The sequence below is a fragment of the Ochotona curzoniae genome, unplaced genomic scaffold (genome assembly GCF_017591425.1).
Source record: "Ochotona curzoniae isolate NIBS_2020 unplaced genomic scaffold, NIBS_Ocur_1.0 contig_3498, whole genome shotgun sequence".
Taxonomy (NCBI): Eukaryota; Metazoa; Chordata; class Mammalia; order Lagomorpha; family Ochotonidae; genus Ochotona; species Ochotona curzoniae.
The window spans coordinates 44,541,465-44,685,643 of record NW_024465885.1 but is presented as its reverse complement, the minus strand read 5'-3'; the positions used below and the strand labels follow the sequence as shown (position 1 = coordinate 44,685,643).

Genomic DNA, 144,179 nt, shown 5'->3' with positions numbered 1-144,179 from the left:
AATGTTGAGAGGTGTGTGGTGAGGACTCTGACCTTGTTGAAGGATGGCCCTCTTTCCCTCCAGAGTGGATTACCGTCGCTGTAACAATAATAAAGACATGTTCCTCTCCCTTCCCTTCTTGTATAACAAAATGCAATGAGTGGCCTTGTGAATTACACGTGACTAGTCCAGGGAATAGTCACGTTTTCGTAAGAATTTCAGGAGTCTATGAGGAGGAGATGGTTTGGGATGGTCAATTTTCATTCTAGCTCATTGGCGTCCCTCCCAACTGTCAAGAGGCCTCACCTGGCTGACACCTGGTTTTCTCCAGACAAGCCTAATGGAGCCTCATCTAAACAAAGCCTGAACATCTATATAACTGTCAATTAACTCACTGGACCAGGCACTGTGGTATAGTTGGTTAAGCCTCCACCTGCAACACTGGCATCCCACTGGGGTGATGGTTCACATCCCAGCTGCTCCACCCCTGATCCGGCTCCCTGCTAATGTGCCAGGAAAATCAGCAGAGATGGTCCAAGTGCTTGGACCCTTATGTTCACAGGAGAGACCTGGAAGAAACTCCAGACTTCTAACTTCAGATCAGCCCAGCTCTGGTCACTGCAGCCATTTGGGGAGAGAACCAGTTGATGGAAGATCTTTCTCTCTCTTTCTCTCCTGTGTAACTCTGCCTTTCAAATAAAAGTAAACAAATCTTAAAAAAAAAAAAAAAGACTTAGTGCATCACCTCTAACTTTCCTCTGAAACTGCCCTTGTCCTTTTGCATAAAGATACCTCTCTTTCCCCAAGATGCAGACATCTTGAAATAAACTCTCCCTCTACCAACACTCCTCTCTGCTAAAGAGGCTATCCAAACAGTGAGCAGCAGGGCCTTGATTGTTTGGCAAATATGGGCCCATCTTGCTCTCTCACAGCACTCTCTAACTCTTCTGCCTTCTGGCATGGGGTGACACAGCAAGGAGGCATCTCAAGAAAGAAGTCTCTACTCTCAGTAGCACTACAGCAGCTCAGCACCGACTAACAGGCATACCACTCATCTGAGTTTTCTGTGCTTGGGCTCTTTACCCCATATCACAGCCCAACTGCAGGACCAGGGGATGCAGCAAGGCAGGGGCTGAGGGCAAGGAAGGGGTCTGGACAGGTGACTGTTCTTCTGTGGGAGAGACACACCTCCTGCATGTGCCTGCTCTGAGTTTGCAGAGAGCATCATCTCCATCCATTGGTCCATTGTCAGCCTAACTGCATCCACAGGCATACAGTGTATACACTGCGCCCATAGGTCATAGGTGTACCTAGGCATACAGTGTGTCTCTTGTACGCTTTTTTGTCACTCAGGCCCCAGACAACGAAAACTTAAAATGTATCTTATTTGGTAGTGTTGTGTGTTTATAGGGCACTGAGGGTTGTGGGATGAAAGGATTTCTGATAGCACTGACATAAAGAAGCACCTTGTAAATCAAGGGAATCCAGAATGTGGGTGAGGAAAGAGTGGGGCATAAACTAGAAGTCGAGATCATGAGGACAGAGGTTCCTGTGGCCGCTGGATATGCTGTGTGCCTGACCAGCCAGCTGGAGAAGGGAGTTTGAGAGTGTGTGTGTCTGTGTGTGCACCCAGGTCCCCATGTGTGCATGTCTGCACACATCTCCATGTGTGCATGTATGGTTCTGTGTGTATCTGTGTATACACATGCATGTGTGTACATGTCTCTACATGCATTCATCTGCACACATGCCTGTGTGTGGACACATCTGTGTATGTGTGCCCGTGTGTACATGTATGTCTCAGTGTGTACACACATGTCACTGTGTATGCCCATTGATCATCTGCAAGGTGCATTTATCCCGTGTAAGCCTGTGGTCCTACAACAGTATCAACCACAGTGAAGTCCCTCCCAGGGACATGCAGTCTCCTGTGGCCCTCCATCCATGCCTACAACTGTCATAGCACAACCTACACTGAGAGACAGAGGCCCAGAAACCGCTGAACGCACAGCCAAGACATAGAACGGTACTTCAAAGCCTGTGGGGGAAAAATGAAATTTGAAAGTATCTTGATTTTGGGGGGGAAAAATAAAATTCATCCATAGTTTTTTTTATAAGCATTTTCCATGTACTTTATGAGGAGCCCCAGCAGCCCCATCTCTGTAGTTCAGTGGTGTCAGCCCCAGCTGACCAGGAAACACCCAGTAGGGGAGAACCTTAGTTGCCCATGCCCATCTCTGGGTGGGTCCAGGCCACTGATATGTGGCCATGGACTTTTAAAGGTGATTACAATCTGAGTCAATATTCTTAATAAACAAAACATAAAGACATCTCCCATCTGCTGGTTTATTTCTCAGATGCCTACATGACTGGGGCAGGGAGGACCATGCAATCCAGATCACCCATGTGGATGCAGGAATCCAACTATTGGAACCATCACCTGCCATCTCCCAGGCTGTGCACCTGCAGGGAGCTGGAATGGGAAACAGAGCCAGAATACAAACCCAGACACTATAACGTGGAATGTTGACATCCAACCAGTCTTTTAACCACTAGGCCATAGAATGTTGACTTCCAACCTGTCTCTTAACCGCTAAGCCAAATGATCACCCCTGAATCCATATCTTTAAAGGCTGCCTATTCACTCTGGTTATGCAGGCAGATCCCTTTGTAGACTGTAAATGGTCCAGAAGAAAGCCAAGTAGATACCCTCCTGCTGCATGCAGTCAGTTCTCCGCCAGTCTGTGGCATGACTGATGGCTCTGGGGCTGACCAGCTGCCAAGGAGACATCTAATAAGTTAGATGTGACTGGACAGGGTCAGGACCTATCAGAGGCTCTAGGCCAGTTGGCAATGGCATATGACACTGTTGATATCAACATCCCAGGAGGGAGACAGCCGAGGCTACAGATCACGGAACATGAGCTCTGCTTGCCCTCCAGCAAATCATCAGGCTTGAATGGCCACATTACTTGATATCTGTCTCCAAGGTCAATGTGAATGAATAGGCCTCTTGGGTTGATTTCTTCCCCTAAAGCAAGGATTTCAATAATCTCCATTTTCCGCCTCAATTCAGAATCCATTGTCCAGCATATCTGAGCCCCTTTGCAAACAGTGGCATGTGGGTATAATGGAAATAAAATCATTTCTGCAAGAAATGATGTATCTTGTTTAACCCTGCTTGTAAAAGCTTATTCAATGGAAAGAAACAAAAAGGATGGAAAAGTATGGAAAGCCACACAATTGCCCAGGAGACAGAGGCCACTGGAGGTTGGAAGCTTCTGGTTCCTGGGAGAACTTGCGTGTTTGAGCCTCACTTCTTAACTGGAAAATGCCATTTTTTTTATCTTATTAAAAAAAATGTATTGCTGATTTGAAAGGCAGGGGCATGAGAAAGTCATCTTCCAACCATTGGTTCATTTTCTAGATGGCCACACTGACCAGGATTGGGCTAGCCCAAAGTCAAGCACCAGGAGCTTCATCTAGATCTTTCATTTGGAAGCAGGGTCCCAAGCACTTGGGCCATCTTCCACTACTTTCTCAAGCACATTATCAGGGAGCTGGATGTGAAGTCAAGCAGCACCCATCTGGAATGCCAACATAGCAGGAGGTGGCTTAAGGCACACAGGCTGGACCATGATTTCCTCTTTGCTGACCATAGCAGCAGGTTGGTGGTATGAAGCCACAAAGCTAGACCTTTCGAAACTAACGTTGTTCTAGGATTGGGAAGTTGGAAGAAGTGAGGTTTTCATTGTTGTGATGAGAACTGTGCCAAACACCTAAAGTAGGATGTGCCATTACTATGTATCAGTGAAAAAAAACCAACCAATCAAAAGATCAAGAACTTTTTTTCTCTCCCTTTACTGTAATTGAACCCCATGTACCTGTCCAATCCCAGGAGCCTCTTCCTGAATTCACTGCCTCCAGAAGGGACCTTGCTTGATGCACCGCCTGCTGGCCCATCCTGGCAGAATCAGCAGCTTGCCAGCTCCTGCAGAGCCAGGAAGAGGTGCCGGGGGTGGGGTGTTGGGTGCTTCCAGAGGCAAGCATTCCTCAAAAGGGACTCTCCATTCCTGCGTCCATTTTCTACAAACATTTTAACAAAATGCTTGACCTGGAGATCAGAGAGTCCTGCAGGAAGCCCCTCCCTGGGCCCACTGCTTATAAACCACATGGGAAGACCATAGCCGCCTCCCTCTGAACTTCTGACCGCCTGATAACAGCAGCTGAAGATGCATAAACATCCCTTGGCCAATCGTCCATTCACTTTCAATGATGAAAATAAATGGAGCCCAGTTAGGACATATATTCAAAGTTTATCAGCTCTTCCACGGTCCTGGTCTGCCAGAGTGGCCCTGGGAAGATCCTAAGGATGGGGAGAACCTAGTCTCTCTCCTGAGCCCCGAGGTGAAAGTGGGCTTGCCTTGGGAGTAAAGGGTTCATGGAGTGTCAGTGCATCGCATGGCCTGGTTCTTGACCTCTGCTCACTAAGAGAGACTTTTGCCCTTGCCTGCATCCATGTCCTACAAGCCAGGGATCCTTGTACTGCTCAGTAACCAATTGTTTTGGGGATTCTTGTATTCATCATGTCTAGGCTGGGAATTATAGGTCTGGTTTGTTTCTGGCTGCTTTCTTTTCCTGTAACTGGAGCTTTCAGTATGAACTCGGAAAACCTAAAGAAACAGTGGTGGCTCCTGCCCACACCCCAATTCTAGAGGCAGATTTTTCTGCAGGGAAAAGGGCTTGTAATTTTGAGTCTGATGGATGTCAAAGTTATCCTAGATGGAACCTCTCACTGCTGTTGATATCTGCTCTGTGGTTACCTTAAGGAGGTGGTACTGTTGTCAAACAGTCACATAACAAGACTGGTATCTGACCCCCTTGACCTCACAGGATGGAGAGGAGGTGTGGGCGAGAGAGATGATGGCACAGTTACCGAGGTGGCCAAGTCCCACTGTGGGTATCTTAGGGTGCAGATCTAAGAGAGCTGAAGGTGTCAGTCTCACTCTGAAAGCCAACAGGTTTGAGATCCAGGAAGGATTGATGTTCATTCTGATAACACCAGCAGAGGACCCACCCCATGATGAAGGGCTGTCTTCCTTATTCAGTCCACCATTTACATCCAAAAATACCCTTGCAGAAACATCCAGAATGATGGTTAACCAAATATCTGGATCCTGTCTGGCTCAGTCCCATAAACTTCACCATCACAGAGGAACAAGAGCCCTGAACACTGGAAAGAATGCCATGGCTGGAGCCCTGCTGCTCAAGTTCAAGCTCAAGCTGTTTTACGTACTGATTATGTGGCCTACATGCAGCAGCTTGCCAGCTTATCCAGTCTCAGTGGTGCTGCCTCTTTAGTAAAACAAGGTGACAAAGAACAGCATTAAAGTGTTGATTGCTTTGGAAACAAAAAAAGAACCTTTTGTTTGTTTGTTTTTTAAGATTTATTTATTTTTATTGGAAAGTCAGATATACAGAGAGGAGAGACAGAGAGGAAGATCTTCCATCTACTGATGCACTCCCCCATGGCCACAACGGCCAGAACTGAGCCAATCCGAAGCCAGGAGCCTCTTCCGGGTCTCCCAAGCAGGTGCCGGGTCCCAAGGCTTTGGGCCATTCTCAATTGCTTTCCCAGGCCACAAGCAGGGAGCTAAATGGAAAGCAGGGCAGCCAGGACACGAACTGGCACCCATATGGGATCTTGGGACATGTAAGGCAAAGACTTTAGCCATTAGGCTACTGCGCCAGGCCCCAAAAATAACCTTTGCAAGTTGTGATGACTCTTTCCTTCCACTGTATATTACTTTTCAGTGAAAGGCACTGCAGAAAACAGAGGAGGGAAAATGAGGCATTGATATCAAGGGAAAAAGACAAATGGGCCAGAGGGTGCTGCAGATCTTGTTAACATAAACTTATTCTCAAATGATTAAATCAGGATCTATGGGACTTCCACATGTCAGAACTTCTAGACTATGTGGCTCAGCTCCTCTAACAGCAAATCTGTCTTGGCCTTGGGGTCTGGCAGGACGGTACCTGCTGTCTTCACTGTGTGTGGCCGTGTTGCACGTTCTACGTGAGAGTGTCGGGTGTTTGGGAAACCTGATCACTGGGGCCCTGACACTAAACACCCCGCCTCCCAAAAAAGTACTTTTGGAGTCTAGAAATCAAATTGAAAAGCCTTGCCTGGGATTTCAAGGCAGAGTTACGGCTGAAGAAACAGCCGCTGGTTTAGATAAGGCTCGGGCCAGTCTGACACCTTCCCTCAGCTAATGTGACCCAAACAACATTACAAGGTTACAGAGGACCTAGATGGCGTAGCAAGAAATACAGGGGTTACACTGGTCAGATGAGGCTGCTGGGGGCCAGCTCAGCGGCTCTCACAGAGTGTGAGATGTTTGGGGTTTGGCAACCCCTAAGAAGCTGGCTGCCAAGTCCCACTGCCCCCTCTCCCCCTTGTGTATTCCAGAGGAAATGAAATCCACATGTTTCTGATTTGCTGTCACTTAAAGCGCATCCAAAGGTGGTTTTGCAAGAGTGGTTTGGACATGAGAAGCCCAGAGAAACTTTAATTATTATTGTTATTTTTCATTTTGAAATGTAGACCTGTATGCTTACATAATACATGCCATGCCTACACAATCAGAGCCCAGTTCTGCCTTACTAAAATGTTTTGTCCCAGGGCCCACCAGAGACGGATAATAGAAGTCAACTGGGGGAAACAAACTGTGACTTTAACTTAGACATTCATTTTTGAAACTAGCATGTTCATTGTTCCTTTTCACTGGGCAGCACCTATGACTTCAAGTTAGCGCTCAAGAGTATAAGTATTGTGTTAGGTCAAGAAACCACATCATTTCCTCCAACTCTGGCCAAAAGGGCGAAAGCTTAAAATCAAGATAGTGTTTACAATAGGTTCTGCATGTGATGCCTGAGGTCTTATGCAGAGTCCAGCTCCTCTGGGACAACAAGCCATCACAAGGTATTCGGTGAAATGTTCTGGAATTTTCCTGCCATGTCTACGAAGGAAACTTAGACAATCTAACTTGCATTTCATATAGAAATCATTAGAACTTGTGGAAACTTGTGATCTGCCTAATTCCAGCCATATGAAAACGACTGGCCAGAGATCCAGGGACCCAAGAGTGCCTGTCTTGTGAACCAGGGGTTCACATTTCTCTCCCCACCTTCTTCCCACCTCCGACTCTGCTGATCCCCGTGCAGGACTCCCTCCTTTGCTAATCTGAATTCTCTGAGGCTGCTCACCCCAAGTTCTCCCAACCCTGGACGCTCAGTGCTTAGCTGGCACTGGCTTAACAGACAGCCTCTCTCACGGTCTGTTGTGTGACCAATGTGCCCGAGACATTTGCTGATGAAGGGAGCAACAGTTCAGAGAAAGAAGTGGCACGCCCATGGCCAGTCCTGTTCTCCATGGTTGGAGTTCTCTGGACCTTTCTGCCCTCAAACTCTCACTGCCCCTCTGACTTTCCAATTCCAGGCAGTCCCTTTCTTACCAGATCTCAGCTAAGACGCCCTTGCCTGGAGAAGCTGTACTCAAGCACAAAGTCTTCTGCACAGCCTTTGTCCGGCTCCTCGTCTGTCCGGACCACTGAGCCCCTGCGGCCAGGAACCAGGTATGTCTCTGCAGTCCCTGTCCTCCCAACACCTGGCTCAGAGGCGGTGAGAAATCGCTCTTAGTTCCTTGACCAACTCCACATCCGCAGCCTGGTCCTTCCTGCAGCCAGCCTGTTCCACGAGGGCTCGGCTCTGGGTAATGGACAAAACCAAGGGCAGGAATGTCACTGGGCTCTCTGAAACCAGCAGCACTGCATTGCTTTTGCAAGGGCTACAGAACAGTACATCACAGCATAGGTGGCCGAAACCACTGACACCTGTTTGTCTCCACGTGGGGAGACTGCAGACTGAGATCAAGGTGGGTACTCCTAAAGGGCTGGAAAGTAGGATCTGCCACCAACCCCTTGTCCAACTGCAGCTGGTCAGCTGGACATCTGTGGTGTTCCTTAGCTGCTCCATGCCAATTTCCTTCTCTCTTTATAAGGACAGGGTCCTTTAGGATTAAGATCCCCTTTTGCTCTCACTTTTTTTTTTAGATTTATTTATTTTTTATCGCAAAGTTAGATATACAGAGAGGAGGACAGAGAGAAAGATCCTCTCTCTGCTGATTCATTCCCCAAATGGCCACAAAGTCAGAGCTGAGCCAATCCGAAGCCAGGGGCTTCTTCCTGGTATCCCACATGGGTAAAGAGTCCCAAGGCTTTGGGCCATCCTTGACTGCTTTTCCAGGCAACAAGCAGGGAGCTGGATGGGAAGTGCAGCTGCCAGGATTAGAATCAGCACCCATATGGGATCCCAGTGTAGGCAAGGTGAGGACTTTAACCACTAGGTTACTGTGCTGGGCCCCTTTTGCTCTCACTTTAAGTGGATCATTGCAAGGGTCTTTTTTAAATTTTTTTTTAAGATTTGATTTCTTCATTTGAGATCCAAAGTTACAGAAAGATAAGGAGAAACGCAGAGATCTCCCAGGCCCAAATAGCATCAGTGGTCTGAATCCTGAAGCCAGAAGCCAGGAAATACACTCATGGTGGCAGGGACTCAAGTACTTGGGCTATTTGCTGCTGCTTTCTCAGTCGCATTAGCAGAGAGCTGGCTTGGAAATGGGGCAGCCAGGACTCAAACTGGTCCTCGTATGGGATATCAGTATTGCAAGAGGTGGCTTAACCCGCAGTACCACAATGCCAAACCAGGGTCTATTTTCCAATGTGGTTACGTTCACAGAACTTCAGAATTGTTCGGAGCAGAGGAAGAAGCACAATGCAACCTGTAACACCACTCTCCTGGTAAAGAAAGAGAAGTAAAAGAAAACAACATCATCTCAAGATCAACACTGAAATACAGTCACCATTTCTGTTTCTGAAAAACGGAAGGTGGTGCTGTGAAGGCCATGGGCACACTGGTTCTTGCAGATCTCACCTCCATCTCACAGCCCTCCAGAGCTATGTCTCTGGAGTCCAGTCTGTTTTATACACAGTCGCAACAAGACCAACAGATTAGCTGTCTTCCGGCTGTAGTTCACTTACTGTTTCCACTCACCAAATGCAAGGCTGATCGCAGCAATTAATTTGTCTGCTTTAAACCGGATACTACTTACACCTGTTTCCTCGTTTAATTAGGACCAAATCTCCCAGGGCAGGGGGAAGTCGAGGGATCCGCACGATCCATCACCTACACCCTGGATTAGGAGGGTGGAATCAGAAAGCCAGCCACGGCTGCCATGGACAGGTGACGCCCCTGGGACAGCTCCAATCCACTCATGCAGAGATAATGCTTGGACGACTATGATCTACCTGGGCCTGGCGGGGAACAGGAGCTGCCTTTTCATCATACATCCCCTTTCTCCTCCCAGGGGAAGGAAATGCTTCTGGTGGGGCTTCATTCTGAGATCACCATTGGCCAGGAGTCAATCCCGTCGTTAAGGCTGTCGGTCTAATTAGTCTGGTGTCTAATTAGACCCTGCCTATCAACAGAGTCTGTTATGATTTTTTCAGGGTATGAAGTAGGGGAACAAAGACGTCGCTTTTCTTGCCTCCCCTTCCTGGTATTTTGGACTCTTCCTTTTGGAAGATGACCCAGCGCTAATGAGAAACGAGTCGCTTAACTGCTGGGGTGCAAGCAGAGAGCTAAATGACATCAGTAATTAAGTCCCAGGTTCTCTCGGGTATAATGGAGCCATTTGTCAGCCAATATTATTCAATTAATTAATTCCATTAGGGCTACCACACTCCCCCAAATCTAGCCATTCAGCTGTCAGCTCTGATCATCCAGATGACACAAAAATAGAATGGTGAATCAACACTTCTGAAAGCAAAGGGAAAGTATTTCCACCACGGACAGAAACCTTCTGACGTGTGGATGTGTGAAGCACTCTTGGCCAGCCACGTGCCTCTCCCCATCACAGACGGAACAAACACTGTGGGCGCCGGAGTGCAGGTGTTTATTCAGACTATGCATGTCACATCGGTCATCACTGGCAAGGCCCCACTGAACCACCGTGCACTACCAAGAGGGGAACAGGGACTCAGTAGACATGAGATGGAACTAAGGCTCACAGTGGCTGGGCAGATGCAAAAGGAAGACAGCTCCCATGTGGTCCATGCGTGTCTGTGTTCCCACCTCCCCTTCGCCAAAATCAGAGAAGAATCTTGATCCTATATCAGCGCCCACCCAGCTCTCAGCACTTTCCACCCAGCTCTGGTCTGCCTCTGCCAGTACACAGGTCCCCACATGCCTCCCCCTTTCTCCTTCTGCTCTCTCTCCAGCTCTCATCAATGTGTCTGGGACCTCTTGGCCGCTCTCTGACCGAGTGGGAAATTCACCTTCAGAAGAACGGAAGGGAACAGTTGAAGAAGCATCTGTCTCCCAGAATTAGGCTCACAGCATTTTTCAAGAGAAGCATCAGAAACTCCTTCAGAATCTCAACACCCCCATGGAGCTCCTCATCACCACCTCATCAGTATCAGCAAAAACCAATCTTGGGATGCTGTGTATTGTTTTATTCTGCTTTAATCAGTTACAAATACTCCAGAGGCATCATAGCCTGCTCCTGGCATTGCAACGCAGTGAAGTTTCAGTTAAATTTGGGACCGAGCATGCCCTGGTGCCCTGGCATGGGCACCCATCAACCACACCTAGGGGAAGCGCTTGCATTTAACAGAGCTCACTTCCTTAGGGTACAATACAGTCTGTTTGTCAGCTGCTATGCCATCTTGTGTTTCCTGGGCCTATTATATGGATGAGAGGGCAAATCAACAACAGGGGCACCACAAGGCTTTAACTCAGGAGGTCTGCAGAAATAGAGGGCAGAACCCAAAGCTGGTACTTCTATCCTGCATCCTAGAGGAACTCCATGTCAACCACTTCAAGGCTAGTAGATATATGAGGCGCTTCAAAACCGGTGCGAAAATGGAATTAAGAATACTAAAAGTTAGGTTTACTTGGATTAAAAAAACAGGGGGGGGGAGTCATGCAGATTTTTCATATATGCATTTTCCATGAACTTCTTGAAGATGCACCCTCTTACACACACACACACACACACACAGTCGTGAAGAGTAATTACGGGTTCAGTGATATCTCGTGCTTAGATTAAGATAAAGGATGAAACTAACTCACAGCTGGGGCTTAAAACAAAATGCCTTCAGATCCCCATTCTGTAATTTTTGTATTTTGTGTCTGTTACACCAATCAGCTTGTAATGTCAACTAGTCATTGACATTATAAATAACCATTTGTTCTCAATAAATGACAACAAAAATTAGACGTAATGGTCTCTGTTCCTGTCCCTGAGTTTCTGAGGCCCAAGGTACTGATCAGGCATGGATACTGATGAGGCAGCTTCTGAGAAGGCAGATTCTCACACAGTGATTTACCGACTTATTAACCTCAGTTTCAATACCTGCATCGCTAAGGCCTCCAACCTCTCACAAATGACCCGTTCAGGATAGGGACTCCAGAATACATGAGTCAAAACAAAGATTATTTGAAACAACGGCAGGAAATGCCACCAGGGCTCAGCACACAGTGCAATTGATGGAGGCCAAGGTGTGCGCAAGCGCGTGCACACACTCAGTGAACTACAATCCCTGCTGCACCTGTCAAAGCACTCCCCTTCGGGGGCTTCGGAATCCAGCAGGAGGATAGTTACATACTGTCTAATTTATTATTATTATTATTATTATTACTGCCATTTAAAAAAATACAGTCAAGTGCAGACACTTGGCCTCTCTTGAGTCCTCAAATACCTCCCCCAGCTCAAACCATTGTCCTTGCTCGTGATAAGCACTTTTTCTTTCTGACGTTTTTAGGGATTAAATAGACATCATTTTTGCTCCTAAGCACAGGAAGCCCCAAAGACCTTCCTGACCTCCTGCGGGTTTGTGACCTGCCTGTCTGTTCTTGGGTTCACCGCCCCGCGTTCAGTCCCCTTTCTACCCCGGGAAGCTCTCTTCTCCCATTCTCTCTGGCTCAGTTCTCCTGCTTGCAGCAAAATGAAGCGGACTGCATCTATGATTTCATCCAAGGCGGCACGTAATCCCAGCGGTGAGGGATGGAATTTTCCAATGCAAGAAGCAGCAGAGAGAGAACAGAGGAGGGAGAACACGGACGCCTCACATTATCCCCAACTGTGCAACTCAGTGTTTGGATGAGAAGTGGTGTGTGTTGGGGGGGAATCTGACAATCAAGTGATTGTTCTCTCTCTACAAGCAATCCTGCTATTTCTGATCCCTCAGCGGGACTGCGCTGGCAATGCCTGGGTCTTCCCTGGGCCCAGAGGGCCCCGCAAGCCCGTGGGCAAAGGCAGGGGGAGCACATCCCAGGGTTGTGTGTTCTCACACAAGACAAAGGTGATTGAGGCAACCACTCACCTTGCAACACTGGCCCACAGAGCAGCCAGAGCCGCAGCACGCGGGCCGGCTGCTGGCTGTTCGTCCAAGCGCTTGCCTACTACTTTACAAAAACAACAGGGGCGTGCCAGGAATCCGCAGCCCCTAAATCTCCGACTAATGACTAGCCTCCCAGCATTCCCATCCAAGGAATTACTAGTTCCTACACAAGCAGCCCCTTTGGGGGTGAGAGTCCTGAGGCCAAGAGAGCCATGTGGTTATTTTTTGCCACATATTGGCCTCTGCCTGCATCTGGAGAGAAAGGGAAAACCTATTTTTGAAATCAGTTATTCAGCTCTCAAATACCATCAGCCCATAAAGCACATCTAATTGAAATGTTGATTCCACATCTGACTTCACTTTCGGACTTTTTTGGGTCCCCTTCTGTTCGCGTCCTCCAAGCACACACAGAGCTTCGCACTCTATTGCCTTGGCTTATACGAGGGAACTGGAAGACATTTATGGAAAAAATAGGTTTATTCTGCTGCAATTGTTTTTCAAATCCGTGCACAGTCTACGGATCTTTTGAAGACCTGCTGTAGAAGCTTTAATGTTGGAGTAGCTTAAGGAGCAAATACTACTATTTACATATAATAATTTCTATCATTTAAAAGCATCTATTTTTAATTTCTTTGAAAGGAAGAAATGCAGAGAGAGGAGGAGAGACGCAGACGGAGAGTCTTTCTGGTATAGGTTCACTCCCCAAACAGCTATGTCAGCCAGGGCTGGGCCAGGCCAAAGTCAGGTTCTTGGAGTTTCTCCTGCTTCTCCCACAGGTGTGCAGGAGCTCAAGTTCTTGGGCCATCTTCTGCTAGCTTCCAGGTACATTAGCAGGGAGCTGTACAGGAAGTGAAATAGCTAAAAGTAAACCCACATGGTGTTCCAGTGCTGCAGCTGGAAGCTTAGCCTGTTATGCCACAACTCCTGCCCGTATTTTCAAAGAAGAAATAAGCAGTAAGGATCATATGATCCTGCTTCTAAGACTGACCAAGTGACGCACTGCAAGCTGGCAATATGTGCTCATGAGATATGAAAGCAAGATGAAATGAGAGGACATACGGATAATGAAAGAGCATTGCACAGCAGCTCAGGGGATTACAGAGGGTGCTTGAGTCATCAGTAAGCTACTCTGAGACTGGAAGCAGGGATCACAAAATCCACTGAGGCCTTAGGAAAACCAGAACGTGCTCATCCTGACCAGTGCATTGTAACGCTAAGGTGAAAATGCTGTGGATACTCCTAACCTCTGGAAAACTCATGTTGGCTTCCAGCTGGGCAGAGTCATCTAACAGAAACCCTATTTTACAGAGAAGTGATATTCTGAGGATTGGAGTCAAAGAGGGAAAAACTCAAGGGTTGTTTGGATTCTCCTGAGCAGCGTGCACAGCTGAGAGCATGCTGGGCCTGAAGTGTGTTGGAGACAGTGCGCAAAAAAAAAAAAAAAAAAAAAAAAAATGGCTGCTAGGACACTGTCTCAGTTTCCAACTGGGAGCTCCAGAGGGTGTCGTACTCGCCAGGGCAAAAAGCCAAATTCGCAATTCCAGTACAGTTTGCGCAGCCTGCGCCTCACTTTCACACCCCGTGTCAAGGAACTTCCGACGTGAAATTGTGGCGATCTTGACAACCCAATCACCACATTTGCATGCAGATGAGAAAGTGTTTTCCCCACAGAGCAGCTTCCTTGTTGGCAGAAAGTCAAGAAAATGCCTCTCACTCTTTTTTTGTTTTTTGTTTTTTGTTTTTTTACAAAAGAAACTTCTAGTAGCCACGGGGTCAGCTGCTCTTTGTCTTCTGATTCAAACCCAGAAAGGCCCACCCCTTTACCGGGAAGAGGTTCCGACCAGAAAGGCTGTCATTGCTTGGTCTTGTCTGGACTCCTATCAAAGACAAAGAGAATGAACTGGCCAGAGAGACTTTCCTTTGGCCTTGGTCATGCCGAGTGAGCAGAATCCTCTGCTGTGTTCTGGAGGCACCAAGGCCTCCACACTGCCTTCCTTCCTGGTACTGTCCTGGATCTGGCTGCCCACTCCCAGCAACTGCTGATCTACCTGGGTTCAACTCCTGGCTCCAGCTCCCTGCTAATGCAGACCCTGCAAGGCAGCAGTGCTGTAATAGGGATCCTGGTACTCACTGTGGAGACCTAGCCTGGGTTCCCAAGCTTCCAAAGTGTCTGTCTCTTTCCTAAATTAATTATTATTTTAAATTCATTTATGTTTTATTAGAGATGTAGATTTTACAGAGAAAGAGAGATGGGGAAAGAGGTGCTCCATCTTCTAATTAACTCACTAAATGGTCGCAAGTCAGAACTGAGCTGATTGAAGCTGGGTACCAGGAGCTTCATCTGGGTCTCCCACATGGGTGCAGGGTCCCAAGGACTTGGCCCACCCTCCACGGCTTTCCCAGGGAGCTACATCAGAAGTGGAGCAGCCGAGACCTGAACTGGCACCCGTGTGAGATGCTGGTGCCCCAGAGCAGAGGGTTAACTTGCTGTACCAATGTGACAGCTGTCCTCAAAAGATTTCTCTGTGATTCAGCAGTGAGATGACAAGCTTTTCTGTAGTCGGAAGAGAACAGAAGCCAAACAGTAGGATGCAAATGTGGTATTAGCGAAGAATATTTGTCACAGAAGAAATGGTCATGCTTGCAAAGGAACAATCCAGTAGGTTAGGAACTTAAGAAAGGAAGACACCCACGAGCCGGGCAAGCTATGTTACTTTCTGTTACTGAGACCCTTGCTTCATTGCCAAATCCCTCGGCAGTGTCAGCGGAGGAAGTTATGCAGGAGGTGATGGTGGCAACTGTGGCAGTGGTCCTGGTTACAGTAGCAGAGGAAGTAATGATGGTGGTGGACCAGGATATGGAAACCAAGGTGGTGGATATGGCGGAGGAGGAGGATACCATGTGACAATGGAGAAAAATTTGGAGGCAACTACGGTGGTGGTGGAATCTACAGTGATGTTGGAAATTGTAGTGGGCAGCAGCAATCAAATTATGACCCCCCAAAACAGCAGCAGTTGGGAGAAGCTTAGGCAGTCTCTGTGATGGTGGCTATGGAACTGGTGGTGGAAGTGGTAGATACGGTAGCAGAAGGTTCTAAACACAGCAGTAAAGGCTACAGTTCTTAGCAGGAGTTGTCAGGAAACCCACAGGTGACTTCGAGACAGTCATCCCAAATGCATCAGAAGAATTGTAAAGATCGGCCATAGGAGGAACAATGATCCAAATCAGAAAAGTTACTACAGCTTAAACAGGAAACCTTTCTCGTTCAGGATTGCCATAGCCACAATGTGCAAAGAGTGCAGCTAATGATTAATGCAATGTAGTGTGAATTAGCTGTATATTTCTGAGATCTGTTATATAGCTTTGTCTCTTCGGTACATTGGGTGTGTTGCCCTGTAAATTGTGATCGTGGTACCAGGAATAAAAAAATTAAGAAATTTTTAACTAAAAAAAAAAAAAGAACTCAAAAAGAAAAGAATATTACATGAGAGTACTTCAAAAAAGTTCCCAGAAGGACCCTGTGTGATAATCTAGTGGCTAAAGTCCCCGCCTTGCATGTCCCGGAATTCCAAAGGGGTGCCTGTTCAAGCCTAGACTGTGTTACTTTTGATTCTACATCCTGTAAAAGGCCTGGGAAAGCAGTTAAGGACAGCCAATACACTGGGACCCTGCACTTGTGTGAGAGACCGGGTAAAAGCTCTTGGCTCCTGGCTTCGGATTAGCTCAACTCCAACCACTTAGGGAATGAACCAGGGAACAGAAGATCTTTCTGTATCTTCTCTCTGTATATCTGCCTTTCCAATAAAAATAAATAAATCTTAAACAAACAAAGAAAACCTCACAGAAAATGAGTATTATGGAAAAAAAATCTTGCACATGGTTCTAACTTTTTTTTGCATTGAAATAACACCACTTGTCATTCTCTTCTCCATAAGCTTTGTGAAGCTTATGCTGGAATTTGCCATTTATAATACCTGCTCTTCCTTCATGCTTTTTGGCGGTTCTAATTTACCCCCTGGCATCATTTCCCATCTGCCTAAAGAACTTCCTGTAGCAACAGCAGGTGGCGATTGTCGCTATTTTCCTTCACCTGACAGTGTTTTTGGTTCATCATCATTCCTACAGGATATAGGATGGGCTTGTGGATTGGCAACACATTTCTTTGCACACTCTGAGAGTGTTCACTTCCTTCTGGAGGAATCTGCAGCTGTATGAATCGTTCTCCTGCAAATAATATGTTGGGGTTTTTTTGGATGTTTTGAATGCGGTCTTTTTTTTTTTAGCTGACAGCAGTTTGTTAATGATGAGCCTGAATGTGGATTTGTTTATGTATTTGAGATTTGTTGAACCTGAATTTGTAAGTGTTTGTTTTTCTTCATTTTGGTCATTTTCAGACATTTTCCCTTCTAATTTTTTGACACATTATATTCTTTATCTTTTGAGGGTTTTTTTTTTTTGCACTCTTATAACAAATATGCAAACATGTTAGGCCTTTTTGCATTTCTCCACAAATACATGAGGATATATTCATTACTTCTCAATCTTTTCTGTGTTGTTCGGCTTTTATAATTATAAATGATACTGAAGTTCACTGATTCTGTTCTTTGTTATCTCAGTTCTGCTTTTGAATGCATCCAATAAGACGTGTATTTGTTCAAATATTTTCATCATTTCTAAAATTTGTTTTGGGTTATTATTTGCATTTTCCATTTCTTTTCTGTGCCTTTCCGTGTTTTCATTTTATTTCAATCATGTTTGTCCTTGCATGTTGAAGTGTTTTTATAATCACTGCTTTACATTCAATGTCGTCTCATCGTGTGGCATCTCAGCTGTCTTTTCCCACACACACTGAGGTTTTCCTGGTTTTTAAAATGTGCTGACACATTTTTTATTGTACCCTGAATGTTTGGGTGATTTTAAGACTAGATCTTCTCTAAATCCTGTGGAGAATGTTGTTTGTTACCTGGTTGAGTTCAGGTCACGACCCCAACCGTTCTTCTATGGGCTGTGGTTCCTGATCAACTCTGCCTGCCAAGACTTCAGCCCTGCTCCCATGCTTATCCACAGGGTACGGTGACCAGTCTCAGACCTAAGCAATGGATTATTCGGTGACCAGTCTCAGACCTAAGCAATGGATTATTCGGTGACCAGTCTCAGACCTAAGCAATGGATTATTCGGTGACCAGTCTCAGACCTAAGCAATGGATTATTCGGTGACCAGTCTCAGACCTAAGCAATGGCTTATTCTGCAGTCCCATATCAGGGTCAGCAGTACATGACTTAGGATCAGACCTATTCTTGTGCATCTCATGGGTGAGTCCAGAAGTTCATAAACAACCTTACAATGTTGTTTACCCTCATCTCTCTCTTTTTTTTCTCTCCCTTTTCTCTCTCTCTGGCTCTTTCCAGTTCCCTGGAGTTTAACTGACCTCTGGCCAGAAAGCCAAGACTTCACTGAGTCTATTTTATTGTGCACTTCTCACAGCTGGGTCTGTGTCCAGGAACAAGCAGGAAAAGGGCAGAGAGAGAATGAAAAATGCTCGGGGCTTCCCCAACTTTCTTGGTATCACAGGGAGGATTCCCTTTCCTCAAAGCTTCAGGCTCCTGTGAACTCCTGCACCCCAGCCACACAAAAGCACTTGGGGCTTGAGGCCCCAGAGAAGAAAACAAAACTCCAGACCTCAAGCTTTCTCCTGGGGCTCTCAATGCACCATTGCCCACTTCTCTGCAGCATTGTCCACTGCTGGGTTTCAGGCTACCCTGAATCAAAAATGGCAGCTCAGCTGTATTTGAAATTCTGTCCACATTCACCTGTCTTCCACCCATCATCCATTTGCTTCTCAGAGCCTCCAGGTCGGTGGCCAGGCACCTCATGTAAGTCATATAACAACCTTTACTACAAGCATGCATGCTTCACGTTCCCTTGAACCAGAGTTCATGGGCTTTCTTTTGCTCCATTCAAAAATCGGGACTTGGGCATGACATTTAAGGTCTCAGCAGCTGCCAAGGAGTACTGTAGGCAAAGAAAAGATCTTCGACCCCGACATATGAACAGCCACTCAACCAGGACTGGCCATGCTGGCCAAAGAGCAGAACGTGTAGAAGGCCTTGGGGAGGATCTGGTCCAGAGTGGACTCAGGAAAGCTGCTCGGTGACCAGAGAAGAGTGTTTCTGGCCCACAGAAGGAAAAGAGCCAGAATGTGACCTCCCGTGCTCTCTTGAGCCCTTGCAGACAAGAGAAACCCACTGTCTTATTAAAACTATATTAAATTGCATGGGGGCCAGCACAGTGGTTCAACTGGCTAGTGCTCTACCTCCAGTTCAAATTCCAGCTGTTTCACTTCCCACTCTTCCTGCTAACATGCCTGGGAAAGCAGCAGAGAATGGATCAAGTCCTTGGGCCCCTGTACCCATGTGGGAGACCCAGAAGAAGCTCCTGATGCCAGTTTCAGATTGGCTCAGCTCTGACTATTGTGGCCATTTGAGGAGTGAGCCAACACATGGAAGATGTCTCTCTCTGTAAATCTGCCTTTAAAAATATAAATAATGTATAAAATAATCTTTTTTAAAAATTGCATAAAATTCCACGTCCACTGGAAGTTGTCATCTCAATCAAGGATCCCATGCTCCATCCTATACATGGACCGTATGAGGCATGAAAAAGGAATTCATTTCTTCTGTATGCTTGGCAGCCAGCTCTGTTGTTGAGATATGCCATTGGTAGCTATTTTGAATCACTATTTCAGGGATCAAAAATTCAATAAAGAGACTGAAAGCCAAATGCAAAAATGAAGCATTCCAAAGAATAAAAAGCCAAGGAGGAAAAAAATTTAATTCCATATTTTCATTAATATAGAGTAGAAAAACAGCCACACATGACTGGCATAATGAACATAATGCATTTCTCCCTGCTTCCTGAAAAATTCATATTCATCAAAGCTTGAGGCAGGCCATAGAAATAACTATGATAAAATGGAGAAAATGCATTTTGAAATAAAAAAAAGAAATAAATTCCCAAGGAAGGTAAATCCAGCATGAAAAAAGGCTATATCCAAATCCCCCTAGACAAATACACACAGGCCTATTGTGAGCAATCTCATAGCTCTGCCACAGGGAGGAGGGGCTAAACCGGACCCCAGGCACAGAGCTCAGATGCTCAACAGGCGAGAGAAAGACATTTTCACGGGAAAGAAATGTTGTTTACTACACTATAGAATTGTTGACAGAAATATGACTGGCTAAAGATGAAATGCTGACAAGAGTTGATTTTTTATTTAAAAAAAATGTATGCATTCAAAAGGCAGAGTTTTATACACACACACAAACACAGACCTTCCATCTGCTGGTTCACTTCCCAAATGGTGACAACAGCTAGGCTGAAGCCAGGACTCCAGAGCTTCTTCTGGATCTCCTATGTGGGAACAAGGGCCCAAGGACTCCAGCCATCTTCCACTGCTTTCCTAGAGATATTAGCAGTGAGCTAGCTGGGAAGTGGAGCAGCAGAAACTTGAAGCAGTACCCATAAAGGATACCAGGCAGCTACTTAACCTGATATTTCACAGTGCCACCCCAACAATAGTTTATTTATCTTCGGAATGAATTTGATGTCATCCCAACAGATGCTTGAACATTTCTGGAAACCATTCCCAAGGTGTTAGCACAAAAAGCACAGGGTACCAACGATCTACACCCGCCCCTCAGCCTGGAACTTTCTCACAATGATGCGATTATGCAAGGTGGTCTGAATGATTATCTCAGAGCAGGAGCGAAGCCGAGCAAAATCAAAGTCATGAGAGAAAATACAAACCTCAGGAAACAATTATCCTAGAACAGCAGATATTGACAGAGTTCGGGTTACTGAATAAGAATATTAGGAATTCCTAAAAAAAAAAAGAGGAGGGGGGAAGATGCTGAGCAGCAAATATGAGAAATAGAAGAAAATTCTCCTTCACAGGATAAATATCAAATCTGGGAGCAGAATGTCAACTCTAAGTATCATGGAAGATTACAACAAATAATAAGTTGAAAAGCAAGACAAGATCATTACACTTAGGGCTGAATCCTGCAAACTTCACAAACTCTAGGTTCTAGAGAAGCAGAACAATACCAGAGTTTTATTCCATGGTTGAACTTGAAGGCAGAGAGCCCAACAACAAATGGGTACCCCACAGCAGAGCAGAGCAGCTAGCGTCTCAAAACAAACTCAGACATAAGGTCTATACACCCAGATTGGGGTCCTGGTTCACACTGGAAAAGCAACTGCAGGCTGGGCACTTGGAGGAGCCCATGCGACAAAACCAGAGTTTCTGAGCATGACTTGGCTCCTGCAGTCCAACAGGACAGACCCTGCTCCGACCACCAGGAAGCTGTCACCTCACGGTACCCCATCATCACTCACTTTCTGTCTGTGGATTTACCTCCTCGGCACATTTCATATAAACGCCATCACACGGCATGAGGCTTTATGAGGGGGGGCTTATGTCACTTTGCATGATGCTTCCTGGTTGATTCATGTTGCAGCATATACCCCACTGTGTTGCAGAATATTACCACCCGCGTGGCAGGACCACATGTTATCAGCCTCCCCATCAACCAGCAGATGTCTGCATTGTATCCACCCTGGCGCTCTTATCAATAAATTTGTCAGAAACATCTGCCTGTTCACACCTGCCTTTTTGTAGACACAGGATTTTCAGGTCTCCTGGGAATATCCCCCCAAGGATTGGGTTTGCTGGGCTGTGTGCTAACTCTGTGTTTAGCTCTGCAGGGTAATACCAGCCTAGTTTTCAAAGCAGCTGCATCGTTTTACATTTATGCCACGGGTCTGAGAGCTTGAATTCTTGCACATTAGTTGGAATAGGTTTTTAAAGCTACTGATAAACAATTGAACTAAACCACCAAGCACACACACACACTACAGGCATTTGTATCTCCATCTCTTTCTTGGAGAGCATCACAAATTGTAAAGATTAGATTCTTGTCGTCTCAAGCCCTTTCCTTAATTGTGAGGATTTTAGGCAAAGCATGTACTCCTTCCCCACTGCTTCTGGTTTTTTTTTTTTTCCTCCTAGACACAAAGATAGTGATATAAACCACTTACTAAAGGACAGTCACATGCCACATAATGATATTCCAGTCGGCAACTGACAGCACAGGTGACAGACATATCACCTCGGGACGGGGCTAAGCCATGACTTGTGACACCAGCATTTAATGTTGGAGCTTTGGTTCAAGTCCAGGCTGCTCCCCTTCCTATCCAGCTTCCTGATACTGCATGTGGGTAGGCAGAGAAGGATGGCCCAAGTACTTGGGTCCCTGCCACCCATGTTGGAGACCTGGGGTCCTGGCTCCTGGCTCAACCTGGCCTACCCCTGACTGTTGCAACCATTTAGGGAATGAACTGCAGGTGGAAGATTCTCTCCTCATCTCTTCTGTCTCTTCCTCTCTGCTGTTCTGCCTTTCAAATCGATCAATCTTCTTTTAAACATCAGAACACCTAGTGCTGTCACACCTGTTCACATAAGCACCCTCTCTATGATGGTCACACCATGATGAAATCGCCCACCGACGCGTGTCCTAGCAGGCTTTTCCAGCAGTAAGTAAGGCACAACGGAGTGGATTCAGACTGACCCTGGAAAACACACAGCCAGAAAGCACAGGGTAAGAAGCCGCTTCATATGGAGACGAAGGACAGAGGGGGTGAAAGCAGCCTGCTCACCCCGCTGTTCAGAAGCCTCAGAGCCATCACAGCAGGGCAGGACATGGACTGTCACAGCAGGACAGGGCATGGACACAGGTGACGCAGCGCTGGCTGTACCTTGTACCCCTGATCACTTGGGCTGAGTTGAACAAGGTGCTCAAGAGATATTCCTCTGAACAGAAATGGTCATTCTGTTGGGTGTAGCACTCCCTGCCCCCACCCCCACCCGCCAAAAACAAAGTCATCTCAGTTCAGAATTACTAACAAGGTGTTACTTTCTTTTCCCCATAGTAAGTTACAGAACACTATCCTTGTTCCACAGGTTTCTGCACCCCCGGCCTATGCAACAGAAAATGCAAACCAGCGGAAGAATGAAACTGCACGTGCCATCACAGAAAAGCACAACTGCACTACAAAGCAGCCACGTGCCTGAGAGAGGACAAGGAGGGAGAGCAGGACCAGAGCGTGTCTCTTCCAAAACCCAAGGAGTAATCCAAGGCAAATGGGCTCCAAACCACAGCTGACCTCAGCCTGGGATCTGCAGCTGCGATAGAGGCATGTAGAGTAGAGCAGCCTGGTGCCCGGAGGTCACGGGAGTGTGGCCTGTGGTTTCATTCTGGCAGATTCAGCCAGGAGCTCAGACCCTGGTGGCCCAGTATGCAGGCCGGCAGGCAGGAATGTGTAGGGTGAGGCGACTGCACCTGTGGATGCCCATCCAGGAAGGAGCCAGGCAGGCCCTGTGGGTCAGCACTGCATGCTGCTCTCAGTGGCCCAGGGAAGAGTGCCCATTCCACCTCAGGAGAGGATCCTGAGAAAGTTCTAGGATATGCTGGCCCCACCATACAGGCTTGGTGCCTGAGGGTAACCTGTGCCTGGGCGCGTCACTCAGACACTGAGAGAACTCTATATCACAAGAGTCATTTCTGTGGTGTTGAGAGCCTCCCGTGGCCAACTTCCTCCTAGGAGCCTCGCCTTTTGGGAGGAGTTGGGAAAGCACCTTCCAGACTAGGTCCCACTCCTCCTCCAACCCCATCATCCTGTGCCTGGGACAAAGCCTGGTTCATGTCCGACACCCTCTATACCCTCTGCCTCCCTCTCCATATCCCAGGGTGCACCTGCTGCCGGCCCTGGCTGCCCATCAGGGACTATCACCAAGACAGGTGTTCAGTGACACCCTCCCCCACTCCCAGGGCTCCCAGTCGTTGCTCCAGTGAGCAGTTGTTCCAGATCTTCGTCTTGCTCCAAATTCCCCCACCTCTCCAGTTCCTCACCTGCATCCGTGATGGGGCAATTGTGGCTGTATGTTCTCGACGATAATAGCAGCCAAAATTTGCATCTTCCCAGCTGCTCCACACACACCCTCACCTGCAGACCTTGCTCCCAGCTTGCTGGCAAGTTTGGGGGAAATCCAGTTTGTTAGTTACCTCTTGTCCAGCAAGGGGCTGACCAGTCCAGGTTTCAATCAAAGCCCTGCACCCTACCCCTTTAACATCTGTATAGATGGGACTCGTGCCATGCTGAAGCCTCCAGAGTTAAAAGCAGAACTCTTCCCCAAGTATTAAATGAACACATTACCCGGTACTGAGCAAGCCAGTGGGATGGTAAAGACGGCTGTTGAAATTCCTGCCTGCAGCAGGGGTATCCCATAAGGGCACCAGTTCATGTCCCAGATGCTCCACTTCTGATTCAGCTTTCTGCTTATGGCCTGGGAAAGTAGTGGAGGATGGACCAAGTGATTTGATCCCATACCCACATGGGAGACCCAGAGGAAGATCCTGGGTCCTGGCTTCAGATTGGCTCAGCTCTGGACATTACACTCATGTGGGGGAGTGAATCAGCGAACTCTCCATCTCTCTCTCTCTTGCTCTGTGTGTTGTGTGTGTGTGTGTGTGTGTGTGTGTGTGTGTGTGTGTGTGTGTGTGTGACTCCCTCTGTCTGGAACTCTGTGTTTCAAACAAAATAAAATAAATCTTCAGAGAGAAAAAAAAAGAGGAAAGCATGAGGTCAGAACTGCTGGGTCAGGAACACAACTGCTGCGTCCCTCAGGCAGGAACCATGTGCTGCATGTCCTTGTTATCTTGTCTAAGAGACAGCAATTGACAAGCCAGCTGCAGCCTCACTGTGTCAGGGCTTGTCCCCAGGAAACAGTAATGTCAAACACACATCTGTGCCAGTTTAAAATGATATCACCCTGGGTGAGCCTGTCCCACAGCACCTGGGATAACGCTTTAACAGTCCCTCCAAAGAGGAAAGCCTGAACTAGTTATCTCAGAAGGCCCAAACTTACTGTTTCTTGAATTAAATAATAATAATAATAATCAGAAAGAAAAGGAAGAAATTAAGAAGGAAGAGAGCACTTAGGGCTTCACTCACAGCTCATTGGCCATCCAATCACCTGGCACCTGGAAGGACTTCACACAGTACAACCAGGCAAGAGGAGTGACATCCTGGCACTACCGCCAGTCCCACAGATGGCCACCGGCACCCCCAGAGACCAGTGCTGGCCGCAGGCACAGATGCTGCAAGTCCAGGTTGGGTCATTCAGGAATAGAGGAGGTGAGTTGCCACTGCCACCACGATGGCATCAGATCAGAACACACAAGAAGTTTCTGGATGATCAGCACCACGCAGGAGGGCGGGCAGTGGGAGAGGGAAGGAGCGGGAGGATCTCATCAGCCCACCTTGGGGCACGCACCTCTCCTTCAGGCTCTCGATGGATTTAAGGATATCACGTCTTGCTCTGCACTCCCTGCAACAGCTAACACTTGGTCGATGTCTTCATTTAAATCTTTTTATTTAAAAATACATTTCTAAACCATAATCCAAACTGTTATTTGAACCCTATCATTAGCGGTGCTTTGCTTGGTTTGAGACACTTTTGGGCATCCCCGAAGCCCACGAAGAACACAGCCAGGCTCTGGTAGACAGTGGCTTCACAACCTCCCAAACCAGCTTGGCTTTGTGCAAGGGAAAGCCCGGTGTCACTCACAGGTGCAGGACACAGGGCAACTTCGCTGCAGAGACCTTTCGCGCTGTTTCTCTTGCTTTGCTTGCTTAGTCTCTCTTCATCGCTATTGGAACATCTTCCAGTGTGTTTTTAGCACATGGTCATGTGAGAGCTTAGAATAACCGCTTGATTTCGCTTCTGTATATTGCTTTCTGCTGAGCAAGAGTGGAGCCATGTTAGAGTAAGTATAGAGAAGTCATTTCGTGAAGCAAGTAAAGTTTCAGTTTCCTAGACATGAACGAGGCAGCTGCAGGAATGGAGAAGATAAGGAAGCAAGGCCGATGCAGCAAGGCCAACACAGAAATATAGAGGATAAAAAAGTAAGGCAGGCACAGGGTCATCTAATAAGTGAGGCAGGCGCCCAGGTCATCTAATCTTAAGTTGAGAAAGTGCAGACTGTTATGCAAAGCCAAGGGAGCCCTGGTGCTGTCTAATCTTAAAGTAAAGAATGCCAGCTGTTATGCAAAGTTTGCGGTTTTGTCCTTTAAAAAGTGCTTTTACCTGCCTGGGGGCGCGCAGATTCCCGAGTGTCTCCAGAGACTCTGTCGCCCATTCCGGAATGATCAATAAAATCCTCAAGCTTTTTACAGCCTCTGCGTCGTGACTTGTCTTGCCGAACGGTGCGGCTCCCTACCACGGGGTTGGACTCTCCCAGAGTCTAACAGTCATTGTTGTACAAGAGGAAAAATAATCAGTCACGAAAGAAGAAAATAAAAATATATGCATTATCACACTCCTGGAGGCTAGGCCCGCGCATAGATTGTAGCTCAACATTTTGGCTTTTTGTCTTACTTCCCTGATCATGTTTTGTTGTTATTGTTGTTGTTACTATTTTTTTTTTAACAAGGACATCAGACCATACCATGCTGCTCTATAAAAGCCTGGGATTTTCTTTTTAAGGTCACAGTGAGGGCCCCACACTCTGCCCTGCACAGGGTGTCCTCACCCTCTGCAACACTCGACAGTCACCACTGCTACAAACCCAGTTCGACCCCAAGGCAGTGCATCATCTTAGCACCAGGCTTTGCAGCTGTTCAGAAGATTCACAGATAAACTCGAATGGATCCAGCAACAGTGCATTGTGGGCAAGCAAGACAATGACAAACAATCAAAGGCACTCGGCCACAAGGCTAGGTGATGCACGTTTCCTTTAAAGGGTGGACACCGGCAGGGGAGGTGCCACTGTGTCTTGGGACGTCAGAGAGCCTGGAATCAATTCCAATCAATTCCAATCAATTCTGCTCCTCCTGCTCACACACCTGGGAGGCAGAAAATGATGGCCCAAGCACCTGGGACCCTGCCAGCCAGCATGAGAAACCCAGACTGACTTTCTGGCTCCTGCTTTGACCAAGCCCAGTGCTGGCTGTTGGGAGCAGTTAGGGAGTGAACCAGCAGATGGAAGATCTCTTTGTCTCTGTGACTGTTTCAAATAAATAAATGTTAAGTGATGCACTACACAACAGGCTTTAATATGTACAAATGTGTGTATACACATGGACTGGCTAGTTCCTGCTAATTACCACTCCTACTGACTGCTTCTTTGTAGCAAGATGATAAATTACTCAGCAACCTGCCAGGCACATCTTCTGTCAAATCAGCACCAAATCCATGATGCTTCTGTGCTCAAAATTATGTCAAGAACCAGACATCAACCTTCTATGACCTTATGCTGTATGGATCTCCACTGAGAAACCACACCTTAGTTTTTGCTATTTGTAAGTCTGGTTCTCTTTTGGGGCACAAATGGCTTATTTTGAGACTAAGTATATTTATCTAAAATACCATGAGGCATTGTTTAAATGTCCTTTGCCACTGATGCCATAACTAACTTCTCATATTAACGCACTTTGGCTTCCAATAATGGGATAAAAAACATTCAGAACTAATTGATTTTTATAGTCTCTAACTATGTAACATTTAGGTGGTTTTTAATCTTTCAATAATCTTTTTGTTTTCTTACAGAGATCTGATTATGTATATATGTATATATATGTATATATGTACAGAGGGATGGAGGGAGAGAGACAGACTCTTGCACCTGCTGGTTTATTTCCCAGATGACTACAACATCCAGGATCCATGAGCTTTAGCCAGGTCTTGCACATGGGAACAGGAGCCCAAGCACTTGGGCCATCTTCTGGGGCTTTTCCAGGACATTAGCTGGGAATTGGCTGCAATTGGAGCAGCCAGGACATGAACCAATGCCCATAAATGATACCAGCACTGCAGGCATCGCCTTTATCCTCTACACCACAGTGTCGGCTCCTCAACTATCCTAAAGAACAGTTTGGTCAACATCCTTATCAGTGTGACGCCATGACTGAAGGCAGTTGCCTCCCTGTGTAACTGCTGAATGGCAGGGCATGCATTCCTGATGGCTTTTGCTGCCCACAGCCAGCTCAGACTCAGTGGTTTGTGATTTTTACATCTACAAAGAGTGTGCTATATTTTCCTTATTCATATATATCCAGTTTCTGAACAATGCATTCTCTGTCTAGAAGGTACAAAAGAACTGGTTCTTGGAACAAGATGCTTCACGGACTAGGACACTTTGGATTTAAAATGCCCTTTGGGAAATCTCCCTCACTCCTCCTACATCTTCATGTCAGGCAGTGTTCTAGGCTGAGGGCACAGCAGTGAAGCAGCCAGATAATACCCAGTGGAGAGAAGACAGAGAATATAAAGTAAAAGGCGAAAGATTTATACGACCTGAAGAGAAACCAGAGTATACTGAGAATATAAATGGTCAGACAAATGCAGTGGTGGGAAACTCAGCAGGCAATGGCACGGGAAGCAGAAGTATGGTTAGCAAAGCCACTCAGCTCCTGCCAGAAGGTGCCATGTGGCCAAGTCCTGAAGGAGAGGCAGTGCATGCCACCCTACCTTTGCTACTTGTATTCCCCACATTTGACCCACTAATTAGGAGAGTGTCCTTGTGCTGGCAGCTCATCTGGATGGGCACCAGCACCCACTGCTTATGGTCAACATGGGGATTCAATGAATAAAGCAAGCTACCATTCACAAAATCTTTGAAGCTGGGATAGACATGAGGTAAATATTCCATGTGTCTGTTCTGCACCAGGATACAAGCAGAGGGCACTACTGGCACCAGGGGCATGGGCAGAACAAGGGGCAGCTAGCATGCTTATGGCAGAGTAGAAGAGCCACAGAGTGGGAAATGAGATGGGTCATACTGGGATGACCAGGTTACACCAGGCTTCACAGGCCTGGGGAGGACTCTGCCCTTTACCCCAATGTCCCAGGACTCCTCAAAGAGTTTAGACAGAGGAGCGATGGCTAAGCCACCAGGAAAAAGCTAAACTCCAGTTGTGGGAGGGACAGAAGCAAGCAGCCCTGGGAGGTGCAGTGGATCAGATGATGTCTCCTCAAACTCATGCCTATCTGGAGTCAGCATGTGACACAGCTTGGAAACAGTCTCTGCAGGTGTAACGAGTTAAGGATCTGGAGAAGAGCTGGCATCCATGCAAGAAGAGACCCGGAGACACAGAGCAGGAGGATGTCATGTGAATACAGAGGCGAAGTATTGCAGCCACAAGCCAAGGAATGCCAGGAGCCATGGGAAGCTTGAAGGAAGGCATCTTTCTTAGCTTTCAGAGAGCATGTGGCCTGCTGACACTCGACTTTGAACTTTACGAAACAAGTTTCTGCTGTTCTTGGTCACCCAGTTGGTGGTATGTTCATCCCTGCAGCCCCAGAAAATGAACACAACAGACTCTGTGGTCCAGCACGGAGATGAGGCGATTTGAAGCTGCTGGTGAAAAGGGAGATGAGAAGTGATGGGATCTGGTCAGTCATGTTCTAAAGGTTAGACCATGGGATCCGCCCAGGGACCCAATCTGGAAGAACCCAGCATGCTGGCCAGACTTCTGGCTAGAACCTGTGGAAGACATGAGGCTCTCGCGGAGCAGAGCAGCAGGAACTCAGGGATGGACACGTGAAATTTAAGAGGCTGCATTGGCAACTGTAGACCCAGGAAGGAAAGCTGGGGAGCCTGTGCACAAAAAGGCAGAGCAACAATGACAGCAGGAAGGCACAGAAATCTCCTTTATCGCAGAGTCAGAGGATGACAGCAAGATATCAGAGGGCCTTAGAAAAACAAGGCACAACCCCCGAATCCAACAGTCAATTCCCATCCTTTGCAGCACTCCATGTTCTAGAACGGTTTTAAGAACTAGACCTAGAGGGCCCGGCGCGGTGGCGCAAGTGGTTAAAGGTCCTCGCCTTGCACCCCCGGGATCCCATATGGGCGCCGGTTCTAATCCCGGCAGCCCCGCTTCCCTTCCAGCTCCCTGCTTGTGGCCTGGGAAAGCAATCGAGGACGGCCCAAAGCTTTGGGAACCTGCACCCGCGTGGGAGACCCGGAAGAGGCTCCTGGCTTCGGATCGGCATAGTATCGCCCGTTGCGCTCACTTGGGGAGTGAACCATCGGACGGAAGATCTTCCTCTCTGTCTCTCCTCTCTGTATATCCGCCTTTCCAATGAAAAAATAATAAAAAAATAAATCTTTAAAGAACTAGACCTAGAGATGGAGCATTGCTCCCAGGGGATTCAAGGGGTTAAGCTAGCCTCTGGTCACAACACTTAGGGCCCTCCTCTCAAATAGGCCTTGCTGTGTTGAATTGAATTTTTAAAGACATATTATTTACTCTGCAGGGTCGATTCATTCATACTGAATTCAAGGACAACAGTGCTGAAACCCATGCCTAAAGGAAGCTTATCCAACACACAGGGGTGCCTTCTCCATCCAGCAGGCCTTGTGCCTGGGAATACTACACAGCCCTCCAGCATCCCAGGGGCACAAGCTCAACAGCTCAATCGCCAGCAAGACGCTCACCAAGGCAAAAACCTGGCATCAAACAGACTGCAAAAGACAGGTGTTTGCAGGATGAGAGCACAACTACTCAGTGCTTTTCTGTGAATAATCACAAGACACGCTCCCGAGGGCTGTTTGGGGGCTTACACATGAATCCGCAACAGTTAGAAAAATTCACAAAAAGGACCTTCGCCAGTCAACCCGTACAGCAGAGTAGTATCAACTCTTCCACAACGAAATGCTCCCTGTTGGGGGCCCACCTGAACAAAGTGCGGTAGTGAGCACAATGTGAGCTTCTAGAAACAAGGGAGGAGTCAGGAGCATGTTCTGCAGAGCATCTTCACTCCACATCAGTGTGTTGTTCTGAGCACAAGGGTTTGGGCCTAACACCGAGACACCGATCCTGCCCCAGTCAACGATCCAGGATGGGGGCATTGTGACGTTGGGTTTTGGCGTCTGACCCTTTGTGGTGCCACAGGGTTGCGTGGAGCAGTGTGCAGGGTCATCTTGGAATCACTATTGCTACTGCCCACATGGACCGACTTGTGGGGTCATGGAGTGGCTCTCTGTCAGGACACCTGCTGCCTCTATCAGGTCAAGCCCTTGTTTCTTAAAGCATCATCTTCAGGCAGCATAAAGAAAGCTGGCAATTTCAGTGCAGCTAAGAATGGCAGTGGCCATCCCTGGGACTCTCTTTGCTAATCTCTGTGGCTAAGCACAGTGCCTATTCTGTTTAGAATTAGTTAACAGGTGGTCCCACAGAATAGGTTATGAAAACAAGAGTTACACTTCTCACTGATGAAAAGGAATGGGCAACAGCTAAGCATCCTTAGCTGTTCTGAGCCTGCTCCACATTGACTGCACAGGACATGAACCATCACAGAACACATGGCCAGTACTTAGGTGCAGAAGACAGGACAGGGAGTGGCAGGTGGCAGGAGGCTCTTCCAGGTTTAGTCTTCTCCCAGTTGAGGCCCCTATTGCAAATGCTAGTAGCTTACACCACAGCCAGGACTCAATGGTTTGTCTTTTTCAAGGATCCTGTGAGGTTGGGGGGACACAGAGCATCACTTCCCTGCTCTAGACCACCTTGGCTGCCTTCCCAGTGACATCTGAACATCTCATCTCAGCCCGTGTGTGTCCTTCTATTGAAGTTCCTCATCATTGTGCAGGTGGAATGGGCTTCTCAATTAGGAGGTGTACTTTATAGCAAGTCTCTGTATAGCAAGCAAATACACACAAGTCTCCTTCTTGGTTCTTTAAAAACAAACATTCAGAAACCTACAGCAGCCACAAAGCATCTCCTCACCAGAAGACGGCAACCTGGTGACTCAACGGCCAGGAACAGCCACCATGGCTCTTTTCACTGCCACAGTGGCCACATCCATCTGCTCTCAGGGCTTCCCAAGACACACCGGGTAGCACTGCCACCTCCCCGTCTCCCCACCCATGTGCCACATTAGTTGTCCCCAAGCCAGCTTAAGCGCCAGCTCTGCTGGAAAGCTTCCTAGTCCAACCTGATTCCCAGCACTAACAAAACCAGTTCTCTCCGTTTCCATAGCACTTGGCTTTTACATCTCAATTAATTTTTATTACAGCCTGTGTTTTACTTAGCTGAATATTTCCACCTCCTCTACGTGCCAGGGGCACTGCTCAGTCCTTTGTATCCCATCACAGCAGCACCTGCCAGGTGGGCACTACAAATAAACCCCTGGAGCAACTTGGAGGGAGAAAAGCTCTGGACAAAATGTCAGAGTAGGGAGTAACCTACAAAAAGTAGGTGTGATCGACAGAAAGCACACATTTTCTCCTGTATTCAAGGTTTGCCTTTGGAGACCCGAGATCAGGATGCCTGGAGCTTGGGTTGGGTTAGATCACTCGGAGCCAGCCCGACCATACGGCCTGGCCTGTAGGAACAGTAGCCTCCACCTCCACAAGGGCGTAGCAGGCCAAAAGTGGACTTCAGAATTGGACGGAGGTAGCTCCCAACCCCATTCTCCCTCTGTGAGCCTCGGGTATCTTAGCTAGAGAAGCAGCGTGACTGCCTCGTCAGGTTTTTAGGAACGTCAAGAGATGACCAGCCCCCTTAGCTCCTACTGAGGGCACGGAGCTGTCCTGTTCCAGTGGACAGCAGAGGACAGCAGCTGTTCTAGACCCAGCAAGAAGCACAGACAGCAGCTCACACCTTCAGCATTCCTCCACTATTTTAACCAAACATCTCAACCGATGTCAACTGGGTCTCTTGGCCGGAATCTGAGTATCTTGCTTGGGCTTCCTGGTCCTTGTTTGTTGACATACATGCTACAGGGCTTGCTGAGCCTCCCTCCTACACAGACTGGCTTCTTGGTTCCTCAACCTCACTACCCACACCCCTGAACCCAACACCATGCACTCACTGGCTCTTCTTCAAAGAAATGAACCCTGGGCTTGCCACAGGCCTCAGCTGTAGCCTTTAGACTTGGGCATACTAAGTCCTGGAGACACAACCATCAGGGACAATGCTAGGCCTCCTCTCAGGATCCCAGCTTGGTACACTGGGCACACTTTCCCTCAGACAGGTGGCAGATAAGTCATTGCAGAAATAAGGGAAAGGAGCAGGAATTTGACTTGGTAATTAAGACATTCATGTCTCAGGCCCAGCACGCTGGCTCAATGGCTAAATTCTCACTTGCATGCACCAAGATCCTATATGGATGCTGATTCATGTGCCAGCTGCGCCACTTCCCTTCTAGCTCCCTGATTGTGGCCTGGAAAAGCAATGGAGAATGGCCCAAAGCCTTGAGACCCTATACCCACACGGGAGACCAGAAGCCCCTGGCTCCTGGCTTCGGATCAGCTCAGCTCCAGCTGTTGCAGCAGATGGAAGATCTTTTCTTTCTGTCTCTCCTTCTCTCCATAAATCTCATCTGTCTTTCCAATACAAATAAAATTAATCTTTAAAAGTAAACTAGAAAAAAAAAAAAAGACCTCCATGTCCCATACCAGAGCACCCTAGTTCAATCTTGGTTCCAGCTCTCCAATTGAGCTTCTTGCTAGTGCATCCTCTAGGAGGCCGTGATTTCTCAAGTGCTTGGCACCTGCCACCAGTGTAAAAACACATGGATTGTGGTCCTGAGCTCCACATTTGGCCCTGACCAAGAGACCACTGTGGACATTTGAGGAACAAGGCAGCAAACAGAAATCTCTCTGGCTCTGTACATCTGAAATAAATGAAAAATTAGAAGAAAGCCAGAGCTGTGTTGTACAGGATAGAGAAAGCATCACTTAGGCCCTGAACAGCCATCACTATATCCCCAAATACTGACCAGTTCCTCCTGCACCCTCTTAGCATAAACAGCAGCAGGTCAAGCCAAGTCCTTAGTAAGATCACACAAAACAATGCTGACCCTGTGCCAAGTGTTCACAAATCCCAGCAGGCCTGCAAACCTGAAAGGAGCATTCCAGAATCTGTGCTCCACCTTGGGGCTGACCTCCTGTGGCTCATATCCCCTCAGCAGACTCCTTTCTGCATGTTGCACAGGGGACCCCAGCCTCCTAGATCTGGCCTGTTGATTGTGTGCCCCATCTTCTGTTCCATTCTGTTCCCCAGCTCAGGGCACCAAGGTTATCTCTGGATATTCCACAACGGGTTCTTCCCCGACCAGGTCTCACTTCCTGGAACCCCGGGCCCTGCCCTTGGCAGCACCTTCTCACCTGGCCTTTCTAGCTCTCAGCTCCACAGAGCCCCTGCTCACTGCTCACCCTCACTCAATGCAGAGAGGCCCAGCAGGAGGCTGATGCTGGACTGGTGGCACACACACAGCCCAGATACCACTTTGCACATGTGATGTTCTACATCCAGTATCTGACAAGACAGAGGCTGCACAAGGACAAGGGGCCACCTTGGTCGCTGAGGACCCAGCTGTGAATCAGTGCTCAGAGTGAAAGGACAGTGGCTTCCTTTTGGAACTTGCAAGGAGGGGAACTGGCACACAGCAAGGCTGTCCTACTTAGGCAGCCTCGTTCCTGACACTCTCTAAACTGTGCCATGGGATTCTAAATGCTTGCATGACCTGGAATGCCCAATGGCGTCAATCGTCTTCTCGGGGACCAGCAAGTACAGGAAAAGAAAGTGCTAGCACCACTCAGGCCAAGAGGACAAACACAATGCCCTGCGTGAATGGTCACCATTGCTCTAAGCACACAGGTGCCTTGTTCCAACTGGGAAGGGCCAAGGCAACCTCAGCATTAACAGGATGAGAAAGACCCAATGCTAACAACCAGGGCCATCATTGCTCCTTCTGGAGGCTGGGAAAAGATGAGACGAGGTTAACACGGTGTGGTGCAAGACATGGCAAGAGGGGTAGACTTAATAAACTGAACAGAAAATGGGAAACGATCCTCAGCCAACATCCGAGTGACCAGCACACGGAGATACACGCTGCTTGGAAAGGGTGTCTGTGCTCTTGTGAGTCCTGGCTGGGAGCCTGGGGTTTCAGGAAATTCCTAATGAGACAGGAAGTCGAGTATTTTTCCAGATAATCTCTACTTTATCCCTTTTACTTCCAGTTTACAGTTCTTAATATCCCTCTTTACTAAACTATTGCTCTTCAAAGAGATCTTTTATAGCTTTTGGTCTCTGTTGGAAGTTGAAGCGGGAAGCCGCCTGGGTTCTGAAGAATAAGCAAAGTGACAAAGCTGATGGCTCAAGGCAGAGACCAACAGCTTTGCAGGGGAAGGAGTGTGGGACTAGAGCCCAGGTCCTTGCTGGCTCTGGGGTCATCTTCTGCACAGCTCTTGGTCTCTCAATCTTACCATGGTTAACAATAAAGCAAAGGCCAGGCTTCTGGACCCCTTCCTGCTTCTCGAAGATGCAAGAACAACACAACCTGAGATTCTGAGTAACTGGTATTTCTTCCAATACTTATTGCCAGAAACTCTTATCTGCATCAGAGAGAGACTGGCACTGCTCTCTCTCTCTGGTTTACCAGCCCACAGGCTGAAGTGGAACTGAGGATGCAGGAGAAAGCCTCATCCTTTGCATGTGTCCCAGGAGCCAGGGTTGTGGCCCAGCTGGTGAGACTGTCATGTACAAAGCATTTTACCTGCAGTGCCAATTCAAGTCCCAGCTGCTCTGCTGCTGATCTGACCCTCTGCTAACGCTGCTGGGAAAGCAGCAGAGGATGGCCCACGTACTTGGGTTCCTGCTGCCCACACGGGAGACCCAGATGGAGTTCTGGGTTCCTGGCTTCAGCCTCGCCCAGCAGGGGCCAAGCTGGGGAGGAAAACCAGCTAACAAAACATGTTTTCCCCTGCCCTTCAAATAAATGAAGTCAATCTTTGGAAAAATAAAAAGCCACTCCATGCCAGATGGATATCTCCTCGGAAACATCTGCCAAGGTACAGGCAGGAGGCAGGTGTTGACCGCAAAGAAATGACCAAACACAATGCCAGAACCCAATTCTCCTAAGGGAACAGAGCCCACCACAGTGACCAGTGAGGTAGGAGGGAAAGCCACCAACTTCGTAGAAGGCCCAGTGGTCAATGCAGAGAGATACCCACTGCCCCGTCCCGCTTCTCCCAGTCCCGGAACCTCGGCAGCTCCCCTCAGCCTCCCATGCTGTAAGGCCTTCACGGTCAGCACAGAGCCTACAAGGCCCTTGGCGGCATATGACACTGGGTAAGCGAAGAGACAGCACACCTCCTGGGGTTTTAAAAATCACATTTATTACTCTCACAAAAGATTGTCCATATATAGTGGTCTTCAATGTTTATTTTCACCTGACTACATATTCTGAATGGCTCGCTTATAATCCAAGGTAGTTTTTCGTGTTTTGCTCTTCAAAACTTATGAACTCTTCACCCAGGCTGCTCCCATGTGAGAGAATTAAAAAGGAGGCTAATGCCTGGGGTGTCTTCTTATTTCTTCTTCCTCTTTGTGGAATATAATTTTTCTTCAAGTGGGACGGGGATGATTCCTTCACACTGTTTTACTTCTTGAGTCAGAGGATGTTTTATAATATTCGGTCTAATCACATCAATGTCTCGTGACAAATACTCCTTTATGCTTTCAACAATAGTTGTTGGTGCATAAAAGTCCACCAAAAAATACCTGCAATAAAATACAAATGTGTGAATCCTTGCATTTTAAAACAGCAATGTTACTGCTTGGGTCAGACACATGCCAATCATATACCAACACACATGCACAGTCTCATCAAATGACACTGCCACCTGATGGAGTGAGCCCAGGCACAGCGTATGCCCATGGCCAGCCACACATTCCTGTGGCCTTGTCCACTGCACCCTCATGAGGACACAAATCCAAAACTCTTTTTGGTCACAAAAAACCCTGGTACATCACATACAGTAAGGGATAAAAAGAATTCTGGTAAGATTTATGGGTCCTCAAAGACAACTTTTTTTAGCCCATGAAAAAGACTAAAATGTTCTAGTTATTGGTCAATTATTTGGTGAAAACATCTTTCACAGTCTTCAAATTTTCCAAGTGACTTAATGCATCTGGAAGGCATAGGAAAGGCCATCAGTGACAATCCACAAACAAGCGGAGGGTTGAGAACGGCACGGGATCCACCTAAGACCATCCTGTCTGCCTTAAGAACAGACAAGAAGACAGAGCAAAGTTACTTGAAGTCAGGGCCAGATCAAGAATGCAACACTCCTCCCCTTAGGCTAGACCAAAACTCATGGGCTACCCATGGGCTACTCATGGGTTACCCACAGGGTTCACTGGCCTCCAAAGGGTCACTACTGACGGACAACCCAAAGGAAGTGTTGCTCTCCTCCTGGCAGATCTAAGTTTAATCCTTCGTGTGCTGTGTGAACTGGACCACAGCGTGGCTCAAGGACAGTCTTCAAGGGCAGCACTTCATCACGCCACACTGTTCCAGCTGATCACGCCACCTGCACCTGTTCCAGCCACGTTCTCCTCAGTGCTCCCAAGCATAGGCCCACCCCAAGTCTGGGCACCTGCTGCTCTGCTGGCAATGTCCAATGGCTGTCTTTTCAGAGGCATTCTGTGTTGGTTTCACCTTATTCTCAGCCTCCCTCACACCATGGGCACAGCACGGCTGTGTCTGCTTCTGTCTCACTCCACAGCAAGGACTGTGCTGCTGCCCGTAGCACCCTGAACAGACATAGACACAGTACAATTCCAGTGTCAAGTTTGACAGCAGGACTGCTCACATGGCAGGTAGAAAGACTAGATTAAAACTGGACAAACTCAGCAAAGAGCATCAGTTAGCAGAAAAAGAATAGCACTTCATAAAATTCCATACAACAAAGTTAAAAACTAAAAAAATATCCTCAGTGATCAATCCCAGTGGGAAAACCATTTTAGTAAGTAAATATTTCAAAGTAAAAGGACAGGAAAGTATGTATCAAGCATACTCAGAGGGAAACTCAGATGGTTATAGCAATAACAGACAAATCGGACATAAAGAAAAATTACCAGGGATAAAGAGACAAGCACATACGTAACAATGGGTTCACCAAGACACAACAGCCCAAACCATCTGTGCCATGTAACAGCTTCACCATACAGGAGAACCAACAGATCACATCTGTGATTATCGGCAGAACTCATGTATAGAGAAACAAGAAGAAGGAAAACATGAACACCAGTATCAGCCAACTGGAAGCAAGTGACACTTATGGAACACCTCACCCACCAACGGCAGAATCCACATTCTTCTCAAGTGCACACAGAGCGTTTACTAAAAGTCAGCCCTATTCTGGGCCATAAAGCAATTACCAACGCAGTTGAAGGGATTTAAATCATAGAGAACGAGCTCAAGAAAATTGCCCTTACACCTGGAAACTAAACACATATCCACATAAACAAGGAAATCAAAAGGGAATTGTAAAGTACCATGAACTGAATGAAAACACAACATATCAAAATTTGGGGAACATCACTGAAATAGTACATAGTAGGAAATTCACAGCTCTCAACACACATAACAAACACGGGCCTCAACTCGATGACCTTAGCTTCCACTTTAACTGGAAAAATGAATAAACAAAATCCAGCAAAATACACTCAAAAGCAGGAAAAATAGAGAGCATCAACGAGACCAACAAGTTCACTGACAGAACCAATACAACAAATAAGCCTCTAGCCAAACCGATCAATAGAGATAAAAATTACTACTACTGGGAATAAGAAAAGTAAAAGAACTAAAAATCTTACAAACATTAAAAGGATAGCAAGGAATATTCTATATAACTTATGCAAAAAAAAAAAGTAGTAACTCAAATGAAATTCCTTAAAAGTGTCTGTCAAAGCTCACTCAAGAAGAAATACATAACGCAGGCAGCCCAGTATCAACTTAATTTAAGTTTGTAGTAACCCCCACCCAAAACACCAAAAACAACAAAACAAAATAAAACAAAAAACCCACAATGGGTTCAGTTGTCTTCACTGGTGAATTATACCAAATGATGATGGATAAACTGTCCATTCTCACACAAACTCACCCAGAAAACAGAAAAATACATCCAGATATGTTCTATGAGGCCAATATTATATTAAAACCAGCCAGACATGTTACAAGGAAAAAAAAAATTCATCATGAACATAGATGAAAAATTTTAAATATTTAGTGAATTGACTACTATAATACATAAAAAGGACAACACATCACCAAATACAGCTTCTCCCAAAAATTCTAATCATTCTATAATATTTGTTTTTATTGGAAAGGCAGAATTACAGAGAGGAGGAGAGACAGAGAGAAAGATGTCCCATCACTGGTTCACTCCTCAAGTGGCCGCAATGGCCAGAGCTGAGCTGATCCAAAGCCAGGAGCCAAGAGCTTTTTCCAGGTCTTCCATGTGGTATAGGGTTCCAAGGCTTTGGGCTGTCCTCTACTTATCTCTCAGGCCACAAGCAGGGAGCCATATGGGAAGCGGCACAGGTAGGACACAAGCCGGTGTCCATATGGGATGCTGATGCATGCAAGGCAAGGACATTTAGCCACTAGACTACCTGCCCAGGCACATAGATAATTCTTTTTTTTTTAATTTTGTTTTATGACACAGTTTCATAGGCTCTGTGATTCCCCAACCCCTCCAGAAAGCCCTCCCCCCATATTGAATTCTTCCATATTGTTACAGTAGTGCAGTTCATAACCAGACCTGATTCCTTCATTGCAGGCATGGACCATGCAGAGAGTCCAGCATCTTATTGTCCAGATAAATTCAACAGTTTCATTGGGAAACCATCCCTGGTCTGAAAGTAGAGCTGACAGGATATTATCCCCTCCAATGAGATGTCACTACACAACTTCAACAACAATTTACAACATCATGAAGTAAATTGACATGTTATTGAGTGACCAATATGTTAGAAACTGCAAGTTCTTAACCACATCCTGCGACTACTTCATTGACATTTATGATCATCCAAATAAATGCAAGCATTTAACAAAGCCTCACAGTCATTTCTGATAAAAATTCTAGCAAACTATGGATTAAGGGGTGTTTGTCAACCTCACAAATGCAATGCCTGAAAATTTAGACCAAACATGTCACCAACTGGCCAAGTCTAAAGGTCTTTCCTCAGGATGGGACCAACCAAGGGTGTGAGCGTCACCTCCTCCATTCAGCACAGCACTGGACGAGCATCCAACGTAACAAGGCACAAAAGAGAAGCAATAAGCCTCCAGGGTAAGGAAAAAGTACAAAGGTCTTCGTTGGTGGATAAAATGGCTGTGTATAAAGAAAATGTAAAGGGATTTATTTTACAGGATGCTAGAATAAGTGACCGGGGCAAACAATATAAAAAAATCAACTGGGCCCGGTGCGGTGGTGCAAGTGGTTAAGGTCCTTGCCTTGCACACCCGGGATCCCATATGGGCACCAGTTCTATCCCAGCAGCCCCGCTTCCCTTCCAGCTCCCTGCATGTGGCCCGGGAAAGCAGCAGAGGACGGCCCAAAGCTTTGGGACCCTGCACCCATGTGGGAGACCCGGAAGAGTCTCCTGGCTTCAGATCGGCATAGCATTGCGTTGCGGCCACCTGGGGAGTGAATCATTGGACGGAAGATCGTCCTCTCTGTCTCTCCTCTCTGTATATCCGCCTTTCCAATAAGAAAATAATTTTAAAAAAAATCAACTGTATCCTCCCAACAAATAATGAACCTTGAAATTATGATGAACTCTCTTGTAATTAGGGATAAATCTGACAAAAGGCACATAAGGTTTGTGCAACAGAAACCACAAAACTCTGCTGAAAGAAACTCAACAAGGGCCCGGCACAATGACTCAGTGGCTAAATACTCACCTTCAAGAAGCAAGATCCAATATGCGTGCTGGTTCATGCCCCAGCTGTTGCACTTCCCATCTAGCTCCCTACTTGTGGCCTGGGAAAGCAGGGAGCTGGATGACCCAAAGCCTTGGGACCCAGCACCCGCATGGGAGACCCAGAAGAAGCTTCTGGCTCCCGGCTTTGGATTGGCTCAGTTCTGGCCATTGTGGCCATTTTGGGAGTAAACCAGTGGATGGGGGATCTTCCTCTCTGTTGCTCCTTCTCTATTTGTAGATCTGCCTTTTCAATAAAAACAAATTTTGAGAACAACAGCAAAAAAAGAAATTGAAGAAAACTTATGTAAGTGGAGAAACATACTTGGTTTAAAGACAGGAACTCTCACAAGGGAGGTGTCAACTCTCGCCATATTGGTCGGTGTATTTTATGTAATGCTAATAAACCCTGCTTGGGCAGGCGTGTGGGGCAGCAGCTCAGGGTCCAGTCAGAACACCGGTATTCCCCATCAGGTGACCCTCCACCTCCCTGAGTCTTTCTTCAGGCACAGGTTTCAGCTGCAGGAGTTAGGTTCTCATGAGGAAGACCTGGATCAAGTTCCTGGTTTGGCCTCAGCTTGGCCCAGCCCAGGCTCAGTGAATGCTGGCATCTGGCAAGTGAACCAGCACACAGAAGCTTCCTGTCTCACTCCCACTTTGCCTCTCAAATATGTATTTTTTAAATTTATAAAAAAAAAATGAAGTTAATAAAATTTTAGAAAGAAAATACAGGAGAAAGCCTTACGACCTTGGATTTAAGTCAGGATTCTATAGACATGACACCAAAAGTACAATCCGTAATTTAAGTACAATAAAAAGTATAATCCATAATTTAAAAAAATGTTAGCCAAAATTTAACAACTACTCTTTTTTTAAAAGAGTTTATTTATTTATTTTATTTATTTTTATTACAAAGTCAGATATACAGAGAGGAGGAGAGACAAAGAGGAAGATCTTCCATCCGATGATTCACTCCCCAAGTGGCTGCAACAGCTGGTGCTGCACTGATCTAATGCCAGGAACCAGGAACATTCTCCAGGTCTCCCACACAGGTGCAGGGTCCCAAGGCTTTGGGCCATCCTTGACTGCTTTCCGAGGCCACAAGCAGAGAGCTGGATGGGAAGTGGAGCTGCCGGGACTAGAACTCATGCCCATTTGGGATCCTGGCACGTTCATGGTGAGGACTTTAGCCACTAGGCCACGGCGCCAGGCACCAACAACTACTCTTTAAACACAAAGACAAACCACACACTGAAATTTGCCAACTACATTTCAAATAAGAGGCTTCTATCAAAGTATAAGATCTGAAGAAGCATGCCAGTCGTCAGAGGAACACGTATGAAAACCTTGAGAAGCCCATGAGCACGACTGAGCTAACAAGGCTGAGCCCACCGGATGCTACTGAGTTCCAGAGCCTCTCACAGGCTGCTCGCAGGAATGCCAAGACAATCCATGCTCGTGGCACTTTCACCTGCCACTACAGCCAGGCATTCGCCTTAGAAACAACAGAACATATGTCCACACAGCGACTTGCGCACAGATGCTCACAGGAGCTGCAATGGACAACTCCAACCTAGCAACACAAATACCCACCAACACAGAGAAAGGGAAGCATAGTCACACACCTCCTGGAAACAGGAAGTTCATACCTTTTGGATGCTCACATCTCTAAACTGTGCTGAATGAGGAAACGAGAAGGGAAGAGAACAGAAACTGCAAGGTTCTGTCTCTATTAGATTCTAAGGAACAGAAATGAATTCACAGCGAAGGAAAGCAAATCCTTGGAGCCTGGGATGGAGGACAGTGGAGGGCAGGAGCACGAGGCGCAGGAGGAAACTTGAGGGATGTTGGCTCTGTTTACTGCCTGGCTGTGGCGATTTCATGAGTGTGTGCATAGTTCCAACCTCATCAAATTATATACCGTAAATATATGAGGTTTATTGTACGTCAATTTTAAAGTTGCTGACTTTAAAACAGTATTTGAGAAGCTTAATGGCAGCACTAAATGGACGGCCTTATATGGGGAAAGGGCAGTAAGAGAGCAATCGGTGAAGACTCCCAGGATTCCCTGAGGAACCAACAAAAGTGCCGTGAACTTCCCCATTCTGCCGACCTCTAGAGGCAGTGACAACTCTGTCTGCTCACTGATGAGGTTCCCTCTGGGGCTTACTCTGAAAGCCACATGCCAACATGGCCAAATGTGCCAGGGTGTAACTTGACTAAATAGCAGGCAACAGGGTTATAATAACCCAACTTCTGAACTGCTCACAGGTTCAACACTTAATTGTTGATGATTTGCCTTGAGCAAGAAATGGGAATAGAGCTTTAAAATAAACAGATAAAAACAAAAACACATGAACAACCTCAAGTTGCCCCCTCCTCACTCCTCCCTCTGCCTTATCCATTTACTTGCCTTGCCCCCTCAGGACCCAATCTTCTCCCTCCCCCTCTCTCGTTCTTTCATGATGCAGTTCCAAATGCTCTGGGACTTCCTCTTCCCCCTACTGATTTCCCCTATTTAATTACAATAACACAGCCCTTCAGAAAACACTCCTAACTCCATCATTCTGCTATTCAAGTGTATCCTGACATTGTAGGACAATGGCAGAGTCCAGCATCCTACTGTCAAGATCTATTTAACAGTTCCATTGGGCATCCATCTTTGAAGTAGAGATGTATCCTGTGTTGTATCTTCACATCTTGATATGATAGTCTCTATTACACAGTTCCTCTAGATGAGTATACGCACATGCAGGCTTACCTATGTGCTGCCTGATCTTGTATTTTGTATCAGAGATAACATGATATCTGTCCTTTTTAGATTGACTTCTTTCACTGAGCATAATGGTCTCAAGTTGATGATCAGTTTCTGTTGACATCCCGGTGGCCAAGGCAGGGATATTCAACTAGTTAAGAGTCCCAGCATGCATTTCTGTACTCCTGTTTATCCACTTATTCCCAGTGTTCATCAAAATATCCTCCCAAATGACCACGGGCAAGCGGACTTCACCCTTGGTCTGCCAACGTTCCACCATATTTGTTTACAACGAGCAGGTTGTTGGAGTGCCTTCCTCTTTCTGTGCCACGTCTCACCTCCTCTAGCCTGGCACTGGCAGCCCAGGGCGGTGTGCTGGAGAAACACCACACAGAACACAAGGCAACTGGAGGGAGGTGTACAGCAAGGGCCTGGAACACCATGTACCCAGGAGCCCAACCATCACCTCTGCCAGCCCTGGGCGTGTCCCAAGTCCCTCCCCTAAAAGGCCAAGAGGCGCCTCTGCTCTCTTGGGGCAGGCCTGTCTTTCCTTACCGTCAAGTACTCAGTGTGTTCAAATACTGTCTTTGGGGTTGTCTTGGTTCCTTGTAGTGGTGGCAACAGCAAGCACTACTTTCTCCCATTGTTTTTTCCACTCGGCCGCACCACAGGCCTAAGGGGGCACTTCTGAGGGCTGCCATGGAGTCTAAACGGTCTGAGGAGAGCAAGGAAACTGCAGCAAGCTGCGTCAGCAATCGCTGGTGCCTGAGGAAGCGTCTTTCTTGGGACTATCTACCCGGCAGTGGACTTTCCCATCTCCTAACTTCTGAGAAAGGAGAGGAAGCTGCACTGTCCGCGGTAACTAGGAAAACAGAGGAGGAGGAAGAGGTGCTGAGTGCTGGCTGGAGTCCAGCATCAACTGCTCCAGTCTTTTTCAAAGTGGTTTCCCACACAAGCCTCCTTTGAGTCCTAGGACCCAATGATGGAAAGCAGAGACTCGAGGAGGCCAGGCCCTAGCCCAGGTTCCCTCAGCTACCGGAGTGGCGAGAGGCAGGATTCGGACAGAGCAGGGCTTCTCACTCTGAGGACTGACAAACCACTGACAGCTTTGGAACCAAATAGGATACAGACACATAGATACAGCAGTGCTGGAAAGGCTGAGAGAATGCAGCCCAGCCCCTTGGTAAGAGGAAACTGGCATTCAGAGAGGGACTGGGTGCGCTAGGTCAGAGAGAGGCCGTGACTGCCCAACTCCTTCAGTTCCACGCTTTGTCTACCACCCAGCACTCTGGAGGTTTCTTACGGAAAAGAGAAAGTTCTGGGTAGAGGGAAGCAAACTTGAAGATGGCTGTGGCATGGCTCCTGGGGCTCCCACTGCTACTAAAGCCCCTGTCACCTTCTGCCTCTCGGGATGCTAACTTACCTCCACCAGCCACAGAACTCTGTTGGCAACCAAACCCAAACACGAGCACTGGCTCAAGTACAAAATGGGTCTGTGCCTGTAAGCACAGCTTGTGACCATCATCGCAGGCTTATCACCCCGTGATCTGTGCCTGGGGCTCACTGCACAAAGCCTGCTTCCACGCCACAGCTTCGGATCACACTGTGGAAATTTCCACAAGGAAGAACCACCAGAGACAAGGGGCAGGGGCTCGGAGCGGGCAGCCACTGTGTTCACCATTCTCGGCAGAGGGCTGAGCCCCTTCGCTCCCCACCTCAGCTGCAGGGAAGCAGCCTGGCCCGCCACCACCCCAGGGAACCGACCTGAAGGCTGTACGCAGGGCCCGTTCCGGCTTTCCCTAGGAAGGCCCTGGGCTAATTCCTTGCTGCGTTTAGGGCGTGTTCTTAAGTGACAAGCGAGTATCTACCATGGGCAAACTTCCCAAGCAGGCCAAAAAGGTGAGGTACACCCAACCTCATCTTCTTGGGGAAGTCTACAGAGTCCAGCTGAGGACAGAAGTCCCCTTCAGCAAGGTCCCACCTCAGCAAGTGTCCACTCGTGCAGGGGCCTGTGGCAAGGACGGGCCCTCACAGACACCCATGCCTGGCTGCTGACAGCAGACCTCGGGATGAGATTTCGCACACAGTGGAAGAGAGCACCAGTATGGCCCCGCGTTTCTGTTTTCACACATGAAGATGGGAAACAAAGCTTACTAGCAAATCATCTCCTTGGAGCTGGGGGTATGGGCAGCTTCTAAAACCTGCCAACTTTCCCTGGGCATGTATGGGTGGGGGCTTGGAACTAACTCCAGGCATACACTGCCCACAGGCGGAGGCAGGAGCCAGGGGGCGGGACTCAGGGGTCCCAGGGACTCAGAGCTGCACAGCTCCCCGCCCCAACAGTGCCAGCAGGAGCAGAGCTCCAGTCCTCACACAGTCAACTCACTAAGACTGCAAGAGTCTGGAACTACAGCTGCACACCCAAGCACTGACTCTCCACACTAGCCAGTGACTGTGATTCAATGACTGGCCAGTTCTCTCGGGGAAAGCAAGCAGCCTCCACCATGTGCTACACGGCAGCACTGCACACCAGGAGGCCGCGGTGCACAGGGCCTTGTCAGTGCCTGGAGCACAAACCCCAGCAGTGTCTCCACTGGGAGCAGCCCCATGCCAGTGCTGAGCTCGCGTGCACCCTGCAGGATTCGCTCCGGAAGATGGCTGAGGCCAAGCACTCAGGCCAGGTGGGGTCTCCACAGAAGTTCTTGGCACATAAAGTCCTTTGTAGTGCTGGACGTGACTCAGGAGCAACAAGAACAGCCAGTAACCTCCTGGGCAGAACCCAACATGAACCCTCCATCCAGAGATCTGAAAACACCCAGGAGAATGGCCTCCCCAGGACAGCCCATGCCTCCATGTCCTCAAGGGTGCCACCCTTCCCCAGCCCTCAGCCACCAAGCACACAGTGCCTCCCTGCCCTCGGCCCAGCTGCAGAGAGAGGACACATCTCCCCCCACAGTGGCCCTAAAATGTAAAGCGTATACTGCTTTTTTATTTCTCTTTCATCTTAACCCTGTGTTTACAGGTTTTCCATGTCAAGAGCTTGCCTGAATTTCAGTTATAGTCTTTGTCTCTCTCTCTCAGATACCCTCCCCCACCTTTCCCCTAGTACACAAGTGGAAATTTCCACTGAAGCTTTCTGAGGCTCCGGGTAGGTGGGGGTGGGGCGGGGTTGGGGAGGCCTTTGCGCCCGGAGCGTCTTGGAGCATTTAGCAGACAGGAGACAGACGTGTCACAGGGATGCCAGTCCTTGCCAGAGCCGGGCTGTGCCAAGGCCAAGGACTAGCACCTTCAAACCGATCAGCATCTTCTGTGTGGGGAAGCCCCTTTTCCTTTTACATCTATGGAGCTGCGTACATGTTGAAGCACACCAAACATGCTGCAGGAGCCTGACAACTCGCGGGGCACCGACGCCGAAAGGGAACTTGGATGGTCACAGCAATTCTCCCTGATCCTACCGTGGATCCCCTCGAACCAAGAACCGAGTCAGGACACTGGCCCTGACTTCATTCAGGCTGGCAGGAAAGCATGAGAACATGGGACAGTTAGCTACCAGGAAAGCTAAGGAGGAGAAGCCGCCTCCTCCAAAGAGGGTGCCAGCGCTCTTGCAGCAGGCTGTAGACACACTTGGGGAGCAAGGCAGTAAAATTCCACTGATTCACCACCGAGCTGGTTATTTTTATCATTCTGCTTACCCGTAAATAGAAGGGCATCTTATATGTAGGCCAGCACATCTTTGCTACCAACCCCTATTCAAATTTTAAGCCCCAAAAATGGAAGACAAAGGGTGAAAGGGGCAAGAAGCCCTTTGTCTCTGTGCACTCTTACGCACAGGCAAGCAGGCAGCAGCCCAGGCTCACTGCAGCCAGTCAGATCTAGTAAGAACCGACACAAAAGCAGTCAGAGGCTTCCTTTTAACAAGCATGGGCCCACCACAGTGGACACCAACCGGTATCCTCTGCTGCCCCATCTAGTGGAAAAAGAGCCTTAAGGTCCACGTAACAATGCGAGGCAGCCTGCAGTGGTTCTGGCAAAGGGAGGCCTGTCAACAGCTCGGCATGATGCCGGCCCCTTTCGATGACCACCTACCTCCTCTGCTCCCTCCTGCCTAGGGGACAGCCTCCCCTCCCAGGGGCAGGGGAATACAGCAAGGAGTTCCCGCTTCAGCTCTGCTTTCCCCCAGAGCTGACGAAGACATCCAGGTGAGGCACAGACGTGGAGATAACCAAGAGACGAAAGCCAATTCAGAGCCAGAGTGATCCCCGGGCCCTCCAGACCCCAGCCTGGGTCCTGCTCTGTTTGCCAGGACACCGCCTGGGGAGGACAAGCTGAGGAAAACCCACTTGGTGCTGCTCCAGGAGGCCGGAACTCCCCAGGCCAGCCTGGATCAGCAGCTGCAGAGGTGTCTGGTCAACTTTCTGCTGCTCCGAAATTCGCATCACCTGGGGCACACTTGGAGTGTGATACGCTTCTGGCGAGCTACAGGTGTCAGATCCTGTCCCTGTCCCTGATTAGGGTGACCAGATCCTGGCCTCATTCTGCTGCCAGGTGAAGCACAGAACATTTTCAAAAACGAGTTTGAAAAGGTCCTTGACTGTGCATAAATGGCTCATCCAATTCTCCCGACCCTCGGGAGCAGGAACTGAGCATATTTCTGCGGCCAATCTGAGAAATAACAGTCAAATTGTTCCAATGGGACAGTGAGTTCCCAGTTATGAAGAACAGACTTACAGACAAATTTCTGAAACATAAGCTGTTTCTAAAGTGGGGACTGACAAAATTAATATTTGGGATGTAGTAACTGTTTTTATTTTTGGCATAAACTGGCGATAGACTTGACATAACAATAAACGCCAAGAAGCACTTTCCAAGTGTGCCATCTTCTCTTTGGGAACTTGCCAGTTAACCTCTCCAAGCACTGTACAATCTATTCTTTTTTTCAACCACTATGGGCATTTGTGTAGTAAGGGTCAGTCTGGTGGACCGGTTAGGAATGAGGAAAACTACTCAATATTCTGGGAGGTGACCTAGACCAACACACCTGACTGCCAGCCCCGGGCCTGTGCTACCCTGCTGCATGGGGAACCTCCACTTGTCCCCCCCTCTGCTGGTCCCTGACTAGACCACAGCTGCTTGGCACCTGGAACCATGTCACTGACCAAGAACCATCCTAAGACCTATGACTACCCCCAGGGCATACCACTTCTTTCTATAAGATGTTCAAACAATAAGCACAGGATACCCACAGCACCACAGGGAGATGTGGATTCTCCAACGGCATCGAGGTCACTCCATCGATTAAAAGAGGCTCCAACATTCAAGTCAGTGTCTCATCAAAACTACTGGCACAGGCCTGGTGCGATAGCCTAGTGGCTAAAGTCCTCGCCTTGCACATGCCAGGATCCCATATGGGCACCAGTTCTAATCCCAGTGGTCCCGCTTCCCATCCAGCTCCCTGCTTGTGGCCTGGAAAAGCACTTGAGGATGGTCCAAAGCCTTGGGACCCTGCACCCACATGGGAGACCTGGAGGAGGATCCAGGCTCCTGGCTTTGGATCGGCTCAGCTCTGGCCATTGTGGCTGCATGGGAAGTGAATCAACGGACAGAAGATCTTCCTCTCAATCTTTCTTCCTCTCAATCTCTCTTCCTCTCTGTATATCAAACTTTACAAAAAAAATAAAGCTTAAAAGAAAAATACTGGCACATGTCATGGCCTCCAGGGCTATTCAGGAAGAGCCAGAATTCTGAATGCTAACTTGTGTAACCGACACGCTCACTCGGCTGCCTTCCCGACATCCAGCATGCCCTGGCACACACCCTGTAATGCCTTTCTGGCCTGGGCCACGCACATCAGGAACTAGCCAAGTGACAAAACTCAAGCATGGACAGGGTAAATGACTATGGGACTTGGGCTGAAGTGGAGACCAACCTTAAAACCTAGACTGCAGATACCCAGACGCACCACCCAATGCCACATCTTCAACCAGTTCACTCCACGCACAACAGCCCTCAAGGCCTCAGTCATGGAAGGCCTTGAACAACCATCATGGAAGGGATCTTACCAAAGCCCTTCTAATGCTTGCATACTAATATGCCTCTAGAATGAAGGAGATCCTACAAGACTTCCCACTTCTAGAAGAATCCTTGTTTGTCTCTATTGGTGGATCACCTCTGAGGAACTGCAGTTTCAGAAACCAAAGCTTGGGGGGGAAAAAACACCTTAACCTATTGAGTCCCAAGTTTCCCATCCTGTAACAACCTCAATGATGTATTTATTTCAAAGTTACCAAAACCGAAATGCTTATTCCTTAAGTTTTTATAGATGTCTGATGTAAAATGGTGGAACATAATGGGTTGCACAAATAGGAAACACTGCAGAAATGCAAGTTCAAACACATACCCTGCTCCAGGTCTTGTGACACAGCAGGTTGAGCTGTCATGTTGGTGCCTAAGCCCTGCTGCTGCTTCTGACCTCGCTTCCTACTAACATGCCTGGGAGGCACCAGATAATGGCTAAGTCCTTGGGTTCCAGTTATCTATGTGAGAGACCCAAATGGAGTCCCCGGCTCCTGGCTTCAGCCTGGGCCATCCCTGGCTGTCTGGGCCACCTGGAGAACCAGCACTGCACACACCTTGGACACATGTGAGTGTAGAGGCTGTCAGAGTCCCCAGTTAAGCAGCCGGCAGCAGCAGCAGCAGCATCACTCACACACCTGTCACATGAGCATGCTCCACGTCAACCAGCCCTCAACAATGCCAAGTCCTCTCCTTAGGAAAGGGTAGCAGGAAGCCACCCTACTGTGCGCAATGCAAGCACCACATGAATGAAGAAGCCGACCTCTCCTGGTTCAATCCCTTTTACCGGAGAACCTCGTTGGTCGTTCCTGCCAGATTTCACACGCTCCTCTCTACACAAGGGAAGGGTTCATAGCCCTGCTGTCAAAACCAGAGCCTTCTGTGGTTAAAACAGAAAGGCTACACAGACACTCCCCAGTCCCTCTGCTTTTCTGCTCCTGGAAGCAGCCTAGCCACCATGCACTCCCCGTTGCCTAGCAACACTGCAGCCTCCCTCCAAGGGGCTCTCCAGAAGCTCAACCCCAGCACCAAACAAGGCGAAGCAATCTGAGAAGGAAATTTCCACACCCTGGCAGCAGCTGACCCGCATAGGGAAGCTCGGCGTGAGGTGCGAGTGCACACACCCCACGCGACGCATGCAGCGCTGGCTGCAGAGCACAGCTGGTCCTCAGGACCATGGAAAAGCAAGCCCTGGGCCTAAGGAAGCCACATCTGGGAAGCTGTATGTTTGCCCTAAACCTCCTGCCGCAGAGAGCCAGGTGAGGGCCAACCTTCAACTCTTGCCTTTCCCAGGGGCTAACATCCCCCAAATCAGAAACTACAGTTAGAGAACTCCACTAATGGTTCTCAAAGAATTTCTATGAAAAAAAATTCTTGCAATGGAACCAAATCTTTGTCATAGGTTTAAGGAAGCTGATGTGCATTGTGGGGAAAAAAAAATTTCGCCTCAGAAAACTGATCATTTGAGGAGCATCCATCCTGGAGTAGGTAGGGCTCTGGCTCTGCTTACGTAGCTTAGTCATTTTGCTTCTCACCTGCAAACCTGCACACTTACAAAAGGATGCACTCAGTGTGTGAATGGCACCTTCTTCCCCACGCTGACCAGCCTGTCGCGCTCAGCACAGCCTGGGTCAATCCCCCACTGACAGCCTAGGGCAAGCATGACCATGTCCCACTTGCAACAACCGCTCATTCTCAGGCACAGGCCTGAGTGACAGGGCTCTGGCTGTGAAATTATGACTTCTAAGAGTCAACAGCTTCCTTTTCTAAGCCCATCGGAGACTGCTTCCAGCAGCTCGCCCAGCAACTCACCCGCCTCGAGTGTGCTTCTGACTGTGGACGGAGATCCTGTAAGGAAGCGCCCGCTCACCCAGGTTCTCCAAGTTCCTCACGATGGCTCCTCTGTCCATCAGCGCTTGCAGCATCCGTTTCAGAGCAGCAGCAGTCTCTGGCTGGTTGGCGTTTGCATTTTTAAAGAGAAGGAGGAAAAAAATCCTCATCAGATTTGATACACGAATCAGAACGATTAAACCTGATCAGGTCCGAATGTTCAAACAGCTTAAGAAGTTGCAACCACTGAGTGAAAGCAAGAGTAACAGGTGTGTGTGATTTGAACACGCCCAGGGAGACACTCAAGGATGTGAGGATGCTTGGGAGAGGGCAGTGGTGGGTGTGACTCCCAAGTGTCGCAGGGAGTGCCAAGTGGCTTCCTCGGTGCACCTCGTTATGCTGCAGCAGTGCCCATCACTGTCAGTCAGTGCGCCCCACTACCAGAATCCAATGTCAAGGTGAAGAACAACCTGCCAGCAGCACACCTTCTGGACCCCACCGGAAAACCACAGCCAGTGGAAAAGTGGCTGTCAACCTGCACCCCTGCAAAGCTTACAACCTAATGAAGGGGTACACACACACACAGGGCCCAGAGACCAGAGGGAAGACTGTAAAGGAAACCTTATTGCAGAGGACCCCTGAATGTCACGACTGGACACGCAAAGAACAAAGGCTGCAGGAAGGGGCCACGGTGGGATGGCGAGAGTGCACTGAGCAAAGAGCCAGGTCCTGCAGGAACCCAGAGCAAGGGGAGCTGGGGAGACTGTCTGCGGGGACCAGTACTCGCATGTGAGTCATGAGGGTCTATTACAAATCACAAAATCCACACAACATAAAACACCATCATCCAGAGACGAGATTTTCAACATGTTGGTGACCTTCCAGATGTGTCTCTATGCACACGCATGCACAAGGAATGTTGGAAGGAAAGGCACTTGACCAAGGTAAACCTGAAACATGCATCTGCTATAGTGTGAAGAACAAACATGGGACGTGCAAGAGGTGACACCACGGTCTGATGGCTAGGGAATGGCACTGGGGACAAGGAAAGACAAACAGAATTTGGCGTTGTGCTGGAACATGTCAGGCTACTGTCTGCAATGCCGGGATCCCCCATCAAAATGTTGGCTGGCATCCCTACTACTCCACTTCCAATTCAGCTCCCTGCAATTGTGCTTGGGAAAGCAGGCGAAGACAGCCCAAGTACTTGGGTCCCTGCTTCGTATGTGGGAGGCTCAGATGGAGTTCCTGGCTCCGAGCCACAACTGTGGTGGCCATCCGGGGAGTGAACCAGTGGAGAGAAGATCCAAAACTTGTAAAAAATTAGTTTAGAACACATTGGGTCTAAGATGTCCATAGCTCCTCTAGGTTGACATCCAAGACATAAACCTTAAATTCCAAACAAGTCAGTCAGAAACACATTTACAGATCCCTGCTGAAGCAAGTGAGGTCAAGAAGGGAAGAGAGCACCAAGAGACCCCCCCTTGAGGGGCTCAGAGTTGGAGAACTGAACAGCATATAGCAGAACAGGTCAAGAAAAACCCAGAGCCCGTCTTGTCACAAAAAAACAAAGGAACAGGGGAAGAGGATGGAGAGGAAGAAAAAGCCACTGTGTATGGCTGCACCAACCCAGCAGGCAAACAGCTGCGGCTTCCAGGGCAGCGGGGCAGAGTGGGAGGGAGGGAGGAGGCCTCCAGGCTCAGGAGTCCATCCGACAACGGGTCCTAGGAAGGACAGAGAACGAGCAAGTCAGGAGTTAAAGGAAAACACACCAGTAAGGGGGATAAATTTTCTTAAGTAACAACAATGATGACAGCCATGATTTACTGCATGAATGACTGCATGCCAGACTCTGGGCTAGTGTTTTTTATTGTGACATATCCTCACTACCCACCCACCTTCCTTCTCCCCCTCCAAAAAAGACAGGAAGGTTACAGATCTGGAATCGGGACTCTTGAGAGATATCACAAGGAAGCTGCCAGAGCACGGGGATGAGAGGAGGGGGACCACACCCAGACAAAGGCCAGGGGCATTTGTCAAACACACAGGGCGAGGGCACAAGTGAGGAGACCCCAACATGCAGGGGACAGCACAAGAGGCTCCCTTCCAGCGGTTAATTTGGGTCAAAGGACAAAAAAGTTGCACAAGTTCCTCAATGTTCATTGTAGTAACCACAGAAAATCCACTACATTTCCAATCTATGAGCTTTCTGAAAAACCTGCTAAATCGTTATAAATGCACAAAGTATTAGCTTAGAAAGAAAATTACTTCATCTCCTATGGTAGCCTGCTAAGGATTTGGAAAAAATCCTCACTGAAATGTTAGGCTTATTTATATATTTAACCAACCAGATGATAGAGCAGACACTTCCTGGAAGCAGTTTAGAGGTCAAAATCTCTACCAATTAACGCTGACAAGGTAAAAAGTCCACAGCGGTTTGTCCCTGTGACTGCATGAGACAGTTTTAATCACATGCAGATTAAATCATTCTCACATTTCATTAGTCCACAAAGACATTTCTTCACATTTCAGCAGAAGCCTCATTATTAACAGCAGGATGGCATTTCATTTTATTAAAAAGCTGTTTCTTGACGTGTTATTGCATCAATTAACTTAGATAAGATAAATACTCTACCCACATAAACAGGGAAAAAAGTTTAAAAACCCAAGCTTTCTTGATCACGGTCTTCTGATTATTCAAATAAGAAATTTTAATTTCAGTTTTGCCTGATTAAAGAAAAATATATGTCCATATCACATCTCCTGTTTAACTTCCAACTTAAGTGTTTATGGTACAAAACAGGGAGTATCTTCTTCTGAATCAGTTGTGAAACTACACTTTAACATCTGTCCAAAAAAGGGGGAAAGGCTATGTACCAAGAATGTAATTTTAAAAAATACAAAAACACGTTTTTAAAAAAGAGATTTCTTTTATTGAAAGAGTTACAGAGGAAAAGCAGAAAGAACCATCCGTTGGTTCACTCTCTAAATGGCTACAATGGCCAGAAATGAGCCAGTTCAGAGCTGGGCCAGTTCAGAGCTGGGCACCAGAGACTGTCAGGTTTTCCACACCACTGCACAGGCCCAAGGCCACAGGCCATCAGCAGGGAACTGGGCTGGAAGTGGACCAACCAATACAAAAACCAGTGATCAATATGGTATGTTGGTACTACAGGCAGACAGAAGTGGCATGCCATACAACTGTGTAGTCCCCAAAAACAAATGTTGACTTTAGTATGCTAAAGTCATGGGCTATTTAAATGGGTGCATCATTCATTTCATTGTCATTTCGAATTACTCAAGTTTTAAAAGGATGGAGGGAGAAGGGGCACCTCTGCAAATAAAATCATATTGGGACATTTTCTTAGAACTTACACATACATGTGCATAGTCTATGGCTGTTTTGATGCTAATGGAACATTTGTAACTACAATTTTATGGCCTTAACTATTTACCATTCAACCAAAACCTACTCTATTACGTTGGGTTGGGAGAAGTTGGCATGGCTTCAATTTGTTCATCATAAAATACACCACAAATCAACCCAAGAGGTCGGGCTCCTAACTGAAGCACAGAGAGGAAGGGCCGTGGGAGGGGTCAAAGGGAGACAAACAGGACACCACCTCATGTTTAACTCACCCTGAGCTCAGAATGGTCCTAGAAACTTGCCATTCCAACCACCGTGCTCCTAACCTCCTTGTCAGCCTCAGGGACCAACCTCAGTTTGCTCATTTAGGAACCCGTAGATCTAAATTTTTAGGTTTTGCAAAAAAGAAAATAAAGTATGGTGGAGTCTAGCACGATGTTCAATTTGTAACAGCAAATGGTTTGTAGAAAGCCAATGATCTTGCTGCCAAGTTATTTGTCAGTTGCAAGGCCTCTGAACAGTTCGATGTCAGCTCTTCTAAGAGAAGTTGGTGTGTTTTTATGCAACTCTCCCACCCACACCTGCAAGCAGTTCTCCCAACTTTGCTTCCACAGCTGTGGTGGTGCTAACTGGGTGCATACTGCAGGAGTTTTGTCGACAACATTTCTCCTTTGGGAATTATTAGTTTCCTTAGATGAAACACTGTGAGGTTGGAATGATATTCCTTCCCATGCATTTCTTTTTTTTTTTAAAGATTTATTTATTTTTTTATTGGAAACGCAGATATACAGAGAGGAGGAGAGACAGAGAGGAATATCTTCCGTCCGATGATTCACCCCCCAAGTGATCGCAACAGCCAGAGCTGAGCCGATCCAAAGCCAGGAGCTACGAGCTCTTCCGGGTCTCCCATGTGGGTGAAGGGTCCCAAGGCTTTGGGCATCCTTGACTGTTTTCCCAGGCCACAAGCAGGGAGCTGGATGGGAAGCAGGGCCACCGGGATTAGAACCGGCGACCATACGGGATCCTGGCGCGTGCAAGGTGGGGACTTTAGCCACTACACTATAGCGCTGGGCCCCTTCCTATGCATTTCTTAGCTTAACTTTACTGATTTTGGGGGGGGGGGACAAGTTTAGGTGCTGCTCTTGCTTTTGTTCTTCCCAACTCTTTGTTCTCAACAGAAACTTGGACCATTAAACACTCTGTAAGGGTGATTTTCAAAATGTGGCTTAAGGACCCTTTGGCTTCCCAAGCACCCTTTCAGGCAAATAATTTAGCAGAAGAGGAAATTGTGGCTTGTATGCCAAAAGCACAAATTTTCTGCTGTGCCGAAAGTGTTTCGTTGACCTATCTGTAGAAGAAAAGAATGCATATCCACCAGGATATATCATTTGAAATACAGAATCCACAACATTTAACAGCATTTATCACCCACCTACACCTTGTCCTCTACTCCCCTCTCTAAGAGCTGTACTACCTCCAGAGGGGTAAGGCCTCAAAGAAGGTACAGCCTGGACAGAAAAGACTGTCAAGATCTGTGAAAATGTCATTTCTGCCCTTCCCACTTTGTGGAATCCTCACTTCAGTGCTTAAATTCCAAACAGGAGGATGTCGCTGCAAGCTCGACACCGAGATCCTCACAGCCATCTGGAAACTACAATCTGCGCCTGACCTGTGTCCACACCAGTCTGTCGGGAGGCAGCAGCATGGTTATGGAGAAGACACAAATGCCCACCGCAAAGCGTGTGAAGAGCCAGGGCTGCCTGGGACAGGCACAAAGCCCACCAGGGAACTAGCTCCATGGTGCTGTCTGAGCAAGCATTTTTGACCTGAGAGAAATCCTTGGCCCAACAATTTGTTGAACCAAAAGTTGGAACCATTTAGGTAATTAAGGCTTAAAAAATACCACCCACATGAAAGTTTGTTTAGGTCAGGTCTAGAACACATATGCATGGGGTGCACATGGCTTGTTCTGACAGCTCACGTACTGGGAACTTGGTCTGCATTCACTGGGGGCAGCACCCCCCCCAGTATTTCCCATGGAACCCTTGGGTTAGCTCTCCAAAGGGGAGCCTGAATGGCCTGCCAGCTTCCCACCTCACGTGGGATCCCGCCCCAGTGCCACCTGCTGCTTGGCTCCCAGCAGTGGCCAGCCCAATGGAGCCGCACAATCGTGCTCTCTTAGCTTTTCAGCCCAGCTTGGACTATTTCATTAAACCAAAAGAACTTATAAAGCTAATAAAGATACAATAGAAGCTCAAACACGATTCCTTACCTATATGGAATATTATGTACCACGTAACCAGGAAAAAAACTTTAACAGGCTTCTTAAATGCCAGAGAAAACATTTTTGAAAAATTAGCCACTCTATTTTGCCTGTGAATTACACATAGGTGATCATTTCTAACAAATCTGGGAAAACTACTAAACAACACTATGTTATAGACCTCAAAGAAGCAGGGAGAATTAAAGGAGAGTGAAGAGACAGGAACCACTAGACATAAATATATATAATATGATTAAAAACTGCCTCTTTCTAAAAGCTACTATGGAGATCTTCAGAACCAAAAAGGTCCAAATTTCAAAAATATTGGATTAGGGGTAGGCACTGTGCCATAGTTGGTTAGGCCTCCACTTTCCACAAAATCAAGTCCTGGCTACTCCACTTCTGCTCCAGCTTCCTGCTAAAGTGTGTATGTGCTGGGGGCAGGTGCCACTTTCTATCCATATGAAGACTTAGATGATGTTCCTAATTCCTGACTTCAACCTGGCTCAAACCAGGCTGTCACAGCCACTCAGAGCCAGCGTTGGGACACGGTTGGTACAGCTGGCACCAGCAATGCCAGCCTCACCTAAAGGGACTGGTTCACATCCTACCTGCTCCCCTTTGGTTCAGCTCCCTACAAACAGCCTGGGAAAAGCAGCAGCAGATGACCCAAGTCCCCTGCTACCCACACGGAAGCTGACTGAACTCCTAACTCCTTCAGCCTACCCCAGCCCTGGCTGTTGCAGCCATCTGGGGAGAAAATCACTCTTTTTAAACTACAGGATGTTGATGCTTACATAGTGACATGAACATGTTTTAATAAATAAAATCAGCTTGTAGAATAATCCTACAGTCCTTACATACACATGGGGCAAGAGCATGGACACAGAAAACGTAGTCTATGTCGTAAAGTGAGGAGTACTCTACTTCTAAAATACCTGGCTTTATTATCCAATTTATTTTTCAATAAGCAATGAAAAGGTGTTCTAGAGACAGATTTATTTGAGATAAGTCCAGTTTACTTGTTTTTTCATTATATGAATGTCTCCAGGTCAGGGATCTAACACCATGCTGGTAGAAGGGACCAAACTCTTCAGTGGGAGTAGCCAGGAGCGATGCCAATCTCACCACATCAATTCATCAGATAGACAAGGGCTATTTGCATAATAAAATTACATGTGGGTTATATACAACTATCACCTAAAAGACTGGGCTGCTATAGATTTAGTGAATTTCACGTTCCTCTATGGTGGCCTTGGTTAGGGTCAGACGAAATGATTTCTAAGGCCTTATATGACCTACAGGATAAACATTTCAGTTTCCAGACCTAAAGGTACCAACCTGTTCTCTCACAACAGAGTTTCCTAGACCTTAGAGCTGCTAGGCAGGGATGGACTACAGGCAGGGAAAGGGTGTCAGCCCACACCATGTCCTACACTGAGCCTGGACTTTTGGGACGGCAGTCAGTGATTTAGGCTGTAGAAGGGGACTGATCCATTGATCTCGCCATTGACCCATTTCCCTTCATCACTCAGCCCTAGCTAACTCACTTCTACTCTATGCAGAGTTGTGTATCAGTCTCATCGGTGCAGCCTTCCAGGAATTCAGTCCAGTGGAAGTGAGCCTAGAATCTGGTCTTGGTAATGACATGGAGAGTAATGGTAACTGATAACGGCTTTCCTGAAAGGATGGCAACTTAACAGATACTTCAAGAACTCAGGAAGGGCAGTAGAGACCAGCTCACAGTGATCAACAGTCATGGGACCCAGGAGGCCAACTGGAAATTCATAAGCTTACAAGAAGGGAAGGGACACCACAGGTGGAGGCAGCAGCCACAGGTGCAAGTCACTCAGGCAACAGCAAGAACACCAGCAGTGCCAGAGAGCAAGAAGGGCACCTGGAAGCAGCTGCCAGTTCAAGAAACCATGGACCACATCCTAGGATTTAACCGCCTGGAGGTATCTTGCCTCTGTGAGTACATCAGCTTTATTCCCTCCTGTGGGTATTTGGAGCGCTAACAAATGAGGAAATCAGAATTGTCTACAAATCCTGAATCCTGATACAAGAACTAGAACCACACCAAAAGTGACCGGTCTGTGCCACCCCAGACATCGCAGGCAGCCAGTGGAACTATGAGTTTGTAGGGCCAGAGACCGAGGCACTCAGCCCTTAAAGGATGCATGTGTGTAACTGAGGCTGCTTGTTTACAATGCAGACACCCTGACCTGTCACAGTCAGAGACACCTGGAAAGTCTGCATCCCCCAGTCACGGTCAGGTACTGCTGGCAGCAGACACAGCACTTGACTCACACCTGGAAGCGCAGCAGGTCATCTATCCATGACAGCTTCTATTATACCAATAAAGCCATTTGCCAAAACCACATGTGAATGTGACAGCGAGTGGCAGAAGCTCAGTGCCACAGGTGCTGCTCCTGCAGGCAGCACAGCAGAGCTGCAGCCACAGCTGGTGCAGAAACCCAAGGCCACCTCCCAGTAGGCTGATTTCCATCTGAGCACTGGACAGTCTCCTGGCACCACAAAGAAAAGCACCATCAGCCCTGGATTAAACTGGATACATTTTTATTCCCTCTAAGTGCAACATCCCCTGATTTGCTCACTGCCCCTCTAAATGGAGGCAGAGAGAACAATCCTTCTCACCAACAGAGCAGAGAAGCAGGGTGGGAGTCACAAGAGGAAAGCAAATCCACACACACTGCTCTGCTTTGCGTTTGGTGAAGACAATACAAGCACAAGACACTGATAATGACTCTGTTGTGACAACAGCTGACTACCAGAACTCAAGGTTTCAAGCAGCTAGTCCATGCTGGAAAAAAGAAATGGCCATAATTGGATTAATTGGTCCCAAGCCAGAAATTATCATTCAGATGTCATTTAAAGATAGCTTTGGAGCTCACTTGCACATACCAATCATCCCTTTCAAGACCTAACAAGTCCAATGACGAAGGCAAAATCACAGCTTTCCTCAGCACACAGTGGAATCGCCCTGGGACTGGGCTCTGCAGTGCATCAAGTTAACTCACGCTGTTGACAATAGCGTTCCCTACTGAAGTGCCAGTTTGAATCCCAGCCACTCTGCCTCCAATCCAGCTCCTTGCTAAGGTGCCTGGGAAATTAGTGAGGGACAGCCCAAACACCTGGGCCCCAGTGGGGAGTCAAAGAGCAGTCCTGGCTGCTGTGGCCATCTGAGAAGTGAGCAAGCACAAGATCTGGCTCTTGTCATCCTGCCTTTCAAATCCTTTGACGTAAAAAATGTGTCTTTATTGAAGAGGTCTACATTTCACCCTCAGCAATTTCAATTCAATTGGTCTTGATATTAAAAAATCCTAAACACTTAAGATTTTTTTTTTTAAATCTCCCTCAGTTCAGGCAAAGGTGAGATCCACACTACAGCAGGACTCTGGCTTGGCCAGTTCTACCCCAAAGATGAGTAACTCGGGCTAACCCGGTATACAGAGGACTCACAGCAGCTTGATGCTGGGGTCTACCCTGAGTATGAAATTAATGATCCAATGGATGGCTGACTATCTGGAGGAAACACTATCCATCAACTAGAAACCGTGTCAAATTCAGGTGACGATGTTCACTGAGGCCAGTCCCAAATCCATGATCTTCATGCTGGATTCATTTCTATCCTCCACTTTCCCCTTCCAGCGGAATACAAGTCCTTACATGGGAGGACTGGCAGGAGTCCTGGTTACTACGGTAGCAAGTCAAACACCGCCACTTGCAAGACGGATAAGGAGAGCAGTGAACAAGACAGGTAATTCAGTCTGGGTAACACACTGAGTGGCTCTGCCACGAAAGCAAGTCCTCTTGGGCTCCCTAGCTGGGTCTCTCCTGGGCATGAAGCACCAAGAAAACCCTCACCAAACAGATGATGGTGGCAAGCAGAGGATGGGGCAATGATCCACAGAAAAAGGTCTACTGAAAAGTGAGCTAAATTAATCAACAACCCAGTCTCAGGTGTTTTGTTAAGAGCAACACAAAACAATAAGGCAACACCCATGAGAACTGTTAGACCTGATTCTGAGACTTACAAGGGCGCATGCATCTACAAATTAAGAGAAAGAAAAGGTAACACCTCAGAAGTAGAACTCAGGAGTGTGTCAGATAGAAATTAAAATGACAACTTTCTGATCATGGAATAAATATTCTTACAAAGGAGGTGATGGTAATTTATTCTGAGTGGTAGCTATGTGGCTGTTCCCTTCCCCATTCTCATCACTCATGGGACACACATCTGTCCATCTGCCTACCTACAGTTGGTTGTAACCCGAAAAAAAACAGTCACTTGTGGACATTCACATTTGTCTACATTTTCTGAGTTACCTATATACATGTTCCCAGGTGACCTTGAATAAGGCTGCATTTTGCCCTTTTGTTTCAAAATTGGAGTGGATCCGAGGGCCAACATTATGGTGTAAATAAAACTGCCAGATGAGACACAGAAATCGACATGAGTGTCAGCTCATGTCCTAGCTGCTCTGTTTCCAATTCAACTCCCTGCTAATGTGCCTGGGAAGAAAGACGGCTCAATTGCTTGAACCCCTGCCATGTGGGAGACCCAGAAGAGGATCCTGGCTCCTGCTTCCAGCCTTGCCCAAGCCCTGTTTGCTGTGGCTACTGGAGGGGTATATCAGAAATGTAGACTCTCTCTCTGTATCTGTGCCTTTCAATTAAAGAAAAATATGGAAAAAAAAAAGAAAACTCAGCGGGGTGGGGGAGGGTGCTTTGATTATCAGCTAAAATACTCATGCCCTTTTTTAGAACTCCAGGGCTGGGTGCCCAGCTCCACCTCTTCCATCCAAGTACTAACCAGGCCCGACCCTGCTTAGCTTCCGAGATCAGACGAGATTGGGCGCATTCAGGGTGGTATGGCCGTAGACCAGCTCCACCTCTGGATTTCAGCTTCCTGCCAATGCAGGCCCTGGGAGACAGCAGTGATGGTTCAACTAACTGATGCCTGTCATATGTGGGAAAACCTGGACTGAATTCCTGGTTCCTGGTTTAGGACTCAGCCTGGACTGTTGGGTACTGAACCTGCAGCTGGAGACGTATGAACAAAACGGCAGCAGGAATGGATTCGGATCTACTGAAGAAATCCCCGAGTTCATACTGACAAAGTAACAGAAAAATTGAAGTTTTTCAATTCAGTATGAACAGAAGGGGGAAAAAAAACCCCTATATTGTACCATCAAATTAATAATTTAGGCAAAACTTATCAGTGGATGCTAACACTAGGGTTCAAGTTTTTAAATAGGTTATGTACAGTTCTTACATCCCCATGAACTACTTGGGAAGAAATACTGCCTTAAACTAGTATCACACTTGATGCCAACAGTAATGGGACAACATGGCATTACACACTGTCCCCTTCACATGACATTACCACTTCCCATGTGTTCCTGCCCAACTGCAGTCTGAATCTAATCCTAAGCATTGAGGAGGGATGTTCATAAAATGTCCTGTACACTCCAAAAAATGCCAGTGACTATGAAAGACAAGGGTCATGCATTGTTTCAGACTAAAGGAGAAAAAAACTACACCCAGTGTGAAGGACTGGCTTCTCCGGGCAAACCAACAAAACAGGACAAGAACCAGCAGTATCTGTCCAAAGCTTGGGTTACTGTTACTTCCCACATTTGTCATTATGAATGAATGTCATTCTTAGAATCAGACAGGAAATGGCCAGCGTGGATCCAAACATGCCTCACTAGATGGGACACAAAGATTAGTTACGCCTCACTGGGGTATTGGGGATTTCTCTGCACACCCATCCTAAAAAAATGTTCTGTACCTAAACTGATAACTGTATGGAATCTGGTTGAATATAAACCAAAATTGAAATGTCTATGAAGAAGTCACAGGATGTAGTTAAGAGCCCACATTTTCCTATTAACATACTATTAATCAATACCATGTCAATTAATGCCATAAAGTTGTAAATGGTTGTTGATGTTATGTTCGGGCTTTTAATTGATTGGAATGATAATTTGTTGGCTTTACCTTCAGACCAGAAATGGTCTCACCAAGAAATCGTTGAACTCACTAGGATAATAAGACGCTGGACTTTATGCTTGGTAAATACTTCTAATGAAAGAACCTCAACTGAATTTGAACTGCGGTAACGCAGCAAGGTGGAGAAATCCACCATGGGGAGAGGGTTTGGGGAGGGGTAGGGGGAATCCCAGTGCCCATAACACTGTGTCACATAATGCAATGTAATTAATAAAAAAAAAAAAAAGAAAATGCATATTATGAAACACTAAAAAAAGATGAATGAATGTCATTAAATGTAAAAATATACCCAGGATTGGAGAGTGGGGAGTGGGCATGATGTCTGCCAACAATTTTCCTCAAAGGACTCAGAAAAATACTGAGGATTCAGGGGTTTCAAAGTGCAGGGACCATATGCTCACTATTGGTGAATGTGGATGGAGATTATTTTACAATTTTCCTATAATATAATTATTTCATGGAGCTGGCACAATGGCTCAATTGGCTAATCCTCCACCTTCAAATGCCAGCATCCCATGTGGATATTTCTTGTTTATGGCTCGGGAAAGCAGAGGAGGATGGCTCAAAGTCGTGGGTCCTGTACCTGCGCGGGAGATGTGAAGAATCTCCTGGCATCAGCTCAGCTCAGCTCAGTTCTGGCCACTGCAGACATTTAGGGAGTCAATCAGTGCATGGAAAATCTTTCCATGTCTCTTCTGTAAATTTGACTTTCTGATGGAAGTAAGTTTTTTTTTTTTAAAGAAATTATTTCAAACATGAAAGTGAAAAGCTAATCCCATCTTCAAGAAGCAGGGGGACAACCTCTTCAATTCTCCCCGAGAACTGTGAATCTGGAGGTGAGGCAGGTGTTCACACTGAAAATACTCAGTCACAGAAATGTAAATTCCTCATTTTATTCAAAGTTGGTACAGAAGTGCTAACATTTCCATAAAATAATTATTACTGTACTTCAGTTACAGGACAAAATACCACAGAAAGGAATGTACTTTGCAAGAAATGGAGTTCATTTTAAGTTTCCAAATACTTCTGAAGGCTAACGCAGCAGCCAGCAGAGTAACACAATACACACACAACAGTGTATTTTACAGAGTCAGTGACGAAAACTGACAGCTCTTTAGCAGATTTTTTTTTTCCCATTTTTAAACAATAACACTTTTAAAACACATTAAACCATGATCATACATGTTTACAATTATAAAAACTGGATTGTATACAGTAGGTTAGAATAGTCAAAGTTGTCATGAATGATTAACAACCTAAATCTACTATTTCAATTGTATTTCTTCCCACATAGAAGTAACTAGTTTACATCAAATTCTACTTTCTGTTTGCAACCAAAACCCTGTATAATGTGATGGTCCCAATTAGTCAAACCTTGAAAATTCTAAAAGCTCTGGACAATGGAAGGTAAACTGCAAATCTGTTTACAACTTTAAAAAAGAACTTGGTCAAGAAGCTGATGCTCACCAACTTTACTGATAATCACATTTCATCTACAATGCCTAACAGACTAAAGTAACACACACGTACAACATCCAGTCCGGGGTACTGACTGGTCTTTTCCAGACAGTCTGATCAGAGCATCAGAAGCAGGACACTGGGCGAAAACAGTTTCAACGCAGACATCTTTTTTAAACACATAGTACTTACGTATCAAAATGACTAGACAAAAACAGCAGTTTTCTGCTGACATTTGGCTTAAAAATAAAGGATGAATGAAGCAAGTTCACAGGATATTAGGAAAGGAATGTTTTCTTCTTGAAGAAGACTACTAACTTTTGCACAGCAACTATTTTTGATATCCATCTTATCAAAAAAGAAAAAAAAAACTGAGAAGCATAACACAGTTCACCTGCGATTGCCAACATAGGTCTGGACACCGAAGACGAGACAGCCCAGCAAAGAATGGGCAAATCCCTGGGCTACTTCTCAACTCTCTGGCAATCTACAAACGGAAGCCACCATGGTGGGGCTTGTAGGGTCACAGATGCCACACCACTGTTTGACACTAATGCAGTATGCCATTATCAAAAACATCTCAGTAACCCCACAGTAAATTCCATTATCTGTCTGCCACTCAAAAGTTAAGAGATCACACTGTGAAATTAGAATAATTCTAATTACACATATTTACACCGCGAGGACTATTTTCCACCTAAACTAATTAAAGCAGTTTTCCATGGAATTATAAATGGAAGGAATCTCTGCAAAGAAATATTCAAAAGCATTCTTAAAGTCTCACAAGCTATTTTAAATTTAAACATATTTAAAGGTATAGAATACATAATCTATAGAGTTAACAGGTGTTCATTGCTTTACATTATCACACTTGGCTAAGCCAATGGATGTTCCTCATACTTCTCTGTCCTGTGTCTCTGGCTCTTCTTCTGAGGTTTACATTTTAAAATAACACCTGACTAGAATTCTGTTGGAGGGAAGACTCTATAAAACCCATTTGATTACAACCAGCTACAATGTTCCTTCCAGGCAGCATATCAGAGCTCACTAAATCTTTCCCTAAACGGATCACAAAACAGGAGTGCAGCGACAAAGGTCACTTCTGTCTTACTCTGGGAGTCGTATCTTTTGACACATGGTGAAAATCAAGACAAAGATACTTATTTGTTCTTGAAAAACATGGATAATCCACAGGCCAAGGAAATGAAGAGTAGCAAAAGGCAATGCACTTCACGCACAGATTCCACCTAATATGGATTTATAAGGGATCACAGGATCAGTGCACGACTCCTTCACACTCAGCATTCATGTGGCCAATTTTCTCAGGATTAGTTTGACACTCCGAACACTTGGGTTAATCTTCTATTAAGTGAAGCACACACATACCAAAAAAATGTCATTGCTTACACACAAGCCCAAACAAAAATTGTATTATTTGCTCTGCCAAATTGTGAGTTTCTCCATGCTTTTCAGAGCATTATTTTCAAGAGGTAAAAATCTCCTAAGGACCTAAGACGAACAAAACAACTCCAAAACAACTCAGCTTCATAACAGTCACCACAAACCCAGAAGTATGTCCACGACTCAACCCCAGGTTACAGGGGACAGCCTAGATAGCATTCAGCTAGCCAACCCTCCAATGTAACAAAGCACCCCCAACTTCCGCACTATCCCCCTCCACCAAGGTGGGACAGCCTTACTCAGTGACTACCTGGAATCCTCTAGTATTCCCACACTGAGCTCTCTTAATGTCCAGACTTTCAGAGACAAAACAGCTGGTTGGCTTGATGACTGGCATGTGTGGGCTCCTTAGAGCATCTGGAGCGCTGTGCTTTCTACACATGGAGATACAAGTGAGTGTGGACATCATTTTGTGCTTTCCATGGACTCTGACGTCAACTTCTTCTCACAGAAAATGAGTCGTTGTCAGCTACCTGTTCTCAGATCTACCTGCTGTAACCACAATGGGAAAGACAAATACATTCAGGATAAGTAACTTTAACTTTTACATTATGGATACAGTTGAAGCAAACAAAAATAATTTAAGCTGCAATACAAATAGAGCTACTTAGTTTCCTTGAACCTAAATAAAGGCTATATATAAAGTAGGTAAATATAATGTATATTTTCAACTTCCTTCATTAATTATGATGACATTTTAGATGAACAAATAAGAACTGTCTATTAAGGAAAAGTGCAAGCTAACAGAGTCAGTACTGGCAACCAGAAGGCACTAATCCAAAGCTGGTTCCATCATGAAGTATCACATGTATTGGCACCTTTGCCAATTCAGGGTTTCAGTAACAACGAGTCTCATTTCAATTTCCAATACATGCAACAAAAATGACAGTACTCAACACTCCGCATACAGAAGTCTTGGCTACACCGATAAACGTAAAAATTACCTAGTTTGCACAAAAACAGTGAGGGGGACAAAAAGAAAGCAAACACTCCTTTATCCAGCAGCACCAGGGAACAGTGCCAGTAGAGTGAGCCTCTGGCCCAGTCATGGATGATCTCCTGACACCTTGCACTGCTCCTGAAATCACTGTAGTATGTATTGCCTTTACAGAGTTCACGGACTGTAAATCATCCTGAAGTTAATGGGACAGGCTTTCCTATCACACCAGGATTACAGCACAGCTTTGTCCTGCTCCATCACTTAGGAGAGCAAAACCACTGGCAGGAGCCAAGATCTCATACTGCTGTGCCTTGTCTTGGCTTGCTCTTCAGATGACTTCTGTCTAGCAACCAACGCTTCATACATGCCCACGACTCCAGGCGCTACAAGGCTACCACAAAACACCCTCACATGATATGGTATTTCTCTAAGAAGCAAAGTGCAAGAGATCAGTAAGGACCAGACACACCAAGCCTTTTCCTTTACTCATGAGTAAAGATAGTTCTGGCTGATGGCTACCGCATAAATGGAGGAAGGGAAAAGTAACCAAAGAAGAAAGCCTTTAATCCCACCTTTTATAAAGGAGTTAAAATGGAAACAAACACATGTTACATCAGTTTTTCACAACATCCCTTTAAAGTGAAACTACTGGTTGAAAGCCTTCCTCCCAGCACTAGAGAGAAGTAAAAATATTTCTATGACCAAGTGAGTAACAGTGTGGAAATCAGGGTGGTAAAGCCTGCTCATTACCTTGAACCTTAGCTAAATTCTCCTCTAACTGTCAAAGTAGTTTGCAGTTTCTCCAGGCAGGGAAGTGTGACAAAGATACACCAAATTCAAATTCAGAAAAGTGACCTTAATGATGAAAAGAGTTTGTAGCATTGGGCTAGCCAAACAAGTCTAGTACTCAGAAGCTAACTTACTGGGCAAAAACATACCCTAACAACAGGCCTGAAACAACTAAGCAGACAAAAAAAAAAAAAAAAAAAAAAAAAAAAAAAAAATTAAATTAAGAATTTAAATACTGAAAGAATAGGGAAAGAACTGAGAAGCAATATGTGAAGAAAACATGTGAAATCAGTATCTAAACAGTAAGTGGACACAGAAATATATGCCATCTGTAAAGACTGGGCTAGGCTGTAACAAATACCTGCCCACTGAGAAATCTTACAGACACTGAAACCTAGAAACATATTTATCTACTAAATTATCACTATCAAGTATCCTACTGTTACTGAATTCGTACTTTACAATATTTAACATCAAACCAGAGTTTAACAGGACAGATCTTATTCACAAACACCCTAATTTCTATGGAGAGGGCTTTCATCCACGAATAGCCAAGATTAGAAACTAATGGCCATGACTGGGTCTGCAGGTATGGAGAAGGCATTTGTCTTTCACCAACTCGTTCACCTACCACCTAGGTATTACCAACCGTACTTAACTATTCTGATTTCTTAAACTGGAACTGGCAAGCCTCTGGAGTCACATAACCTTTTTGGCTACACAATGTTCTCTCAATGCAGACCTAAGGATCATGGGATATAATCGTGACAACGTGTCAATACTACCTGCCATATGGTCCCTTTCTAGTCATTACAAGGCAGATGAAGACACAAGGAGTGCTGCCAAGTGGGAATGTTGAAGGACCCAACCTTGTAAACAGCTGATAATACAGTTTAATTAGCAGGTAAGAATGAAAATGGCACAGTAACATTATTCAAAAGTCAGAGCTCTGAGAACAGCCACATACCCATTGGGAGAGAAAAAAGCCACAGACTACAAATGGGAGGAACTAAAAAAAAAACTTCAAAAAGGTTTGCAAGAAGACACTGCTAAGACCCAGACTACAGAACTAACTCACAACCCTCCCAAGACAATGCTCCCAAAATAGAATGAAGGGTCTCTTGTTAATTTCTTAGGGTGCCATCACTCAGTACCTGTATGCTCCTGGCCAGTCTCAGTGCAAAAAGACAATGGATCCTTTGAGCCAATGAGAAGGAAGCCCCTGGAGATCAGATCTGTTGAATTTAGGCCAAAGAACACAGCACCCCTGCCATTGCTGAACTACAGACTGAAGCAGCAACCTCCCGAGGAATGCAGACCTGGGGAAGAGACCAGCTCAGCCTCCTGGGCACCAGGACAGCATCTTCCTAGAGAGGCTCAGGGAAGCCAAAGGTCCCACAGCAAAGTCAAGTCATTCTGCTCACCAGTGCAGCAAGCCCTTCTTACAAGATCTGCAAAGTAAGATCGCCTGAGAAGACGGAAGTCCAAGAACCGGGACCACCACCAACAACCGGTAAGATAGTATTTTCCCCTACCTAGGAAGCCCAATATGCTCATCTAATTCTGACTTTCAGCTCCTATTTAACTCCGTATCACTCCTGGTCAATTCTGAACCTCGGTTTTAACTTTACTATGAAGATATGCATGTTCTTCAGATCACTGTCATCATTTGGGACTCATCTAGTCAATGTAGAGTATAAACAACTTGCTAGCTGAGACAGTCCGTGCACCAGCCTGGGAACAACCATTCTAATGAAGACTAGTCCTCTGAAAAGTTGCATTCAGCAATTCACATACTTACTCAAGCACATTATCTATTACTGGGAAGCAGGAAGGAAGCTTTAGGGACTCCAGTCTAAATAAAGCGATGTTGAAAGTGGCAAGAATAAACAATTCTAATGGATATGCTAACAGTCATTCCTTATTTACAGACACTAGTTCTCTAATTCTGACCTACTGCTATATACACAGAGAACATGATGTATTTTATGTTCTAAGACAAGAGTAGACAGATGACAGGGGAATTCTAATATTCCAAACTACTAAGGTTCAATGTTAATTGGGGAAGGAAGGAATCTACACACATACCTCCTATTCACTTATGCCACAAATAGAATAGGAAGGCTGCCTGGACAATGTATCTGTTCTCACTGATGTGTTCAAAATAAACAGAAAAAAAAAATTCCTATAACTTAATGCCAATTGGAAAACTCTAAGATTCTACAAAGAACTGTTTCAAAGAAGAGTTCCTTTGATAGAAAAAGAAAAAAAAAAGAACAAACCCTTTGTCCATACACATCTGGACAAACCATGAATACAGATCTGGAGACTGGATTTCTATTCTCCCCCAACAGACTCAGAATTTATAACCTTGGACATGTTATAGCCTTAACTTCTATACACAAGAAAGAAGAAAAGGACGGTCCCTTATCCATTTGGTCCTCAGGTTATAAACTTCAAGAATAACATTGGAGGAAAAAAAAAAAGGTAACAAGGCACTCTAAGCTCTTCAGAATTACATGTTGTTCATACATGAACTGTTTTTCCATCAACAGGCTCAGTCTTTCAGAAAGCCTCCTGAAGACAGGAAGACATTAAATTACCTGATAATTTTTTAAATCAACTTGGACTAATCAAGTCCATCATAATGAAAACTAGTTCATAGACTACAAAAAAAAATTTAAGTCATCAGGACTGAGTTTTGATTCAAAATCTACAAAAGTATAAGCATCTATAAAAGTAATTTCCCCTAAAGAATATCTTAATAAAGTCATGCAATTTTAAAAATATCAGAGATTAAACAAAGTCAAAGAAAGTAAATACATAATTAGCTTCCTTCATCTTTTAAGGAGGACAAGGGACAAAACACACAGACACAAACTACACAATCTGGAGAGCTTCTCTCTAACATTTTTTGCACCCTGACCTATCCTCATGAAGAGGAAACAGCCTGTGAAAAATAGACTTCCACAATGGAGAATGCAACCAGGAACCCAAATAAGAGTACTATGATTGCAAACATGCTATAACACCTACCACAAGACACACTAACATAAGACACACTACTAAACCCAAAAGTTCTTGCTCACAGCACTTCTAGAACATGCTATCCATCCTACAGAAAGATACACTGACCAGCTATCAATGGAAGCGTGCATTCTTTGAGTTTTCTGATTTTGATGGCCAGCTAGCATTGTAACAATAGAAATACTGTCTAAGTCATTATAACAATAAAAATACTGAGGCTGTGTAGGATGCAAGTCTTGATGAAAAAACCCAATCAAGGACACAACATGATCTCAGAATTAAATCTGCCTCCCAAGCCTCTACACATGCTCTAATCCAGAAGGGTGACAGAGCACACAGAATGTGAGATTCTGAATACACCTTTCAACTGGACCCACTTAAGAAAGCATTTCAAATGACAAGAACACAGCTAGAAAATTACAGAATATGAGCAGTATGTTTGGTATCAGTTAATCAAACACTGCCCAGGGGGCTTATTCCCAAGCTATATGAACAAACTGAACTGTCAATACAACCCTTACATCATGTCCTGCCCCAATTAGTCCCATAAATCATGTAACAATATAATTATGACATGTAACTTCACAGATGTGATGGTCATTTCAATACAGTTCACTGAAACTTTAAGGTGGTGGTGGGGGGAGAAATGGAGAAAAAACAAAAAAATGGAAATCAGAATTCTTCCCCCCAACATTTTATATACAAGTGGTACAAAAATACCTACAGGAAACATTCTTTGTCTTGGCAATCGGAATTCAGACTCATGCTAACAAAATGAACCCGGCAAACTACCGTCCTGAAGCAAGTACAACACAAGCACATACACTTTCAGCACATGACTGACTGTACAATGTCTAAGCACTGGCTTTTGTTTTTTAGTAGGGATTACAGAGGCAAGGGGGAAAAAAACTTAGAAATGAGCAAATCATCTACTTCAGCATAAAATCTATCAAGACTTAGCAGTGCAAACAGCATATCTTCTTCACGGTATCTTAACATCTATTCTGCTTAAAGATCTGTGAGAATTAGTCTTTCCTTACTTTGGTATGGAAAATTTAAAACCACATTTGCACAAGTCAGTCTGTTAAACAAGGTTTGCTTCATTTAAATTGAAGATTTACTTTCTTCCATCTCTGGGAAAAATAAAGTCTCGCAAATAGATGATTTTCTGCTAAGTAAAATTTGACTAAAACCTACAGCGTAAACAATGCCTGAGAGATGCAACAGTCACATAATTTTTTTCCAAAGACCAGTATTTTCTTAAGTGTCTCACCGTATCTTAAGTTCATAAGGAGAAATAGACAAACATGAAAATTCCAAGTGAACACACAGCACAAAGTCCAATGTTGAGTATCAGCTTCACTCTGGGGGTCTCCTCTAACATCTGTAAACAAACAGCCTCCTCCTCCATGAGGTCTCTGAGACTCCTCTTGCTGACACTCTTACTCTTAAAGCCACAAAACCAGTCTATGAACTTCCAGTAGCGGCTGCCAGCCTCCATTTCCTTCTTTCTCTCTTTCTCTCCCATGAGAGCTGCTTGCCCGTTGGAGTAAGCATCTACTGGTGTTTCTGCCTCAGAGTGGCCCACGGATGCCACTGGGTTGCCCTCCTCTCGGCAGGTCACCAACAGATTGACGTCTTCTGGCTGAAGGCCTTTGATGCTATCTTCAGACTTCCCATTGGGAATGATGTGGTTTTTGGCCTCACTATTCTCACTGCACTTCAGCATGCTCTTCTCCTGCATTTTGTACAGTTCCTCTCTGGCAGAGCAGCTCTCCTTCACCACCAGGTTCTTCTTGGACCAAAAGGTGGTGGTGCGAATCTGCTCCTTCGTGGGAGGTGGGGTGAGGAGGCTAACAATCACAGTGATGAGTCCTGTGATCCAGAACAATGCTGTGGCCACATACATGTAATGGATGTCTTTGATGAAACTGGGTCTCTCATCAGGCTGGTCACATTCTGGGGCACGGTATGTAAAAGCCAGTATCAAACGGACTGCTCCAAGCAAAAATCCAGCCATTCCTCCGTAGAAAGCCCCTTGCTCATTGCAGCGCTTCCAGAAAATCGCCAGAAGGAACAGGGCTGCCACAGGAGGTGTCAGGTAATCTGCCACTTCCTGGATGTAAAGGTACATCTGGCCTCCTTGCATCTCCACGATGATCGGCACCCATGCTATGCTGATAACCACCATAAAAGCCACAAATATCCTCCCCACAATCATTAGCTCCCGGGAACTTGCACTCTTGCGGATGAGTTTGTACACATCAAGGGTGAATATGGTACTGGCACTGTTAAAGATCGAGTCCAGGTCACTCATCAGAGCTGCAATCATCACCGCCATCATTAAGCCCCGAAGGCCCACAGGAACCAGCTTCATCACCAGGTGTGGGTAAGCGATATTAGAGCATCCGGCTCTGCTTCCACACACCTGCATGCAGTGCTCCGGGTTGATGCAAGCTAGATCATCAGCAAACAGTATCCTGGATATCATTCCTGGGACAACTATGATAAACATTGGCAGAAGCTTCAAAAAGCCAGCCATAAGAGTAGAGCCTTTGGCATGAGCAATGTTTTTGGCAGCTAGGACCCTCTGCACGATGACTTGGTCAGCACACCAATACCACACCGAGGCGGGGGTCTGTCCAAGTATGAATCCAGGCCACGGAACATCTTCATCTGTTGGATTCCTCAACATTTTCAAGGCGTCTTTCTTAGGCTGGACATTACAAGAATTTGTGTTTGAAAGGTTGTATGTCAACAAGATGGATGTGACGTTGGGTGAGGCCAACATGTACCTTCTCTTAACTTCCTCAAACCCGCCAACCTCCATCATGCTTATAACCATAAGTGTGAGTGCCCCAACAATCATGAGCAGGGCCTGTAAGGTGTCTGTGTAGATCACTGCAACAAGGCCTCCGGTGACAGTCAGTAAGGCAGTCATGCCAATGAGCAGGATGACAGACACATAAAGGTTCCAACCCAAAGACTCCTGGATAAAGAGGGCGCCTGAATACAGATCCACTGAGAGCTTGGTGAAGATATAGAGAATCAGAGACAAGGCTGCAAAGTAGACCTGAATCCTATGGCCACCGAATCGCTTGGACAAGTATTCTGGCATGGTGTATACCCCCGACCGGATGTAAATTGGGATGAAAACCCATCCCAAAAGTTGCAAAAGCAGTAAGGCATTGAACTCCCAAGCACCCACTGCGAATCCGCTTGCCGCTCCAGATCCTGCCAGCCCAATGAAGTGCTCACTCCCAATATTGCTCACAAACAGAGAGGCACCAATGGCTACCCATGTCATAGAGCGCCCCGCCAGGAAGTATCCACTTACGGTGCTTCTATTAGATTTCCACATGGCAAAAAACCCAATGCACATGACCAGAATAAAATACAGGGCCACTATGGCAATGTCTGCTGTCTCCAGTACAGCCCTCATTCTGGGAACTTGTGAGTAAGAATCCAATGACAGAAGTGTCCGACTTTTTATTTACTTATTAGTAACCCCAGCCAAGTCTGTGAACTGGACTACACAGAACAATACAGCAGGTCAAAGTCTTTGTCCTTTGGTTTGCTGTCTCGATGGTGGTGGTTGTGATAAACTTGGAAGGAGACAGTTTAAATTTTCCTCCGCTTCTTAATTGGGATTGAGAACTTAGCTCGTACTCTTAATCCACTCTCCACAAGACCATCAGCATTTACTCAGGTGCTGGAGGAGAAATTCTGAGTTGCAGCTAAGTCTAGTGAAGCCTATTGTACCAACCCTGCAAGGCAGCAAAGACAAAAGACAAAGATTGAATTAGAGAAGGGTCTCACCAAGCGATGAGGAAACTTTCAGTCTAGCAAACACGGCGCAAAAGACATTCTTTATAAAAGGGGAGGGGGAGTTCAAAATATACTTCAGTTCCACAAAAAAGGCCACTCTATAAGATTGCAGCTGACACATCAATGAAAACATTTACATTTCAAACAAAGAACAAAATTTGTCACCCTGAGTGGCCCTAACTTCTCCAGTAAATAACTGTTATCATGACATTGTCCTCTCCTGTTAGCCTGGAACAGGCATCAAGATCTTAAAGCACCTCGACGAGTGGGGGTGGGGGGGCGGGGACTGAGGACACCAGCCATTCATAACACAGGCAGGCACACAAATGAATCTTCAAATAGCATGAGCTTCAACACTATCTGAGGCTCACTTCATTACCAGTAACGGTTCTGATAAAAAATCAGGTGTTGTGTACTTCCTGTCACCTACTCCCAGGGAATTTAACACAGAAAATCAAACATTACTCAGTCTATACAAATCTACTTGCATAGAACTCTCCTCATTGTACATGCATAGTCATCATACAGTGATCCAGAACTCATGAGATAACCCTTGCCCTCATGGGAAACCAGACACTCAACACACAAGAAACTAGGACATACAAATTAAAAAACAATGTAAAACTGAGTTTGTTATCCTAGTAATAAGGAATTCAGAACCTAAAAAGAAAACCTTTAAAAGGGGTAAAAATCCTTCCTTTCCTTTTCATCAGGCAGTATTTCCAAGATATCCTGTGAGAATATAAAGGCACTGACTCAAGGTTTGATTTTTCTTCTTAAAATTTTTACATTTAAGGATACAGAAAACAGGGACAAGAGAAAATGTTTTCTTCAAGAGTGAAAAATAATATTATACCTTCCAAACCTCAACAAAACAGTTTCAACCACTGGGTAATAAATCATCTTCATTTATGCAATTCTCAGTCCTGGATTAAGACAACCACTCTGCAAAATAGACACTTAAATTTACCTAAAACAAAGTTTATGAATTTGATGGGCTTTCTCCTGGAAAAGAGAAATTCTGATCTTCAAAGTTAATTATAATTGTAGCTGATAGATCAACATGAAATATAATTATTACTCAACCTAACACATTGACATCTAGCTGATTTCTCGTCAGTACAAACATCATCTTCCAGTGAAATGTCTGTCCATGCTTGAAAAAGCAGCTGTGTTCTGGTGAAGTCAAGCGTTGTCCTTTGAAACTCAACAGTGAACTACAGATGATACTAATGTCAACTCATTTCAAGATTGTTCCAAACAGGCCATAGTACTTAAAAACACATTTTACTGGCAAGGAAAAAAAAGAGCTAGACATAATGCTTAAAGATTTACATTCTAGCAAATTGGGTTACTAGGTCTAATTCATAAAGCTGCCCAGATTAAAAAATAAAGTCAATTATATTTTCCTGCCTTTTAAAATATGAAACACTACAGTGACTATGTTACGAAAACAGATTAAAGTCCTTCCTGCTAGTGTCATATGCTGAAAGCTGGAAATTTGTATCACTTCAGACCAACCAAATTCTGAAGCTGGTCAATCTTTATCTTCCCTATCCCCCCAAAACATGTAAGGTTTTAAGGAAATACATTGACATATTTAAGAACCACCACAATTTTTCATAAAATCCATCCAAATGACAAACCTAAGTTATTAAAAGGGTACTTTCAAAGACAAGTCCCCCATTTCAATGGATATTGCTGCAGTTACAAAATCCTGCATTCATCAGGGTTTGTCCTGCTATCCAAAACCCAGCCCATACCTTCATAAATATTCCAACTTATCCATCCAAGTCAGCCTAGCTCTCTGCTCACAGGACCCTTCTTCCAGGTGTGGCCCTTCCCAGGGCAGTAGTTGAACATGTTTCCACAACAGAGACACACCTGAACAGTTCTGTTTCTGTCTGGAGAGGGGTTAGATGCGGGTTGTGCACTAGTGGCAGCCCCAGCATTTCTTCAGAGAACCAAGTGCTGCCAATATCAGTTAACTGTCTCTCAATGTCAGAACCGAAAACAGGTGTCCTGTGATATGTAGTATTACATTGTTAATTAACCCCATAATGCTGGAAACTGTTGTTGATGTTATGTTATGGCATTTAATTGGTTGGAACAACAATCTGCCAGCTATGTCTCCAGACCAGAGTTAGTCTCCACAAGAAACTGTTGAATTCAGCTGGGCAACAAGATACTGGACTCTATGCAAAGCACATGCTTGCATTGAAAGAAATGACTAGATTTGATCTGTAATACTGCAATAAGGTGGAGCAATCCACCACGGGGGGGAGGGCAAGAGGAGGGGAAGGGGGAACATCAGAGCCTATGAAACGTTGTTATAAAATTAAATGCAATTTAGAAAAAAAAAAAAAAGAAAGAAAACAGGTGTCATCTTTCATGCTCTCTGCTGACTGCTCAGAAGGGTCGGGATTCCCACTCAAGGCCTGGCTCCCAGTTGTTCCTCCCGCAGCAGAGGCCGCAGGGGACGGCTACGCACTGGTTGGACTGGAGTTCTGGACTCTCCACTTTCTGTGTATGCCTCCTCAGAGCATTCAAAAATCATGCTGACAGCGCTCTTCTCACTGGATTCTGCTACCAGCCAGTGAGTCAGTTTGTACATGTTTTCCAACTTTAAGATTTTCAACAAAATACATTGAGAGGCCAGCACCTGGCAAAGGTGGGAAAGGAAAAAAAAAAACCAAAAACCCAGAGTGGGTCCGTTTTGTTTGTAGAAAGACATAAAACACTGTAACACAATGCAGCTCAGCATCAGAGACCATCACAGTCTTGAACCGCAACCTTTCAGAAATACGAACTGTACACACCTTAACAAGGGCTCCAAATAAAATGTACAGGACAAGTTTTTATTTCTTTGTTTTTAAAGAAACAATTTCTCAACAAAAATACAATGAACATTCTCCAGATTTCCTTTACTTGTTGGAGGAGGAATGAATACATATGAAAGAATCTTATTCTCAGCTAACATGATTTGTTTAAAGAGACAAAGAAGCCTCCCATTCCCCAGTTCACTCTACAAATATGCCCGGACCAGCTGAAGTCAGAAACTAGAAACTCCACCCAGGTCTCCTAGAACAGAGGTGGCAGGGACCCTCTGAGCCATAATCCACTACTGCACATCCCTTACGGCATGCATCCGTGCAAGCCGGAGTCAGCAGCAAAGTTGCATGCTGGTACACCTGACCCAAGCAGTGCCCGGTCACAGCTATTCCCCATGTCTGTCACAGGGCCTGTGAAGCACTTCACTCATCTATATGTACGTACACCTTTTTCACAATCAGATCGGTCTTTGAACTGAGGCATGTGGGACAAGCAACAAGACAGGTATGGTTTGGGGAAACCTAGGAACAGTTCTTTGGCAATGATTTTTCATTCCCTAAAGGCAACAGCCAAGTTTAGCCAAACCTCTGACACAAAGATGTTCTGAAATACAGCAAATTCCCTCAATTGAGGGTCTCCTTTTCAGGAATTTGTACTGCTGAGTTTTCCAAAGATTCAGAACACAAATCTGGTACTACTTCACGTGCTGGGATGCATCACACCACAAACGAAGCATCTAATGCATTTAACCAACCCGAATGAGAAAGACCAAATTAGCTGGGACATTCCTACAGGCAGGGCCAAATATGTTAACCAAAACATAATTAGCTACAATGACCAAACCTCTCTTCTACTCTCTACAGGAACCATGGTAACTTGTCTTTCAGGACGTATGGTCACTCTAGCTGAAAAAAGGGGAAGCCCCTTACATAAAAACCCTAAAGAGAAAAAGGACACTCAGACATCCCAGTTATCACAAATTCAACCACAAAAGTAGACTCAAAGACAGAAGACGGTGACCTCAAGAGTAACTAAAATAACAGATAAAAGCTCCCATCACCAGACTTCATGACTCTCTAAAAAGGAAGGTGAGTGCAGGAACCACACAGACATGTGGGCAGCCAAGAATAGCAACCAGCAGCCAAGCTTTGCAAACTCAGCCATCACACAGCTTCACCTCTGCAAGCCTCATCACCCACCCCTCACCAGCTTCATTGTTGGGTGACATACAGATGCTCCTAATACTGCCCAGGGCAATAGGCAGGTGGTTCCCTAAATATCAGTTCATTCTGCACAACCTGAAATGAATTTCTTTCAACTTAAACTGCCAACTACATCCCAGACATTTTAGGATACTCACAGAAGTTATTCATTTAGGAACAAACTAGACAAAATAAACATGCAGTTATGTCACAAATGTTCTCAAGAGGCTCTTGAGGATCCATTAACTATTAGCTCCCACTTCCATCACAACATTTTTTTTAAAAAGCATGACGTCTATATAAAATTCTTAGTGCTTTTACATACCTTCACTGTCAATATGGAGTGCAAGTCCACTAGAGAGAATTCCACATACATCAAAGATAAATGATGCTTGGTGCAGTGCAAAGTGTGTAGATACTTACACAGGACCAACCACAACCCTCACTCACTTTAAAAATCTGGAGTACACCAGGTAAGACATAAGCAAACCAGATATTCTAATACAATGTGTGTGACCTCCAACCAACCAACCCATCCTCTAAGTAACTGTATGATTGAACAATCCCTAGAACATGTAGAGAACGTCCCTATTATACATTATATATAATGTATTTACATTTTCTCTTTTAAGTATACAAAACCCAGACTGAAGTGAAATTGTGTTCAAACTGTACTGCCAGGACTTCTAGTTTCTTGTGTGTCATCAGGGTTGGAAGGCAAGGCTGAGTGGAGTCAGGGATTTCAAGTCCCCCTCCCTAAGCCTCTCTGCCAATCAGAGCAGCTCCACTTCGACCCATTTTTCCCATGAGGGGTAGAAGAGGAAGGATGGTTCCCACAGACCATTTCTTCAAGCAAAATCCTTAATCCCTGGGGCCAGCATGGTAGCGCAACACACTGCAGTACGTCAAGTCACTGCTAGCAACGCTGGCATCGCATGTCAGAACACTGTTGAGTCTTGCCTACTGTTGCTAATCCAGCTCCCTGCTAACACCCCTGCGAAGTGGGGAAGCTAGATGGAGTTCTGAATTCCCATCTTTGGCCTGGCCCAGCCCAGGCTGTTGTGGCCATTTGACGAGTGAACTGGAAGACAAGAGATACCCCTCTCTCCTTCACTTCTTGTCCCCGTCTTTCAGAAACATCTTTACAAAGTTTTTTAAAATACCTTATTCACCAGAATAGTTAACTACTAAGTTTACCATTTCATCCATAAACACCTCCTCCAAGCTACATTCATTTTAACCTTTCAATATAAAAGCATGTCTCAACCAACGGACTTAAAAACTCAGAGATGTAAGACCTTTTGAATATGGGGGAACAAACATGAAAACACCACTAGGTTCAAGTTGTTGTGAATCCTAGACTGTTATTGAAGGAGTCAGTGTCAGGATGTGTCCATGAGGCCTCCGCATGTGATGTCAACACTTGCAATCCAGCTCCCTACCAACAGCCTGGGAAAGCAGCCAAAGGTGCTCCAGCATGAGACCTGATGCCTAACACCTGAGGGAACCCCCGCCTCCTGGGCTTGGTCTGTTGGGGCCACGGAAGAATCCCTCTCTGTCCCTCCTTCTGTAATTCTGCCTTTCAGATGAAAAATCTTTCTCTGGCTCTCCTTCTCTTTGTAAATCTGACTTCCCAATAAGAATAAATAAATATATATTTTTTAAAATTTGTATTCAGAGAAAATACTCAAGATGGATATTAGCAAATGTTAGCAACTTAGACAGCAAACAGCACATGCAATAAAAACTCTGTTGCAATACTGACAACTACGTCAATGAGTAGGTGCCATGAGGAAAACGAAGAGTTGAAAAGCCAAAAGAAGCTCCAAGGATGGGTTTCCTATGAGTACATAAACAGAGCAGAAAGATCTAAATGAGTCAGCTGTAAGATCAGCATTTCTGAAGGTCCTCACCATTAATTTTTGCCTTTATTCTATTCAGTGTTAATTAGTACTTCCACTAGAGAATTAAAAAGAAGTTAACACTCAAGGTCTGTTCTACACCTGACCTAGTTACCACAGGTTGTATGAAGCTATCCAACCCAAACTGTGCCTGCTAAGCCCCACGACTTGAAAACGCCAAGTCAGAACAACTAAGTGTATTTCCCACAGATCCAATGGTTGCTAGATCACTCATGGACCACTGATACTGAATTAAGTGTTGGTGACCACCTAGCATTTTGTTTGGAAGTATGAATAATCTCGCTGGCTGTCCCAAATCAGTGACCCTTCCCTTCTCAAGGAAATGGCAACTCAATCTTCACTATTGTTCAAACCAAAGTCTTCCTTGACTGCTTGCTTTCTGTCTAAGCCAGACATTGTCAATCTATAAACAGAGATTGTTGCTGCTTTGCTTGGAACATATCCAGTCCAAATCATCACCCCACCTTGTTAACTGTCCTGGCCTCTAAACTTGTCTCTATGCTGTAGGCCAACAACAGGGCATTATTAATGCAGCAAACAGTTGCGCCATTAATCACGATGTACCAAACAAGTCCCCAGGCCTCCAACTGCTCTATCCAGGCAACACCCTGCACTCAGTTTTTCATAGACTTACTTTCTTTTCCTGTTGTATCCACGTCAACTCTACCCTGCTTTATTTTCCACAGCACTCAGCACCTAACAAACTCTAAAACTTTTTTGCTCTTTCTCCGGACATGAGCTCCTTGAGGAGAGTTCCTGTCTGTATTCTTACCTGATGTGCCCTATGTCCAGACACAATTTTTGCAAGTACTCAAATGTTTGCCAAATAAAAGAATGAAATATTAATAACTAAATGCCTTATTATGATTGTCAAACTTAATAGCCTATACAATCATGAATAGCTGTTTAAGAACAGTATATTAGAATGGCTGAGAGACGGTAAAATCGGCAGCACTTCAGAACTATCCAAGCACCTCGGAATATGCACACATGAGACTCTGGGTTGCCATGAGGTGGCTCCTCACCCCTGGGTACTGGACATGTGGAAAGTCGTGAGTGGTTTCCCCCCTTTGCCTCTCCCCTTCACCCATGAACAACAAGAAGAAATTGCAAATTTGGAAGCAATGAGTTCACCTAATTTTCCCTAAACTTGGATCCTTCCCACCTTGAACAATCGTTTAATCATTATTTAAAAAAAAAAAAATTTAAAAGAACGTTATATTAAGCAATTTAAAAAATCATTTCAAAAAAACAATGGCTGAGAGAATAAAGCAACTCCTCCAATCTCAGATTGCTCTAAATAAGGGTATGTGGAATAAATAAGATTAGGGAAGGATTCTCTTAGATCAGATAAAAATCTCCAGAAGCCATGATGTAGGGTTTTTAAAAGCCTGTATCTGGAGACATCAGATCCTCACACCTAAGTTCAACAGGCCCACTTGCCTCAATGTACCAGCTCCATGCTTGTCCGCTGCAGGGTCAACAAGCAGTTCACAGGGCGCTGTGATGTGCGTGGATTTCCTCTGCCCACGTGCTCCTCTGATGGCTGTATCCATCAGACAGAGACAGGCAAGCAGCACTTTCCCTTGGGCTTACTCTACACAGAACAACCTGCTGAAGGCAACTTACACAGAATTTCTCCCTCCTCTACCTTTACACCAAACACCCCATGTGCAAAACCCACTTAAGTCTTTGCCTCCCTCCCAAAAAAAGTGTAATTATCTCCAATTGAACACACTCTTAGAGGATCACTAACAGAGCACAGGAACATCTCATATGAAGATTGTACCCCTTTACAACATTTTGCAGGAAAACTCAACTAACTGATACAGAAGGAATGAGATGAGGAAATCACGTGCAACTTTCAATGCATCTAGGCAAGGATTACAAGAATGCCAAAAACCCTTCAGGAGAAAAGGACGATGCAAAACTAAAACTGACAGGCGTTGGACTTGGAAGTTCAGATGCCCATGGGAATACCCACACCCCACACCAGAGTGCCTGGCTGCAAGTTCTACCACCTCCAATTCCACTCGGATTCCAGTTTCTGGAATCAGGACCCTAGAAGACAACAGGGATGGCTCCAAGTGGTGGCACCTCCGCCGCCCACGAGATGCATCTGGACTAAGTTCTTAGCACCCAGTCCTGCCCCAGTCACTGCAGGCACTGGAGAAGCAAACAAGAGGACAAGAGCCCTGGCTGTTCCGGTCTCACTCTTTTGGAGTACAAATCTGACACGGATGGCTATCTACATCCCCTAAAAATTAAACTTCTCTGTAAAAGGCAGACTAAGTGCCTTTCAATGTGCTATTACCCCAAGACACTTTGAGTGTAATTTTCCAAAACAAACACCAAATCAGAATGTTAATCAAACTTCTACCTATCAGTCTACATGATATGCCTTGAGTTGAAAAACCAGTGAAACACACAGGAAACAATTAACCAAAGGTGGGGCGCGGGAGGGGGGCTGTGAGGGTTACAAAGGTACCATACAAAGATTTAAAAGGCCAATGAAGTAAATGGAACCTGTGGACCTATGCACATTCAAAATTCAAATCAGCTAACTACAGAGATACAACTCAAGAAATCTGAACAGAATAGTAGAAATTAAACCAATGTGGTTCGGTGTGACTAAGGCACTCTGCTTATGTTTTACAGTTCTCAGCTTTAGATGCACACTAAATAATTACAAGTGAAATATTATACAGTGGTCCAGCAATAACCTGATTCAGAACCACCATCAGACAATGACTTTAGCATGCTACTCCACAGATCTCTTAGCACAAGAAACAGGGGCATTTATGATGCAACAACTGGTGGTTGTCCCAAAAACCAAATGACTGCTGTAACAATCCCATCAGTAGGATAAACTGATATACCTTGCCAGGAGATGCCCTGACAATCCCTTGGAATCCTCTTGCCAACAATGTTTAATCTCTCTCTCGTCATGAGAAAGCAACTATATATTACAGAAAGGGAGAAGTTCTGCCAAATTGTGGGCCCAGGCTCTTCAACTGGCATTGTCAATGACAAAAGCTTTAAAAACACTCCAGAGGATTCAACAACTAAACCTAGGAATCCTGACTGGACACTGGAGAAAAAACTCAAAAGTATAGCTAGAATAATACCTTAAATGTTTTCTTAACATTTATTTTTATTGGAAAGGCAGATTTACAGAGAAGTCAAGACAGAGAGAGGCTCTCCATCTGTTGGTTCACTACCCAACTGGCTGCAATGGCTGCAGCTGAGCAATGAGCTTCTTCCAGGTCTCCTACATGGGTGCAGGAGTTCAAGGACTTAGGTCATTCTCCACTGCTTTCCCAGACACATTAGCAAGGAGCTAGATTGGAAGTGGAGCAGCCAGGACTCAAACTGGCATCCCATAAACTGAGGATTAGCTAACTGAGCCAAACTACTGGTCCCTAATACCATAAACTCTCATATCATGACTGCAAAATAACCTTGTAGCATTATCAGTTGAGTGCGAAAGTTATATTGTGGTTAGGATAAAGAGTTTATCCCTAAGATGAAAAACATATCAAGATGCTGCCACCTCAAATGATTCAAATAAAACAATGATAAAAACAATTCTGGTGAGTTCCAACAATAAGTACGTTTAAACAGAAAGCATACAAGTGTTAAATGAATAGTTTTAACAATTTCCACTTTTTAAAGGGAAGAGTGGAAGGGCCAGTGTCACCACAGCAAGTTCAGCCTCCACCTAGGACACTGGTGTCTCATGTGGATGCTGATTGAAGTCCTGGCTGCTCCACTTCCAATCCGGCTCCCTGATAATGGCCTGGGAAAGCAGCAGAAGATGGCCCAGGTGCTTGAGTCCCCGCACCCATGTGGGAGACCCAGAAGAAGTCTCCAGAAGTCTCCTGACTTTGGACCGGCCCAGCCCCAGCCGTTTCAGTCATTTGAGGAGTGAACCAGCAGACGGAGTATCACTCTCTGTACCTCTGCCTGTCAAACAAGAACAAAACGAACCTTCAGAAAAAAGAGAAGGGGGTGGAGATAAAGTAAGACTAATAGACAGTGATGAACTATTGAAGCAATGAGCACAATTCAGATTCATCATCCAACACTTTACTTTCAGAAATGCCAGAGTCTATGCCTTAACCCTCCCTTCTATAAAATGGGAAAGACATGTACCTCAAGGCAACATCAAGAGAGATTACTAAGTGAAAAGGCCTACATAGGTGGTGCAAGCACTTAGCCCAGTGTTAAGATGCCACTTCTGTTTCACAGTGCCTGCTTACAACACCAGCTTCACCTTCAAGACAGCGGGTGACAGCTCATATTCCTGGGTACCATGGCATGCATATCAAAGACCTAGATGGATTCCTGACTCACAGCAACACATGGAAGTTCTGTCTCAAGTAATAATTAAGAGCTTTCTTTACAAAATCCTGTAGGAAAACACCCAGGCATTCAACAATTACACACCAGTTCTTTCAGGTAGGGCTTGAGGAGGACCTGTGGAGAAGACAGGCTGCTGTCCTGAACAGCTGCTAACACAGCGCCTAGAAGGCCTGCTCACATCTTCAGCTTCTGCCCCCAGCTGATGGCTAAGACTTGCACTCACCGCCCCATCTGCCTTGCTTGGCCACCCCAACTAAAACGGAACCTACCTTGTTTCGTCCCCATCCTACTTTGGTTTCCCTTACCACATTTGCTAGTTCATCTCCCTAACTTGACTGTAAACACAGGGAAAGCTGAACTCTGACCTTACCAACGGGTAAGGTCATATGGGTAGCACTCCCTGGCCCCCCGCAGACACACAGCAGCTCCTCCACTCTGACCTGCACTGTTAACTACAGCACATACTCTTCTCTAGAGCTGCAGCCATCCGCAGCATGACTTCTAGTTGGAGACTGCCTTGGGATGCTGGCTTGTGACCCTTCCACTTCTGTGTCTTTATTATCCATTCAAATATAGATCTTAAATACACATGCACACAAATTCGTTTGCAGGAAAGCATTACTAAAACCCTCCACATGTAACTCAATTCAATCAGCCACTCTCCCTTAAAGGCCAAGCACAGTAACACAAGCAACAAAGTCAACTTTCTGGTTCACTGTCATTTTTTTTTTCATCCTATTTGTTTCAAAAATCTTGTGTTCCTAAAAGAACAGATTATAAATGTTTCTCCTTGTTTCTCCATGTGATGTGAGGCAGAAATCTTAAACACAGCACTCTAATTCTCCCAGAAGGCCAAGTAATGAACAAGAGTCTGAAAGTGGGAAAATTCAAACCTAGCATTTCCCACCATTTTAAGAAGTAGAAAACAAGATCAAACAGGTAACTTGGGCACTATTTGGAAAGACTGGTAGAAATTATTCCGATCGACTCCTCGGGCACATCAAACAGAGACAAAGTGTCCTAGTTTATGAAAGTGGATAGATTTTCCTACTTAGATACTGCAAGTAGGAGAAGATTAATCTGGACAAACCAATGCAGAACAGCTTCCTTTGAACACCAGCAGACAGGACATCTCGAAATTACAAGCAGCATCCACTGACTTCATCCTAAGCAGCCATCGATACTAACACAGGAAGTTACACAGAGACTGAGTTTTTGAACACCCTCGGCCCTTGCATCGTGTCAAACAAACATTGCTACCAAGATGGTCACTCCTTGAGGGACACTCATGCTTCAGGCTTCAATTGCTTTCTTATTTGACAGCTAACAAGACAGAGGCAAGCAGTACACCAAGAGACAAATGACAAAACCCAGTCAATAATCAGGTCACTTTACTTACTTAACAGGGCTAAGCAATTTTAAAAGCAAGCAAAAATTTAAGTGCTCCTTTCCTGTAACATGACTGGCAAATACCCTAACCCTCACAGAAAAATCCCCTTCACCCTGAATCACTGCCACAGAGAACCTGAACATAAACTGAAACAGACCAGTTATCTGGACCCACTGTGCGGGGATGGGGACTGGGAAAATGGAAAAGGGACAGTAACTTGGCTTTTCTTCTATGAATACATAAAGCATGGCCAAACATCCCCTTACTCTACACTGCTGAGTAAAAAGGCACATGAATTTCTTTCACGGTAATACTTTATTCCAAAACCATAAGTAATGCTAACTACTGTGAACTCCACAGTATACCTTGCTCAACAAATGCCATTTTCCAAACAAAGCAATCTTACGGAACAGTATTTCAAAATCTTAAGAGATTAATAAAGTGGGTGTAAATTATTACCGTAAGCCATCATCCAAAGAATAAAAAATGAACTGAAACCAATGTCTGACAAAGTTTACATGTTGGAAAGCATACTTCAGCCAATGCAACCTAAGCCTGAACACTTCAGACGAAAAAAAAAAAAAAAAAAATCATCAAACAGTCTAAAACCAAGAACTGATACTACTGTCAAGAACTGAACATACTTGACATTTACTGAGAAACTACTTACCCCACAGTAAACCAGTGACCAAATGACAAGGTGGGGTTTGTAGACATGCTAAGGGGGTTTAAAGCAAGTCTAAAGCCAACCTTCCAAATCATACCAAAGAATGGCTATACCTGATCCACAGATATCTATATATAGTGATGTCTAAATAACTAGTTGCCAACTTCTTAAAAATCAGATTCCCTATAAAACCTAAATTTCTGGGACTCTGACAGAAAGAACTGATCATACCAAGCCTTCATTCCCCAATCTGGAGTGGAATACTAAGCATAAAAACCACTATCCCAGTACTTACTGAGCAAGGAATTTCCTTCAGGTTTGACTCAGTCTAACACTCTAATCAAGCAAATTTACAAATGGTTTCTGGAGTCTCTTTATCAATGAAGTGGGAATAGTGAAAAGGAGGCAATAAATGCCCTAACTTGCTGAGATCACAAGCTACTTGAACAACACGCCTCCTGTGCCCCAGTACCACTTCACTTTCAAGATCCCTCCAAAGGCTCATTCCTACTCTACAAAGAACTGGGGATCCAAAATGGTTAGGTTCCCCTAGGTAGATTTAAATAAATAAATAACAAATAAAAGGCTTATCAATTTGCATTCCTTCTGATGTCTCCTGTTATTTCACCATAACACCAATTTTTTTTATTCTACATTCTTTTATTCATTGGCAAAACACAAAAAGCAAAGCACAAGCAGAGACAAGAGCCTTTGCACTCACACCAACTATAACCAATCAAAAAGTCATACATATGTATCTTAAGCTATGTCATTCAAGCCTACCCATTCATTTGTAAGCCTTTACATGAGGCCATAGCCCTCCAGCAATGCTATCATCATGTGGAATGGCTTACTGATTCCACACCACCTACAATCACCAGTCTGCTTCATTCATATGCAAAGGGATCCCAGTAAACATGTACAGAGCATCCTCCTTCTGCTACTCCTTCTCCCAAACTTGTATCAACCCTACTTACTTCTAAGGCTACTTTAGTGGCTCACTTTACCAAGTCTTCCCCCAAGAATCCAATTTCAAGGAAAAAAAAAAAAAAGCACCCATCAGTTCACACGGCACTTTGATACTTAAATTACAATAAAATAAAAAATACCTTCCATTCAACAATCTTGGAATCGACACAATGTCTGGCAAATGCAATGCACAGAGTCCAAGCACAGTGCAGTAACGTGAAAGCAACCTATCAGCACAAGAGACCAGCACAATTTGACCTATAGAACTGTTCTGAGATAAGAACAGTAATTCTCTCAAGGCAGTTAACCCACACAAACGTACAGCAGAGGACAGAAAGGATAAGAGCAGATCCCTAAAAACTGGCAATCTAGCAAAGAAGGTTAAGATGCATTCACCAATCTAGTAACACAAAACAGACTGTGACCCATGTGATGAGAAACAGAAAACCAACCCATGACCAGGCATAGATCATAATCTATGCTCCTCATGGTGCAGGTCCTTGATTCATGTACCAAATGGCAGGTTTTCATGGAGTTAAGGTAGTCACATGGAAAGACAGGACTTCCAAAGAAGTAGTGATAAAAGCAATAAAACAAAAATGAGGAATGGAATTGATAAAGACCTGCAACTGTTTTATTTGGTATATGGAATGAAGTGTGAAAGAAACTAGGAAGAGGTGGCTAAAAAAATACATAAAATAGATTAAATGTGTTTCAAAGGCAGCCTTGGATGCCAGACCCCATTGCAAATATATTTTTTTTAATTTTTTATTTGTTATTAACATTGTATTAATTGCAAATATTTGAGACAGAGATACAATATGCGTTAGCCAAGTGCCAATACAGTCAGAAAAATCATTACTCTAAAAGATCTTGCTATGATTTCCTGGCTACAAACGCAGCTCAGCCTGCACTAGGACACAATCAAGTTAAAATGCCAACTACAGTGTCCACCTTCCCTAACGGGGAGCCCGTTCCAGTCCTAGCTATTGTACACCTGATACAGCTTCCTGTTTTCACATCTGGGAAGCAGCAGATGGTGGCACAAGTACTTGAGTTTCTGCCACCCATGTGAGAGACACGGAGTTCTTGGTTACTGGAGACAAGTGGTGTTGGCATCTGAAAAGTGAGCCAATGGATGGATGAGCCGCCACTCACTGTCACTCTGTATTTGAAAAATATAAGCCTTCTTAAAACATGCACTCAGAGTCCAGCACAATGTCATATCACCTAGGATCAGAGGGCTGGATGAACTGTCCTTCCCCAGAGTCCTGAGCACACTTTTTCCTCTAGATGAATCGCTAACTTACAAGAATTTGACTGACTCCTTACATCTGGTTCCCCTAAGTGTGTCTGGTCACACTTGAAGAACAGCACTTTCTCAAAAGCAGTGCAAGAAGTACTCTCCTCTTGAATAGTTACTCAAAATGGGAAAGTCTGACAAAACCTAACATTGTATAAAATACTAATCATACCAAAGTATTTCACCATCCTCTCTACTCTTCATCTTAATGTTACAATGTTTTGGTAATTTGTGTTTGTTTTAGATGGGTTATATTACAAATGTAAGTTTGAGCATTAGATGAAAAATGCTTCTCTACCATTTCATTGCCTTTCAAAGTCTTCCTTCTTTAAACTGATTTAATAATCTGGAAAGTGGAGAGGACTCAACAGAAATATGTGTAAGTAACAGACATAACCTAGATTTTAAAAACTTACAAAAGTCAGATCTGAATGTGAATCATAAAAAGCAACAATGAATTAGTGCAGAATGTCAACTTTTGGCAAGCGGACTTCACACACAAACCATGTGCACCATGCGTGGGGGAAGGACTTCTCACCCCTAAGCCACTCCTGAACAGACTCCTTCTTCAATCACTCGCTGCTCCACAATGAATTGGAACCCAAGAAAAATGGTAACACCAAATGACAACGTAACATTGCCCACAGGCTAAATGTCGCCCGGCTCCCAGCGGACAAGGTGTACGTACATTATCCTATACGAGCTGAGCTGCCCACGGGGTGTGGAGGAGACACCAACGGGCTTGCTCACCTGACAGAAATGTTTCCATGAACTGACAACACAAATTTCACTATCCCTACTTATCAAACGCTAGAGTTGGCGGGCTCCACAGCGAGTTCATCAGTACCCTAACCTCCACACACTATCCAGATCCTACAGGCATTACTTTCAGAGGACCCTAACTTGAACACAGCTCAAAAACTTTTGCCAGGTTTTCTAATCAGACGAGCTTGAGGGAAGAGAAACTTGACACTCTTCTGTGCACAAGAGAAAATGTATTGTCTTCCAAGTTCTCCGAACATGAGCGTTACATTCCTCCATGTAAAAGCTGCTCACCTACAAAGAACTGCTTCGATGAGTATTAAACATAACTGGTTTTCATTAAGACTAATGAGCATGAAATGACACCATCTTTTTAAAACAGGAACATAAGATGCCCAAAGCAGCTCTCTACGTCACCCCCATGAGGTCAGAGGAACACCCTCAGGAGATGCAAAGGCTGCTGACTAGACCTGCACTCATTTCCCATTTAAGCCAGTTTACTATGTCAACCATTCACCTTAGATCTTCATGCAAAAATTCTTGAGTGGCAATCAGGAAAGATTTCCCAGACTTTTAGAAGTTTAACTAAGAGAGGTTACCTAAAAAGTTTATGGAGATTATAGATAAGGAAGAATACTATCTGAGGCTTTCCATTTTTTGCAGCAAAATAAACTTTACCTTTACTTTCATTTTTCCACAACATTTTTAAGGCCCTCATGCCAACTGTGTTAATCTGAGCAGAGCAGAACTACCAAGTTCCTACAGTAATCTAACACACCCACACATACAAGAATATTTTCAAAATCCCTCATCCTATACCTGCCCCAGGCCTAAAGGTTTTACAAAAATCTCCACAGCTTTCCCTGGACTGCTCTATTGTACCAGCGTCATCGGTCAGGAAATGACAAGTCTGGCCGTTTTGTTTTACCTAGCTGAAATTTACTACCAATCTTTGAAACCCAATTACAAAGTGCAATCGGAGGACAGGAGCCTTTCCGGGTGTCAGCAGCAGAGCTCACCTAGGACGCGCACGGCCCCTTCTCTCTTCGGCAGAGGTCCCACTGCAGGGAGACAAGGCACAGGCGGAGAGCACTCACCAGCTCACAGGCCATCCGTTTCTCTCGCAGTTGTTGGGCAAAGTCCTCCTCAGACGGAGCCGAGAATGCCCTGGGCATCTGCCCTGGGTCTTTCCTCTACGTCCTTCCACATGGTGCCTTTGATACCATGTTCTCCAGCTATGGGCAAAACCTCCTCCAATGCTACCTGAGCGACGTGCAACAGGACTCTGACACGGTTTTCCTTCTGGAGATCCTTCTGTAAGTCTGGGCTAAGACTGGGCTACACAACTACCGTGTCAAGCGGCTTATCTTCAAAGGCCAGGCTTCACAACATTGATTACACATCACCAGTCACATTTCTGAATTTAACCATACGTACCTACTTTTTGTCCTGAAGTAGGGAGAACACAGAGAGGGTAACTTTTTTTAAATGTATACATTAAAATTCAAGCTATACAATACCTGTACATGTCTTCTTGGGAAGGCTGGTGTCTACATAAATATACGTAAATGCACAATCTTAGAAGAGCCATTGAAGTACACTGATCATAATCAACTCCCAATTACAAACAGAAACAGCATCGGAACTGCGTGCCTGCTGAACACATAACCCTATACTTCAGTGAGGACACACTGCACGCCACCCTCTCAAATACAACAGGGCTCAGGGACCAGGGCCGCACAGGGTCAAGTGCTGGGGCTGCCTCAACATAGTATCCAGATTTTAGATTTAGAAACTGTAACTTCAGTTTTTTAAAACCAAGCTGGAGATAAAAAAAAAAAAAAAATAATAACAATGGTGTTGGTTGGGGGTGGGGGGAGAAGGACCACCTTCCTGCCAAGGAGATTTAGACTGCTCCACAGGGTCAGAGCACCCCAGGAAACAGTGTGCTGCAAGGGAGCCCCAAGGGCGCAGAAACTACCCAGCAACTTCTGAGGCTGCTCTAATAAAAGTTGTCAAACACAGCAAGGACCTGCAGAAGGAGGAGTGGGAATAAAGGACCCATTTAAAACCTTGAAGGAAGTGCCACTGTCCCAAGCAGGGGCCAATGAGCTTCCCCCAGGGCCTTCAGAGGGGTGCACTCACCATAGTACTCTGACAAACCCCAAGAATACAACCTCCCAAGTTGAAAGCAAAGTCACCAAAATCTGGCCCTAAGGGAAGTTTTTAACAAGAACTAAGTGGGGTCTGCACAGTGGTCCAGGAGCTCCTCACACAGCTCGGCCAGCGCTCCCCTCCCCGACCCAGTGTCCCTCCCCTCCACTGAGCTGCTCATTTCTTTTTCTGCTCTCCTCCCACCCTCCCTCCACCCACTGCACCCTAAACCCAGGGCAAGAATTTCAAGTACATTTTTCTTATCCAATCTGCACGTGCCTTGTGAAAGCTGCATGCCCTACAACCAGTTTGTGAATCCTGGCTGTTACAGTCCCCCCCCCCCCCCCCCAACCAAAAAAAACAACCAATTCCCCACTAGCACTGGCCAAGAGACACATGAAACCCACCGCACATTGCACCGCCACCGTACAACCAAGACAGCTGGCAACTCAACCCAAAAGCAAACACAACGGCTAACCAAGGGGACCATTACCCCGCCAGGGGAGCCCCTGGAGCCCGCGCAAGCACCACCCACCACCCCGAAAGCTTACACCCAAGAAATTACTAGTACACCACACCCCCACCACCCTAGAACTACCCCCAAAACAACAAACACAGGTATGGCTATATAACGGGATAGCTGACCAAGACACCACCACCCAAGAACCACGACCACTGGATTACTTTTTTCCATTATTCCTACTTGTTGTAAGCGGGGTAACACTCGTGCGAGTTCAGACGTGCACATGCGCTATCCGTCACTACTCTGCGCCAAGCCTGCCACGCCCACCGAGCTACCGTGCACCACTCTCCCAGGACTGGGAGGCAGCAGGCGCTGGGCAGCCCCTCCGAAGCAGGTGAACAGCCACTGGCGTCCTTTCTCCAGCAGCAAGGTACAATGCTACCGCCAGTTTCCAGAAGCCCAGCTGGCCATCCCAGGCTTCTGTTTCCACGCAACTTGGTGAGCGGGTCCTCTTGGAGGCTGCCCCTCAAAAGCCCGATTCAACCTACACTGAGCGTCCACCTCCAGCGCGGGAAACAATACCAGCTTTCACCAACATTCAGATAGTAGTAACAACTTTTTTCCTTCGTCTCAAATCTACTGGCGTGGGGTGGTGGGAGCGGAGAGATTCGGGGAGGCCGGGATACGCAGCATACTTCACACGCTCAACGCCCCACACTCACGGAAGCATTGGGGATTTCGGCGACGAGCTGAGGAGCATAATGCGCCTCTGACCCCCTACCCACACAAAGAGGACGACGGAAGAAGACCAAGCTGCCTCCGGCCCCCGCCAGCACCCCCCGGGCCCGGCCCCCCCTGTCCGGGCCCCCACCACCCCCAATCCCCGGTCACCCGCTGATGAACGGGCTGCTGGTTGGCTTAGCATCCCTGCAAACCTGAAACCCCTACCTCACCATCGCACAGACGCGGGGATGGGGGGGACAGGAAAGGGTCTTCCGAAGGCACAAGCTAGGCCACACCTGGATGAATGAAACTGGGCTAGGGGCGTCGGGCGCAGGGCGGTCGCTGAAGTCAAAAAAAGAGAAGTCACAGGATTGGGGTGGGTTTGGGTTTTGGTTTTTTTTTTCGGTTTCTTTTTTTTTTTTTTTCCTTAATGAAGAGCAAGGGGGTAGGTTGCTCAGAGAACTGCACAAACACGCTTTGCAGGACCGTTTTATTGAGCGCCGACGTCCCGGGGCGGCCGAGGCGGGCGGCGGAGGCCGGCGGCGGTGGAGGCAGTGGCGGCGGCAGCGGCGGAGCGGGCGGCGGGGACCGGGCGACGAGCAGCTTCACGAGGCGGGGGGCCGGGCTGGACGCTCGCGCGTGACCTTCCGGGCGACTGCCGCGGGCCCGAGTCGGGGTCGCGGGCCGCCCCAACCCCCCGCACCCCCCTCCGCCCGCCCGGCCGGGTGCGAGGCACACCCTCGCCGCGCCGCGCCACGCCGCGCGCCGGGCACACCCCCGCTCCCGCGCGCACGCGGCCGGGCCCTCCGCGTGGACGCCCGCCCGCCCGTCCCCCGGCCGCGTGCGCGCGGGGAGGCCCGGGGCAGGGGTGGAGGAGGCGAGGGCGGTGGAGGAGGCGAGGGCGGCGGCGGCCTAGCTGCGCTGGGGACGCCCGCGCGGGAAGACGGGGGGCTCTCGGGGTAAAGGTCACTTACCCGCTGCATGGCTTTCAGGATCAAAGCCAGCTCGTAGCGGGGCATGCCCGGATCTCTCAGCGCGCGGCGGCGCGGGACGCGGAGGGGCGGGGACGGCAGGAAGAGGAAATAAAATCAAGTTTAAAAAAAAAAAAAAAAAGAGCTCAGGGCCACCTGGGCCGGACAGCTCCCGGGCGGCGACAACGCTCTCGGGCCGCGCGAGCCCGGGCTTAAAGGAGCTGGCAGCTGCGCAGAAGCTCGGCACGCCCCTCGCGCGCCCCGCCTCCGCGCCACCCCGCCCGCGGCGGCCCCCCACTCCCGCCCACCCTGCTCCCCCTGCCCTCCCAGCCCGCGGCCGGCCGCTCCCCGGGGACAGGAGACCGACGGGGGGCCGCGGCCCGGAGCGGAGGCCCTACCCCCGCCGCGCCTGCTACCTACGGCTCGCGAACCGGCTGGAACTTTCCATGCCTCCTGGGCGGCGAGTGCGCGTGCGCCGCGGTGCGGCCTTGTCGGGGTGTGAGTGTGTGTGTGTCTGTGTGTGAGTGTGTGTGCGCGCGCGCGGGGGAGGAGACAGAGAGCGCGCGCGAGAGAGTGCGGGAGCGAGCCAACCCCTCGCTCGCGATTCTAGCCGGAGGGAGGCGGGTCGCAGGCGGACGGCGCGAGTGGGTCCGCAGCGGTGCCGGCTCGGGAGCAGCCCCGAGGCCTCGTCCCCGGAGGCCCCGCGCAACCGTGGGCTCCGGTGCGTCTGGCTGAGGGACTTGGATGCGCGGACGCCCACGAGAACGAGGCCGGGTCGGCCCGGCGCGATTCGGGCGTGAGTGGGTTGTGTGCGCCCAGCCTGCCCCTCGCGCGTGGTTGCCAACACTTCGACTTTGGCCGGTTTTCTTGAACGTATTTGCGTTGAAAAGGGCACGCTGAGCACCTAGGAGACCGCTTAGCACCCATCTGCGATCAGGAGCGGAGTGAGGCAGAAGGGGTCTACATCCTGCACCCGAGCTTTGCGCAGAGCCGGCCTCGTGCCACTAGCCCTGCTAAAATGTGATTTTTCCTTCTTCGCTCCGCCCCCTCGGAGCGGGGGGGGGGGTGCTGCAGCTGCTGTCCGGTTAAAAGGGGCTGTAAGTGAAATGTTTGTCAACTTTGAAGTGCTTTTAAGGGTACCGGATGAAGTTTACGGAGCACTTAGGATCCCGGTTCCCTGTAACATTTCTCAGGATGGTGCTGTGACCTCAGCGCCATTAGCCCCAATGCAGGCTTAGGAAATTGCAGATGGGTGAAGGGTGTTTACCAAGGGAAACAAAATATGCCCCTGGACCCCCTGTTGAAGCCTCCGGTGCTCAGACACCGAGCCCCTGCCACTCCAGCAGCAGGACTGCTGTGTGCTTTGGCAGATTTACCATGTGCTCTCTTTGAACCAAAAACAGTCCCTTTGTCACCTTACCCCGAGACCTGACCACATCTACTCCATCTTCTGCACGCTCCTTGGTAACAGCAGGGCTTTCCCACTTGCACACGTGTGCACATGTGCTTCTAAAGGGAGCCCACACCGCTATGAATTCACTGTTAACCTCCCCTTTAGTTTAAAGGACTAGCGGAGGGCCTTTGGCTTGGCAGAGCCAGATAAGCAGCTGCCGCCTTCGACTGTGGCATGCCACTTCCCATCCAGCTCCCTGCCTGCCAAGTGGCCTGAGAAAGTCACAGAAAATGGCTCAAATGCTTGGGCCCCTGCACTCCCGTGTGGGCAATCCAGATGGAGTTCCAGGACCCTGGCTTCAACCTGGACCAATCCTTGATATTGCACCCATTTGGAGGAATGAATCAGCAGATGGACCCTACACACATATCTGTGTGTGTGTGTGTGTGTGTGTGTAGCTGTACTAGAAAGAGGAGGTGAGGGAGGGACTTTTGGACCTTTGGGAGGGGATTACAGATTCTCTTAGAGGGCCCGCTTCAACTCTCCTCACTGTTGCCGGTGGCATGAGCCCATAGGAACTCCACCAGACTATGCCAAGCCAAGACCAGGGCAGACAGCTGAGTGCAGCTTGGGACATTCCCTCACGAAAGCTCCACTGTTTTCCCAAGCCCTGGGCTGGGCCTTCTCCCTAACCTCCAAGCGGTGGTAAAGAAACCGGCCCGATTGTGCAGTCAGCACCCCAAGCTGGCCAAAGGGAGAAAGGGGCTTCCCCCTCAGCCTTTCTGTTGTAAAGTACTAGTGGCTTCATTTAACTTTTTTTTTTTTAATTCTTAAAATCATAAGGAGTGCTGCTGCAAAGTGAGTGTCCAACTTCATTCAAGTCATCAAATCATTCCTAACTCTACTATCTATAGTCAGCCTGTAGGATTATAAAGCACCATTGCAATGTTTAAAGCATCCACAAAAATAACTCTTTGCTTCTTCAAAAACACTTAAGATGGTAGATATTTGAGATTTAACCAGGGGGCCAGCACTGTGGCTCAACAAGCTAATCCTGCCCGTTAGCACTGGGATCCCAAATAGGATGTCCCAGTTGTTCCACTTTTGATCCTGTTCCCTGTTGATGTCCTAGGAAAGCAGGGCAAGATGGCTCAAGTCCTTGGGCCCCCGCACCTGCATGGCAGACTTGTTGGAAGAAGCGCCTGGCTTCAGATCGGCTCAGCTCCGGCCATTGTGGCAGTGAACAGCAGATAGAAGCTAGCTAGCTGTAAATCTGCCTTTCAAATAAAAAAAATTTTTTTAAATGTAAGATTTGAATAGCCAGAGGCTTTCATCAATTATAAAATCTGTTGCGGGAGAATAGGGAAGAATAAGAACAGAAATTGAAAGTCAGGCCTATTTCAAAAAAAGTATAACCTGGGTATATACCTTGGGTCATCCTCTGACTTTGTGATTTTTTTATTGTTCTATAATGAGACTTGACCTTGAGCTCACCATCATTCTCGTAGACAACCGTTCTCTTTATTACTGAACCTAACATTTGGAACATGTACTGGGAGCCAGGAACAGGGCTTGGTGTGTGTTTACCCCAGAGACAGGTATTAGCACTGCCCCCCACTGTTACACATAAAGAAAGGCAATCTTAATAGATTTTGAGTAATGTATCCCAAGTCACACAACTTGAGGCTGAACTCATCTATACAACCTGTCCATGTTGAGTAGCCCAGGCAAACGGCTGCCCATCAACACCCTCCCTCCCACCTCAGCTGCAGGCTCCCAGCATCCCCCGCTGCCGTACTTGGTCCTCTCCACAGCAGCCAACCCCTCCCTTTGCAGACACTCCCTTCTACATGCAAACGTTCTGCCAAAAGTTAGCAGGAACTGGAGTCATGTGGTAGGCTCGTTAGGATGCCCCAAACCTCAAAATCCACGCACATGAGAGGCGATGAAGAATGCATACTATGACACAACTGTATGGATTTGTTTTTTTCAAAAAAATTTTTTTATTGGAAAGTAAGAGATACAGAGAGGAGGAGAGACAGAGAAGAAGATCTTTCATCCAATGATTCACTAACCAAGTGGCCGCAATGGCCAGAGCTGTGCCGATCTGAAACCAGGAATCAGGAGCTTCTTCTAGGTCTCCCACACAAGTGCAGGGTCCCAAGGCTTTGGGCCGTCCTCGACTGCTTTCCCAGGCCACAAGCAGGGAGCTGGATGGGAAGCAGGGCCGCTGGGACATGAACCACACCCATTTGGGATCCTGGCATGTGTAAGGCAAGAACTTTAGCCACTAGGCTACCGCGCCAGGCCCAACTATATGGATTTCAAAAACTTTTTGATCAGATCAACTTGTCTTAATGCAATTTTCCCGTGAACATTATGAAGTACTCTCATATCAATCAATCTCTTCTTGCTGAAGAAGAAAAGCTTTAAGCTGTTGCCCTTTTAGCTTGCCCACTAGTGCCCCATCCTAGTGCGTCCCCCATCCCCCCTCAGCCGCTACAGCCTGGGGTCACCTGCCCCTCTCTCATTTGCAGGTCTTGATCTGCCCAGGGAGTAGCTGCTTCCCCAGCTTCCGTGTCAGGAATCTTTCCACAGTCTTGTGAGTCTCCTTGGTGGCCGTCTTGACCCCAGCATGCTCACAGTTTCCCTCTCTGATCCTAACTATGGCTATTGTGCAAAGCAAGGAGGAGTCCCAGCCACAAGGACTTAAGGCAAGACCACCACCCGACACGACTTCTTGTCACCAAGCATGGTGGAGTTTGATCTCTCTTGCCAGAATTCCAATCTCCCAGGATACCTGTACAGATGGGCAATGGGAAATGCATAAAATGAGAGATCTCCCTTTCTGTCGATAAGGAAGCTGATAAGGAAATAAGGTAGGCTATTTATCCCATAGCCTACAGCCCTGGGCTGGCCCAACTCGGGAAGGAAAAAAAGCCTTTGTTTATGAAATTATTCTTCCTGTGGGTATGATAGGTGCTATGAGTTTTACTGTTGTTAATTGTTTCAACCCACAGTAAGTGCAATTCTGCTGCCTTCCAGAAGGTACATGAGTGCAATTCTCCTGCCTTCTAGAAGGTGTGTGCTAAGTGTCACTGGGTGGAGGGAGAGAAGATGGACACAAATCAGAGTGTGCTTCGGCAAGCTTTGTGTCTCAGCACAGCCCTTAGAGTGTGGAGAACTGGCTTGGCAGCTCATGGAGCGTGTGCGCCCATAGCACGACCATGGCATAGCCTCAGCTGCCGGTTGTCCCTCACCAGCCTGCCATCCTCCCTGGGTAAAAGGGCATCTCCATCTGAGGCAAAGAGCACAGAGGTTGCTCCACAGCTGGCAGCTCCAGGATCTTTCCCTGTAAAGCCCTGTTTCTGGGCCTGCCTGCGTGTTCCTGCCGCTCAGTCCCTTGTACCACAGAGTACAACTAGTGGACCACTAGTACAAATGGCCCTTTCTAATTCTTCTACCAAGGAGCCCACTGCTATTTCCTGTGCCCCCTACGAGGCCCTTGCCCACCCTTCCAGATCCTGAGACCACACCCTTTAACACACTCTTTAATACTTTTTTTTCCTTCCTTAAATGCCCTTCCTTAACTACCTCTCTCTCTGGGGCCAGCACTCTGCCATAGCAAGCTAAGCCTCTGTTTGCAGCACCAGGAACCCATATGGGCACCAGTTCGTGTCCCAGCTGCTTCTCTTTCCATCCAGCTACCTGTTTATGGTTAGGGAAAGCAGTGGAAGATGGCCCAAGTCCTCGGGCCCCTGCACCCACATGGGAAACCTGGATGAAGCCCCTGGCTCCTGACTCCTGGCTTCGGATCAGCTCAGGTACATACATACCTTGGCGGCCATCTGCGGGGTGAACTGATGGATGGAAGACCTCTCTCTCCTATTCTGTAATTCTGCCTTTCAAATAAAAATAAATTAAATCTTAAAAAAAAAATGAGGAGGAAGAGGAATTGCTGCCTCCTTAACACAGCTTGTCTGTGTTTCAGGTCTTGTTCCTTACAGAATGTAATATACCTAAAAATACGGCTATTTCTTAGGGAAGGCATCTGAGAGCTTTTTATATGTTTTCAAATCCACCACTTTCCTAACTTCCTTACAGGTTAAGGTGGGTTTGTTGTTGTTTGGCAGGGTGGTCCACAGAGAACACTCTAATTTCAGTTCCACTGGCAAGAAAAGACAGTAATTGAGTGTCTGAATGTCACATGCCCCTATTTTGTCTCCTGTCTCACCCTGCCTGCAAGAACGCGAGCCCTGGGATGTTGGTGGAGACTATTCTCCTACCACCATACCTTCCTCAGGAAAACGATACTTAATATGTTTCTGTGACCTCTAGGACTTAAAAAGACACACTACTTCCCGCACGTCCCCCTTCTTGAAAAGCGTTTTTCTTGTAACAGGCGTTGTAAAGTGTCCCCAACAGCCCATCGGGGCCCACAAGAGCCCTTCATGCTTCAAGTCAACAATGTCAGAGCTATCCCCACCGGCGCCACAGCCAGAGGGACCACGTGGCGGCCCTTGGATTCCAGGAACAGGAACAAAAGCCAGGGCGGGAGGGGTGGGGGTGCTGCAAGCAGAACTGGAGGGTGCCAGCCGTGGGGGTGCGGAGGGGAGAGGGGCAGCATTTCCTGGATGGAGCGCTGAACAAGGACCCACCGGAGGACCCAGCTCCGGGGAGTGTACTCAGGCCCCGCCCACCCCCGGGGTGCCAGGCTTACTGCTGGGGAGTCCCGGAAATTAAGAAAAAGAGTGGAGTCAGGTCTGAAGGGCTTCAGAGAGGGGTCTGCCTGCAGGCAGAATGCAGAGATGAGCTGGGGGCAGGGGTGGTAAAGGGGTCGGTAGAGGAGAAGGGGACAGGGAGGGTGCAGGCACCAGGGAGAGGGATAAGCAATGGTGAGTAGAGTTTTAGGGAGCCGCCTGGGGTACTGCTCCAGGAGACGTCCACTCTAGCGCTAGAATTTCTTCAGAAATATTAGCGACCAATTTCCTTTATTTCTGGCCATACTCTGCTTCCACCATTTCCTTGCTGGGTTCTTGTTATCTGCATAAATCTCTGCAGTTAGATGATAATCCAAAAAGTGAGGTCCTTTGTGGCTCTCACTGTGCCAGGCTTTCATCCAAACAGAAACGGGGTGAATCTCCACCTCCAGCTCTGGCTCCACCACGTGCAGGAGCCGGCCCCCAAAGATTGTGGAAAGCTTACTGCTATGGCACCACTGGATGACAAGGGGAACATGCAAGAATCCGGGACTGCTTGCGAGGCAGTGAATGACATTGGAGAATGCCTTCCCTATATCCAAGCAGGGGTGAGTGGAGACTGTCTCAAAGGAACAAACCCCAAGGCTAGGTTACAGCAGTGGTTAGGCGTGCACAAGGTCAAGTCAGCCTTGACAAAACAGAATTTTTTCCTTTGATCTGAACCTCTTTGGACTTTTCCTTTTACAAGAAGATGACAGATGAGTGTGTGGGAGGCAGAAGAGATTCCAAGGGAGAACATACTAGAAGCATTGGAGAAAATACACTGGCGGTAAGCCAGACTCCTCAAAAGCGATGAAGATCTTGTAGTTCAGAATGTGCTGGGGCTGACACAATGTTGTAGTCTGTGTTGCTTTCTCAGGGCGGACACAAAGTTATAGAGTCTGTGTTGCTTTTTACAAACAAAGGTAATGACAACAGTAGCAGAGGCTATCTATGGTGACAGAGAAAAGAAAAAAGAAAATCCTTTAGGCTCAGTTAAAATTTACAAGTGAGAGCTATCAATAGGTCATCTTGGACTTTCACCCAAGGCCTAGCCGGATCTTGGGAGATATGTGGGAAACATCGTGGGAATTTACCTCCCAAAATAAGAAAGCCCACATCAGACAGAAAACAGGGTAACTATTAGGAAGATGCTTCCTGTAACATTATTACAAACTCCAAATCACTCTAGAAAGAAAGCATTGTTAACTTTCTTCAAAGACCGAAGTTTTATTACTTTTATTACTTTTTCTTTCCTCCCTTGTTGCAAAGTGTTCAGGGTTTAAAGGAGGTGGGAGGAGGCATGAAGGTGTCATCCTGGTTAACCTTAGCCAGTAGCCAGAGGAGAGAAGCTCCTTTTACTGATTCCGCCATCAGGAAGTAGTGTGCATCTGGTCAAACAGCAGGAGCAAGAGCGGGGCTGTTGGTCTGAAGGTGTGGGAACTAGTGCTAGCAGGCTGCAGCCAACGGCCCTGTTTGGATTCATAGCCAGCCCCAAGTGCCATGGGCAGCATCAGCGGGTCAGTTAAGGCCAGACTACTGTCATCCCCAGCTTGAGTCCCACTGACCTGCTCACCATGTAATACAGCCCCCAGGCTGTGGCCAAAGGCTCTTACAATTAAAATCTGATTAATTCTGTGTGCAATGCGAGCACTTCAGTTATGCTCCTCCACATTGCAGGCAGGGTGCCGTTGGGGTACATAGGGCTCTTTCATCCACAAGGCCCTCCAATCTGCTTCTGGCCCTCTGACCCCCTATCACAATGCCTCCCCTCCATATTTCCACGTCCCAGAGCTCTATACAGTTGCCCTTCTGACCTTGTCTTTCTCTTCACCTAGCCTATTCCTATTTTCCCCTTTTTGACTGTATTATGAGATACGCCATACAGACAGAAATTACATGAAACATATATGGAAATGTTAATAATAATTATTTAGACAACATCCCAGAATCCTTTTTATATAAACACACCCCCTTCCTGGCTGTTCTTGTGGTCTTATCATTTATGCATTCCTAAGCAATGCCTGGCTGCTACTTGTTTTTCAAATGTTCTCTAATGTTTCCAGATTTTTCCAAGTTATAGGTTGTATGTATAGATGAATTGATTTTCATGGCTGATACTATTCCATTGTACAACTAAGCCCCTAACAATTCTGTTGTTGGACACAAGTGTACAGACTTGTCATTGTAGACTCCCAAATGTTTGAGAATACTTCAAAGTGTTTATGGAAGGTGGGATTAAAAGATAAATTGGTTGCACAAGAAATGAAGACAATGCTTAATTTTGCCATAAGAGACCGTTTTGAAATTTTTTGTCTAAATTTTTAGGGATCTGAAAGGCAGAAAGAGCTTGGAGGAGAGAAACGGAGAAAGCTGTCTTGTAATCGTTGGTTCACTCCCCACAATCCCCTCGTTGGCCAAGTCAAAGCTGGGAGTGTGGGACTCTATCTCAGTCTCCCACATGGGCGGCAGGGACCCAAGTGCATGAGCCAGCATCTGCCAAGCTAAGCTTCATGAGCAAGTTAGGTCGGAAACAAGGAACTGGGGCTTGAAGCGGTCACTCCAATAAGGGACAGGACCGTCTCAGCTGGTGTCTTCATTATTGTGCCAAATGCTTGCCTCCTGTGATACACATTTTGGTGAATATTTTGCAGCTCTCTCATATGCATGATTTTCAAAATACTTGCACCAAAATTATCTTTCAATTTCATTTCCAGGAACTTGTGTAGTATCCTTGTATGTACATGTACTAGAGTTACAATAAGACCTGGTTCTAGGAATGGGATGATGTCTGTGATAGGCAAAACTTCAGCTTTTCTGCGTAACGTCAAATGGTTGCCCAAAGCAGTCATACCAGTTTGCACTTTCATTAGCAGAGTGTATGATTTTTGCTAACTCTTAATCTCCACGTAGGTGAGTTTTGATCATCATCCCTCAAAGCAGCCTGCCGTTGCCCCCGAAACCTGCCTCAAGCACCCCTCAACTGTGTGGCTTTAGCACCTGGGCTCCCCCAGCATCTCAGGAGTCACACCTTGTTGCACACACACAGATGGGAAAGGATGTTGCTCAGATTCTCAGCAGCTCTTCCCTCTTGACCACCACTCCACTGAGGCTGGAGCTAGTTAGGGACTGAGCACAGTGAAGCTCTGACTCTGGATTCCTTTTTGTCACACTGAGAACTTCTCTGATGAAGAATATTGGCACAGAACACACAGACAAGTCAAAACTCAGTATTGGGGGCTGGAGCTGTGGCATGGTAAACTAAGCCTCCATCTGCAGCAGCAGCATTCCATATGGGCACCAGTTCATGTCTGGGCTGTTCCACTTGTGATCCAACCCCCTGCTTATGATATGGGAAAGCAGGAAGGGCTTGAGGATGACTCAAGCCCTTGGGCCTTGGAAACAATGTGGGAGACCCAGAAAAAGCACCTGGCCCCTGGCTTTGGATTGACTCAGCTCTGGCCATTGCAGCCAACTGGGGAGTGAAACAGCAGATGGAAGATCTCTCTCTTTCTCTCTCTTTCTCTCTCTCCTTCTCTCTGTAACTTTGCCTTTCAAAAACAAGCAAACCATAGTAAAAAGGCAACCTAATTTTTACAGTGGGCAAAAGATCCAAAGACACTGCATTCAGGAAGGTAACATAATTAACTATCTGTGGAAGGTGAAGAAGTGCATGATGAGATATTTGGCATCAGTGGGTGTTTACAAAGTGTAAATTAAATCAGATAGCATTACATGTCTACTGAAATGTTTAAATTGAAAAGGCTCAGAAGGTCAAGTGTCCGTGAGAAGATGGAGCTGTTGGGATACTCCCACTCTGCTAACAAGCTGGTTTCTTCCTTTGGGCAAATTCTTACAATGTTACATGTAGACCTGCCCTGTGTCTCAGCCCTTCTGCTTGTAGGCATTTACCTAAAATTAAAAAAAAAAAAAGGCTTGTACATAAATATTCATAACAATTTCTCTCATGATTGTTTAGGACCGGAAGTGACACAAATGAGTGAGTGGATGAACAAGTTGTGACATATGCATACAGTGGCACATTGCTTGATAGTGAAAACAAATGGTTAATTACATATCCAACATCGGGGGTGAATCTCAATTTGCTCTGTGAAAAGAAGCAAAAGTGCAGCTGAGTGATTCTGTCTATAAAAGAGTCTAGAAAATGTGACATAAAACAAATCAATAATTATTTGGTAGGGTAGTGCAGGGTGAAGCAGAAAGATTACAAAAGGAGCATGTGGAAACTTTGGAGGCATGATGGATATGTTTATTATCTTGGTTAGGGCAGTGGTTTCATGGATGTACACATATGTCAAAACTATCAGAGTGTATATGTATAGTTTATTGAATATCATAGCTCAGGCTGTAAAAATATAAGTCATTCATATCATTATGTTCTAAGAGAAGCCTTTTTTCAGGCTCTAGCTATTTATTTTCATTTAACAGAGAAAGAGAGAGATCTTCCATCATCTTGTTCATTCCCCAATGCCCACAACAACCAAGGCTGGACCAGGCCAAAGCCAGAAGCTTGCAACTAAACTCAAGTCTGCTACTTGGGTAACAGGGGACCAATTATGTGAGAGAATGTCTGCTGCCTGCCAGGGTATCTTACCAGGAAGCTAGATCAGAAGTAAAATAGCTAGAATTTAAAGCAGCCTCTTCATATGGGATGCAGGTATCCTAAACAGTGACTTAACTATTCTACGCAGCAAATACATAAAAAGTCCTGTTAGGCCGTTGTTTGATACAACTCCATCTTCATCTTCCCGTGTTTCCCATCCCCCAAATACTAGATAAAGGGTAAAGAGTACACACCAGCCCTGGTATCCTAAGCAACTGAACCAAAGCAAGAAAAAAGGCTGCATGGAAAGAGTTTTGTTCAGGAAAGAGTTTTGTACAGGAGACGCAACGATATATAAGGAATTGTCCAGTTCCTCAAGAAATTATGATCTAGGTTGCCAGAGAAGATAAAAGCGTGCTTAAGATAAATTGACACACACGATTTAAGTATCAATTTTTTAAAAATAGAAAGCATATGAAAGGAGAACATTGCACTGATTCATAAAAAGTACAGGCAAAAACTTTCCATAGAGAAATTCCTCTGGGCTGGGATGGTATGAGAATGTTTCAGACACGGTGTGCGATTGGCACTGGAATGTGAAGAATGGAAACATTTGGACAGGGGGCAGGAAGAGGCGCAGAAGATGTTTTGATGGAGTCAGAGAATGGTGATGTGGAGTATGTAGATTTGACAGGGGGATCCATTCGATGGGAGAGTTGTGAAACCCAAGCCCACAATGTGGAACCAGAGTCCAAACTCCCCAGCTTTGATCCACCTGAATATAAAGGACTTAGGAGCTGGTGAACTTTTCATGTTGGAACCATTCTGTAGAGAGTGAATGAGTATACATGAGGAATGCGGAGAGGAGGTAACTGCCTCGACTACACAAGTGCCTCGCACTCCTGAGACATTGGTCCCAGATTCACAGGCTTTGGAAGCGTCTTTGGGTATAGCACAGGATAATTGTCTGAGAGCATCCTGGTCACTCTTGAAGATGTCTGACTTACATGCCACAATCAACGTAGCCAAATTTGCCTCCTCTGCCCCCACGTTCAGCCAGAGAAGGGAACCCACCCACATGCAGCTGCTCAGACTCTCTCTCCCTGGTTTTGAATCCCTAGTGACCCACGTGGTGACAGCAGGAGCAGATAGAGATCATTCATCACATTGATTGACCCTTTCCGCTCCAGGGCAATGGCTGTGCTTCCTGGTGATCAGTCCTGCAGAGTACATTAAGCACAAGCTCAACCTAATGAACTCCGGTCAGTTCTGTGATTCCTCCAGATATTGTCGCTGCACACTTCCTTTTTGTTTCACATAAATTCTGTTCCTGTTGCTTGTAACCAGAAAACCCAACTAACAGAACTCTGAATCTTTTTAAAAAAGATTTATTTATTGGGCCTGGCGCAATAGCATAGTAGTTAAAGTCCTCACTTTGCACGCACCAGGATCCCATATGGGTGCCAGTTCTAATCCCAGCAGCCCTGCTTCCCATTCAGCTCCCTGCTTGTGGCCTGGGAAAGCAGTCAAGGACAGCCCAAAGCCTTGGGACCCTGTGCCCACGTGGGAGATCCAGAAGAGCTCCTGGCTTCAGATTGGCTCAGCTCCAGCTGTTGCAGCTGCTTGGCGAGCGAACCATCAGATGGAAGATCTTCCTCTCTGTCTCTCTTCCTCTCTGTATATTCACCTTTCCAATAAAATAAATAAATCTTAAAAAAATTATTTATTTAACTTGAAAGTCAGAGCTCTAGAGATCGAGAGGATTATCCAAATGTATGTAACAGTCAGAGCTGAGCTGATCCAAAACCAGAAGCCAGGTGCTTCTTCTGGGTCTCCCACATGGGTGCAGGGACCCAAGGTCTTGGGCCATCCTTCTTCACCTTTCTAGGCCATGAGCAGTGATGGGAAGTGAAGCAGCCGGGACTAGAACCAGGGCCCAGATGGGATTCTGGTGCTGCAGGTGGAGCCAGCTCACCATTGCCATTGGGTTATTTCTTTTAAGGAAGCATCCCAGCAGTTACACCTGTCCTAGAACTTGGTGACCCGGATTTGCCCTCAAAAGGAACTGGTCAATACAGCCATGGGTAGGAGATGGTGGTAAACTAACAATTTCAGCCAGAGACTGGGTATTGCAGCTTTGGTGACTCCCCAGAAATTACTCTAAAAATGAGATGTAACACAAATACCAAGTAGTTAATCAGCCAGTGCTGGGTGTTTTGCAAGGCTAGAGTTCCTGAAAGAGGTGAGTTTTAGGTAGATTTGATTTCATAGGCTTACCAGGGCACATGACCAGATTGACACTGGAAATTTCCACTCATTGAGACAGCCAAGCAGCTATTTTCTCCTAAAAGCAAATCGCACAAGTTTGCTTCACACCATGAGTTTAGTATGTTCTCATGCATATTGGATAGAATTCTCCTACGTGTAAATAGTAGAATATGACTTTGTTTAAAAAGGAGGAATGAATTATGGTAAGTGTAGCAAGTGTCTCCCAGGGCATGTGGCAGGCTGGGTCTCTGGAACTGCTCGGAACCTGGATGCTCTCCATTGACAACTTCTCTGCCCATCAGCAAAATTCTTCTTCCTCTAAAAGTTTCTTTTTTTTCCTGTTCTCCAGTGTGCACGATAGATGACATTTGTTCTCAGCCTCTTAGGCTACAAATGGCCTCTCTAATCTCCTGAGGATAATCTGAGGTTCCCATTCAACTAGCCTGGCTTGAATCAGGGGTTCATCCTGGGGTTGATCAGGAGAACAAATTTGCAGAAAAGGGGAGGCTGGATATGCAGCCGAATCGGTATGTTCTTCACACATGCATGTGCAGCAACGGTTGCCACAAATGCAGTTGTGAAGTCTATGATGCTGAGATAGAAACAAGAAAAGATGAAATTGGAGGAGGAGAAGCAAGGACTTCCTGTGGCCCTTTGGGTCACCAGCCATAGAACACAGCCAAAGGCTTGACCATGGTTTGAACGGATTACCTCCAAAATTCAGGTGTTGCCAGGGTAATAGATGGAAGGTCTTTAAGGGTGATTAGGGTGGGGCCAGTGTCTAATCTTCCTAGCTGCTTCACTCCCAACCCAGCTCCCTGCTCATGGCCTGGGAAAGGCAGCGGAGGATGGCCCAAGGCTTGGGCTCCTACACCCATGCAGGAGATCAGGAAGAAGCTCTCAACTCCACTTCAGGCAGGCTCAGTTCTGCCCGTTGAGGCCACCTGGGGAGCGAACCAGCAGATGGAAAATCTCTCTCTCTGTTCTCTCTTCACTTGACTCCCTGCCAACTCCCTTGACAGAATGGTTAAGCCATGAGACTCCTTCCCTGGGGAATACAATGTGGTGCCCTGTCAGAAGGCTGGAGAAAGCAAGCTCCTTTGCCCTTCCACCGTGTGAGGACATGGCCTCCCCCTCCATGAGGGGACACCTGCTGGCCTGTGCATAAACAGCTAAGCTTGCAGGCACCTTGAATTTGGACTTGCCACCCTTGAGAAGGATGAGAAAATCACCAACTGCCCGGCCACAGGTGTTCTGCTGCTACAACACAGCAGACCACAATGCGCTCTTAGGCATTCCCCTTGAAACCTTTTAATATTTCGAGGAACTTTTGATAGGCAGAGGACCCCTGAGAGTTACTTGTTCCAATCAATTCTCAATTTGTGAAAGGCTTTTTCACAAGCCTTTGTGTTTAACTTACAAGTCTCATCCTTTTCTTTTTTTCCTTTTTTTTTTTTTTTTACATTTTATTATTATTATCATTTTATGATACAGTTCCATAGTCTCCTGGTATTTCCCTTATCCCAGCTCCAATCCACCCCCCTACCGCCTAGTTCCTCTATATCATTACTGAAGTATAGTTCTTCCTACATAGTCATATGTCCATCATTGCGGGCCTGGACAATGGCAGAGAGTCCAGAATCCTATTGGTCAAGATATAGTAAACAGTTTCATTTTAAGTCCATCTTTGGAAGTAGAAATGCATCGTATCCTCACATCTGGATGTTAGTCTCCATTTCACAGCTACTGCACATCCCCTCAAATGAAAAGTTATGATACAAAATTAATAATAAAAAGAAAAATAGAAATTTACAATGCCATGAAGTTAAATGACATGTTGCTAGATATAACAATTTCCATTACACAGCTGCTATACATCCCCTTAAATGAAGAGCCACAAAACAAAATCAACATCAGGAAGAAAAAAGAAATTACCAACACCATGAACTTAAATAACATACTACTAAATGACTAACGTGCAGCTAAAGAAATAAAAATCAAGAAACTTCTTGAAGAAAGTGATGCTACTCTATGTTCTATGAATCAGTGAAGAATTTGATCAGAACAAAGTGTTTTGAAGAGATGAAACTAACAAAAACATCAAAATCCATGAGATATAGTTTTTGCTGATTTTTTGTTGGTGAAGTATGTCTCTTCTACAGGCAACAAATAGATGGGTTTTGTTTTTTAACCAGTCTACTATCTATGATGTTTGATTGAGCTTAAGCCATGTACATTTAAAGTTTAATACATATGGGTGGTACTTTGGTCCTGTCATTTTAGGAATGGGTTGTTCATTGGTTTAGTCTTCTGTTGTTTTTTTACTGGGATGTTCTTCCCTTTTGCCTTTGGTTTTGGTAGGTGCTATTCCTCTTCTCTGTCAAGAGAACATCTTGAAGTATCCTTTATAGGGCAGGTTTGGAAGAGGCATATTCTTTTAACTTTTGTTTACTGTGGAAGAATTTTATTTCATTTTCAAAGACAAGGGAAGGTTTTGCTGGGTATGTTATCCTGGGCCGACAATTTTTTTCTTTTAGAATCTGGAATATGTCACTCCATTCATTTCTGACCTGTAACATTTCCTCTGAGAGATCTCCTGTGAGTTTAATTGGCATTCCTTTATATGTCAACTGATTTTTTTTTCACGTGCACATTTAAGGATTTTTTCTTTATGTTCAATTGAAAAGAGCTTGATGATCATGTGTCTTGGTGAAGATTTCTTTTGATCAAGCCTGTTGGGAGTTCTGTTCCCCTCCTGGATCTTGTTTCCCAATTCTTTCTCTAGATTAAGGGAATTTTCTTTATTATTTTATTAAATATATTTGTAAAACCAGTTTCTCTTTCTGCGCCTTCTGGGACTCCCATAACTTTTATATTTGGCCTCTTAATAGTGTCTTTAAATTCTTGAATGCTTTTTTTGTCCTGATCCAGCTCTGCTTCCAGCTTTTTGTTAGCTTCCTCCTGGTGACAGGAAATATCTGCCAATTCTGAGATTCATTCTTCTGCTTGCTTCATTCTACTTTGGAGACTCTCCACTGTACTTTTAATTTGCTCTACTGTGTTCTTAATTTCTGATATATCAGCCTTGATTTGCTTTATTGCTTCCTTAAATTCTTTATCTCATCCTTTTCAATGTCCAGGAATTTCTCTTGAAAATTGTGGGTTTGATTCTTAAATTTGCATTAGTAATTCTTATAAATATTCTTGTAAATATTTAGCCCTATTTATAAATCTATTATCCATTTCTCAGGACATCTTAAGTATATATAAGCACAATATATCTGATTCTTTGAAACACTTCAAACATGACATGGCAAATTTATGAACTTGACAAGTACATTTTTTAAAACCGTGAAACAATTACATAAATTTAAAACCCAGTGCATAAAGTTTTTTTTAAAGGAAAAGATTCATTTATTTTACTTGAAGGTCAGAATTAGAGACAGAAGAAATACAGACAGAAAGATCTTCCATCTGCTAGTTTACTCTCCAAATGGCTACTGTGGCCAGAGCTGAACTGATCTGAAGCCAGGAGTCAAGAGCTTCCTCCAAGTTTCCAACTTGGGTGCAGGGTCCCAAGGCTTTGGCCATTCTTGACTGCTGTCCCAGGCCATAAGCAGGGAGCTGTATGGAAAATGGGGCAGCCAGGGCATAAGCTGGTGCCTGTATGGGAGGTAGGCACCACAAGCAGAGGATTAATTTGCTGCACTACCATGTCGGCCCCTGAAGTGGGTAGATAACTACCCAGTGCTTTCCCATGTTAATGTTGAGACCATTCAAGCCCACTAAAATGTGACATCCAAGGCAAACCACCTTGCCAGCATATCCAGCCCTGTGTTCATGCCAACACTGTCAGGAAACTTATCTTTTCTCAGTCACCCAGTAACTCCTTCAAGTTGGCAGCACAGGAACTGCCCAGCCATTTCCTAATTGGTTAGAGACCACCAACAGGGAGGGTCTTTCCCAGGTACCTGCCCTGTCAAAATTGAGTCAGGGACCTTAAAACCTTTAGATACTTCCTGAAACTCCCAAGTGTCTCTCTCCTTTCTGTAGACGCTCCATCTCTCAGGTCCCTTCTGGGAGGTGCTTTGCCCTTCCTTCTTTTTGTACTCACTTATTCACTTCACAAATAAAACTTCTCTGGCTGCAATTCTGCTTTTTATTTCTATACTAATCTGAGAAAAGAACCCACTGAGATTTACCAGTAACAAATTATCTCCCCCACACACACACCCTGTTTTTTCCTTTTAGCTAAAATTTCTGGGTTTTAGTTGGACTTTTGATCCACTGAACCACAGACTACACTTCCTAAGGCTGGTTGTGATCAAATGTGGGCCAATGGAATGTGAGCACATACAATGTGTGTGACTGCTGGGCTCTTCTAGTCAGACACTGACTGGCCTTCAGGTCAGGATTACTTGACTGTTGTGTACAGTAGAACACATTTATACCTCCTTTGGGCCACAGCATTAGTCTGTATCTCAGTAATACAACTTTCAAAGATTATCCAGGAAACTTAATTATATCCTCTTACACCTTTCAAATTAAAATTGTGAGTCTAATATGCCAGATTCTCTTACATGAGGGAACTTCAACTTCTTGGAGAAATGAAATTAAGTGATGAAAATTTAAAATATAGGGTTGGCATTGTGTTATAGTTGGTAAAACCAATACCCATCACATTGGTATCATGTATGAGTACTGGATCATATCCTGACTGCTCTGCTTCCCATACAACTCCCTGGAAAAACCAACAGAAGATGGCTTAATAGTTTTTAAAAGATCTATTTATTTTTTTATTCATTACTGGAAAGGCAGATCCATAGGGAAGAGACACACAGAGAAAGATTTTCCATCCATTGGTTCACTCCCCAAGTGACCACAACGGCCAGAGCTGAGCCAGTCTGAAGTCAGGAGCCTCTTCTGGGCCCTCCACACAGGTGCAGGGTCCCAAGGTTTTGGGCTATCCTTCACTGTTTTCACAGACCATAAATGGGGAGCTAGAAGAGAAGCATAGCTGCGAGGACACAAATTGTTGTTCACATGGGATCCTGGTGGTTGCAAGATGAGAATTCAGCCACTGAGCCACCATGCTGGGCCTGATGGTCTAATATTTGGATCCTTGTCACTCATGTGGGAGACCCAGATGAAGCTCCTGACTCCTAGCCTTGCAGGTGCCCTATAAAGATTTGTTAAGATTAGGCTGAAAAGAAGCCAGAAGAACCAACTGTGAAGTGTGGAGTGTGTGTTTAGTGATTTCCCATCAGAAACCTCACAACACGGCCTTGTTTGATGAACACCATGAACAGGAGCATTATCATGGTGGAAAGGATGCCCTGGGGAAGACGTCCCATGCAATTTCTGCTAATCTTTTGGCTAGCCTTCTCAGAACAGTCTCCTCACAAGAAACGTAATCATTCTTTGGTGATCTATAAAGCTAATAAATAAAATGTGCTGAGCACCCCAAAAACCCCTGTTATTTGCTCTTTACTGCTCTGTTTTTCTGTGAACAGGCCACTTTCACGTCTTGGTAGCCATTATTTTGATTATGTCTTATGTTTAGGATTATATGGTAAAAATCATGCTTCTAAGGCTTCAGAATCTCAATCTACCTTGTTTAAAATTTCCATTGAAATTTTTCTGATGCTGATCTGGGCATAAGAGTTTTGTCACCCATTGACCAGAAAATTTGCTTATATAGTTTATTTGAAAGGCTTAATTACACAGAGAAAAGGAGAAACAGAGAGAGAGAGAGACTCTACTATCCTCTAGTTCGGCCCCAAAGACAGCAATGGCCAGAGCTGACCCAGTCTAAAGGTGGGAGCCAGGAGTTTCTTCTGAGTCTTCCATATGGGTGCAGAGGCCCAAGTTCCTGTGCCATCCTCTGCTACTTTCCCAGGCCACTAGCAAAGAGCTGAATCAGAAATGGAGCAGCCAGGACTAAACCCAGACCCATATAGGATGCCCGTGCTTGAAGGTGGAGGAGGATTATTAGCCTGTTGAGACATGGCACTGGCCCATGATCTCATCCATCTTTAAAATGAGTATCAATTTGTAAACTGCTAATTTCTATGGGGTGTTGTACCCATACACTTATCCTAAACAGTTGGTGATTTCCTCATTCTTCCATTCAAGCTTGACCATGAAGTTGCTATTCATTCTTTCTTCAACTTGAAGAGAATTCATGTTGCTCTCATGCAGGGGCTCCTTTAAACTGAGGTCTTCTCCTTCTTAATGTTTCACACTAGATCCTGTCCACGCATGTTATAATAAACTAGTCAGGGTTTACTTTGGTAATCCCCCCCAAACTTGAAATCCATACATCATTTTTTCATAATACACATTTCCCAGGAACTTTTGAAGACCACTTGTATATAACATTTTCTTCAATATTATAAGCTCTTTAAATAATATACAGAGGTCTTTGTGGCCAAATGGGCCTAAGTGGAAACCATTATGCTAAGGGAAATGAGCCAATCCCAAAAGGTTAAATACCACGTATTTGCCTTAATTTACGATGAAATGATGTCAATCAGAAAAATAGTACCTGTAAATTGTAATATTATTTCAAGCTTAAACAACCTGTACCACCTGCAATAAGATATTGTGATGTAACCAATGAACCAACAATGTGAGTCACACTGCTTATGATCTACACCAAAGAACTGTAAAATCTAATATACTTTTAATAACCTATGTTACTCCATAATGGGTTGGGAGAGCAGAGAAATCCTCCACCTTCTTAGAATGTGCGAGGAAGATGTTAAGTATAACTTACAAAGAATATAACAGGCAACTTATAGATAGCAGACTCGAATCCACGTTAGACGTTAGCAAAACTATAAAGACATACAGTGGGAACCAAGAGCAATCCTGACAGCCTCTTAACAGGAGGTCATATGCACAGAGCGGGGGGACGCCAGAGTGGAGCAGAAGGACAGGATGAAGCTTGTATCCCAACCCTGGAGACTCCCGGATCCTCACATAGGACTATCAGTTCGGGCACCAAGGGCTATATCCCAACTGCCAAGGAGACCACGGGGAACTGGAGTACCCCCGTAGGCTGAGAACTCTGGGATCAACCATTTCATATTGGATCCCCCACTTGGGATGGAAGAAGCCCAGGATCTAATGTCATCAGAATGTAACAGTCGGGAGCCCTGAGCAGTCCTCAGAAACAGAAGAACAGTAAATCTTCTTCGGGTCCCAAAAGAGGAGCTTTCTCTGGTCCTTACTTAGTTCCAACTTTGAAACCCCACCCTCTCTAGCAATGATCATCAGGGTCGCTCTGGAGGCTCCCCCCACCTCCCTCACCAAAATTAGAACAGATAGACAGAGACCAATAAGGAAAGCTTAGAACAGACAAGAAATGGTCAGCCTGGACTCATATATACCTTACTGGGTAAGACACAAAGATTAGTTACTCCTCACTAAGGTATTGAGGATTTCTCTGCACACCCCACCTAAAACTGTTCTGTGCCTCAGTTGTCAACATACTCCCTGTTAGAGTAATAAGCCTGTCTGGACTATCCTAAAATTCGCCAAGTTCAGTAGTTCAGTTAAATCAAGTTTCAATATTATAAGCTGCTAAGTATAAAAATAAAAATAGATATGAGACAGCTGAATAGTACCATATAACCATTTTAAGGTATATAGCAACCAGGTGTGTATAAACTAAAATTGAACTGTCAATGAAGTAGTCACAGGATGTAGTTAAGACCTTGCATTTTCTAACATGTTGGTTACTCAATACCATGTCAATTAACTCCATAAAGTTGTAAATTGTTGTTGAGGTTATGTTGTGGCTTTTCATTGGACAGGATGATATTCTGCTGGCTCTACTTTCAGACCAGGGATGGTCTCCCAAGGAAACTGTTGAAATTATCTGGACACTAAGAGGCTGGACTCTCCTCATGGTTCATGCTCGCAATGAAGGAATAATGACTGGATATGAACTATACTACTGCAATAATGTGGAGGAATCCAACATGGGGGAGGGTTTGGGGAGGGGTTGGGGGAATCCCAGAGCCTATGAAACCATGTCATAAAATGAAATAAAAATAAATAAATAATATGCGGATTAAAATGGTGATTAAAGACTTATTCCTGACCTTAGAAGAAGAGGAGTGTGTCTTAGTCTTTTGTGCTGCCCTATCATAGTATATAGACTGGGTGATTTATACTGAACAGAAATCTATTTCCCACAGTTCTGGGGACCAGGAAATCAAGGCCGAGAGGCTGACATCAATGAGGGCTTTCCTACTGGATCATCTCAAGGCAAAGGGAAAGAGCGAGTGAGAGAAAGCACACCAAAGGTAACTAGACTTGACCTTTTCAAAAACAGCTACTCCCTTGATAACAATTAATTTATTCATGAAGATGGAGCTCTCAAGGCCTGATCAACATTCCCCCACTTGCCAACACTGTTACAGTACGGGGTTAGACTTCTAGCACTTGCTCTTGTGCAACACACAGCAAAATATTTACTCTGCTTAATTGAATCTAAGACATAACAAGCATCAGTATTCCAGCGTTCTAGTCGTTGTAATGTTTCAATGTGTTTAATATTCTAAGGGAGAAGAAACACCATCCTGTATAATTGTCAATGTTATGGATGGCAAATGCCTTCCAGTTTCCAAAATGCTATCATGTGAAATACCGCATACTTGAAATCAATAAAATGTGGCAGTACTCTGGGTTTGAGTTGGCTCGCTGTTGATTCTGTACAGGTCTCTCCATGGTGGAACATTTGAGATCTTGATGCAATGACAGATTCAAGTTCTGAGTAAAAACTCACAAGTGTACTCTTTGTTGTAAGATTAGGGTTCCCTGAACACCACCTGTAAGACTCTTGTGATATATGTTTTTATTTTTGTCTATCTCATAGACCCATTATTTTGTACTTATTATAATGACAAAAAAGAGATCATGGATTTATCTAAGAATGTGAAAGTCTAGGAGCAGCGTGTATATCCAGGGGTCCTGAGGAAGGAGTTGTGATGTTCTTGTTTTCTTGGGACTACATCAAGAATCTGATCGGTCCCACTCCTCCTGTCTATCTCTCTGGACACAAACACACTCTGCTTCTTCATGGCAACCTTGGAAAATGCCTACCTTGGAGTCTCGGTGTTCTGAGGACCAGATGATTACAGACAATGCCCACCATCTTTGCAGGAGTAGGAGAACCTCAGTGGACATCTGTCTTGGAACCCATCTGATCCATGGTGACAAGATACAGATCCTTGGGTTGCAGAAATGAACTATCCTGGGGTTTTGTGGGCAAAGCAGATCTCATTAAAGGCAGCTGTTTGGTATGGTAGAACTTGGTGGTTGAAAGAACAGAGCCAGACTGCCTGCACCCAGTAACTGTGTTATCCCGATCAGGTAACCAAACTTCTCTGTGCCTTAATTTCCTCCTCTGTGACATAATCTCACCTAAAACCTCAAGTGCCACAAGGATTCCATGCATAGTACATCAAAACAGAAGAAAGTTTCCCTGCTGGAAGGCAAATATTAATGAGTTTGCAATTATCACCACAAAGAGAGATTCTGGAGACATGATGCTCTAAACGGCAGAGAGCTCTAGACTGCCATGCCCTACACAGCTTGAAAACCCTGCCTCCACTGGAAGGCTCCGTGACACTCAGGGAGCTGAGCAAAAGCTAACCTCAATGAAGGGCATTAGAAAGCTCAACCTGATTCCTCAGACTCAACATCACATCTTCCTGCTGCTGACCTGGCCTTGATCTTGACAGTAAAGTTTGATCAACACCTGCTAACTCCTGGAGAGGAAGGGAGGGGGCACGAGAATGGCTAAGGTGTATCCCCAGGTGCCCCAGTATGGTGGGGCACTCATGTACTCTGCCTTCCCTCCATCCACACACAATGGGCACAGAAGTAATTAGCCATGTTTTTCATTAAAAAAAAAAGAGGAATATAATTCAAAATTTTGCAGTGCTTTGTTCTCAACTCACCTGACGAGACATCCACGGGGATCTGCTTCATGATTGGCCCAGGATGCTCATTCTCAGGGAACACTGAACCAACACACATACCAGTAGGGGATCCCATCCTCACACCACACATAAGTGTGTGACTTATTAAATCAGTCACCTGGAGTGGTAATCATTGTGCCCAGGACAGACACCAGGGAAACCAAAACTACACATGGGTCTGGATCTTGGAGAAAGCTGGAAGAGGTGAAATCAGCTTGGTTTGGTGGCTGCATGGGGAAGGGAAGGGGAACCCTTGCTTAATGTCATTGGATGGCCACTATTGACATGGAGGCGGATAGGCTGACAGGAAATCAGGATTTCAGTATGGGGCAGCATAGCATCTTTTTTTTTCAAACCTTTATTTATTTATTTATTTATTTATTTTTATTATCATTTTATGATAAAGTTACATAGGCCTTTGGATTTCCCTTATCCCCTTCCCAATTCCCTCTGTGCTCATTGAGTTCCCCTATGTTATTACTATAATATAGTTCTTCCTACACAGACGTATGTCCATAATTGTGGGCATGGACAACGGCAGAGAGTCCAGCATCCTATTGTCAAGATATAGTAAACAGTTTCATTGTAAGTCCATCTTTGTCTGGAAGTAGAGATGCATACTACATTGTATCCTCACATCTGGATATGTTAGTCTCCATTTCACAGCTACTGTACATCTCCTCAAATGAAAAGTCATAATACAAAATCAACAATAGGAAGAAAACTAGAAATTTACAATGCCATGAAGTTAAATAACATGCTGCTAAATGACTAATGTGTAGCTGAAGAAATAAAAATCAAGAAACTTCTTCAAGAAAATTATACTACTCTATGATCTATGAGTCAGTGAAGAATTTGATCAGAACAAAGTGTTTTGAAGAGATGAAACTAACAAAAACATCAAAATCCATGAGATATAGTTTTTGCTGATTTTTGTTGGTGAAATGTGTCTCTTCTAGACAACAAATAGATGAGTTTTGTTTTTAAATCCAGTCCACTATCTATGATGTTTGATTGAGCTTAAGCCATGTACATTTAAAATTTAATATATATGAGTGGTGCTTTGGTCCTGTCATTTTAGTAATGGGTTGTTCATTGGTTTAGTCTTCTGTTGTTTTTTTACTGGGATGTCCTTCCCTTTTGCCTTTGGTTTTGGTAGGTGCTATTCCTCTTCTCTGTCAAGAGAACATCTTGAAGTATCCTTTATAAGGCAGGTTTGGAAGAGGCATATTCTTTTAACTTTTGTTTACTGTGGAAGAATTTTATTTCATTTTCAAACACAAAAGAAAGCTTTGCTGGATATGTTATTCTAGGCTGACAATTTTTTTCTTTTAGAATCTGGAATATGTCACTCCATTCATTTCTGACCTGTAACATTTCCTCTGAGAGATCTCCTGTGAGTTTAATTGGCATTCCTTTATATGTCAACTGATTTTTTTTTTCACGTGCACATTTAAGGATCTTTTCCTTATGTTCGATTGAAGAGAGCTTAATTATCATATGTCTTGGGGAAGAGCCCTTTTGGCCAACCCTATTGGGAGTTCTGTTCCCCTCCTGGATGTTATTTTCCAATTCTTTCTCTAGATTAAGGACATTTTCCCTTATTATTTCATTAAATATATTTGTAAACCCAGCTTCTCTTTCTGTGCCTTCTGGAACTCCCATAACTTTTATATTGGCCTTTTAATAGTGTCTTTCAATTCTTGAATACTTTTTTTGTCTTGATCCAGCTCTGTTTCCAGCTTTTTGTTTGTTTCCTCCTGGTGACAGGAAATATCTTCTATTTTTGATATTCCTTCTTCTGCCTCCTTCATTCTACTTTGGAGACTCACCATTGTACTTTTAATTTGCTCTACACTCTTAATTTCTGATATATCAGTTTTCATTCGATTCATTTACAGTGTGACATATTCCTTAGATTCCTTGAACACCTGCTTTACATGCTTCTCATTGTTAATAAGAAGTTTTATAACAAGTGTTTGGAATTTTCTCAATGTCTATCTCAGTGAACTCTGAGGTTGGCAAAGGGTTTTGCTCCTTTGCAGGGGAGCCTTAAGTAATATCATTGTACCTCTGTCTCTTCTTTTGCTCTTGGTCATTGTACTTCTGGTTAGCAGATTCTTCTCCTTGGGGCAGGTTTCTAAGCTGCGTCACCCTCAGGTCTACAGTTTGATTTTACTTATTGTGGTCGGTACACAGCTCTTTGTTTACAGCTTCTTGTGCCACTCTCTCCAGCAAGTTTCAGGTCTGGGTTCTAACGTTAGATTTCCAACATGGTCTCTGTAGCCCCAACTCCTGGCTCACCAGTCTCCACCTCCTGTGATCCCATGCTGAGGCTGCACCCTTTTCTGTGCAACCTTTCACCCACTTCCAATTGGAGCAGGTCCCAGGATTAGGGAGACACCAGGCGTCCTAAATAGCTAGGTTGTTGTTGGTGGTAATCTTGCTGGAACCTCTTAGCCATTAGGTCTAAGGGCCAAATGGACCCATTTTGACCTGTACAATGATATAGTTGGTATTATGTTCCTGTGGGACCTGTGCAATGCAGAGTTCAGTGAGTTCTCGCTGAGCTCAGCACACATGCAGCTCACTGTTGTCCCTTGCAGTCTTAAATTCTTTATCTCACTCTACAAAATGGCGCCTGATGTGCCACTATTAGAGTTCTTGATCTGCTGCCCATCAGGACTAAGGGCTACCCGGACCTGTCTTGAGTGGAACCTGTAGGATGCCACGTTGTTGCAGTTCACTGAGCCTGAAATGAGTTCACTACCAGCTCCATGCAGGTGCAGTACTGTCCATAACTCTTGCCTCCTTAAATAAAATGGCACCCCATATGGCTCTAGGGGGCGGACTGGGTTGTGAAATCCACCCTGTTCCTATACTGCCTGTCTAGGATCTGCTACTTTGTCTCTGCTCCTGGTCAAATCAAACAGATCAGCAAATCAAACAGAGCAGTTCTTTGGGTTCGCCTCCTGAGCTCCCAGTGAAAGGCCCTTCCCACAACGTTGCTGGTGGAGTTCTGGCTGCCAGTGCAATCTGGATCACCACTCGTTGAATGTCGCTGGGGTTTCAGTCACTGCAACACCACACTGTTGTTTTTGCTGTTTTCCTGTGTCTGTCAGCCTCCGGGTGCCCCTGTGCTGTTGTTCTGTCCTCTCCTATTTTCTGGAATGTGCCCTCTCTGCTTCACACTGGCTAATATTTCTCCAACTGTTCAAACGTGTCCTTACCCTTTTCTACCATCTTGATTCCCCCCCCCCCCGCCAGTATAGCATCTTGATTGGCAGTGTGATGCTAGCAATCAAGCAGCTGAGTTCCACTCCAGTTAGGCAGTGTCACTTACCTTGCTCATCCTTATGCTTTCTGAAAATGAGGAAAATAGGGGCTAGTACTGTGGGATAGCAAGTTAAACTTCCATCTGCAGTGCCATATTTAGGTGCCCATTTGAGTACCAGCTGCTCTACTTCTTATCTAGCTCCTTGCTAATGCACCTGGAAAGGCAGTGGAGGATGGCCCAAGCATTAAAGTGGAAGACCCAGAGGAGGCTCCAGGCTCCTAACTTCTGAAAGATGCAGCTCTTTCCATTCTGGCCAATGAAAATGCATTCTATTTATTTGAAAGGCAGAGTTACAGAGAGAAGGAGAGAGAGAAAGCTCTTCTATCCACTGGTTCACTCTTCACATGGGCCAAATCTGGGCTGCTCCAAAGCCAGGAGTCAGGAACTTCTTCTGGGTCCCTTACATGGGTGCAGGAGCCCAAGGACTTGGGCCATCCTCTGTTGCCTTCCTAGGTCATTAGTAGGGAGCTGGATTAGAAATAGAACAGCCAAGACTTAAAACAGCACTCACATGGGACACTGCCACTGCAAGTGGAGACTTGGCCTGCTATTGCTATGGTGTTGGCTCCTAAATACATCTTAATTAATTAATTTTAAGTGAGAGGAGTAACAGCTCTGGTCCACAGACCATTGATTAATGCAAAAACATGTAAAAAAAAAAAAGAGCCTGTATCCCTAAGAACTGGCCTTCAGAGGTGGACATTTGGTACCCTGGCTGTTGGGGCAGGAGGTGGGGGCATTTGGGGGATAAATCAGCAAATGGGAGTGATCTCTGTCTCTCCATGTTTTTCAAATACACAAAAGCAATTTGTAAGTGATTAAAACCAAAAGCATCAACCTTCAGCACCTGGTGAGTTTGAGGTGCCTCTGAGAGCTCAGCCAAAGTCAAGTTCTACAGAGCTACAGGCCTTGGTCCGATCATTACTGGCCGCTGACCCTGATTTAGAGAGGGCATTCCAGAAACATCTGTTGGCAGAACAAGGTAGGGATGTGCTCACAAAGTAATATCTGTTAGACCTGACTCCTCCTGCATGCCTCTTGAGTAATTTGGTTCTGTGGCCTTGCTTGTATATCCCTGTATAAACCCTAGACCATGTCCCTTTGGGACAGTGGCTAGGTGTTGCTATCTTCTCAACGAAGCTTTCTCCCTTTATTTTCCTTGAATCCTTGCCCTTTGAGCCCATTGACTTCCCTTGCAGTGAGTGTCTGATTTCAGGTTCAGTAATCGGGCCTCAACCTTGGGGCTATGGGTTCCACAGAGACATAGGGCTCTGCTATTTCTGCTCTGCATTCTCTCCTCCCAGGGATTGCTTTGGCATCTGACACACCAAATGGAGTCCTAAACACAGACATTCTAAGGGCATAGAAGACAGCCTGACTCTCTCCAGGCTGGGTGCATAGAAGGGACATCTCCTTTAGTGAGTCACAGAGGCAGAAAATTATAACCTGGCAAAGAAAACACTCATCCAGCAAAGAGCTAGTTATTGCACTTCACCTGTGCCAAGACCCTATTCTTTATTTCCATCCTCTCCTCTTTGGCCGTTGGCAGACCTTCCTGTACTGATATCAAGACCAGTCCCTGGACCCTGCCCATAGGGGACATTTACCCTGTCAAGCTGGCCACCCCTTTGCACTTTCTGTGTGTCAGCCTGAGGTTTCTGGGTTTCCCTGAAGACATGCACTGCAATGCCACCCCTGGCCTCGGCGGTGTTCTTTCCCTGTGGCTGGAGGTCCACAGCTGGCAAGCCCTGTCTAGCTGGAGTGACCACAGGAGCCTTTCATGAGTCCCACCTGGGACTTTCATTTTTGTTTATGTCCTTAAGAAGCAGACCATGACAGTGCTGTCCACTGACTGGTCCACTCCCCAAATGTCCACTATGTCTGTGCCAGGTCAGGCTAAAGCCAGGAGCCAAGAACTTAATCCAGCACTTCCACCTGAGTGACAGCCTCCCAGAGTGCATGTGAACAGGAAGCTGGATCTGGAAGAGGAGCCAGCACTCAAAACCCTGTGCGCTCCCATAACCACTGGGCCAAATGCCTGCTTCCCCACACCAAGATCTACACAGCTAGTATAGGGAACATGGAGTGGAAAATGAACTTGATGTGCTTTCTGGTTAATTCAAGCTCACTGGGCACCAATTCCACCATCTAGTCATTTTCACACACCTTGAAAGTCAACATCCAAGACAGAACTCTGCCCCACCTCAGGGAAGGGCTCACGTTACCAAGGAAGGTTCTATTTCAAAGGCTCTGGACCGCATCTAGAACTCTTGCAGGCCAAAGGGGAGGAAGAAAGCCTGAGAAAGGGGGCCCGGCGCGGTGGCGCAAGTGGTTAAAGGTCCTCGCCTGGCACGCCCGGGATCCCATATGGGCGCCGGTTCTAATCCCGGCAGCCCTGCTTCCCTTCCAGCTCCCTGCCTGTGGCCTGGGAAAGCAGTCGAGGACGGCCCAAAGCTTTGGGACCCTGCACCCGCGTGGGAGACCCGGAGGAGGCTCCTGGCTTCGGATCGGCATAGTATCGGCCCGTTGCGCTCACTTGGGGAGTGGGTCATCGGACGGAAGATCTTCCTCTCTGTCTCTCCTCTCTGTATATCCGCCTTTCCAATGAAAAAATAATAAAAATAAATCTTTAAAAAAAAATAAAAAAAAAAAAGAAAGCCTGAGAAAGGAGGGCAGGTTTAGGCAGGCCAGGGACAGCCCTGTGCTTAGAGGCTGAGAAGGAGAAAAAAAATCTGTCAAACTGAGCTTCAAGGGTTTAAGCGTTATTTTCACTATATGCATTTTCCATTAAAAGATCAATATACCCTCATTACAGAAAACGAGGGGAACAGAAAAAAAAAAACATGCCCATAGTCCCACAATCTCTGCTGGCACTTGAGAAATCTTCTACACTTTTATGGCTGTGTCATCCATCATGATAATCAAACCATACACATGAGTATCATTCCAAGTTCTACATTTCCCTTGCATGTCTGCCTTCTTCCGAGATGTTATTTCAAACAGCACAGTTCACATGAGGAAATGCCTCAGTCCACACTGTCCACACTGTCTTCAACAGCGACGCCCACACTTTTCTATTTTTGTGACCAATTCCCAGACGAATGTCCTTGTGCCTACTGAACTGAGTAAAGTATCCTTGAGTTGGCCTCTCAAAGTGAAGTTTCTGGAATCATTTATGGTTCCCTAGGCCTACTGCCCCATTGTGTTTTCAGAGGACTCACTAGAAGTGTAGGCTGGGGATTGGTTACAATGAAGAACTAGGGGAAACTGAGGCCTGAATGACAAAAATCCTATGTTCCTAGAACCTTAAAGACCACAAGAGGGGTGACCATCTGGTCTAGCAGTTAAGCATCACTTGGGCCATTTCTGACGCATATAAAGAGGTATGCCTGGTTCACATCCTCACTCTTCCACTTCTAATCCAGCTTCCTGCTCATGTACAACCTGGGAGCAGCTGATGATGGCTCCAGTGACCGGGGTTCCTGCCACACCCATGTGGGAGACCCCAGTGGAGTCCTAGGCGCCTAGAACTGGGCTGCCCCAGGCTGTTGCAGGCATCTGAAGAGTGAGCCAGTGGATGGTGGGAGATCGCTCAGTCTGTCTCTATCTCTAGGCATTTCTTGCTTTTGAGTAAAATGAAATGATAAAATACAGCAAAATGAATACATACTTTACAAGTTTCAGTGACAATAACATTTTTCTGGGGCTAGAGTAAGAGTTCAGAAGATATAGGAAATGGCTGCAAATGCCTGAGTCACGTGGGAAGCCATGTCATAAGTGAGTCATGAGTCTAGCTGTGTAGTTGCCCCCATGCATATTGCGTCTCCAGCTGCACCACCCCAGCAGCTAATTGCTCAAGTGCTTATAGCAGACACCATAGGGTGGAGGGCTGTAAGCAGATGCAGGTGAAGGCCAGAACCCTGGGAACTTGTATTTGAGGGTGAGTTCTAATCTCTTGGGAGGTGACATGGAAAGTTACTCAAAGGCACAAAAGGTGGCATGGAAAGTTCTCAATGGCTGTTAGAAGCTGCCCTACCCTGCACCTCACCCAGGGCACCATATAAAAAGGGAGTTCCCGCACCCACTCCCTGTTTGGCTTCCAGCCGCCTCCCTCAGCTCATCCCTCTCCTGTAGTTCAATCCTGGAATTTACCCCTCAGCTGCCAGCCTTCTGGTCATTCTTTCACCCATCTAGGGGAAAATGGCATGGTCTTTTTGCATCTGACATCGACAATCTCAAACCATATCCCTTCTGCCAGCTGACCAGCTGTGGTCACCTCTGCGGATCCCCTTATGTGTCACCCACCCGGGAGGGTTCCATCTCTGAGCTCTCCCCTCAAGCTGTCTGGTTAATAGACTCTGTAGACATTCCTGTCTTCTCTCATGACCACAGACCCACCCAGCTCTTTGCCATCAGAGCTTCTAGCAGGGTGTTACAAGGCAGCTGGGGCTCAGGAGTCAGCCAATCCCAATCTCACCCCTTTAGTTCTCACCTTCTCACCTGGACTTCACCACATTCGTGATGTCACCTCCGGCTAGTTGCCAACGGACCACCTCACACTGGGCCCTCATGTGTACCACCCCAGTCACTGCCTGACTTGTCTCACTGATCTGAGGTTTTCTCTCTTTTGGTCTGTAACTCCCAGGTTAACCCTGGAACAAGAATGTGGTCAGGTTGCCTCCCTGATAAAAACCTAACTACCAAGCTCTGTGTGAAAGTCTAGTAGCTAAAGTTCTCACCTTGCACACACCTGGATCCCATATGGGTGCCTGCTCATATTCCAGCTGCGCCACTTCCTATCCAGCTTCCTGCTTGGAAAAGCAATTGCCTGGGAAAGCAATACCGGATAGCTCAATGCCTTGGGACCCTGCACCCGTGTGGGAGATCTGGAGGAGGTTCCTGGCTCCTGGCTTCAGTTTGGCTCAGCTCTGGCTGTTGTGACTACCTGGGGAATGAACCAGCAGATGAAAGATCTTTCTCCCTGTATATCTGACTTCACAATTAGGAAAAAACCTTAAAAAACAAACAAACAAAAAACACTCAAATATCTCCTGGAGTGCTGGGGTCACATTCCACATGCTTGCATTTATTCACTCATTCAGCAGATATCCACTGAGGGTCTTCCCTGGGCCAGGCCCAGTGCTGGCCTTGGGAACATGGGAAAAAGTCAAGCAGTGACAGGGTGACATTCAAGGTCAGCTATGAACAAGGAGACATTCAAGGTCAGCTATGAATAACTCTCCCATGCACATGGTCATGGCCCCAGGGCCTTGTGCTTCCTTGCCTTTGACAAGTTGCTTCCCTCCGCCACTCCTCCCCCCCCCCCCCGCCCCCTTAGCTAATTGTTATTTGCTCTTCTCAACTCATTCTCGCTCTTTTTGAAAGCTTTGGTTGCAGCACTTCCCAGGACCCTGTGTGGCCACCTGCACTTCCCCGCGTGCCACCAGCACCTGCGTCCACCTCTGTGATTGTGTTTGCCTCACAGAGTGGTGGCACTGCTTACTTGCTTACAACCTCTTTTCCTGATCACTGTCTACATAGACATGCGCATACACTTATAAGTCTCTTAAGATGGGATCTGGGTATTTCATTGTTGTTGAATGAACCAATAACTAATTTTTACAAGTAATCTTGAGTAACATGTAGTACTTAGCATTTTTATGAGGCATTGCGTGATATTTCAACACGGTCTGGATATTTTTATCACCAGTGCCCAACAATACCTAGGTGCCCAAGTTCATTTTTATTTCTTTAGGTAGCTCGTATTCTTATGCAAAAAGGCAGACCATGAATACCTAACCAAGTAGAAATCTCAGAGAGCATGAATCCACCAAGGGAGCATTCCTGGCGGCTGGAGGTGGTCTGCTCAGGGCTTGCTCCACATCCCCACTTATGAGTTAGGAATGAGCCAGTTCTGGGACGTGTGTGAGGGATGACATAACAGAGTGGGGACACAGTAAGGTACTTTGTAGATGTTGGCTAATTTCTTGGTGCAGGTCTGATTGATCTTGTTGAAAATACAGATATTAGGGATATTAACTCAGCTTCCTCCCACCACACCAATGAGGTCATCCACTGTGGCATCCCTAATTCCCTTTGGTGTGGTGAATTCTGTATTCAGCCAGAAAGTCCTTCTCAGCTTCAGGGTCCAGTTCACTCAGAGGACAAGCAGCCATGAGATTAACACCCATTTGCTCTTCTTAAAGCCACTGTTGAGAAGTTTGCTATTCAAATGAATGCTGATGCCTGCTAGCTCATTTCTAGCTACCTTCTTGGATTCCAGACATCCCAAAACAAGCATCAAGTCACAGTTTGGGGCCTCAGCAGTGACTCAATGGCCTCTGCCTTTTCCATCAGTGTTACCTGACAGGTGTGGGAGCTCGATCTTGGCACCTTGGTGTCTGATGACACCAGCACAAGCAAATGCCCCCTCAGCATATACCCCACCAGATTACTCGGCAGCACTGACTGCCCTACAGGTGAAAAACCCACAAACCAATCCGAGTATCACTAGTTGTGCTCATAACAAAACCTCCTACTGGTCTACCAACTCTTCCACCTTTGGGACAAATGAGTCTTTGGCAAAGGTTAGCAAGATGAGCCTTAAGCTGCACTCAGTGGTGTGTTGCCATCTGGATTTTTTTAATCTGAATCATCTCAACTTTGATCTGCACAACCTTTGCTGCTCATAATGGCAAGTGGCCGAGTGGCCTCCACATCGACTGTCACTCCTTGAGCCCCTACTGGCAAATCTGCCATGGTCACCCGGTGCCTCTGCAGTGTACAGGCCCTACTCTCTCCTCCCAAAGGAGCACCCTAACTGCAGGTGGAAAAATTGGTAGCAGGAGTGAGCAGTGGTGGGATGCAGGAAGCTACTCAGGAGGCTATTGGGATGTATTTTGATTTAGATGTATCAGTATCAGGTGCATAAGTCAGCAGGCTTTCTTATGTGGTAAGAGTTTTGCTTTCTTATGTGGTAAAGTTTTGCTTTCTCAGTGGTAATGGTGTCTTCGAAAACTTCCCATGTCACCATACATAGATCTATTTCATTTTTAGAAGATTTATTTTATGTTATTTATGCTAGATTTATTTGATTGATTGATTTTTAAAGATTACTTATTTTTATTGGAAAGGCAGATATACAGAGGGGAAGAGAGACAGAGAGGAAGATCTTCCATCCTTTGGTTCACTCCCAGGAGGCTGCAACAGCCGGAGCTGAGGCAAGCTGAAGCCAGGAACCCAGAGCCTCTTCCAGGTCTCCCATGCAGATGCAGGGTCCCAACGGCTTTAGGTTGTCCTTGACTGCTTTCCCAGGCCACAAGCAGGGAGCTGGATGGGAAGCGGGGCTGCCTGGACAAGAACTGGTGCCCATATAGGATCCGGGTGCGTGCAAGGCAAGGACTTCAGCCACCAGGCTACCACACTGGCCTGATCTACTTTATTTTTGGTAATGTTTACATAGTTGAGAATAATGCATACCCAAGTGACCACCGATTAGGTTAGGAAGGGTCCAGGAATACAGGAAAGTGTATGAAACAGCTTCTTCCTTTCTATTCTTCCTGTTTCTGGGGTAACAGGAGAAAGAGAGGATGAGAGGGTTGCGCCCAGCAGTCCAACCACACTGATACCTGAGGATGTGGGACAGCCACTCAATGTCATCCTAAAGTCCCCGATGTGGAGCCTGCTCTGAGGGTACTGCTCAAGTGGTTTTGATAGTTCTGAGATGCTATAGAGTTCACTGCTCTAGGGTTGAGGAAATCCCTCCAAAGTCCACTGGCTGACATAATCCACCTCAGAGTGTCAACTCGCCCAGATACCTGCTGTCAAAACTTGGCCCGGGCTACTGTCCATTTGTTCTGCTAACCACGGTCCTAGATGTCTTTGCAGGCCTCAATGGACTGGTTGTCACATCCCCAAGTACATCTGGGCATGCTGCCCACTGCACAGGCTTCAGCAAGTGAGAAGACGCAGTTCTGACACATGTACTCACAGACCACTGATCCTGAGATTTTCCCCATGATTAGAGTTTTGAGTCCAGTGGTCCAGTTGGTGAGGGTTCAAAAGAAACCTGGCCAGAGATGATCCCACACCTGACTTCTGTATGTGTCAACCAGTGCTGGGTCAGGCTTAGTCCATCAGCCACATCAACCTGCAAAACAGAAACCAGGAACTTCTTTCAGTGTCCCGGGTGGGTGCAGGGGTCCAAGCACTTGGGACATCTTTTACAGCTTTCATGAGAGCATTAGCAGGCAGCTAAGTCAGAAATGGAGCAGCAGAGAATCAAACTGCTGCCCAAATGGAATGCCAGTATCATAGGTTTAATCAGCTTTGCCACAGCACTGTCCAAACCTACTTCACGTTTTAAAACTGTTATTTAGCATGCCACAATTAACCTGTATGTTAGTGTACTTAAGCATTCTTTTTTTAAAAAAAAATTCAAATACTGAAAAACCAAAAAAAAAAAAAAAATGACAGGCTCAGTGAACATCCATGCAACCAGTTCAAAAAAACTATCACCAGCAGCACTCCACGAGGCCCTGCTACGACCAGCTCGTCACATCATCGCCTGCCCTTTACTTTTTGGGGTTTTTTTGTTTGTTTGTTTTTTACTCCCTTTTACTCATTTGACAAATAGAGTGTCAAAGAGAGATATCTTCTGTCTGCAGATGAAACTGCCCCAATTGCCTGCAACACTTGAGCCTGGGACAGACCGAACCTGGAAGACCAGACTTCCATCTGCATCTTCCAGATGTGTGGCAGGAACTCGGACTTGAGTCATCAGGAGGCAATTCCTGACGATTACTGGATGAGAAGAAAAACCGAGACTTGAACTCTGATATAGGACACAGGCTTCCCTGTGTAGCATCTGTTTTGTTTGTTCATTTTAGATGTATTTCTTTTTCTAGGAAAGTCAGAATTACAGAGAGACGGAGGAGGGCAGGATCGTCCCCCTGCAGGTTTAGTCCGCAAAGAGCCATGAAGGACAGACTAAACTGACCCAAAGTCAAGGGGCTTCCTCCGGGTCTCCTGCACGGATCCTCTACTGCGTTCCCAGTCGGGGAGCTGGCTGGGAAGTGGAGCAGCCAGGAATCAAGCCGGCACCGTATGGGATCCTGGCACATGTAAGGTGAGAATTTAGCCCCTAGGCTATCGTACCGTGCCTTCTCTTTGCAGCATCTTAACCACAGCACCAAACACCAATGTCTCTCATAAAAGAAATCGCAATCCTGATATTTATAGAAGTCATTTCCCTGATTTTTTTTAATAGTTTTAACACTTTCGCGCATATCTTGAAATACCATCATCTTGTCAGCTTTCTTAATTGCACATAGATGAACTCTGCAGAATGCATTCTTTTGCATTCAGTTTCTTTTGGCTCAGAACTCCACCTGAAGATCCTATAATGATCCAGGCAGGTGAAGTTCACTTTTTTCATCGCTAACCACATTGTGTCTTACGCCACAATTCCTCCATCCCACTGCTACAGGACAAGGGGGAGTTTGCAGGCTGTTGGGAAGAACTCTGTTTTGAGTACTCTTGTCCACGTCTCTTGGCGCTTGTCTTTGTACATGAGTTTCTTTTGGAAATATGTGTATGTGCGATTATGTATAAATGAGAGTACTTCAAAAATCTCATGGAGAATGGATTGCAAAGATGGGCTTATTCTGGAACTTAAAATACAGGCATGCTTCTTTTCTTATAATACACAATTTTGATGAACATTACTATGCATGGATTTGAAATATTTTGCGCTAAAATAGCCTTATCTTTTAATGATATCTTCCATGGACATTTTCAAGCACCTTCTTTATATGTAGGTAGAATTCTTAGAGCCTAATATGTGCATATTGGGCCCAGTGTGATGGCAGAGTGGCTAAATCCTTACCTTGCATGTGCCAGGATCCCACATAGGTGCCAGTTTGTGTCCTGACTTTGCCATTTCCCATCTAGCTCCCTGCTTGTGGTCTGGGAGAGCAGTAGAGGACAGCCCAGAGCCTTGGGACCCTGCACCCACATGGAAGATTTGGAAGAAGCTCCTGGCTTCAGATTGGCTCAGTTTCAGCCATTGTGGCCATGGGGGAGTGAATCAGCAGATGTAAAATGTTTCTTTCTTTCCCTCTGTAAATCTGCCTTTCCAATAAAAACTAATAAATCTTAAAAAAAAAAAAACACCTAGTCTGTGTGTATCTTCAACTTTAAGACAACATTGAACTGTTTTTCAGAATGGCTGTAGCTACACTTTTACCATGTGTAAGAATTCACTGTACTTAGTATTACCGCTCCTTTTACTTACAGCCATTCTGGTAGATTCAGGTGAATTACACCGTGAGTTTATTTTACACTTCTCTGATTCATGGGCTTGCTGGTCCTATGGATAACCTCTTTCCTGAAGTGTCCATCCATGTATCTAGTTTCTATTAGCTGCTTGCCTTTTAATTATATTTAATTAGCTATATTTTTTTAAAAAATAATTGATACTGTTTGTGTTGTTTTATAGCCCTTTATCCAACTCAAGTAGGAATATATTCTTCTCTGGTATCAGCTAGAAGCTTTATTTTGCCTTTCACGTTTAGATCTATACTTTTCCTGAGACTGAATTATTTTATGTATGGTATGAGATGTGAATTGAACTATTTTTTTTTCATGTAAAATCCAGTTGTCCCCGTATCACTCATCGAGGTGAATACACTTAAATCTCAAGTGTCCAAATATACAGATTTTTCTGCTGTTTAACTGATTGGTTTGCTGTCAATGCAGAAGTACACATTCTTAAGCTGCTGATGTTTTAAAGCATTTCTATATCCTGCAGATGTTTCTATCTCATTGTTCTACCAAACAGGACTTTGCTGTTTCGCTCCTCTGGTATTTCTGTACCATTCTTGTGACTATTTCATGTATAATAAGTTATCATCTATGAATCAAGACAGGTTCATATTTTCCTTTCCATTTCATCTACCTTTCATTTCTTTCAATTGCTCTTATTTAACAGCTGAGAGATTCAACCCCAAATTTGGTAGAATTAAGGTAGACATCTGTGTCTTATTCCCCATTTCAAGCAGAAGAATCTCTGAGATCACACCACGAGGAATGTAATCTTCAGGACCAGCATTGTGGCACAGAAGGTTAAGCCACTGCCATCAATGCCAGCATCCCAAATGAGTGCCAGTTCAAGTCATGGCTGCTGCCCTTCCAAACCAGCTCTTTATACCCATATTGGAGACCAGATGAAACGCTGGCTCCTGGTTTCAGCCTGGCCTAGCCACAGTGTAAACTAGAGAGTAAAAGTGCTCTTCTTACCACCCCCACCTCTCTCTAACGTGGCCTTTCAAATAAATAAATAGTTTTTAAAATGGCATTTGCTGGGCCTGGCGCAATAGCATGGTGGTTAAAGTCCTTGCCTTGCACGCACCAGGATCCCATATGGACGCCAGTTCTAATGTCAGCAGCCCTGCTTCCCATTCAGCTCCCTGCTTGTGGTCTCGGAAAGCAGTTGAGAACAACCTAAAACCTTGGGATCCTGCACCCGCGTGGGAGACCCAGAAGAGCTCCTGGCTCTTGGCTTCAGATCTGCGCAGCACCAGCCGTTGCGGCCACTTGGGGAGTGAACCATCAGACAGAAGATCTTCCTCTCTGTCTCTCCTCCTCTCTGTATATCTGCCTTTCCAATAAAAATAAAATAACTCTTTAAAAAATATTTGAAAAATAAAATGGCATTTGCTATAGTCATTTTTCCCCTTCAGAATAATTATAAAACCAGAGAAGTTATCTTCTTTGTCAATTTTCTTAGATTTTCTATACATGATAAATATTGTCAAAAATTTGTTCTGTATCTGTAACATAGTCGTAGTGCTCTTACTGCTGTGTTGAGTTCTTTGGCTGACCTTGTTTGTTAGGCAGCTGTATTTGGTGGGCTGTTGTTGGGGATTCTCGCCTGTGGATGCTAGCGGATGACCGACTCTGTTGTCCTTGACAAATTCTGGCATCACTGCTAACGCTTTTCTCACTTGGCAGGTTTAGAGTTTCCTATGTTCAGAGATGGCTGGTAGCAGATCAGGGTTATTTCTTTTCTAAGTGTGTGTTAGAATTCTTTTTGGAAAGCGTCAAGACCTATTTTTCTTTGAGAGAAGATTTTAAACACTGAATTTCATTTCTCTACCAATTGTTCAGATAACCTGCTTCCCCTAAGTCTCTTTGGATAGTGGTGCTTTTCTAGCGACTTTTCCTTTCATTTTTGGCATACAGTTGCTTCATAAATGCCTCTAATCTCTTGAATACCTGTAGGACCTGGAGTGATGCCTATCATTTTGTTTTATTTTGTGTCGTATCAGGCCTGGATCTTTTCTGCCACGCAAAAACCCTTTTCTTGTTTGTCTCTATCTTGTGGAAATCCAGATTTCCCTTAGCCGCCTTCCCAAACCACACTCATCTGTCGGGGCTCTCTGCAAAGTCAGAGGGTCAGCGTGTAAGATCGAATGAGCTGTCCATTTCTCACTGATTTCGCCTGCCCTAGACATTGGCACATCCCAGTTTATAAATTCAATATTCCAAAAAAAGTTATAATTTAAGGAAATGTTGATGGAGCTGCTATGAGGGCTCTACAGGTTCATCATCTGCCTACCAATGCCGGCATCCCATACGTGCAGTGGTTGGTATTCTGGCTGCTCCACTTCCTTGCTTTTGGACTGGGAAAGCAGTGGAGGACAGCTCAAGTCCTTGGGTCCCTGCACCCACAAGGGAGACCTGGAAGAAGCCCCTGGCTTCAGGCTTCAGAACAGCTCAATTCCATCCATTGTGGCCCTTTGAGGAGTAAACCAGAGAATGGAAGATATTGACATGAGACATGAGGAGAAATCTAAGCACATCACTTACCCTTTAAAAAAAAATGTTTTTGAAAGACAGAGAGAAAAGGAGAAAAAAGCAAGATCATACATATTCTGGTATACCTCCCAAAGGCTGCACTGACTGCGGCTGGACAAGGTGGAAGCCAGGAGCCAAGAATCTCTTTGGGGTCTCCCATGAGGGTTCAGAAGACCAAGCACTTTGGCCACCCTCTGCTGCTTTCCCAGGCACTGTAGCAAGGAGCTGTATTGGAAGTGAGGCATCCAGGACTTGAACCCAGTGCCCATACAGGATCCCAAGGCAGCAGATGTTGGCCCTCAGAATTAGCCACTTAAATTGGTTCTTGTGGACAATACTTCCTTGGCAGAAGGCATGATTCAATAAACAATTTAAAAAATAACCTAGACTTTTGTCTGGCCACCACAGCAGGCTGGGTTTGTTGGGGACTCGGGGTACAGACTTGCAGGGGTACTGGGGGATGGGGATGGTGCCAGTGGGGGCTTAAGGGAGCCTGGGCACTCCCACTCAGGAAGGTGAGGCAAGCCCCATATGCTTGACCAGAGGTTGGGGTGGGGGAGGAAATGGAAGGGGAAGGAGTAGGGCCCTGGATTAATAAGCTGCTACCGAATGCTGGCGGACCAGGCTGGGGAACCCATATGCTCCCAGGCACAGGAACTATGGACTGATTAGAGAAAAGGCTAAGGGGATGTAGGAGAAGAAGGACTGCTGAGGGAGTATGATGCAGGTGAGGAATGACTTCTGAGAGACTGTTATTCACAAGGCCACAGTATCTGCAGGTAAGCAAAGGGTCTGAGACAGAGCAGTTAGGAGGGAGGAAGCTGGAGGACTTTTGTGGGTAGGACAGATGCACCAAGCTATGTAGGATAACTGAGCTGGGCTAATTAACATGAATTATAATGGACCACCACTCACAGACCCAAAATAAAACAAGGACTGGGGCCTACTTGGCAGGGCCAAATCATAATACCTACCAGTGAAAGTTGGAACAGGGAATGGGTAATCTTAGGCTGAACCATGACACCAACCAGTACAAGAGAGCACCAGGTCTGGGGGCAGATTCTGTGGGGAATATATGGGCCCATCCCTGTGGAACTACAAGTCCCACTGGTTAGCTTAAGAGCTAGGGGTAGTGACAAGCTGAGCTAGGCATGGCCATGGAACCTCTGACACTCATGGGTACTTGGGTTGGAGACAGGTGGGGCTGGTCGACACTGCAGCACCTGCAGATGCTCCTAAGAATAGAGTGTGGGCCGCCGGGCAAGACAGTCGCCTCATGCCTACTACATACGAGCCAGCCACCACCTGCACTTGGTGAGCCGCTCCTGAGCGACCAGTGCACCATTTGGCACCAGGCTCTGCCTGCTGGCCGCCCGGCCGGGGAGCTCTGGGATTTTGGTTCTCTGATGTGCTGCTTAGGTAGCTCCATGCTGAACCCACAGTGCTTTGGAGCTGTGAATCAACTCTAAAGATTCCCAATGACAGTAAATCTTCCTCTGAAGAACCTGTAATTACGTAATAATGCTGAGCACCGAATACCAACTCATTCAAAAGCTCAGACTCTGGCTATGCCCAGCAGGATGTCCCCATTACCTGCCATGATGATGGATCAGAAGATGGGTCTCAGTGGGCAGGGCCATGACATTAACTAGCATTCGAGAACCATATCTGGGGGTGGAGTGTATGGGGGGTGTGTGGGCCACACCCTGTGGAAATTCTAATCCCACTGGGAGACTTTGGAGAGGGGAGGGTGACAGTCTAAGCTCGGTGAGAACAAGGAGTTTAGCCACAGTGTCTAGGGCAGGGATTGCGTCAGGCGACGGGCTGTGCTGAGCTGAGCCAGAGCAACCACTGGCACGCCTAACACTGGCTGTGATAAGGCCCGGTTGGGGAGCTGCGGGGAGACCCTGGCTAGGTGAAGGTTCCCACCAAGGGGCGCACACACTGGAATGGGGCTGCGTTCTGGTCGGGACACAGTTGTAGCCTCCCTTGGTACAAGTGTGGACTGGGGCTTGGCGCACCAGGCCAGGTCAGACTGTAACACCTTGTGGTGTTCTGGAGGACCAGGGTAGATGTGGGACAGACTAGGCTGGGTTTCAACCCCAACTGAGCCGTGTATGTGCTACATGTGGATATGGACAAGCTATGGCTGGGCTGAAACATCCAGCAGCAAGAACCAGAATGGGTTGAAGGCCAGTGGAAAAAAAAAAGCCGTTGCTCCTGCTAGGACAGGAGATGAACTGAGTGGTGCTGGCCCACAGACCCACTGGTATGCGTGAATCCTGGCACCAGGAGGGATTCTGAGGGAGGAGTCTGAGCCACTCCTCTGACAGGACCCAGATCCTTCAATCAACGCAAGAAGCACGGAAGCAAACAGCCCGGAAAAAGTGCACCACTGGCATACATTTGGCATGGGTTGGGGGGCGGACCAGGCTGAGTCACTTCGCATCGTCCATTGGCAAATCTGAATGCCAGAGCAGAGTGTGGGTTGAGCCAGGTTCGGTCACAACGAAAGCAGGATACAACACAGAATACCGAGGTGAGGCTGCCTGTGCCAGATGAGACCACAGCATCCAACCAGCACACGTGAGAATCAGGAAGGGGGAGCAGAGTCAACAGGGGAATAAGGGGTGGTTCCCGTGCTGGATAGCTACTCCCACTGGAGAGCATGAGCTGGGACCAGACTAGGTAGGGCTGCAGCACCTGTGCGCCTCATATGGACCAGATCAGGGAAGAGCCAGGATGGGTGGACTGTTCCTACTAGTGTTAACAATACGGGAAGGGGTGAGAGCTGTCAGGGCTTAGCCTTAACAGAAGCTGGCACTACGGGCCATTACTGTCAAGTCCAACCACAGAGAGCACCTGGAGAGAGCACAACCGAGAGTGAGAGTGACCTGGGAGGGAAATAGTGGGCTTCCCTCTCTTGGGTCAACACTCCCATGGGAGGGCACAATAACAACTAGGACAGGGGCTGGGTTGGCTAGACAGAGAGGCACTCAACAACATCTGTGAGGGCTGGACAGTTGAGCTGGTTGGATGGAACTAGGCTCCAATACCCTTCGACATCTACTGGAGCCCAATGGGATGTGGGGCAGACTGAACGAAGCTGCTACACATGCTGGCAAATCAGGGCAGGGACAGGCCAGGTGGGGGTTATTGGGGATCACTCCCATTAGGCTGCAGCTCCCAGTGGTTTGTGAGGGCCAAGTACATGACGAACAGAACCAGGACAGACTACAACACCCATTGATTCCAGTGGAAGTCGAGGCTCAAGATGGAACCAACCCAGCAATTGCAACCACCAGCTGAACGGGGACCAGGGAAGGTCTCCCCAAGAAGCCGTTGAACTTATCTGGACAATAAGATGCTGGACTCTATGCTTGGTATATCCTTGCAATGAAGGAATCTCAACTGAACTTGAACTGTGGCTACGCAACAAGGTGGAGGAATCCACCATGGGGGGAGGGTTATGGGGGGGTGGGGAGAATCCCAGTACCTACAAAACTGTGTCACATAGTACAATGTAATTAATAAAAAAATGGGGGAAAAACCTTTAAAAAATAATAATACAATCTAATTAATAATAATAAAAAAAAAGAATAGAGTGTGGATTGGGCCTGGCTGCAACACCCACCAGCTCATACAAAGGCCAGGGTAGAGGCGGCCCTCAGACTACACTGGGTAGGGGACTAGCACCCCCTGGCACATGTGAGATATGAGTCAAGGAGTGGGCCTGTCAGGGGAACTTGGGAAACTCCCTTAGAGTGCTGTAGTTCCTGCTGGTGAACATGTGATTCAGGCCTGGGTTTTGGTTAGGTTGGGCAGGGTAGCTCCACCAGTCAGCAAATGTGTGGGTTGGTTCTGAAGTGGGGCAGACTGGACAGGGCAAGGCCAATCTTACTCCACTGGTAAGTGCAGGAGCCAGGCTAGAGTATGAGTCATGCTGGGCTAGGCTATCACACCTAGCAGTTTGCATAAGACAGAGATGGCAGTAGTCTGAACAGGGCTAGGCTGTGGTACCTGCCAGCGAGAGTTTGGACTGGGGTTATTCTGGCCAGGTCAGGCTGCAGCATCTGATGCCAGAAGCCAGACAGAGGATGGGCTATGCTGAGCTGGGTCAGAGCAACCACTGGCACATGCAAGATCTGTGGCTAGGAGCAGGCCTGGTTGGGGAATTCAGGGACACCCCAGCTGGTTCTCACTGGTGAACATGAAAGCTGGAATGGGGACAATGGATCGGGGGCTGAACATGGCTGCAGTGGCCCTTGGCATTGGTGTGGACTGGTCTGGGGTGCACCAATCTGTAGACTCCAGCGCACTCTGTACTCATGAAAGCCAGGGAGAGTTTTGGATGGGCTGGGCTAGGTCTCAGTACCCACTGAACTATGCAAGGGCTATGGGGGTGGACCAAGTGTGGCTGAGCTATAGCATTCAATAGTAAGAACCAAATGGGTGTGAACTAGTTGGGCAAGGCCACTGTTCGTGCCAGAACAGGAGATGGACTAAGTTAGTCTGGGCCAAGTGCAAGTTTACCTTGCAGGTTCCTGGGGAGGAGATGCGACCTGGAGAAATGGGGGTTCAGTGCTCTCTTTTGGCAATTGACAAAGCTTATTTCCAGGGTCTCAGTTTTTATACATTTCATGAAACAATGGTTCAGGCATAACTCGGAATTAGATCATGTCTAAGAACACAAAGACAACAAAGAAGCTAACAAGGCGACCTAGTCAAAAGGTTACTGAAACAGGGAATAGATAATACTATCCGTCCTTGATTGACTAGACAGAGCACAGCTGTCCGCCTATCTTCAAGGAGAACACGAACGCACATCCAAGGACTCACTGGGCGAGAGCACACTGTGGGGGAGAGGCCTTCCGCCTTCTCTTTCATGGAGCCTCTTCTCAACAGGGCCCCACAGGCTTCTACTGTCCCAGCTTTCCTATGGGCTGTATTTTGATACCAAGGACCTACTGATGGGCACAAGATCTGCCACTGGGAAAAGACCTGATAGAAGAGCTTGAGGAACTCCTCTATTGGATGCCCTCCCTGCAGGTGAGTCCAAGAACCAAGGCTGGAAGCAGCCCAGACCAAGCCCGATTACAGTACCTGCTGGGCCAGTTCATAACACACTGGCAGATCTGACAACCAGGAGGGGGTTCAGGACAGGCTGGGTCAGGCCAGCCAGCTCACATTAGTTCACATTAGGGTCAGGGCTGAGGGCTGCTGGGCTGAGCTAGGCTATAGCACCAACCAGTATGAAGTGGAACTTGGGGCAGACCGGGCTGGGCCAGGCTGCAGCACCCGCCAGCAAATGCCAGGTGAGGCAGGCCATGCCACTCTGGGCCATAGCACCCACCAGCACACATGGGGCCCAGCATTGGGGAGGTGCTAGCCCAGTAGGAGGGCAGCACAGGTGCCCCTGCTGGGCCACAGCTCACACTGGTGAGAGTGAGAAATGGGACCGGGGTCATATCAGGCTATAGCGCCTGTTGGTCTGCATGTGAACTGGGTCAGGGGGAGAGCCAGGCTGAGTTAATTGACTGTACCCACGGGCGAATGCATAAGCCAAAGCAAGCGCAAGCTGATTGAGCTTTGCCACAGCATCAGCTGGCAAGTGCTGGGACTGGGGTAAATCCTGTCAAGCTAGACTGTAGGACCACCTGGAAAGTGCAAGATCTGGGACTGGGAGTGGGTCCAGTAGGGAAATTTTGGGCACCTCTGAAGGACTACAACTCCCATTGGTGAGCATGAGAATCAGGGCTGGGGATGGGTCTGGCTAGACAGAGTGGCAATTGCCTGCATCAGTATGGACTGGATAGTAGGGTTGGTTGGGTTGAGCTAGGCTTCAATGGCCATTGATGTGTACAAGAGCTGAATGGGATAAGGACAAACTGGTCTACTGCACAAATTGGCAAGCACAGGAACCATAATTGGTAGCCGGTCTAGTGGGGGCTCTTGGGCTCTTGGGGGGGGGTCACTATAACTAGGCTACAGCTCCTGCTGGAGCACATGAGGGTACAAACTCCAAGTGTGTGGGTGTGTGGTGGACAGGGTTGGACTGGGTCACAACATCCATTGGTTTCGGTAAGAGACGGGGCTGGAGACCGAACTGACCCAGCAGTCCTGACCTATCAGCGTGTGCATTGGCTAATGCGGGTGATTGACAGAGCCGGACCCCATACTGGCAAGCGCACACAAAAGTCAGGTCTGGGATCACTTCAGAAGAGGTTTCTTTGGGGATACCACTGACTGAACTGCTGGACTCAGAGTTCCAACCATAGGGACAATCATAGGATCTGTGGTCAGACCATGGAATACATGTGTCAGAACTGGACCTCCACAGCTGCTGAAGACAGTGCAGTGGACGGCATGCCCAGATGCCCATGGAGGATTTGGCAGTCTGCTGGGTCCTGCAGAGGACATCTGGTACCATAGCAGAGGAAGGAGGGCAGAACATACCCTTGGTCAACTACCCCAGCCAAGCAATTTTTCAGGCGAATGGAGACTCTAAGGTGGACTAAGTCAGCCAATGGACCTTGGAAGGATTTCCTCATCCTTGGAGCAGTGAAATCAATAGCATTTCAGAATTATCAAAACCACTTGGGCAGAATCCTTGGAGTATACTCCACAAGGGGGACCCTGAGATGGCATCGGGTGGTCGTTCCCCACCCCTGGGTACTGAGGCAGTTGGGAAGCTGGGTGTGGCTTCTCCCCTTGTCTCCCCACTTCCTCCAGATACAGATACAGGAAGAAGAAAAAGAAAATCTGGAAACAATGGTCTCACCCACTTTCCCCTAATCCTCGACCCTTACTACTGTAATCAACCATGTAAACATCATCAAAAATAAAATTAAAAAATGAAAGTAACCTATTTTAAGGAAAGACTTGGATCTTTCCATCAAGCATCCTGCAAACATTGGACAGGAATCTATGGAAAACAATAAAAAAAAAAAAAGTCATGGTGAAATTCACAAAATATGAAGGATTAACGCTTACACACTTCCAAGCATAAGCAAAGGGCTTTGCGAAAGCACTTTGGATTGAGTGCAGATATCAAGATGCCTGTCAAACAACATGGACAGAATTCTAAGGGAATTCTAGAACTCTATTCCCAGCCAAACCATGATCCGTGTGATTGTAAAAGGCCAGGTTTGAACATGAAAAGATTTCAATGACTTACCATCCCATATTCTTTCTGAAGACGCTACTTGAAGAATATCCCAAGGAAACAAAACAAAATAAAGATGTCAAGGAAGAGAAGCTTCAGTTTTTACTAAATATAATGGCTCACGTTTAATCAGCACTTAATATAGGTTAAGTGTGTGATAATTAAAGGAAAAGACTTTTGGAATACAGCGAGAATATTACTGAAGAATATATTCTAAGTGAATAAGGAAGGAAGAATCATAATAAACACACCAAGGGGAGATCTATTATGTAATAGCAAGAATAATATCCAACATTTATTTGGGGCTTGCTTTGATTCAACTACTCTGTCAACTAACTTTATGCATACAGTTGTCCCTCAGCATCTTTGAAGGATCACTTAGCACATCTCATGGATACCAAAAACTCCTGGTGCTCTAGTGTCTTATCTAAGTAACGTATACTGCCCACATGCGTGTTATCTACACATACTCTTCCTTTTACATTAATCATCTGCACCTCACTTATACTACCTAATACAGTATAAATGCTATGTAAATAGATGTTATGCTCTAGAGCTGAAGGCATGACAAGAAAAAGTGAGAATGTGTTTGGTATAAATGAAGTTTGTGAGGGAAAGTTTTAGAATCATTTTATATATATATATCTTTATGATAGTGTATTTTACTAGTATACACACAGCTTAATAAATCTTTAGTTGAAGGATATTTGGATAGATTTAGTATTTTACTCTTTTTTTTTCTTTTCCAAGATTTATTTATTCTATTGGAAAGGCAGATATACAGAGAGGAGGAGAGACAGAGAGGAAGATCTTCCGTCCGATGATTCACCCCCCAAGTGACCACAATGGCCAGTTCTGTGCCAGCCCGAAGCCAGGAGCCAGGAACTTCTTCTGGGTTTCCCATGCGGGTGCAGGGTCCCAAGGCTTTGGGCTGGCCTCTATTGCTTTCCCAGGCCACAAGCAGGGAGCTGGATGAGAAGTGGAGCTGCCAGGATTAGAACTGGTGCCCATATGGGATCCTGGCACATTCACGGTGAAGACCTTAAGCATTACGCTATCGCGCCGGGCCCAATCATAAAATCATTAAATCTTTTTTTTTTTAAGATTGATTTATTTACTTAAATGACAGTTACAAACAGAAGGAGAGACATAGATCTTCCAACTGTTTAACTCCCTAAATAACCTCAATGGCTGCGGCTGGGCCAGGCTAAAGCCCAGGGGCATTAGCAGGGAGCTGGATCAGAAGTGGAGCATCCACGACTTAAACTGGAACTCACATGGGATGCCAACAATGCAGGCAGTGCCTTGATGCACTGGGTCACAATACTGGCTGCTAGAATTGTTTTAATCCATGATGATATTGATTTTGGGGTGTAGACGCTGCAGACACAGAAAGCTGACTAAATTTCACATCATCTTTCCAGGATTACCCCTGGGTAAACACTGGTATCTTCCCATTACACAGATGAAGAACCCAAGATATAAGTATGATTTGTTCAAGATTATACAGCCAGAAATGGGACAGAACAGCTCTGTGAACCGGGAAGTTGACGCCACAGCCCTTGAGCGTATTCTGATTGTAAACAACAAAACCATCCATTCTCCTAGGTGCTGGAATAAAGAGAAGCCTCTCCCTATCCTATTTGCATCAATAAACACCTGCGAACCACCTGCGGAGAATGAGTACACGCAACTACGGTTAAAGAGGGGTTAATCAGGTTAGAAGCCCTGGGCTACCCTGAGATCTCAGGCACAAGTATTCTGAGCAGTAGAGTGTTAGGGCAGTCTTGGAGGAAAAGAGACACATGGAGTGAGAAGGCCAGAATGAGTTTTTGCAGGGTGGGCAGTGAGGTGTGGAGAGAAAAGTGGAAAGTGGAGAGGGAAATGTGCCCAGGAGCCAAATCATCTAAGGTCTGTAGACCTGGGAAGGACTTTGAATTATATTCCAGTGTGATGGGAAGCAACAGGAAGCATCACTCATCTGCGGGTGTGGTTGGTTGGAGCAGGCAGGAGGGAACGGCAAGGAGAGATCGTGAGGCATCCATGGGAAATGCAACGATGCTTTGGACGTGGATCACATTGGTGCAGGAACTGGAGATATACTTCAGTGGTAGAATCCAGAGGATTTGCTATTGGATTGAATTGGGAAAATGTGTGAGAAACAGAAGATTCAAGTCTGAGTGCAAAGCTTTAAGATTGGAGTTCCTGAGTGGAAAGGAGGCTGTACACACAAATGGAAAATGCTAGAGGGAGGAAGAGCAGCAGGGTGGGCAAGTCAGGAGTCCAATGTTGGGCATGTTGAGTTTGAGATGTCTTTTGGACATTCAAATGGAGATGTCAGGTGGACAGGTGGAGTTAGGAAGAATTTAGGACTGAAGATTTAACTTTGGAAATTATCTGTGGATGGTGTCGAAGGCCATGAAAACTACCAATTCACTCTTCAGTCAAGGCCAGGACCGCTAAGACTAAGCCAAGCTGAAGTTAGCAGTCAGGAGCTTCTTCAGGATCTCCCACATGGGTAGCAAGGGCGATCTGGAGCAATCTGCTGTCTTCCCATGCACACTAGCAGAAAACTGGATCAGGAATGAAACAGCCAGGGCTTGAATTTGACTCTGATATGAGATGCCAGTAAAACAAGCAGCAGTTTAACCTGATGCACCACAACGCTGACCCCTGGATGATTTTAAAACCTTTCTAACATTCTGACAGGTAGTCTGAGATAGTAGCTAAGAACTTGACACAATAAGAGCAAGTAGTGAAAGTTGACCTGGGTCCCAGCACAATGGATCAATGGCTAAGTCTTCATCTTGCTAGCACTGAGATCCCATCTGGCTGCTCCACTTCCCCTCCAGCTCCCTGTTTATGGCCTGAAAACAATAGAGGATGTCCCAAAGCTTTGGGACCCTGCACCTGTATAGGAGACCAGGAAAAAGCTCCTGGCTTCAGACTTCAGATTGGCTCAGCTCTGGCCTTTGTGGCTGTTTGGGGAGTGAATCAGTGGATGGAAGATCTTTCTCTCTCTTTCTCTCTATAAATCTGGTCTGCCTTTCCAATAAAAATAAATCATTAAAAAAAAAAGGCTGATATGATACATGGGACTTAGCAATCAGCCAACAATAATTTCCTACTTTTATTATGATCAACAAAAATCTGGGTTGTAGAGAGGTAAATAAGGGGTAAAAACATTAAAATGGGGGGGGGGGAGATTGTAGAAATGATACACAAGAAGGAGCCTTGTATATGCTATTTAATTCTTGATACTGATAGAAAAATGTGATTTCAAAATTTAAGAGTGCAGGCCCGGTGCAACAGCCTAGTGACTGAAGTCCTCACCTGGCATGCACTAGGATCCCAGAGGGACACTGGTTTGTATCCCAGCCACATTACTTTCCTTCCAGTTCCCTGCTTGTGGCCTGGAAAAGCAGTAATGGATGGCTAAAAGCCTTGAGACCCTGCACCTACATGGGAGATCCAGAAGAAGCTCCTGGCTCCTAGCTTCAGATCAGTTCAGCTCCCATCACTGCGGGTGCCTGGGGGGGGGGGACCAGGGGATGAAGAAGCAAATGGAAGATCTTTATCTTCTCTCTGCAAATCTGACTTTCCAATACAAATAAAATAAATCTTAAAAAAAATTCAAGAATGCCTGGTGGAGTACAATATTTTCTCCCAATTTTTAAAATTATTTTTAAAAATTGAAATATATTCACATACCACAACACTTACCTTTTTAAGTGTATAATTTAGTGTATTGAAGTATATTTACAAAGTTGTACAACCATCACCATTATCTTATTTTAACCATCACAGAAAGATCCACCGCATGCATTAGCAGTCCCCTTTCACTCTGCTCACCTGTTCTTGTGGCCTTTGGTGGCCTCAAATTGATGGTTTTCCTTCAGTGGGTATGCTGATTCCAAATTTTCCATAAAAACGGAACCATAAGGTATGTGGACTTTAAGGTCTGTCTTCTTTCATTTGGCACAATATTTTTAAGGTTGTGTCATAAACCAATGCTTTATTCATCTAA

General features: G+C 46.0%; 2 protein-coding genes across 5 annotated transcripts; both read right to left on the bottom strand.

The window, feature by feature from the left end:
- Positions 1-35,670: 35,670 nt before the first annotated feature.
- MRPS6 (mitochondrial ribosomal protein S6) lies at positions 35,671-93,904 on the bottom strand. 2 transcript variants are annotated; one of them, XM_040980780.1, is made up of 3 exons: positions 93,837-93,904; positions 50,921-51,060; positions 35,671-36,072 (listed from the first exon to the last, which is right to left on the bottom strand). In XM_040980780.1, the coding sequence occupies exons 1-3, from the start codon at positions 93,879-93,881 to the stop codon at positions 35,880-35,882; spliced, it is 378 nt and encodes a 125-aa protein (XP_040836714.1). In that variant the 5' UTR covers positions 93,882-93,904; the 3' UTR covers positions 35,671-35,879. The 2 variants fall into 2 exon arrangements, with proteins under 2 accessions (XP_040836714.1, XP_040836713.1); XM_040980779.1 differs by lacking the exon at positions 93,837-93,904 and adding an exon at positions 90,620-91,533.
- On the bottom strand, positions 63,481-93,918 carry SLC5A3 (solute carrier family 5 member 3). Of its 3 annotated transcripts, none has more exons than XM_040980776.1 (2): positions 93,837-93,918; positions 63,481-74,049 (listed from the first exon to the last, which is right to left on the bottom strand). In XM_040980776.1, the coding sequence occupies exon 2, from the start codon at positions 73,722-73,724 to the stop codon at positions 71,568-71,570; it is 2,157 nt and encodes a 718-aa protein (XP_040836710.1). In that variant the 5' UTR covers positions 73,725-74,049; positions 93,837-93,918; the 3' UTR covers positions 63,481-71,567. The 3 variants fall into 3 exon arrangements, with proteins under 3 accessions (XP_040836710.1, XP_040836712.1, XP_040836711.1); XM_040980778.1 differs by lacking the exon at positions 93,837-93,918 and adding an exon at positions 90,620-90,687; XM_040980777.1 differs by lacking the exon at positions 93,837-93,918 and adding an exon at positions 74,967-76,207.
- Positions 93,919-144,179: the final 50,261 nt, after the last annotated feature.

Excerpts from the sequence above, each read along its gene's own strand:
- SLC5A3 (XM_040980776.1), bottom strand. The coding sequence starts at position 73,724 with ATGAGGGCTGTACTGGAGACAGCAGACATTGCCATAGTGGCCCTGTAT.
- MRPS6 (XM_040980779.1), bottom strand. The coding sequence starts at position 90,697 with ATGCCCAGGGCATTCTCGGCTCCGTCTGAGGAGGACTTTGCCCAACAA. Across the intron at positions 51,061-90,619 it reads AACGGATGGCCTGTGAGCTG|CCAGAGACTGCTGCTGCTCT; the intron begins GTGAGTGCTCTC and ends AACGCCAACCAG. Across the intron at positions 36,073-50,920 it reads CAGAAGCACACTCGAGGCGG|GTATTTTTTGGTGGACTTTT; the intron begins GTGAGTTGCTGG and ends ATTTTATTGCAG.